Consider the following 144,179-nt stretch of genomic DNA (forward strand, 5'->3'; position numbering starts at 1 on the left):
ACCTAATGTTGGGTTATTCCCAACCAAACTATTGGGTTGAATTATTTAATCCAAACGTTGAGTTATGCTAAATCAATGTTGGTTGATTCATAACCCAACTATTGGGTTGAATTATTTAACCCAAAAGTTAAATTATGCCAACTCAATGTTGGTTGATTCATAACCCAACTATTGGGTTGAATTACTTAACCCAAAAGTTGAGTTATGCCAACTCAATGTTGGTTGATTCATAACCCAACAATTGGGTTGAATTATTTAATCCAAACGTTGAGTTATGCTAACTCAATGTTGGTTGATTCATAACCCAACTATTGGGTTGAGTTATTTAACCCAAAAGTTAAATTATGCCAACTCAATGTTGGTTGATTCATAACCCAACTATTGGGTTGAATCATTTAACCCAAAAGTTTAGTTATGCCAAGTCAATGTTGGTTGATTCATAACCCAAAAATTGGGTTGAATTATTTAATCCAAACGTTGAGTTATGCTAAGTCAATGTTGGTTGATTCATAACCCAACTATTGGGTTTAATTATTTAACCCAAAAATGTAGTTATGCCAACTCAATGTTGGTTGATTCATAACCCAACTATTGGGTTGAATCATTTAACCCAAAAGTTGAGTTATACTAACTCAACGTTGGTTGATTCATAACCCAACTATTGAGTTGAATCATTTAACCCAAAAGTTGAGTTATGCTAACTCAATGTTGGTTGATTCATAACCCAACTATTGGGTTGAATTATTTAACCCAAAAGTTGAGTTACGCCAACTCGATGTTGATTGATTCATAACCCAACAATTGGGTTGAATTATTTAATCCAAACGTTGAGTTATGCTAAGTCAATGTTGGTTGATTCATAACCCAACTATTGGGTTGAATTATTTAACCCAAAAATTGAGTTATGCCAACCTAATGTTGGTTGATTCATAACCCAACTATTGGGTTTAATTATTTAACCCAAAAATTGAGTTATGCCAACCCAATGTTGGTTGATTCATAACCCAACTATTGGGTTGAATTATTTAACCCAAACGTTGAGTTATGCTAACTCAATGTTGGTTGATTCATAACCCAACTATTGGGTTGAATTATTTAACCCAAAAGTTGAGTTATGCCAACTCAATGTTGGTTGATTCATAACCCAACTATTGGGTTGAATCATTTAACCTAAAAGTTGAGTTATACTACCTCAATGTTGGTTGATTCATAACCCAACTATTGGGTTGAATTATTTAACCCAAAAGTTGAGTTACGCCAACTCGATGTTGATTGATTCATAACCCAACAATTGGGTTGAATTATTTAATCCAAACGTTGAGTTATGCTAAGTCAATGTTGGTTGATTCATAACCCAACTATTGGGTTTAATTATTTAACCCAAAAATTGAGTTATGCCAACCCAATGTTGGTTGATTCATAACCCAACTATTGGGTTGAATTATTTAACCCAAACGTTGAGTTATGCTAACTCAATGTTGGTTGATTCATAACCCAACTATTGGGTTGAATTATTTAACCCAAAAGTTGAGTTATGCCAACTCAATGTTGGTTGATTCATAACCCAACTATTGGGTTGAATCATTTAACCTAAAAGTTGAGTTATACTACCTCAATGTTGGTTGATTCATAACCCAACAATTGGGTTGAATTATTTAATCCAAACGTTGAGTTATGCTAACTCAATGTTGGTTGATTCATTACCCAACTATTGGGTTGGATCATTTAACCCACAAGTTGAGTTATGCTAACTCAATGTTGGTTGATTCATAACCCAACTATTGGGTTGATTTTGTTTAACACAAAAGCTGAGTTATGCTCACTACAATGTTGGGTTATTTCAAACCCAACTATTGGGTTGGGCAATTTAGCGCTCCTTGACCCAATAGTTGGTTAAAAATGATAAATGTTACTGCTGGTTTGTCTTACTCCTTCCCAACTACTGATCACAATTAAAATATACTCAAAAGCCTGACACCATCGAATGTGAGAATTTGCCCACTCAAGTCGGTTACGAGGAGGAACTGCAGTCAGGTCGAGACCCCGATGAAGACGATGAGCATGCAGATGAGATTCTCTTAGACGGTTTCTCACAGTTTGTGCAGAAATTCTTTGGTTATGCAAACCATTGAGTGGGTGGTCTCAGATGATAATGGAGTTGCACCTGTTGGATGTGAAGGTCCTAGGCTGGTGTGGCTACACGTGGTTTGCGGTCGAGAGACCGGTTGGATGGACTGCCAAATTCTCTGAAACCCCTTTGGAGACGGCTTATGGTGGATAACTGAACATTCAATTCACGGGCATCAGTTCTGGTGGACATTCCTGCAGTCAGCATGCCGACTGCACTCTCCCTCAAAACTTGCAACACCTGTGGCATTGTGCCGTGTGATAAAACTGCACATTCCAGAGTGGCCTTTTATTGTGGGCCTAAGGCACACCTGTGCAATATATTAATATATTATATATTAATATATTAATATATTATATATTAAACAGACTGATGGCTGTTTAATCAGCATCTTGATATGCCACACCTGTGAGGTGGGACGGATTATCTTGGCAAAGAAGAAATGCTCACTAACACAGATTTATACAGATTTGTGAACAACGTTTGAGAGGAATAGGTGTTTTGTGTGTATAGTAGAAGTTTTACATCTTTCGGTTCAACTCATGAAAAATGTGAGCCAAAACAAAAGCGTTCATATTTTTGTTCAGTGTATATTAAATGTATGTATTATATTAAAATGTGGTATTTAAATATATTTTACAAACTTTGCAAATGTAAAGTCACAATATTACAATAAAAAAGTTGTAATTTCATGACAAAATGTTTTTATTTAGAAGGAATTGACAGACTTAGAAATCCTTATTTCAAAATAGCAAATACTAGTTTTTTACTTGACACTTTCTTTTTCTTTTTTTTTTTTTCAGTGTGGCCCAAATACTGCTTCACTATTTTAAATACACTATCTGCTTTTACAAAGGAATAAAGGCATTTTCTGTGCAAACTAAACCATAGTAAAATCAATATAAATTAAAGCTGCAAGCAGCAATGGACGGGACCGACTTTGACGGCACATAAAATCCAAACCGAAACAGTAATTAAAACTCTTTGGTCAACTTTTAATCAGAAGGGTTCAATCTCTCTCCTGTGCTAGTTTAAAGCCGACACGACAAACGCGCTCAGAGGAGATAATGTTTGAAAAAAAGGTGACCGGTTTTTACAAAACTTTTGTTTTGAAGGGGGAATTTCAAACTTCCTGTTGATTTTTGCTGGGGGTTGTCAATCTATGAAATGTAGGTCTAAGTGAGACCTACATAGAAGTTTTTGTTTCATGTCTCTACGACATTCGTACTGGAAGTTACAGGCGGTTTTGTCTGTTTTCCTCCTCGGAGCAGTTGTGTCTGTTTTCTTCCTAGGGGGCGCTAGAGCGCAATTTTGAGTTTTGGGGTTGGTTTTTTTTTATTAGATCGCAATTTTTGCCAGTCCTGATGTGTGTGTCCAGTTTGGTGAGTTTTGAAGCATGTTAAGGGGGTCAAATTACAGCTCAGAGGCAAAAGTGACTGTTTTTACTAAAATGTTGTTTTGAAGGGGGAATTGCCAACTTCCTGTTGATTTTTGGTGAAGGATGTCAATGTATGAAATGTAGGTCTAAGTCAGAAGTTACAAGCAGTTTTGTCTGTGTTTTTTCCCTAGGGGGCGCTAGAGCGCAATTTTGAGTTTTGGGGTTTGGTTTTTTTGATTAGATGGCAATTTTCGCCAGTCCTGATGTGTGTGTCAAATATGGTGAGTTATGAAGCATGTTAAGGGGGTCATATTAGAGCTCAAAGAGGCGGCGGAATAATAATAATAATAAAACGCACAAAATACAATAGGGTCCTCTGTCCCAAAGGGACATTGCAGTCCCTAAAAATGTCATAAATTAATGAATAAAAAAGGGAATAAAGTGGGTCATTTGTGGGTATTTTTAATGCAAGTAGCACACGGATCAGTTTTCTGCAGCCGTTTACTGTGCATTTGAACACAAAATCTCCATCCGTTTGCTCGGTTTGCAACTTTATTCATCACAGACCAATCAGCAGTACTGCAGTGCATTCTGGGTTAACATTGGATGCCATCCAGCCTTGAAGTCTGCAAGTCAGACGGGGAAAGAGAAGCTCTAAAGGTGCCAGGCCAGATGGAAATCCTCCATACAGAAAAACAACGTCACAACCTTCATATTGGACTTTTTCCTGGCCTTTAGGGCGAAGGTACAAGTTCTCATTCGGTCTCATTGTACACAGACAGGCCGGAAGGAAGGTCAAAGTTCATTGCACAAGCTCAGATCCCCTTAAAATAAACGGCTGCCAAGTAAAGACAAAGTCACAAAGTTGCTCAGGAGCTAATAGTTATTTCTACCTCTTCTTCTTTTTTTGCTCTTCTATATTCTGACCATAAAGTAAAGCTTTTCACAACCAGAAAAGTATTTTTTTTCGTCTACATTTGTATAATCACAAAACTTTGACAAACATGTACCTTAAATGACATTAAAGTAAAAATAAATAAAGTATACAAAAAAAAAAAAAACAAGAAAAATTCAACTTTTCTTTTATTATATTTTTTTTATTTTTGTGCTTTTTTTTTCTTACCTTGTTTGTCTCCTTTTTAAAGCTACACTCAAGCCTAGTGTTATTTACTTCATGAGTGGACTGTCCAAAGTCAAACACCCTGACTGCAGTTTTCTGGGGTGGGGGGGATATGTGCCTCAAAAGTCAGCAAATGTCATACAAATTCAGATCTGAATGATTTTGCTTTTTCTTTGGCTCTTATGTAGACATTGTTTGTGTTTCCATAACAGAAAAGAACCAGAGAAAGGAAAGTGTGTTGATAACCATAGAAGAAGAAATGTGACGTACAAAACCCAAAAGCAGTGAAGTTGTCACGTTGTGTAAATGGTAAATAAAAAGAGAATACAATGATTTGCAAATCCTTTTCAACTTATATTCAATTGAATAGAATGTAAAGACAAGATATTTCATGTTCCCACTGAGAAACTAATTTTTGTTTGCAAATAATCATTAACTTAGAATTTAATGGCAGCAACACGTTGCAGAAAAGTTGTCACGGAGGCTTTTTTACCACTGTGTTACATGGCCTTTCCTTTTAACAACACTCAGTAAATGTTTGGGAACTGAGGAGACACATTTTTTAAGCTTCTCAGGTGGAATTATTTCCCATTCTTGCTTGATGTACAGCTTAAGTTGTTCAACAGTCCGGGGGTCTCCGTTGTGGTATTTTAGGCTTCATAATGCGCCACACATTCTCAATGGGAGACAGGTCTGGACTACAGGCAGGCCAGTCTAGTACCTGCAGCCTTTTACTATGAAGCCACGCTGTTGTAACACGTGGCTTGGCATTGTCTTGCTGAAATAAGCAGGGGCGTCCATGATAACGTTGCTTGGATGGCAACATATGTTGCTCCAAAACCTGCATGTACCTTTCAGCATTAATGGTGGCTTCACACATGTGTAAACTACCCATGCCTTGGGCACTAATACACCCCCATACCATCACAGATGCTGGCTTTTACACTTTGCGCCTATAACAATCCGGATGATTCTTTTCCTCTTTGTTCCGGAGGACACGACATCCACAGTTTCCAAAAACAATTTGAAATGTGGAGTTGTCAGACCACAGAACACTTTTCCACTTTGCATCAGTCCATCTTAGATGAGCTCGGGCCCAGCGAAGCCGGCGGCGTTTCTGGGTGTTGTTGATAAATGACTTTGGCTTTGCATAGTAGAGATTTAACTTGCACTTACAGATGTAGCGACCAACTGTAGTTACTGACAGTGGTTTTCTGAAGTGTTCCTGAGCTCATGTGGTGATATCCTTTACACACTGATGTCGCTTTTTGACGCAGTACCGCCTGAGGGATCGAAGGTCACGGGCGTTCAATGTTAAGTGCAGTGATTTCTCCAGATTCTGTGAACCTTTTGATGATATTACAGACCTTAGATGGAGAAATCCCGAAATTCCTTGCAATAGCTGGTTGAGAAATGTTGTTCTTAAACTGTTGGACAATTCGCATTTGTTGACAAAGTGGTGACCCTCGCCCCGTCCTTGTTTGTGAATGACTGAGCTTTTCATGGAAGCTGCTTTTATACCCAATCATGGCACCCACCTGTTCCCAATTAGCCTGTTCACCTGTGGGTTGTTCCAAATAAGTCTTTGATGAGCATTCCTCATCTTTCTCAGTCTTTTTTGCCACTTGTGCTAGCTTTTTCGAAACATGTTGCAGGCATCAAATTTCAAATGAGCTAATATTTGCAAAAAATAACACAATTTACCAGTTTGGACATGAAATATCTTGTCTTTGCAGTCTATTCAATTGAATATAAGTTGAAAAGGATTTGCAAATAATTGTATTCTCTTTTTATTTACCATTTACACAACGTGACAACTTCACTGCTTTTGGCTTTTGTAGTAACGGTTCTGGCTGCTCAGCATAATTACTCAGCATAATAGACGTGTCGCAGGGCAATATGATTTTCATGAAAGAAGTGAAGTCATTGTCCAAAGATGATTGTCTTATGAGCCCAAATATCACAAAGTTAGTATGATTTAATGAAGCATTATAATGTGCATGTTTATCTGAATCCCCTTAAATGTCAAAGGAATGTTTGAGTTTATATTAATGCGACAATAAATAAACCGTACATTCACTGACATACGAGAACTACGATGCGACGTCAAAACTGACCTTCTGATCTTTTGACGCCAGGGGTCATAAATCATACTATTTAGCACACAGGTGTCAAACTCAAGGCCCGGGGGCCAGTTCTGGCCCGCCACATCATTCTATGTGGCCTGCGAAAGCCTGGAAAAAATGGGTTTCAATAAAAAATTTTATTTATTTATTTTTTTACTAAATTTATTCGTTCTTTCAATTTTGACAGAAAAAAAAAATGCATATTTTAAATTTTAATAATATATTATTATATACTGTATTGCAAAACTATTTTCGTGAGATAAAAACAAATAGTTAAATATCGGCTTGTCGCCTTTATTTAGGATTTTAAAGCAAGTTATACATAAAAACAAAAGCTAATAATTAAATGTATTTCAATTAATCATGATAAATTACAGGTTATTATTACCCGCATGCATAATGTAAATTAATATTAAAAAAAGCGGCCATTACGGCGATGTGGCCCTCAATGAAAATGAGTTTGACACCCCTGATTTAGCAGGTCGCTAAAAGCGTAGTCGCTAATCCTGACAAGCAAGCAAGCGCATGATCAGAGAAAGCTTGCAGACTTATAAAACACATTTTTACAAAACACCACTAGGTGGCAGTATGCAAACTCCCTCCTCTATTTTCAAAGGTGGCGTGGTTTTACTTTATTGTACTTTTTAGCAGTAATAAATCTGTCTGTTTCCTCAATGGCATATTGGGATGTAGTTTGCACGGTTTGTTAGAGTCGACGCTCCCTGGATGGCGGTTGGTCCTCCGTGTTGAGAAAAACAACAACACGGTCGCCATGGTGAGAGCAACATGGGAGAGAGGTGCGTTACCCCCCAGGGAAACTGAGGCATGTTTGTGGATTCTTCTGTGGACATGCTTGCTGTTTATGGAAACTTGGATGACTTTGATTGTGTTTGTATTTAATGTTGATTTGATTTGTTGTGCAAGATTAAAAGTCGGCCAAATTTGTGTGGGCAAATGCAAATTTGTAGTATCCATCAAAAATGTTGGCAGGCCACACAATGTCTGAGGAGATGTGACGACTATTAAAAAAATGTATCAAAAAGGAAATAATTCACAAGTTAAAAAACATTCAAACAAACAAAACAAAAAAGGAAATATAGTACAGGCCAAATGTTTGGACACACCTTCTCATTCAATGTGTTTTCTTTATTTTCATGACTATTTACATTGTAGATTGTCACATCAAAACTATGAATGAGTTATCTACTTAACAAGAAAATGCTGGGTTATTTTCATAACCCAATCCATGAGTTGCTAGTGTTGGTTAACTTTTAGAGTTATTTTTATGAATAGCAATCAGTTTTTTGTGTTATAGGGGTTTTTTTTTCTTTAAATTTCTGGGTTTTCAAAATGATGAACCATTTTTGGGTTGTTTTTCAACGAGTAACGCATTTTTGGGTAAAAGGCTTTTTTTTAATTAAAAAGTTACTTTTTTCTTGAAGGGAATCATGACTCAACTTTTGGTTTAAATAATTAAACCCAATAGTTTGGTTGAGAATAACCCAACATTAAGTTATCATACCTCAACTATTAGGTTGAATAATTCAACCCAATAGTTGGGCTATGAATCAATTAACATTAAGTTATCATGACTCAACTTTTGGGTTAAATAATTCAACCCAATAGTTTGGTTGGGAATAACCCAACATTAAGTTATCATGACGCAACTTTTGGGTTAAATAATTCAACCCAATAGTTTGGTTGGGAATAACCCAACATTAAGTTATCATGACGCAACTTTTGGGTTAGATAATTCAACCCAATAGTTTGGTTGGGAATAACCCAACATTAAGTTATCATGACTCAACTTTTGGGTTAAATAATTCAACCCAATAGTTTGGTTGGGAATAACCCAACATTAAGTTATCATAACTCGACTATTAGGTTGAGTAATTCAAGCCAATAGTTGGGTTATGAATCAATTAATATTAAGTTATCATGACTCAACTTTTGGGTTAAATAATTCAACCCAATAGTTTGGTTGGGAATAACCCAACATTAAGTTATCATAACTCAAATATTAGGTTGAGTAATTCAACCCAATGTTGGGTTATGAATCAATTAACATTAAGTTATCATGAATCAACTTTTTGGTTGAATAATTCAACCCAATAGTTTGGTTGGGAATAACCCAATATTAAGTTATCATGACTCAACTTTTGGGTTAAATAATTCAACCCAATAATTTGGTTGGGAATAACCCAACATTAAGTTATCATAACTCAACTATTAGGTTGAATAATTCAACCCAATAGTTAGGTTATGAATTAATTAACATTAAGTTATCATGACTCAAATTTTGGGTTAAATAATTCAACCCAATAGTTTGGTTGGGAATAGCCCAACATTAAGTTATCATAACTCAACTATTAGGTTGAATAATTCAACCCAATAGTTAGGTTATGAATTAATTAACATTAAGTTATCATGACTCAACTTTTGGGTTGATTAATTCAACCCAATAGTTTGGTTGGGAATAACCCAACATTAAGTTATCATACCTCAACTATTAGGTTGAATAATTCAACCCAATAGTTTGGTTGGGAATGACCCAACATTAAGTTATCATGACTCAACTTTTGGGTTGAATAATTCAACCCAATAGTTTGGTTGGGAATAACCCAACATTAAGTTATCATAACCCAAATATTAGGTTGAGTAATTCAACCCAATGTTGGGTTATGAATCAATTAACATTAAGTTATCATGAATCAACTTTTTGGTTGAATAATTCAACCCAATAGTTTGGTTGGGAATAACCCAATATTAAGTTATCATGACTCAACTTTTGGGTTAAATAATTCAACCCAATAATTTGGTTGGGAATAACCCAACATTAAGTTATCATGACTCAAATTTTGGGTTAAATAATTCAACCCAATAGTTTGGTTGGGAATAGCCCAACATTAAGTTATCATAACTCAACTATTAGGTTGAATAATTCAACCCAATAGTTAGGTTATGAATTAATTAACATTAAGTTATCATGACTCAACTTTTGGGTTGATTAATTCAACCCAATAGTTTGGTTGGGAATAACCCAACATTAAGTTATCATACCTCAACTATTAGGTTGAATAATTCAACCCAATAGTTTGGTTGGGAATGACCCAACATTAAGTTATCATGACTCAACTTTTGGGTTGAATAATTCAACCCAATAGTTTGGTTGGGAATAACCCAACATTAAGTTATCATGACTCAAATTTTGGGTTAAATAATTCAACCCAACAGTTTGGTTGGGAATAACCCAACATTAAGTTATCATAACCCAAATATTAGGTTGAGTAATTCAACCCAATGTTGGGTTATGAATCAATTAACATTAAGTTATCATGAATCAACTTTTTGGTTGAATAATTCAACCCAATAGTTTGGTTGGGAATAACCCAATATTAAGTTATCATGACTCAACTTTTGGGTTAAATAATTCAACCCAATAATTTGGTTGGGAATAACCCAACATTAAGTTATCATGACTCAAATTTTGGGTTAAATAATTCAACCCAATAGTTTGGTTGGGAATAGCCCAACATTAAGTTATCATAACTCAACTATTAGGTTGAATAATTCAACCCAATAGTTAGGTTATGAATTAATTAACATTAAGTTATCATGACTCAACTTTTGGGTTGATTAATTCAACCCAATAGTTTGGTTGGGAATAACCCAACATTAAGTTATCATACCTCAACTATTAGGTTGAATAATTCAACCCAATAGTTTGGTTGGGAATGACCCAACATTAAGTTATCATGACTCAACTTTTGGGTTGAATAATTCAACCCAATAGTTTGGTTGGGAATAACCCAACATTAAGTTATCATGACTCAAATTTTGGGTTAAATAATTCAACCCAACAGTTTGGTTGGGAATAACCCAACATTAAGTTATCATAACTCAACCATTAGGTTGAGTAATTCAACCCAATAGTTGGGTTATGAATCAATTAACATTAAGTTATCATGAATCAACTTTTGGGTTAAATAATTCAACCCAATAGTTTGGTTGGGAATAACCCAACATTAAGTTATCATGACTCAACTTTTGGGTTGAATAATTCAACCCAATAGTTTGGTTGGGAATAACCCAATAATAAGTTATCATGACTCAACTTTTGGGTTAAATAATTCAACCCAATAGTTTGGTTGGGAATAACCCAACATTAAGTTATCATGACTCAACTTTTGGGTTAAATAATTTAACGCAAAAGTTGGGTTGATAAAATTAACCTAAAATGTTGAGTTAAAATAACTCAAATAAGGGCTTTTTTCCTTTTCTGAACCAGTAGCTGGGTTAAAACTGGGTTATTTTTTAACCCAACATTTTTTAGTGTGTACTAAACAAAAAAAAAAGGTGAAATAACTGAAAACGTTTCTTCAAAATAGGCACCCTTTGCTCTGATTACTGCTTTGCACACTCTTGGCATTCTCTCCATGAGCTTCAATGTAATGGTTTTCACTTCCCAGGTGTCATAGTTTTGATGCCTTTAGTGACAATCTACAATGTAAATATCAATCAATCATCAATCAATCAATGTTTACTTATATAGCCCTAACTCACGAGTGTCTCAAAGGGCTGCACAAGCCACAACAACATCCTCGGCTCGGATCCCACATCAGGGCAAATCGTCATGAAAAATAAAGAAAACGCATTGAAATGAGAAGGTATGTCCAAACTCTTGGCCTGTACTGTATATAAAAGTGAAATAGAATAACATCAAATCAACATCAGATAAAATAGTGGCTTGACTTGTTTTGGTAAGAGTGTGTCCTATGGAGAGGTGTTAGGACACTTGGTCATCAAAATAAATAATGTTGTGGCCAATAAGTGCCTCTTGTTATATTTGTGGCTACATTTTAGATCAGTGTTTCTGATCATATATATACTATTATTAATAATAATAATGTATTTACATGTTGTGATCAGTATCAAATATTCCAAAATATATTAATAAATAGATTTATCATGTTTTCTTTTTGAATATAACTTTTTAAGATTTTAGATTTGTGAAATTGAATGTTTTGTTGTATTTGTGGTTACTGTGTTTAGTTTTTTTTAAGTCAGTTTTGTCAGGAAAATCTCTGGGGGCTTTTTGACAACAAACTCAAGAAACTGCAGTGCCGCACAGTTGGAGACTGGGGGAAAAAAGCGAGAAATTAGAAACACATCAAATTAGCCCTTAATTGGAAAAGAAAGGTCCATAAGTGTTATCCATGACTTCCAAATATGGAGAAGAGGAAAAGTCTGCTTAAAGGGCCTGAGTGAGCCCTCCTGATGATGCCTTCATGGACACGCTCTGCTGGATGTGTCACACACCTCTTTCTCATCTTCTCCTCCGACAGAGAAGGAGCAGGAGAGCGGGGAAGGAAAGCTTTTGTAACGTCCATGTTGGAGTGGAGTACAACACAGCTGGAGGGAGAAGAAGAGCCACAGCACCTGAGGGACAAACAGGAGGAGAGGAGGAGGATGTCCGTCACCTGGTCTGTGCCCATGTGCTGTCATCGTCAGAAGGGCTGAGGCAGGATTCCACGGGAAAGGTCAAAATAGGATTAAGGGCGTCAGGCGGGCGGGAAAGGCCAAAGGTCAGCCCTGCGTCTCTTTGCCCATCTCCCGTTCTCGCAGTCCACTCTTGCTCATCTTCATCTCTGTCAGCTGGATGTAGCGCAGCACGTTGGTGTCTGGCAACCAGAAACAGGTTTTTTTTTTAATGGTGGCACTTTATTCAAGCCAGTGTTTTTCAACCTTTTTTGAACCAAGACACATTTTTTGCGTTGAAAAAATGCGGCGGCACACCACCAGCAGAAATCATTAAAAAACAAAACTCAGTTGACAGTAAAAGGTTGTTGTCGCAATTGTTGGATATGACTTTAAAGCATAACCAAGCATGCATCAATATAGCTCTTATCTCAAAGTAGGTGTACTGTCACCACCTGTCACATCACACCCTGACTTATTTGGACTTTCTTGCTGTTTTCCTGTGTGTAGTGTTTTAGTTCTTGTCTTGCGCTCCTATTTTGGTGGCTTTTTCTCTTTTTTTGGTATATTCCTGGAGCAGTTTCATGTCTTCCTTTGAGCAATATTTCTCGCATCTACTTTGTTTTAGCGATCAAGAAAATTTCAGTTGTTTTTATACTTCTTTGTGGGGACATTGTTGATTGTCAGGTCATGTTCGGATGTACTTTGTCTTTGCTCCACAGTAAGTCTTTGCTGTCGTCCAGCATTCTGTCTTTGTTTACTTTGTAGCCAGTTCAGTTTTAATTTCGTTCTGCATAGCCTTCCCTAAGCTTCAATGCCTTTTCTTAGGGGCACTACCTTTTGTTTAATTTTTGTTTAAGCATTAGACACCTTTTTACCTGCACGCTGCCTCCCGCTGTTTCCGACATCTACAAAGCAATTAGCTACCTGCTGCCACCTACTGACATGGAAGAGTATTACACGGTTACTCTGCCAAGCTCCAGACAGCACAGACACTCAACAACAACACATCATTTGCAGACTGTAATTACTGGTTTGCAAAAAATATTTTTAACCCAAATAGGTGAAATTACATAATCTCCCACGGCACACCAGACTGTATCTCACGGTACACTAGTGGTTGAAAAACACTGTTCTAAGCAACAGTAAGCTAACGGGCTGTTTGGGACAAAGGCTCCCCCTGGAGCTGTGGAGGTGAATTTACTTATTTCTTATGAATGGATGATGCATCATGTTGTAATCATTAAATTAAATGGCCCTGATATGTCGAAAGGGATTAATAAATAATATTATTTTCCAATACCTCTATAACTGATAACAGTAGTTCAGCCGGGATATGCTCATTTCAAAATTCGATTTACAGCCCCGAAAATCTTTTCATTTCGATGCCCCGCCCTCCACTGTTTTAACCAATTAGAAAGTCTGTGAGTGTATTCACATCCAGGTTGCCAGTTACGCAATGCCATTTTCATCTGGCAACTGCCACTGGTAAAGTTACTAAACATGTCAGACCTTGGAAAATCTAAAAGGCCTCGTTACGATTCTCAACTAATTCATGACAAAGCCAGGAAAAAAATAGGATGCCTTTGAAAGATGGAGACGATTGAAGGCGCAGAAGATTTTTTCATCTGACGCCAAACTTGCTAATTTCCTCCTTGATAGGTAAATCGGTCATTTACGTTTTCTTATTACATGTAATAAATGGAAATGGACATTTGGTATGTAAACTATATTGTCCAATACTGTCTATGCTCTTGTCTAACAAAACTAGAATGTTCCTGCAACCAATGCTTAGTGTGATGGTGCTTCGCTCCTAGTGTAATGCTTAGCATGCCAGCCCGGTCAATGACACACCACCGTACAGGCTAACGGGGGAAATATATGCTCGTTAGCCTGTATGTCGATGTGTATTCCAACTGACAGGGCAAAATATATTTTTCTTTCCTTTCTTTAGTTTTGGGCGTACATTAGGCTGCTAAGCATGCTCTACTTATTGTAACCAGTATAACCATTGCTAGCATTGGTTGTAGTTGGTTTTAGTCTTTGTTTTCTGATAGTACTGACAATAACCATATGATTGCCTTTTGTTGTGATATTATACGCAGGCATGACATCCTTACTAGGTTGCCAAAGATTGGAACAAATCCATTAGAAGAAGACAGCCTGCCGTTTCCTTTAACTTAGACACACACATCTATACCTTTGGCCATTAAAAGCCAGTAATTTCCAGGAGTTATCTCACCTTCTGAGTAGCCTCTGATTTACTAATGTTTTCAAATGTTGAAAAAATGTGTAGAATAAATATTACATTTCTGTCAACGAAGGTTTGCTTCAGCCTGCGACACATACCGTATTTTTCGGACTATAAGTCGCAGTTTTTTTCATAGTTTGGCAGGGCTCCATTGCGACTTATATATATTTTTTTCCTTCTTTATTATGCATTTTCGGCAGGTGCGACTTATACTCCGATGCGACTTATACTCCGAAAAATACGGTAGTCATTTTGATAGTAGGCTAATATAGCTAATAAAAACACTTACGTCATGTGTTGCCTTCATTATAACACTTATATAAGACTTTTAAAGTCATTTTGATAGTAGGCTAGTATAGCTAATATATACACTTACATCATGTGTTGCCTTCATTATAACACTTATATAAGACTTTTAAAGTCATTTTGATAGTAGGCTATTATAGCTAATATACACACTTACATCATGTGTTGCCTTCATTATAACACTTATATAAGACTTTTATAGTCATTTTGATAGTAGGCTATTATAGCTAATATAGACACTTACATCATGTGTTGCCTTCATTATAACACTTATATAAGTCTTTTAAAGTCATTTTGATAGTAGGCTATTATATCTAATATAGACACTTACATCATGTGTTGCCGTCATTATAACACTTATATAAGACTTTTAAAATCATTTTTATAGTAGGCTATTATAGCTAATATAGACACTTACATCATGTGTTGCCTTCATTATAACACTTATATAAGACTTTTAAAGTCATTTTGATAATAGGCTATTATATCTAATATAGACACTTACGCCATGTGTTGACTTCATTATAACACTTATATCAGACTTTTAAAGTCATTTTGATAGTATCAATCAATCAATCAATGTTTATTTATATAGCCCAAAATCACAAGTGTCTCAAAGGGCTGCACAAGCCACAACAACATCCTCGGTACAGAGCCCACATAAGGGCAAGGAAAAACTCACCCCAGTTGGACGTCGATGTGAATGACTATGAGAAACCTTGGAGAGGACCCTTTAGTAGGCTAATATAGCTAATATAGACACATGTGTTGCCTTCATTATAACACTTATAAAAGACTTTTAAAGTCATTTTGATAGTAGGCTAAAATAGACACTTACGTCATGTGTTCCTTATAAGACGTATATACAACTTTTTATTTGTTTTTTTTGTATTTTTGGTCCAATATGCCTCTTTCACTGTTTTGGGTTGCCGACCCCTGGCTTAACCTAATGAGTTACTGTGGCTACTAGGTGTCCCCAGATCGCATAAGTCAATTACAGATGGATATTCATAAATAAGTCATTTCCCTTAATTAAGCTATTTTAAGATTCCTCACTACAAAATAACCAACGTATGTATGATTCATGCAGGATCCATATTGGCCAATATTCAAGGCTCCATTCAAGTGACAAGGTGGTATCCTTATATAAAGGCCTAAGGATTTGTATGGGTGTCTAACTTGTTTTCATCCATTGCAGTCACTAAAATCCTCACCTGTAGGCTCGCGGCTCTTGGCGTCTTTCAGGTAGCGTAGGGCACACTCATAGTCGCCCAAGTGGTAGAAGGCAATGCCGGCGCGGTACATGGCCTTGAAGTGATCCCTCTGATGACTCAGCACCTTCAGACAGTACTCCTTCACCCGCTCATAGTTGACCAGCTCGGACTGCAACAGACAAGCTGCCACCAGCAGGGGGAGCCAAAGAGAGAGAAGGTTGGTCACTAAGAAGGTATTCTACCTGCAAGAGTGATGTGGAAATCATGGATTTGGCTCCTTTTATAGAGTCACACAGGGTGCCAGCGAGCTGACTATAAATAGACAATAGTAATGTCGCACAGGCCGGAAAAGACATCAAAAAGTGGCGTAAGCACTTCTGTCCCCTCTGGCAGGGGCCGCAATGTTCTCTGCTGTAAAGACAAGCCATGTAGAAACAAGAACTCAAAATGAGCATGACTGACAAAAAGGTGTGAACTCTTCTAGAACATTCCTAGGCAAAAGTATTTGGCTCCGGCAGGATGTGACGTTCTGGGAAGAACTGAAGGCAATAGAGCCTGTTTGTTGAGTTTGTGGGGCCATTTTTGTTCCAGTTCATCCCAAACAGATTTGATATTGTTTAGTGTGCCTTTACGGACCTTGCTTTGTGGGAATAGTCAAGGGAAGTTTCTGGTGGACAAAGTTAGAAGCATCCCATTTTTCATAAAAAATGAGGTGGAGGTGAGTCTAGTCTGGATAGTTGTGTGTCTACTACATACATACTAGGGTTGTCCCGATACCAATATTTTGGTTCCGGTATCGGTACCAAAAACGATTTCGATAATTTTTTAAATAAAGGGGACCACATTATTAGCTTTATTTTAACAAAAAATCTTAGGGTACATTAAACATATGTTTCTTATTGCAGTTAAGTCCTTCAATAAAATAGTGAACATACTAGACAACTTGTCTTTTAGTAGTAAGTAAACAAACAAATACTCCTAATTAGTCTGCTGACATATGCAGTAACATATTGAGTCATTTATCTACCTATTATTTTGTCTACATTATTAAGGACAAGTGGTAGAAAATTAAATATTAATCTACTTGTTCATTTACTGTTAATATCTGCTTATTTTCTGTTTTAACATGTTCTATCTACACTTCTGTTAAAATGTAATCATTACTTATTCTTCTCTTCTTTGATACTTTACATTAGTTTTGGATGATACCAGAAATTTAGGTATCGATCCGATACCAAGTAGTTACAGGATCATACATTGGTCATATTCAAAGTCCTCATGTGTCCAGGGACATATTTACTGAGTTTATAAACATAATATACATTTTTTTTAAAACAAAAAAAGATTTTGTGACGTTAAAAAATATCGCTGTAATCATAGTACTATCGACTAGATACACTCCTGGTATCACTTGGTATCATTACAGTGGATGTCAGGTGTAGATCCACCCATGACAGTTGTTTACATTGTGATGCCGGTGAGCTATTGTATCCTCCTACGGTTTGTAGTGAAGCATGTTTAGCTATTCCTCATTCTGCAGTGATAATGCTACTTGGAAGAAACTTATTTTATTTGTCGCCATGGAGGCGAGCATGTCTTAAAGCAGAGGGCGTTTCAGTGTTACAACTCTGTTTCAACATGTTCTATCTACACTTCTTTTAAAATGTAATAATCACTTATTCTTCTGTTGTTTGATACTCTACATTGGTTTTGGATCATACCACAAATTTGGGTATCGATCTGATACCAAGTAGTTACAGGATCATACATTGGTCATATTCAAAGTCCTCATGTGTCCAGGGACATATTTACTGAGTTTATAAACATCCATCCATCCATTTTCTACCGCTTATTCCCTTCGGGGTCGCTGGAGCCTATCTCAGCTACAATCGGGCGGAAGGCGGGGTACACCCTGGACAAGTCGCCACCTCATCGCAGGGCCAACACAGATAGACAGACAACATTCACACTCACATTCACACACTAGGGACCATTTAAACATAATATACATTTTTTTAAAAAGCAAAAAAAGATTCTGTGACGTTAAAAAATATCGCTGTAATCATAGTATTATCGACTAGATACACTCCTGGTATCACTTGGTATCATTACAGTGGATGTCAGGTGTAGATCCACCCATGACAGTTGTTTACATTGTGATGCCGGTGAGCTATTGTATCCTCCTACGGTGTGTAGTGAAACATGTTTAGCTATTCCTCGTTCTGCAATGATAATGCTACTTGGAAGAAACTTACTTTATTTGTCGCCATGGAGGCGAGCATGTCTTAAAGCAGTGGGCGTTTCAGTGTTACAACTCTGTTTCAACATGTTCTATCTACACTTCTTTTAAAATGCAATAATCACTTATTCTTCTGTTGTTTGATACTCTACATTGGTTTTGGATCATACCACAAATTTGGGTATCGATCCGATACCAAGTAGTTACAGGATCATACTTTGGTCATATTCAAAGTCCTCATGAGTCCAGGGACATATTTACTGAGTTTATAAACATAATATGAATTTTTTTAAAAGGAAAAAAGATTTTGTGACGATAAAAAATATAGATAGTGGTATCGACTAGATACGCTCTTGTACTTGGTATCATTACCGTGGATGTCAGGTGTAGATCCACCCATGGCGTTTGTTTACATTGTGACGCCGGTGAGCTAGGGTGTGTAGTGAAGCATGTTTAGCTATTCCTCGTCCTGCAGTAATCTGATTTGAACATTTATTATTTGATAGCACTGTTTTTATTTACGATTTACCCCACCCTCCGCCCAATTGTAGCTGAGATAGGCTCCAGCGCCCCCCGCGACCCCAAAGGGAATAAGCGGTAGAAAATGGATGGATGGACAACGTGCCAACTTCACCGGTTTTGGGTTTTGTACCTCCGTTTACTTCGGAAGTCAGCGGAACTTGTTTTGGTTCTCTTTGCAGTGTTCGATCCGGCAAATGCATTCTGTGGCGTCCATCCCCTGCAGCTAATGCCCTCCATAACTTCATTACTGAAGACACACACAGCTTTTAGTCCACGGAAGGTTTTAAATGACTGCCGCCCCCACGGCTCAGATGTCTTATCGCTCAAACGCCGCTCCTCTGCTCATTGTAACCGATTTGTTTGTACTTTCAGCTTCTTGCCCTTCCGTCTTTGCCAGTGTTCGGATCTTTTTCCCCATATCAGAAAAGCTCTCCCCTCCCCGTTTGCACCCCACTGTCCTCATGTGTCATGCTTCTTTTTTAACCATCCTCTCATCCCTTCCTCTTGCCTCTCCGTGCCCTTGACACACACACACACACACACACACACACACACACACACACACACACACACACACACACACACACACACACACACACACACACACACACACAGATCTTTGTGAAAAACATGAGTCAGGACTATTAGCCGGGAGGAAGGGTGAATCAGGAGTGTGAGACAGAGGGGCGGGTTGGTCTACAAGAAATGAGGGACAGGGCCGCTTAAAAGCAGGTGGGATCAGGAATACGGGAGGAGGTGAGAATCATGGGAGTCTGCAGTTTGTTCAAAGCTGTTGTTGCCTGACCTGTCATCCTCTGTCAGTGTAAGAGTGTGTGTACAAAAAAGCGAGTGTGAGGTCAGGTCAGCGAGGGCAACAGCAAGGCACACGTTCGTGTTTCAGTCTTTACTTAAAAGGGTCATATTATGATTTTTTTTTCTACTTTCAAAACACTTCATTTGGTCTACATCAGTGTTTTTCAACCACTGTGCCGCGGCACACTAGTGTGCCGTGAGATACAGTCTGGTGTGCCGTGGGAGATTATGTAATTTCACATATTTGGGTTAAAATATTTTTTGCAAACCAGTAATTATAGTCTGCAAATGATGTGTTGTTGTTGAGTGTCGGTGCCGTCTAGAGCTCGGCAGTGTAACCGTGTAATACTCTTCCATATCAGTAGGTGGCAACAGGTAGCTAATTGCTTTGTAGATGTCGGAAACAGCGGGAGGCAGTGTGCAGGTAAAAAGGTGTCTAATGCTTAAACAAAAAGTAAACAAAAGGTGAATGCCCCTAAGAAAAGGCATTGAAGTTTAGGGAAGGCTATGCAGAACGAAACTAAAACTGAACTGGCTACAAAGTAAACAAAAACAGAATGCTGGACGACAGCAAAAACTTACTGTGGAGCAAAGACGGCGTCCACAATGTACATTCGAACATGACATGACAATCGACATCGATAAACGAATCAAAATTGAAGAAATTGTACCGGAAAGTTCATGACTTTGTAGTCGATCAATAATTTATAATTAATAATAATTTATAATTTGACACGGCAAATATAAACAAAACAAAACACCGGCGGAAAGCGGTAATCGATTAAAAAAATATATATCTGCATCCTGGTGATGCGCAGAGTTCCGGAAATTCGCGTTTGTTCTGATTTCAATGCGTAAAAAGACACAAAAAGAGCAATACAACAGCGAGTTTTTCCTCTTTGAGCCAGAAAACTGTTATGTTTGTATAAATATATCAATGAACTTGGACATCAACATCACCAGCCATTAACTATCAACAAAAACATATAATGATAGCAGCCACTAATCAATTTTACGTCTATTATTACACACCCTTATGTGCATCAAGCTAGTCAATCTCAGCATCCTGTTGCCTGCAAGTCGTCACCATGGTTACCGACTCTGGAAATAAAAAAGGATGCCTTGTTGCCAAAACCAGCCGGCCGATTGTCTTCACTCCTGTGGTTATGTTTTTTTCCTTTTTGTTTGTGTGAAATATTTTGAATACTATCTGACTGAAACCTGAATTATTTAGATGCATGTTTTGTATTATCAGGAATACTTAGTAAACAAATTGTTTAAATAATCTCTCCTGTGAATGATTGCGGGCAACGGACACATGCACGTCTCCTGTCGAGGCCAATGAACTCCTTTTTTCCCCGGTGAAATAGCTAGTAGATTGCCCGGGTGCCTTAATGAGGCCCCCGGGCCTGGCCGTGGTCCTATCATCAAGCTAAAATATATCAGTGATTTTCAGAGTCAAGGATGTCCGCTGAGTAGCACACAGTGCCTGTCAACAACGCGAGTGCATAACGCTGAATAATTCAGCATGAACATGAGGGAATGGACCCAGTCGATACCTATTCAAGTGTTGTGGTGTTTGTTGGTCAACGCTGCTTTGACAAAAATGGTGTTCTACTCTGTAACATGTGGCACTTAGGAGCAGGGTTGCAAAATTCCGGGAATATTCAAAGTTGGAAACTTTCCATGGGAATTTAACGGGAATATATGGGAATTAAAGGGAATTAATGGGAAATTAATGGGAATAAACATTGAATGCAACATGCTAGATCTTGCAGTATGATTATTAGCTAAAACAACCTGATTTAATGCAAATTCAGTAGAATTTCAACCCTAAACAGCGCATTCCTCAATCACATGTGCAGAAAATTCCCAGCATGCTACACACTACAGCAGGGCTATTGAGGCCACACTAGTATTTGAGTCCAAGGACTTCATCCAGTCAATATACTGGATATTACTGGGGTAAATGTATTTGATCTATGGTATTTAAGTTGAATAGAGGTGTAATTGCTTGTTATTGTATGACTGTAGACTAGGGATGTCCCGATCCAGGTTTTTGCACTTCCGATCCGATACTGATATTGTTTTTGCATTTCCGATCCGATACCGATACTAACCGATACCGATACTGACCTATACTGGCCTATCCGAGCATGTATTAAAGTTTAAAGTTATTTAGCCTACTTAGTTGTCAGAATCATGTTGAAAAGGGTTTTAGTACTCTTGATAACAACTAGCCAGCTGAATTAGGGGAGTTTGAATAATACACAATGGTTGGTAACAAGAAACTAACCTGTTTATTCAAGGATAAACACAAAATAGACAAAATTATACATGACAAACAGAAATGGCATCATTGAAACTAGGGCTGGGCGATATGGCCTTTTTTTAATATTGCGATATTTTAAGGCCATATTGTAATACACAATATATATCTCGATATTTTGCCTTAGCCTTGAATGAACACTTGATGCATATAATCACAGCAGTATGATGATTCTATGTGTTTTGATTGATTGATTGAGACTTTTATTAGTAGGTTGCACAGTGAAGTACATATTCCGTACAATTGACCACTAAATGGTAACACCCCAATAAGTTTTTCAACTTGTTTAAGTCGGGGTCCACTTAAATTGATTCATGATACAGATATATACTATCAGATATATACTATCATCATAATACAGTCATCACACAAGATAGTCACATTGAATTATTTACATTATTTATAATCCAGGGTGTGGAGGGGGGCGCCGGATGTAAGTGTCAAAAAGACAGCCAAAAGAGTTTGATATGAGAATAAATCTAAAGTTAAAATATAGGGTAGAAATGCACCCATTTGCAGGAAATGTAGTCTTGATTTTCAAATGTTTCTTTCAAGGCTTGCATGTCTACATTAAAACATTCTTCTTCATACTGCATTAATATATGCTACTTTTAAACTTTCATGCAGAGAAGGAAATCACAACTAAAAAAATGACTAATTTTTTCATACGGTGTTGATCCGGAAATTTTTGCCTCAGCATTTTGATGGTGTGGACGTGTGGCACCGAATGGAGATAAGCGTCTCGACAGACGTCACAATATTTGAACAATGATGACGAAAACTGTTTTCTCTGTCGTGTCCGTGTGTCGAAAATTGTTATTCGCTTATTTTTTTATTTGATTTTGTGCGTGGCATAGATTTGCTATGCGCAGAGGACGCTTAAACAGTGCCAATTGCACAGGCGAGCACCTTAGAGGGAGCGTTGCTCGCACGGCTGCGCTAGTATCACAGCTAACGTTAGCCATGCTGCTATCTCTCTGCTCGGGGAGGACGTATACGTATGTGACGTATGACGTGACAGTATGTGACGTGTGTAAGAAGGTGCGCTTGCTGTCTGTGAGAGGGAGACACAGGACAGAGTGAGAAGAGCCTGTCGTTTAATGCCAGCAGCTAAAAGCAACTGCGTGCCTGTGGATGTGTTGAAGGTGGGCTGGAAAATGCGGAACGGAAATTAGGGAGCAGCAGAAAAGTGGAATGTATTATTTAAATCGGTGCGTTGGAAAACACGGATCGGAGTTTTTTTTTAAACTGGATCTGGATCGGCATTTTCCCATGCCTTGCCGATACGCAATTTTTGGCAAATATCGGCAGCCGATCCGATCCAAATATCGGATCGGGACATCCCTACTGTAGACTACTACAGCAGACTTCCACTCAAGCGAGCTAGTTGTTCCTGTACTTGTTAAATGATTTTGGGGCTAATATCTCTAGCTAGCTAGGTTTATGTACCACCATAGTCTCATAATGAACCGAAAAAATTTCTCCGTTAGCCGTGATGCTAATTTTCTCTATGTTAAACCCCATTCATTTATGCTAACAACGCTAGCGATCCGAATTTACCTTTTTTGTGATCTGTAAAGTTCAACTAGCAAATACTAAATCACACCTCTGCCTTCTTTTCTGCTAGCCATTCTGTTATCATACAAGAATGTAGGTTATAGTTTTATTTAGCATGCTGATTGAGTGTTCATTTATTCATCTAGCCTATTTCTGATCATTTGTCCATCAGTAAAATATTTTTAAAGACTACTCCAATCATTTAGCTGACTATTTATATCTGTGTGGCATTGCATTAGTGTTTTACAAAAATAAATAATTACAAACAGAATAATGCCACGTACACCATCTGATGTGTGGAGACATTTCACTCCAACCAATGTAGGCAGAAAAGCCGTGTACATTTGCAAATACTGTGCAAAGAGCTACATCAAAAATGCCACAAAGATGCCGCAGCATATAGACAAGTGCCTAATAATATGTCGTTATTGTAATTCCCCATTAATTTCCATTACTTCCTATTAATGCCCATATATTCCCATTAATTCCCATGGACGGTGTCCAACTTTGAATAATCCAAAAATGGTCAATATTTCCAAACTTCCCGAGCTTAACTTCCCGTGGTAAATTTGCGGAAATTTACCGGAAACTTTCCACCCCTTTGCAACCCTACTTAGGAGCACAGTTTAGTGTTAGTCTACCATGTTTTTGTTAATGCTTCTGATAGGTCAGCTCTTACAAAGATGATATAAACATGAGCAGAATTTCAGGTGGTCGGGTATTGAACACTGTTGTTTTTACAGCCGTTCTGCACACACCTGCCCATCCCACTCCTCATTAGTGTACATGAGCACAGCTTTCAGGGGATATTCTGTTACAGTTTGTATCACTTAATGGCCGAAACGCTTTATCTGTAGGTTGACACCAAGGCCATATCTTGCTAACAAAAAGTTACGTTTCCTCATGGCGGTAGTTGGCGTGACCTCAAAATGCGGAGACAGAAGACGACATGCAGGTAGGTATTATATGTAATTCCCCCAAAACACAAGGAGAGTGCAGCAAGGAGGTGCACATGAAGCATAGTATAGCATAATGTCCTTAGCCAGGCATGGCCCATGTGAAACAAACATTGACATCAGGCAACCGTGGCCCTCGTCATTTTGCCGTAAGCCCTAAAAAAATTGACCAAAATTTGCGGCAAGAACATGCCGTGACCGTCCTTGACTTTTTACTTGTTAATGGACGAGGGATGTAACAGTAAATGGTATGATGATAATTTGCGATAAAATTCTAGACGGTTAGTAATATTGTCTAATTTTTTAATTACCAAAAGAAACATCATTTATTAAAGGTCTACTGAAATTAACTTTTTTTATTTAAACGGGGATAGCAGATCCATTCTATGTCATACTTGATCATTTCGCGATATTGCCATATTTTTGCTGAAAGGATTTAGTATAGAACAACGACGATAAAGTTCGCAACTTTTGGTCGCTGATAAAAAAAAGCCTTGCCTGTACCAGAAGTAGCGTGACGTCACAAGTTGAAAGTCTCCTCACATTTCCCCATTGTTTACACCAGCAGCGAGAGCGATTCGGACCAAGAAAGCGACGATTACCCCATTAATTTGAGCCAGGATGAAAGATTCGTGGGTGAGGAACGTGAGAGTGAAGTATTAGAGTGCAGTGCAGGACGCATCTTTTTTCGCTCTGACCGTAACTTAGGTACAAGGGCTCATTGGATTCCACACTCTCTCCTTTTTCTATTGTGGATCACGAATTTGTATTTTAAACCACCTTGGATACTATATCCTCTTGAAAATGAGAGTCGAGAATGCGAAATGGACATTCACAGTGACTTTTATCTCCACGACAATACATCGGTAAAGCACTTTAGCTACGGAGCTAACGTGATAGCATTGGGCTTAACTGCAGATAGAAACAAAAGAAATAAACCCCTGACTGGAAGGATAGACAGAAAATCAACAATACTATTAAACCATGGACACGGTTAATGCTTTCCAGCCTGGCGAAACTTAACAATGCTGTTGCTAACGACGCCATTGAATCTAACTTAGCTACGGACCTCGACAGAACTATGGTAAAAACATTAACTCTCCACCTACGCCAACCCTCATCTGCTCATCAACACCGAAGCTCACCTGTGTTCCAGCGATCGATGGAGCGACGAAGGACTTCACCCGATCATCGATGCGGTCGGCGGCTAGCGTCGGATAGCGCGTCTGCTATCCAAGTCAAAGTCCTCCTGGTTGTGTTGCTGTAGCCAGACGCTAATACACCGATCGCATCTACAGCTTTCTTCTTTGCAGTCTCCATTGTTCATTAAACAAATTGCAAAAGATTCACCAACACAGATGTCCAGAATACTGTGGAATTTTGCAATGAAAACTGAGCTTTTTGTATTGGATACAATGGCGTCCCAATACTTCCGTTTCAACCATCGACGTTACGCGCTTACGTCATCATACCTACACGTTTTCAACCGGAAGTTTCGCAGGAAATTTAAAATTGCACTTTATAAGTTAACCCGGCCGTATTGGCATGTGTTGCAATGTTAAGATTTCATCATTGATATATAAACTATCAGACTGCGTGGTCGGTAGTAGTGGGTTTCAGTAGGCCTTTAATGCATTTTAGGCAACACGATGTCAGGCGCATGCGCACTAGCGTCGTTTGGCTTGATAATCATGGCGGACTAAGGACACGGACTTTGCTCGGGAGATTTCCCCTCGGAGTAAACGGAGCCAAGCGCTTGGTTTAACCTCATTTTCCCTCGCTTCCCGTCATGTGTTTAAGAGCGCACTGCTGTGTTTGGATGGAGACAGGTGTGGACACTACTGGAGACACTTGTCTCCAAAGTATACAGCGAAGGAAAAAAAAACATTTGATGTGTGAACGTTGTCACTACTTGTTTATAAAGTCTTTAGTTTGCTGACTGGGATGTTCACTCATCCTTTATTTAACTGCAAACTGTATCAGTGTTCAAATAACATCAATTTGAGGTCAAATGTTTTGTCATCTCATCCAACTGAACAACGGCTGTAAAGATTGTGTATTCAATGTGAGAGGTGTCACTCCTCTTTGTTTTTGTTAGCCAAACTGTCGTACTGAACAAATTGAAGAACAAAGCTTGTTTATTAGACTTCGTCTTCATTAGCCAAACTGCTTTGTGTTTTATATTGATATCAAAAAGTAAACGCAAGGTTTTTATATATTACTTGTGTTTTTTTTCATGTCACAAAGGTATTACTTCAAAATCCATTCATGAGACATAGCATTTTGTTAATGTGTTAATGTGTATAGTTAAATCCTACACGACATATTTCTGCTCAAACTCTTAATGGATCTGTCCCGGTACATAACTTAAAAAAATAATAATAATAATGGAAAAAAAATACCTCCCTCTATCAAAATGTATTAATGAATAAAAAAAACAGTTATATATATACACATATATATATATATATATGTGTATATATATATATATATATATATATATATATATATATATATATATATATATATATATATATATATGTGTGTGTATATATATATATATAATGTATATGAATGGAGGGATGTATATAAATATGCATGCATGCATGCTTTGGAGCCCCTGCCTCGAAAGAAAATAATGTTTGCCTTGGTGCCCTTCTAACTTGCCTTTGTGCCCTAAAATATGAGCCCTCCTTTAAACCAACACTTGCCTTGACCTTAAAAAGTTACAATTTGAGGCCTGTGAAACCAACATAAACCAAGATACAGTGAGCAATTAACGAGGCAAAAGTAAACAGTGATGCTGGCTTATAAAGCCCTCTGATGATTAAACCAAGGCAGGTGAGTGTCATGATCACTAAACAGAGTCAGGTGTGCCCAATCAGCCAAAAGTGACAACAAAAGGAGGAAAGGAGTGCTGAAAACAGAAATAAACACCAAAACACAGGAAAAAACAATCTGTAAAGTCAGGAGCAATCCAGACACAAAAGACACGGTAAGGCTGAATACCATATTGAATATAAGACGACTCCTGCTTTCGAAGGGTTTAAAATAAATACAATCTAAGATATTTTTTTTCCGGTGAAATAGCTAATAGATTGTAATAAAAAAAAAAAAAAGACATGTTTCTTAGTAACTGAACAGTTGTTTAATAACCATTATCTTAAAATTAGCATCATAACTCCTCCTCTGTTGTTTACTAACCTGACAACACCCAGGAAAACCACATCTCCACAGGTCAGTAGTGTATGTGAGCGACAGGAAGAAAAGCATTACTTGCATATATGACGTTTTTTTTTTCCCAGACTTTTTTTCTCGCTAGAAAACACGGTCTTATATTCGAGGTCAAAATGAAAGAAAGTAATTTTGATACCATTACACTCCAGTTGAAGGTGGTGGTTAAAGTTAAAGTTAAAGTACCAATGATAGTCACACACACACTAGGTGTAGCGAAATTATTCTCTGCATTTGACCCATCACCCTTGATCACCCTCTGGGAGGTGAGGGGAGCAGTGAGCAGCAGCGGTGGCCGCGCCCGGGAATCATTTTTGGTGATTTAAACCCCAATTCCAACCCTTGATGCTGAGTGCCAAGCAGGGAGGTAATGTCTCCCACTTTTAAAATCTTTGGAATGACTCGGCCGGGGTTTGAACTCACGACCTACCCATCTCAGGTTGGACACTCTAACCACTAGGTGATACACATTACACAGTTTGCGTAATGTGCATTACAATTTTTCTTTTGTTATATTCTTATTTGTACTGTTATATTTGTATTCTTGTTGTTGCTTTTTATTAGGGACCGCAATGTCCCTTTGGGACAGAAGACCCTATTGTAATTGTAAGGTTTTATTATTATTATACCGGCAGCCTCTTTGAGCTGTAATTTGACCCCCCTTAACATGCTTCAAAACTCACCAAATTGGACACACACATCAGGACTGGCGAAAATTGCCATCTACTAAAAAAACCAAACCCCAAAACTCAAAATTGCGCTCTAGCGCCTCCTAGGAAAAAACACAGACAAAACTGCCTATAACTTCCAGTAGGAATGTCGTAGAGACATGAAACAAAAACCTCTATGTAGGTCTCACTTAGACCTAGATTTCATACACTGACATCCTTCAGCAAAAATCAACAGGAAGTTGGCAATTCCCCCTTCAAAACAAAAGTTTTGTAGAAACGGTCACTTTTGCCTCTTTGAGCTGTAATTTGACCCCCTTAACATGCTTCAAAACTCACCAAACTGGACACACACATCAGGACCGGCGAAAATTGCGACCTAATGAAAAAAAAAAAATCCCAAAACTCAAAATTGCGCTCTCCTAGGAAGAAAACACAGACAAAACTGCTCCTAGGAAGAAAACACAGACAAAATTGCCTGTAACTTCCAGTAGGAATGTCGTAGAGACATGAAACAAAAACCTCTATGTAGGTCTCACTTAGACCTGCATTTCATAAATTGACAACCCCCAGCAAAAATCAACACAAAGTTTGCAATTCCCCCTTCAAAACAAAAGTTTTGTAAAAACCGGTCACATTTTTTCAAACATTATCTCCTCTGAGCGTGTTCGTCGTGTCGGCTTCAAACTAGCACAGGAGAGAGATTGAACCCTCCTGATTAAAAGTTGACGAAAGAGTTTTAATTACTGCTCCGGTTTGGATTTTATGTGCCGTCCAAGTTGGTCCCGTCCATCGTTGCTTGCAGCTTTAATTTTTATTTTTATTGTAATATTTTCTATCTTATTTCCATTTATACCCCCATTATTTCCTTTTTAATTTTTAAATTTGATCTCAATTCTGTACACTGCTGCTGGAATTTTTAATTTGCCTGAGGGAACTCTCCTGAACAAATCAATAAAGTACTATCCATCTATCTATCTATCCATCTATCTATCTATCTATCTATCTATCTATCTATCTATCTATCTATCTATCTATCTATCTATCTATCTATCTATCTATCTATCTATCTATCTATCTATCTATCTATCTATCTATCTATCTATCTATCTATCTATCTATGTCAAGCAACTATTAAAAAAAGGAATCAAGGTTTCCACAAACACACACACACACATTGACACAGGAATTATAAGTTACTGTGATTCACAAGTCTCGAAATAATAATTGATAAAAGTCCCCTCAAAAAACAAGGCTGAATGTACAAGACCTGAGCACAAGTGATGACTGGCCTGCTGCACCCTATTGGCCCATTAGGAAGATGGAAAGCATGCCAGAGGAAGTGTAGTGTGGTGAGATGCATTAAGGGTGTGATAATGACGTACAGTACAGGACCACTGCAGCAGGTTGGGTAAGCACACGCACACGCACGCACGCACACACACACACGCACACACACACACACACACACACAAAGACTGAAACCTCATTAAAACAGCAAAGCACATCAGTGAAATACCACGCTGTACAATAATTAGAGCCAGTGTGGCGCTCTCAGAGTGGCTTTTTAATCCAACTTGCCATCCAGGTATCGATCCGATAGAAGTAGTTACAGGATCATACATTGGTCATATTCATACTTGCCAACCCTCCCGGATTTTCCGGGAGACTCCCGAAATTCAGCGCCTCTCCCGAAAACCTCCCGGGACAAATTTTCTCCCGAAAATCTCCCGAAATTCAGGCGGAGCTGGAGGCCACGCCCCCTCCAGCTCCATGCGGACCTGAGTCCGCTTTCCCACGATATAAACAGTGTGCCTGCCCAATCACATTATAACTGTAGAATGATCGAGGGCGAGTTCTTGGTTTCTTATGTGGGTTTATTGTTAGGCAGTTTCATTAACGTCCTCCCAGCGCGGTAACAACACACAACAACAGCAGTCATGTTTTATTCTACCGTAAAGCAGTTCGTCTGCCGTAAACAGCAATGTTGTGACACTCTTAAACAGGACAATACTGCCATCTATAACATCAATAACATATACGGCTTTTAGAGAGTGCAGTGCACAACTGCGCACACAACAAGGAGACGAAGCAGAAGAACGAGGAAGATACAGCCATGGCGACGCCGACGACGAGTAAGATGAAGAAATACGCTTTGTTGCACCTTTCCTGCCTGAGTCCGGCGATTAGTTGCAAATCTTGCTTTATTGATTGCTTGCACACAGCCAATCCAACACAAAACAAACTAGTCCCCGCCCGCACTCACGCTACCGCTCCCTCTCTTCTCTCGCCCACACACTCACTGACGTCCCTCACCTCACATGCTCACCTATTAAAGGGCCACACACACACACATACGCTACTCTCATAACAGCTTGTAAGTTCCAAGCCGCAGCTGCGATTGGACCTGGATAGCCTCCGGGAAGAAGTAGTGCACTACCAAGTGCTTGGCACTGAAGATCTTCCTCAGGAAGCAAAGATTGACTGGTTTTGGGCCATGCTAGGGAGAGATGGAAGATTCCAGACTCTAATACATTTGATGAAAGCACTTTTGTGCGTGCCACACATCAATGCATCATCAGAGAGGGTGTTCAGCATGGTTAGAAAAATAGTGACAGAGAATAGAACAAGGATGGACAATTCAACCCTTAACTCAACAATGAGTAGATGAGTGTTATGTGTGTGTATATGTGTAAATAAATGAACACTGAAATTCAAGTATTTATTTTATTTATATATACATATATATATATAGCTAGAATTCATTGAAAGTCAAGTATTTCTTATATATATATATATGAAATACTTGACTTGGTGAATTCTAGCTGTAAATATACTCCTCCCCTCTTAACCACGCCCCAACCACCTCTTCTTCATACTGCATTAATATATGCTACTTTTAAACTTTCATGCAGATAACGAAATCACAATTAAAAAAATCACTATTTTTTTCATACGGTGTTGATCTGGAAATGTTTGCCTCGGCATTTTGATGGTGTGGGCGTGTGGCACCGAATGGAGATGTTGACGTGCGGAGTTTCAAACACTTTTCATTCTCTAGCAGGGGACTTTTCAAATGATGCTACATATTAGCAGTAATGCTACTTTTTATAGCAACGCTTTTGCTCCACACTTGACAAATTACAGTTGTCTGTTCGACAAACCACGGCCAGACGATAGACCCCTGCTGTTTTTTGGGGAAATTAAATAATTCTTCCTGCATTCGTATTACCACTCGCACGCAATGTTCCCTATAATTGTTCATGTGTGTGAGCAAACACAAAAACTCCCTGAGCATTCAGTGGAGCACATGTGAGCAACATCACACGTGGCAATACCAGCAGCACACCTGTCTCAAACCAATCTGTTATTATAACACTCAAATGACAGGAGTCATTTTCATGAGATTATTTTGTAATATTAGTGATTTGGCCCACTTGTAATGAAAATAAAAGAAATCTTGTTTTTCATAAGCTATGGATTAATATTGTACAATATGTCTGGGTGGGGGTCCTGCTTTGGAAATCATTTGTACCCCTTTCAGAGATCACATTTAGTTCCCCTTAAACATCCTCATGTTGCACAATGAAATATAAGCATAGGATGAAGTGTGCATTCCTGTAATTTTCTCTAGTAACAGCATTCCATGATTAATATCAATAAATTAACATTAATAATAAATGACAGTAGAATAAGCACACGTATGACTGAGGAGTCATAGTGTAACTTTGTGTGGTGTTTGAGTTGTCCGACTTTTTGTGTGGCCATAAACGCACCAGTGGCTTAGTGGTATGCGTGTTGGTGACAGATGACAGGTTGGTTTTGGCCTGGTTTGTACGGCAGCAAATGACTAGTTTTTCGAGAGAGAAGTTTTTTACTCATGTTTTTGGTGTAGTTATGGCCGAATATAAACAGTTTTGCTCAATAAAGTGATCGATATAATTCCTGTCCTCGAAGCATCTCGATAGACGTTACAATAATTGAACAGTGTTCAATTGAACGGTGTTGACGAACACCGTTAGGGCCGCTTGTTGTCACTGTCACTCAGAGTTGCATTGCAAAATTACACAGAATAAATTATGTGTTTATTTTGTTTAGAATTCAGATGGGTTTGATTTGGTGCGCGGCATATATTTGCTGTGCTCAGAGGACCCTTGAGCAGTGCGCAATTGCGCAGGCGCGCATCTTAGAGGGAACGTTGCTCGCACGGCTGCGCTAGCATCACAGCTAACGTTAGCCATGCTGCTACCTCTCTGCTGCGCGAGGGCGTATACGTATGTGACGTATGACGTGACAGTATGTGACGTATGTAAGAAGGTGCGCTTGTTTTCTGTGAGAAGGACAGACAGGAAAGAGTGGGAAGAGCCTGTAGTGTAATGCCCGCAGCTAAAAGCAACTGTGTGAGAACGTATACTCCAATATCACGATATAGTAATTTTCTATATCGCACAGAGACAGCTGACATTTTTACCGGTAACTTTTAATTCACATGGCCGTCTTAACGGTTAGGACACATACCTGTGGATGTGTTGAAGGTGTGCTGGAAAATGCGTAACGGAAAGTAGGGAGCAGCAGAAAAGTGGAATGTATTATTTAAATCGGTGCGTTGAAAAACACGGACCGGAATTTTTTTTTTTAACTGGATCTGAATCTGCATTTTTCCATGCCTTGCCGATACGCATTTTTTTGCAAAAATCGGCGGCCGATCCGATCCAAATATCGGATCGGGACAACCCTACACTAAACCTCGCATCAGATGATGGCTGAAGCCTGTCATACCCACAATTGTAAGTGTCTGCCCTGTTGGCTCATTCCTGAACTCTGACCTCTATGAGTGAGGCAATTTCCCCCCAAATGACGAGGCGCTATATCAGATACGCTCTGCTGACTGCTTGGCTTTTAATTAGAAATGTGGCGTTTAGCGATGAAAGAAGACGACTAATGAGATGTGACGCCGCACAAAGGGAAAGAGCGGTGCCGACGAGGCAGGGAGATTCGTCTTAATGACGAACCTGATGTGAGCGGCGAGACGGAAGAATGAGCCGAGGTTTAATGGGATGCCGCAACAGCGGCTGACTTTGTGTGGGCACCGTGTAATAATTGTCAAGCTCTGGGATTTAAAGGGGAACATTATCACAATTTCAGAATTGTTAAAACCATTAAAATCAGTTCCCACTGGCTTATTATATTTTTCGAAGTTTTTTTCAAAATTTTACCTATCACGCAATATCCCTAAAAAAAGCTTCAAAGTGCCTGATTTTAACCATCGTTATAAACATCCGTCCATTTTCCTGTGACGTCAAATAGTGAAGCCAACACAAACAAACATGGCGGAAAGAACAGCAAGCTATAGCGACATTAGCTCGGATTCAGACTCGGATTTCAGCGGCTTAAGCGATTCAACAGATTACGCATGTATTGAAACGGATGGTTGTAGTGTGGAGGCAGGTAGCGAAAACGAAATTGAAGAAGAAACTGAAGCTTTTGAGCCATATCTGTTTGAACCGTATGCAAGCGAAACCGACGAAAACGCCACAACAGCCAGCGACACGGGAGAAAGCGAGGACGAATTCGGCGATCGCCTTCTAACCAACGATTGGTATGTGTTTGTTTGGCAATAAAGGAAACTAACAACTATGAACTAGGTTTACAGCATATGAAATACATTTGGTAACAACATGCACTTTGAGAGTGCAGACAGCCCAATTTTAATCAATTAATATATTCTGTAGACATACCCTCATCCGCGCTCTTTTCCTGAAAGCTGATCTGTCCAGTTTTGGAGTTGATGTCAGCAGGCCAGGGAAGCTAGGGTCGATAGGGGGTTTAGCTCGCTCGTCTGCGGGAACAAACTGCCGCCATTGCTTGCCGTGCTACCGAGGTCCTTTGTCCCTGAATTGCTCACACACTCCGGCAGATTCAATGGAGGTCTGGCGGCAGATTTCTTTGACTTTATCGTTGGAAATGCATCTGCTTTGAGTGTCGCAGGATATCTTGCCATCTCTATCGTAGCATAGCTTTCGTCGGTAAAGTGTGCGGAACAAACATCCAATTTCTTGCCACTTTCGCATCTTTGGGCCACTGGTGCAACTTGAATCCGTCCGTGTTCGTGTTGTTACACCCTCCGACAACACACCGACGAGGCATGATGTCTCCAAGGTACGAAAAACAGTCGAAAAAACGGAAAATAACAGAGCTGATTTGACTCGGTGTTTGAGAAAATGGCGGATTGCTTCCCGATGTGACGCCACGTTGTGACGTCATCGCTCCGAGAGCGAATATTAGAAAGGTGTTTAATTCGCCTAAATTCACCCATTTAGAGTTCGGAAATCGGTTAAAAAAATATATGGTCTTTTTTCTGCAACATCAAGGTATATATTGACGCTTACATAGGTCTGGTGATAATGTTCCCCTTTAAAGAGAGGCGCACAAAACACAGGGAAATGTATCCAATGGAAATAACTGGAGCTCGGGACGACTGTGTGACTACCTTCAGTACCTTGGTGTGATTTGTGTGCTTATGCAAAGAGGTTAACACATGCTCAGGAACCCCACCAGGTCGCCTGAAGCATCATGTCGCCCTGCTTTCATTAAAGACTAAAGCCTTGGAGGGGAAAAAGCTGATACAAACGAGACAAGCGGTGAAGGATTGAGGCAATGAGGGAACAAAATCCATTACCAGAGAAGGGAAAAACATCCCCCCCCGGAGGAAAGAGGTGCGATTACGTTCCTATTTTGCTCATTTCCTTTTCCATACACGATGTCCGCCCTCATTCTGTGGACTTGCCCCGCCAGGCGCGACATCACAATCCAGATCATTTGAAGGCCGGGTGATTAGTCCGCTGTCCATCACCTTGTAATTAGTTCTGCAGGAAGATACCGCCGAGAGAGCCATCAGTCTGCCTCGCACATTGATGTTGTTGTTCATGGTCCGTGCTCACCTACCAGGTCACCTCTACCACATCACGATACAACTAATGAACAACGTGCATGATCAAAAGACGACATAAGTAAATGTTCTGCTTTACAGGGGGAAAAGAACTGCACGAAATCATGTGCTTTTTTTTTTTTTTTCAACAAAATAAGATTTGACGTCACAGCACTCGGACAAAACCGAGGGTCTCTCCAGGCCCAGCTAAGAATAGCTCCACCCAAAGCGATGCTGTTCGTTATCATGAAGTCATGGCACTCACTTTATCATGGCTGCCACGACTCGGAATCATTGTCCAGCTGCCACCTTTGCCACTACGATTCAAGAGCTTTGTTTCTTCTGCAGCTGCTGCTGGTTTTCAGGGCTTTGCTTTAATTAGCAAAATACTCAATATAATTATACAGTATGTCTATATTGTCCTTTAAAATGTCATTGTAGGAGCCTAAATGCTGTTTAAGTTCATTTACATTTTATAGAAGGTGCTTTATGTTTATTCAGCCAAAATGGGACTGTAGACGTTGCCCTATAGTGGGTTCCTCGGACCACCACACACTGCCACGAGAACCCGGATTTCTGGGTACAACACTGTTTTATTTGCATAAAGATTGCTCGGCTTTTGCTTTCCAGCAAAAGGTCTTTCTTTTCAGAGTTTGTGTCTCTCTCTCTCTGGCTCCCACTCCAACTCCAAAAACGTGTCTCGTCTCGGCTGCTGCTAATAAAGGCGACAGGTGATTGATTAGATAACAAAGCCCACCTGGGCCATCTACTCACCTGTCGCTGTCTTCGAGGCCGGTCCTTGCACACCCCGTTTCACGGCAGGCCCGCAGGCCACGCCCCCCTCCACATAGACTATTTACTTTATTTGCATAATACGGAAATGTATAAGGGCTGCGAATCTTTGGGTGTCCCACGATTCGATTCAATATCGATTCTTGGGGTCACGATTCGATTATAAATCGTTTTTTTTTCCGATTCAAAGCGATTCTTGATTCAAAAACAATATTTTTCAGATTCAAAACAATTCTCTATTCATTCAATACATAGGATTTCAGCAGGATCTACGCCAGTCTGCTGACATGCAAGCAGAATAGTAGATTTTTGTAAAAAGCTTTTATAATTGTAAAGGACAATGTTTTATCAACTGATTGCAATAATGTAAATTTGTTTTAACTATTAAATGAACCTAAAATATGACTTATTTTATCTTTGTGAAAATATTGGACACAGTGTGTTGTCAAGCTTATGAGATGCGATGCAAGTGTAAGCCACTGTGACACTATTGTTAATTTTTATTTTTATAAATGTCTAATGATAATGTCAATGAGGGATTTTTAATCACTGCTATGTTGAAATTGTTACTAATATTGATACTGTTGTTAATAATATTCATTTTTGTTTCACTACTTTTGGATTGTTTTGTGTCATGTTTGTGTCTCCTCTCAATTGCTCTGTTTATTGCTGTTCTGAGTGTTGCTGGGTCGGGTTTGGTTTTGGAACTGGATTGCATTGTTATGGTATTGCTGTGTATTGTTTTGTTGGTTTGATTAAAAAAATTAAAAAATTAAAAAAATCGAATTTTGAAAAATGAGAATTGATACTGAATCGTACAACGTGAGGATGGTGATTTGAATTCGAATCGATTTTTTTCCCACACCCCTAGTATATATTGCATGCTTAGAATAATTATACGGTACACTTTATTTGTAATTATTACATTTGTCTAAATAATTTGATGACGTACTATTTTATACTGCTTTAATACAGTGAAGATTACGTAACTGTTTAATTGCATATATTTTGCATATACATTTGGGTATCAACCCCGAAAGATAAGCGAAGCGGTAGAAAATGGATGGATGGATGGAATCCGATACCAAGTAGTTGCAGGATCATACATTAGTCATAATTTAAGTCCTCATGTGTCCAGGGACACATTTACTGAGTTTATAAACATAATATGAATTTGAAAAAAAAAGAAATGGATGTCAGGTGTAGATCCACTCATGGCATTTGTTTACATTGTGACGCCGGTGTGTAGTGAAGCATGTTTAGCTATTCCTTGTCCTGCAGTGATAATGAAACTTGTAAGAAACTAACTTTATTTGTCGCCATGGAGATAAGGATTAGTGATTTAGAAGTAGCTACAACACTGCAAAACTGCGGATGGACTTTAGCCGCTAGCTAGCTAGCCATGTCTTAAAGTACCGCTTTCTGAGGGTGTTTCAGTGTTATAACTTCACCTTTATCTTTAGTTTTTAGGCCAAAATGCGTCCATTCTCCCTTTTCTGTCTACACACTGTGTCTGCTTGTAAGTACTCCGTGTGTGCGTGCTGCCAAATATGCTCCTCCACTCGTAAAACCAGCAATGTCACGACGTGACAACGACGGGGGGTGGGGTGGTGGATGACCGGTACTTTTTAGAGGCGGTATAGTACCGAATATGATTCATTAGTATCGGGGTACTATACTAGTACCTGTATACCGTACAACCCTAGCATGTACACACACTGACTGACATCACAACCAATCAGTGGTGCTGCTTTAATTCAATTAATTGATGCATTAAGTCGCCTAATAATAGCGCGGGTGTTAGAATAATTATGTGTAAGTTATCACACAACTCTTATGCTTAAAGGCCGTTGCTATAGTTATTATCAATTGTGCTGAAGTTGTAGTTTTCTATCCGTGCAAAGGGACAACTTGCAATCTTGAATTGCGAGTCGTCTCGTATCAGTGTTTGTGTCCAGAACATCGAGTACCGTGACGCAGACAAAGCAGAGACAGGGCGTTATCATGAGTGTAAGCACATTTGCATTTCTAAATAATCATATATTGTGTCTAACTGGGGCTGCTGAAATTACCCCCCTTCCTTCAGAAGCAGCCTCAGTGATGTAACCAGGGACCTCCCAAATAAATAGAGGAGCACGTGGGACTGGACCTTAGAGCGTAGGTTGGAACTGTAACTAAGTGTATAGCCCAATATGTCTCTCCTCATTGAGCCAAATTGAACTCTGTCTCTGCATGATTCCTTGCTTCTTGTCTGTTTAATAGGTGCCATCAGTGTTTGAACCTGACAGCAAAACAACATGTTTTTTAAAGTGACTCAACATGTTTTTTAAAAACATGTTGAGTCACTTTCACAGATCAAACTTCCGAGGAAGAACAACAAACATGGTTGCAAAGCTGAAACTTAAAGGAATTGACGGAAGGGCACCACCAGGAGTGGAGCCTGCGGCTTAATTGGACTCAACACGGGGAACCTTACCTGGCCCGGACACAGAAAGGATTGACAGATTGACCGACGGACTGGTTTGACACCATGAACCTAAGGCAGGACTTCAACAGAAACCCAAGTTACAGTGGGAGGACTAATGTCGCCGACTGAGTTCATAGAATTATGAAAGCTTATAGGTCTTGAAATGCCTGCAGAAAAGACAACGTGTATTCCCCACAAGTTAGAAATGAGCTTACATATTTGTTTTCTCTTGTTGAACTGCGTGTGTGCTTGCTGTTTATCTAAAGCAGGGGTCACCAACCTTTTTGAAACCAAGAGCTACTTCTTGGGTACTGATTAATGCGAAGGGCTACCAGTTTCCATCCATCCATTTCCTACCGCTTATTCCCTTTGGGGTGGCGGGGGGCGCTGGAGCCTATCTCAGCAACAATCGGGCGGAAGGCGGGGTACACCCTGGACAAGTCGCCACCTCATCGCAGGGGCTACCAGTTTGATACACACTTAAATAAATTGCCAGAAATAGCCAATTTGCTCAATTTACCTTTAACTCTATGTTATTATTAATAATTAATGATATTTATCTTTGTGGAAACACTGATCATCTTAAGGATTTCTCCCAATAAATATATATAGAAACAGATAAATATCAATATGCAACACTTTATTTTTATATTTTCTCTAAGTGCACATTTTTCAAATTGAACATTTTCAAATGATCACTTCTAAGACAGTCTTGTGAAATCACAATATCCCATTTTAACTAGCTAGCCACTAACATGTTTTAACAAATCATGAATTACTTTGCACCATCTTTGTACAAATAATAACTCATGTAAAATACAAAAGTCAACTCTCAAATGTTTAAATAAATCATGTCACACTTTAAACTGGACAGCAAATCTGTTATCTGTTTCTTTGTCAGTTAGTGAAGACCAAGTCTTTAAAATATTTTCTTGGATTTTCAAATTCTATTTCAGTTTTGTCTCTCTTAGAATTACAAATGTCCAGCAAAGCAAGACCAGCTTGCTAGTAAATAAATAAAATTAAAAAAATAGAGGCAGCTCACTGGTAAGTGCTGCTATTTGAGATATTTTTAAAACAGGTCAGCGGGCTACTTATCTGGTCCTTACGGGCTACCTGGTGCCCGCGGGCACCGCGTTGGTGACCCCTGACCTAAAGAGTCAGAATCAGGTAAACACATGTGACGAAAAATATACTCTGGGGGGTTTAGACTGATAGTATGTGACAGTTTGGGAAATACTGTATGTTTTCCCCTCAGTTAAATGCTAGAAAATTGTAGTTAATAATTATAAAAACTGATATGCTACTGAATGTTGTCTGTCTATCTGTGTTGGCCCTGTGATGAGGTGGCGACTTGTCCAGGGTGTACCCCGCCTACCGCCCGAATGCAGCTGAGATAGGCTCCAGCACCCCCTGCAACCCCAAAAGGGACAAGCGGTAGAAAATGGATGGATATGGTACTGAATGTTGTCTGTCTATCTGTGTTGGCCCTGTGATGCGGTGGCGACTTGTCCAGGGTGTACCCCGCCTTCCGCCCGAATGCAGCTGAGATAGGCTCTAGCACAACCCGCGACCCCGAAAAGGGACAAGCGGTAGAAAATGGATGGATGGATGCTACTGACATTTGTACGCAAATAAAGAAAGAGGTACGAGATTAAAAAAATAAACCTCTTATCGGCATTGTTTCCCACTCCTAAAATAGTTGCTGACTCAGAATTGATATCGCCTTAAATATTTATACGAGTGAGGAAATCAGCTCATCGTTGAGTCCTCTAATGCTCTCCTCGAGTGTCTTCCACCACAAGGAATATGTATTTGTGCAACACTGTGTACGATGCTGTAATTCAGGGTGGGGTTATGTTGTTGTTTTTTATTAAAACATACCGTGTATTCTGTTTACTGCCCAATAGCCTCTTTATTGTGAGCGAAAGCAGGCACTCAAAAAGCACACAAGTGCAGTTTAATAAAGCATTAAAAAACCTTTTATTGAGGTCATCTGTTTGCTCGGCTATTATCTGACTGCTGATGTCATATGTGGACATTACAGTCTTTGTGGTGAGTCCCAAAGCCTGACTTCGACACCAGCGGTTCCTTAACAAAGGGTGTGGACCTGAAAATGCATCACGCTGGCTAGTAGTGCAACCCATTTTTGCCTCAAATGCTTCAAAACATAACTAATCAGCAATCAATTCCACACAATCGACAGACTTCATAGTAATCATGACACCCGTCCTTACTTGGAAATAACCACACAGTAAGGAACAAGGCAGTTTATTTTCCAAATGCTGTCTGAAGCATGCGGAGAGTCTGTAGATTGTCACTGTCAACTGGCAGCAAGTGCAACGAGGCGTTCACTGACAGGCCGGCACAATCTGTGCTGGGAGAGGCTTAGTTTGGGATTCTAATTTTTGAATAAATGCACAGCTGTGTGTCTGTAAATATAAACCAGCCGGCTGGTTTATTCCACATTATCCACTGCAGCACCTTAGATATGTCAAACAGCATTAGCAGATGGCCATTAAAAGACAGCTTACATCGGGTGAATATGGTTGTTTTTGCCCAAGACTCTCCTAACTGATGACTTAATCTTGTGATTTACCATTTATTTATACGCACTCTCAAGCAAGTCAGCACGGCTGCAGAATCAATAATTCACCTTGCATTATTCCATGCTTCTCACCAACAAATATATCTTTATTATCATTAGTACTCCAATAAAGGCCCATATTCAACGAACAGAAGTGTGGTCTACGAAAACAAATAACCCCTGTTGCCTCTAACGAGTAACCGAAAAAATTGCCGTTAACAGCTGTGGCTGTAGGCAACCTCCTGGTCTTCAAAAAGACAACAATGCCAAAGCAATGGATTTTAAAATAAACTAATCAAAAAGGCCTACTTTCCTTGGAACTTTTGTACTTTATCCATCCATTCATCCATCCATCCATCTTCTTCCGCTTATCCGAGGTCGGGTCGCGGGGGCAGCAGCCTAAGCAGAGAAGCCCAGACTTCCCTCTCCCCAGCCACTTCGTCCAGCTCCTCCCGAGGCGTTCCCAGGCCAGCCGGGAGACATAGTCTTCCCAACGTGTCCTGGGTCTTCCCCGTGGCCTCCTACCGGTCGGACGTGCCGTAAACACCTCCCGAGGGAGGCGATCGGGTGGCATCCTGACCAGATGTCCGAACCACCTCATCTGGCTCCTCTCGATGTGGAGGAGCAGCGGCTTTACCTTGAGCTCCCCCCGGATGACAGAGCTTCTCACCCTATCTCTAAGGGAGAGCCCCGCTACCCGGCGTAGGAAACTCATTTCGGCCGCTTGTACCCGTGATCTTGTCCTTTCGGTCATAACCCAAAGCTCATGACCATAGGTGAGGATGGGAACGTCGATCGACCGGTAAATTGAGAGCTTTGCCTTCCGGCTCAGCTCCTTCTTCACCACAACGGATCGATACAGCGTCCGCATTACTGAAGATGCCGCACCGATCCGCCTGTCGATCTCACAATCCACTCTTCCCTCACTCGTGAACAAGACTCCGAGGTACTTGAACTCCTCCACTTGGGGCAGTGTCTCCTCCCCAACCCGGAGATGGCACTCCACCCTTTTCCGGGCGAGAACCATGGACTCGGACTTGGAGGTGCTGATTATTTATCCCACATTAGATTTCATTCGAGCTTTAAAGATTTAAATATACAATACAGGCCAGAAGTTTGGACACACCTTCTCCTCATTCAATGCATTTTCTTTACTTTCATGACTATTGACATTGTAGATTGTCTCATCAAAACTATGAATGAACACATGTGGAGTTATGTACTTAACAAAAAAAGGTGCAATAACTGAAAACACTTTTTAAATTCTAGTTTCTTCAAAATAGCCACAATTTGCTCTGATTACTGCTTTGCACACCCTTGGCATTCTCTCCATGAGCTTCAAGAGGTAGTCACCTGAAATGGTTTTCACTTCACAGGTGTGCTTGAAGCTCATGGAGCGAATACCAAGAGTGTGCAAAGCAATAATCAGAGCAAAGGATGGCTATTTTTTGAAGAAACTAGAATATAAAACATGTTTTCAGTGATTTCACCTTTTTTTGTTAAGTACATAACTCCACATGTGTTCATTCATAGTTTTGATGTGACAATCTACAATGTAAATAGTCATGAAAATAAAGAAAACACATTGAATGAGGAGATGGTGTGTCCAAACTTTTGGCCTGTACTGTATATAAAAAAACGATAGTGTTTGCTTGCTAGGAGTGCTCAAAAAATTGATTGACATTCACATTTTTATCCATCCATTTTCTACCGCTTATTTCCTTTTGGGGTAGCGGGGGGCGCTGGAGCCTATCTCAGCTACAATCGGGCGGAAGGCGGGGTACACCCTGGACAAGTCGCCACCTCATCACAGGGCCACATTTTTATTATTAATCCAAATTTATTCATAATTTTCAAAAATCTATTTAAAAATAAAAAAATAATTTAAATTAAATGTAAATACATGACATATGGTTTATACATATACTGTGTGTGTGTGTGTGTGTGTGTGTGTGTGTGTGTGTGTGTGTGTGTGTGTGTGTGTATATATATATATATATATATATATATATATATATATATATATATATATATATATATATATATATATATATATTTAATATATATATATTTAATATATTGATTAAAAATATATATACACATACATATATATATATATACATACTGTGTATATATAAAAAAAAATATATACACATACATTTTTTTTGAATTCATTTTTAAAATGAATAAAAATATATATGTTTATATATAATTCTGCACTCACTCGCTGCGCGTATACATCATACAACAGCCAAAAGGAACGTTTGTAACCTGTAACCTGATTTGAAATGGTTTTATTTAGGGATGTCCGATAATGGCTTTTTGCCGATATCCGATATTGTCCAACTCTTCAATTACCGATACTGATATCAACCGATACCGATATATACAGTCGTGGAATTAACACATTATTATGCCTAATTTGGACAACCAGGTATGGTCCTTTTTTTTTTTTTGATTAATAAAATAAAATAAGATAAATAAATAAATAAAAAATTATTGAATAAAAAAGAAAGTAAAACAATATAAAAACAGTTACATAGAAACTAGTAATTAATGAAAATGAGTAAAATTAACTGTTAAAGGTTAGTACTATTAGTGGACCAGCAGCACGCACAATCATGTGTGCTTACAGACTGTATCCCTTGCAGACTGTATTGATATATAATGTAAGAACCAGAATATTAATAACAGAAAGAAACAACCTTTTTGTGCGAATGAGTGTGAATGAGTGTAAATGGGGCAGGGAGGTTTTTTTGGTTGGTGCACTAATTGTAAGTGTATCTTGTGTTTTTTATATTGATTTAATTTAAAAAAATAAATAAATAAATAAAAATTTTAAAAACCATACCGATAATAAAAAAAACGATACTGATAATTTCCGATATCACATTTTGAAGCATTTATCGGCCGATATTATCGGACATCTCTAGTTTTATTATCATTTTTATACCAAATAATATATTGCAAAAAGTGGTACGAATCAAGAATGTAGAATCGAAATTTGATTCTGAATCGAATCGTCACCCCAAGAATTGGAATTTAATCGTGAGTTGTTGTAAGATTCCCGTCCTTATAGCATTTGACATTGTCTATTTAAAAAAAATGTATTATTAATTTTTTTTTAACCTTTTTATTGACATACATTACAAGCTTAACATGCTCTAAGCCAGTGGTCCCCAACCTTTTTGTAACTGCGGGCCGGTCAACGCGAGAAAATTTGTCCCGTGTACCGGGGGGGATTATTTTTTATTTATTTATTTTTTGTCATAAAAAAATACAATCATGTGTGATTACGGACTGTATCCCTGCAGACTGTATTGATCGATATTGTAATATAATGTAGGAACCAGAAATATTAATAAGAGAAAGAAACAACCCTTTTCTGCGAATAAGTGTGAATGAGTGTAAATGGGGGAGGGATGTTTTTTGGGTTGGTGCACTAATTGTAAGTGTATCTTGTGTTTTTTATGTTGATTTAATAAAATAAAAAAAATATATACTGTATATATACCGTATTTTTCGGAGTATAGGTCGCACCGGAGTATAAGTCGCACCTGCCGAAAATGCATAATAAAGAAGGAAAAAAACATATATAGTCCGAAAAATACGGTATATATTTTTTCATTTTTTATTCTTGTGCGGCCCGGTTCCAATCGATCCACGGACCGGAATCGGGCCACGGCCCGGTGGTTGGGGACCACTGCTCTAAGCGACATATAGTGTAATGCCAAATGATGCATCAAGAGTCAGCCAACCAAGGCGGAGGAAGGTGGGACTTAAATAGAGGTCGGACTTAGTACGTGTCGACTAAATTATCGTGATCAATTTGAAAATCGTGTCACAAATCATCATCAAGCATGTATTGTACAACCAAATGCCAAATTATTATTAGCTGAACAGCAAAAGGCAATAGTTACTGTAATAATATCAACATGACTTTGGAGGTTGTAGCAATTGATGTTTTTCTCATTTCCTTCTTGACATGTCCCTATCCTGTTTATCCTTCCCGGTCTGAGGATAATCTCATCATACTCAAGAAATGTCTCCAGTCTTATTTTAGCCCATGTAACTCCTCCTTTATTCCCTAAATCGTGTTAATACGGAGGGAGGTGGTGAAGACGAGACAGCAGAGACCATGATACAGTGTGAGTACAGTAGAGCGAGAGGCTGTCAAGAACGTGCCATCTGCAGCCCTGGCACAGACGCTTCCCGCCTCATGTTCTATGGCAGACGTTGGGATAAAAACCTGTCCTCCTTCACCAACTTATATATCCACTATGTCAGACCTGGGCAAATTAAGGCCCGGGGCCTGTAAAACTTTTCAATCTGGCCCGCCGGACATCCCCAAATCATTTTTTTAGATGTTTATGATGTAAAGTGTAGCTGCCATTATGATGTGCAGTGATGTTTTCTAATGACCGTAAGTCTTCAACTATACTAAGTCTTTCAATGCTTGGAATCTGCACTTTTGCATGATATACTAGTTACTATGGTCATCTAATTAGTTATTATGGTAATCTAATTAGTTACTATGGTAATGTAAGTCACAGCAGCTCAGACGAGGCACCAAGCAGTGTGGGTGGGGAGCGTTTCCACAGACTGTTTCCAGAGCCTGAAATGTGCGTGTCAGAGACAGACGTGGAAGGAGATTTTTACAACAAAGTTCTAAAGCTTAGTGATGTATCACATATATCAGATTGTAGGTGGTGTTTTTTTTACCCTTCGCGTTCATATTTCGCTGTGTTTATTGCATTTTTGTTGCGTTTTGCTTGATTGTAAAATATGTGGATGGAGAGGGGGCGTGACGTTCACCTGTTGTCAATATTCAGTGTTTTATCGTTCATAGTTAATATTGTAAATCCCACATTCTTTATTTTCATGTACATTCTGGGTGTCTCATTCAGTAAACATTTTTTTTTAATTCCATTCATCTTTTTAAGGCGGTCTGTGATAATGTTTTTAGCATTCAATCAGACATTATTGTGAGGTTTTGTCTTAGTGATCCTAAAAATAAGACCCAAGCATTCATACTGTACAGCAGATTTTCAAAGTTTACATATATATATATATATATATATATATATATATATATATATATATATATATATATATATATATATATATATATATATATACATGTGTGTGTATATATATATACATATATATATATATATATACATATACGTGTGTGTGTGTGTATATATATATATATATATATATATATATATATACATACATATACGTGTGTGTGTGTATATATATATATATATATATATATATATATATATATATATATATATATATATATATATACATACATACACGTATATTTATATATATATATATATATACACATACATACACATATATGTGTATATATATATATATATATATATATATATATATATATATATATATATATATACATATACACCCACACACATATATGTGTATATATATATAAATATACGTATGTATATATAGAGATATATAGAGCGGAATATACTTTAGGTCAGGAAAAAAACCAGAAGCTATTTCATCCCTACAAGCCTGTTTCGCAGGCTTCCCTGCTTTTCAGGGGATTTTAATGAATGTCTGTGGTTGTTACATATATATAGGGTACATTACATAGCCACATTCCCATGTAATGTACCATATATATACTGTATGTAACAACCACAGACACTTCAATAAAAACCTGCGGAACAGGCTTGTAGGGATGAAATTGCCTCTGTTTTTTCCTGACCTAACGTATATGTACAGTGTATACATAGATAGATAGATATACCTGCCCCCAGACACATTTTTTGTCTCAAAATTTGGTCCGCCAAGTCAAAATAATTGCCCAGGCCTGCACTATGTCCATTGCCTTCTTAAACTTTAAAACATACATTTCTTCTCTGCTTTCATCACTGCTTCTTCTCTGCTCATCTCATGAGCTACCCCGGTGAGCGAGCTGGCGGGAGATGAAAGAGAGGACTTTTCTGATGTGTTCTGCTTATGCATGTAAATGCAAGCATACAGTGGACCGTAGCAGCAGGCTGTGGGGGAATGGTGTTACACACGCAGGCTGACTCCTTCAAAAAGAGCCCAGAGGGCTACTACTAAGCACGAGGAGCAGGGGGAGAACAAGGTTGGTTGTTACACTTTTTACTCTAGATCAGAGCTGGGCAAATATTTTGACTAGGGGCCACATTGAGAGAAAAAGTGTGTCTGGGGGGCCAATGTGTATGTGTGTATAAATGATATATACACATTTAGCAGTAAAAATCTGCTGTACAGTATGTGTGTTTGGCTCCCTTTTTTTCAAAAACACTAATACCAAAAGTCACAATGTCCCATAGAGTTCTAAAAAAGTTTGGTAAATGGGTTATACTTGTATAGCGCTTTTCTACCTTCAAGGTACTCAAAGCGCTTTGACACTATTTCCACATTCACACACTGATGGTGGGAGCTGCCATGCAAGGCCCTAACCACGACCCATCAGGAGCAAGGGTGAAGTGTCTTGCTCAAGGACACGACGGACATGACTAGGTTGGTAGAAGCTGGGGATCGAACCAGAGACCCTCAGGTTGCTGGCACGGCCACTGGCCCAACCGCGCCCCACCGTCCCCCAGTTATGACAGATCACCTCAAAAAAAGGAATGAGACACCCAAAATGTACATGAAAATAAAGAAAGTGGGATTTACAATATTAACTATGAACAATAAAACACTGAATATTAACAACATATGAACATCACTCCTCGTTTACGTGGGATTTACAATAGTATCTAAGAACAATAAAACACTGAATATTAACAACATATGAACATCGCTCCTCTTTTACGTGGGATTTGCAATATTATCTATGAACAATAAAACACTGAATATTAACAACATATGAACATCGCTCCTCTTTTACGTGGGATTTGCAATATTATCTATGAACAATAAAACACTGAATATTAACAACATATGAACATCGCTCCTCTTTTACTTCTCAGACCATATTTTGCCCAGGTCTGCACTAGTGTCTATTGCTTGTCATCAAAACGTCTTTCAATAATCATTCCTACTCTTAAATTGAAGCTCAAGGTGTAGTAGGCCTGAAATAACTGCCATGTTCCAACTGTTTGTAACAATTAACTTTGGTAATTAACTAGCAAAGGCACATCACAGGGATGGTTGCTACACACTAAATATAATTTATCAAACATTTTAAAATCGCATGTACATAAGTACCAGTATACACAGCGTTTGCTCAGAACTTTGTTGATGCACCTTTGGCAGCATTAACAGCCTCAAGTCTTTGTGAATACGGTGCCACAAGCTTGGCACAGCTGTTTTCTGTGTCAGGCTTGCTACTGACGGTTTGGTTATGTTTGGGTTTTCCTCTGTGTTTGTGTTTATTTCCTGTCAGCGCTCTTATTTTGGTTCCATTTCCTGCATGTCTCCCTGAGCGCTCGTTTCCCTCACCTGGCTGCAGTTGCCAATCAGGCTACTATTTATGCCTGCCTCGCCCTCCAGTCAGGGCTCGATTATTGTACCCTGTTTCCTGGGTCCTGTTTCCCCTGCATTTGCACTTACCAGTTGCACTATTTGTTTTTTGACATTAAAGTCATGTTTTCCAACGCTACGCTTGCCATCTCTGCATCTTGGGGTTCAAAACCGACAGCAGTCCCTGACATTCTGAGGGCAGCCATAATTGCATGGAGGCCCTCAATTAAAATTAGTTTGACAGAAGATTCTAAGCAAGCGCTTTCCAAATCACACTTTTTAAAGCTAACAGTTAAGAGTTGGGACTCTTTGGGCACCTCAAGATTCGATTACGATTCAGGAGTTACGATTTGATTATAAATCTATTATCTACACATAATAATTGTATTGTATATTATTATTACATTGTATATTGTTGATATATTATTATATATTCCAAATGTGCTTAAAACTCTAAATGCATAACATTAAGTTATGTCTAAATGTTGTTTGATATACAGTACTGTATAGCGCTCTATATTGTGTTCAACACGTACAAAGTTTTACTAAAATATGGACGTTTATAGAGGCTCGGACCCATTATTCATATTTACATTGTTCCTAATGGGGCAATTTGCTTGAATATAGCAACTTTGCTATTTACGTAAACTTGTTCAACAACAAAGTGCATGCAGCGTTCGTTTTTTTTACGTTTAAAATTTGGCTTAAAACATTAGCTGTACAGTTAATAAGGATTTCATGATAGCAACAGTTTGGCCCTAGAACATATTACTTCTGATGGGGAAAAACTGTTTTGAAATACAAACAAATCAGATGTCAACAGATAGTGCTCGAATTTAACATTAGCAGTCATTTGTCAAGCTCCATTAAAAAATGTTGGGTTAAAAAATAACCCAATTTCAACCCAACTGCTGGTTCAGAAAAGGACGAACCCCTTATTTGAGTTATTTTAACTCAACATTTTGAGGTAATTTTTTCAACCCAACTTTTGCATTGAATTATTTAACCAAAAAGTTGACTTATGATAACTTAATGTTGGGTTATTCCCAACCAAACTATTGGGTTGAATTATTTAACCCAAAAGTTGAGTTAAGCTAACTCAATGTTGGTTGGTTCATAACCCAACTTTTGGGTGGAATTTATTTAACACAAAAGCTGAGTTATGCTAACTCAATGTTGGTTGATTCATAACCCAATTATTGGGTTGAATTTATTTAACACAAAAACAGAGTTATGCTCACTACAATGTTGGGTTATTCCAAACCCAACAATTGGGTTGTACAATATAGCGCTCCTTGACCCAATAGTTGGCTAAAAATAATAAATGTTACTGCTGGTTTGTCCTACTCCTTCCCAACTACTGATCAAAAATATTTGTATTCCATTAAAATATTCTCAAAAGCAAGATATCAGTGACATTTTTTTTTACAATAATTGCCGTGTATGGTCATAGTAGTTCATGCTCAAATATGTTCATGTACATAAGATGTGTGATTGTAAATAATGTTAATGACATTAATCCTTAATTAAAATTCCCTTCAAGAACAAAGTACATTTTTAATTTAAAAAAAAACAGCCTTTTAACCCAAAAATTCGTTACTCATTGAAAAACAACCCAAAAATGGTTCATAGTTTTGAAAACCCAGAAATGTAGTTAAAATAACACCCTTATAACCCCAAAAATGGATTGCTCTTCATAAAAATAATTTCAAAATTTAACACTCGCAACTCATAAATAGGGTTATCAAAATAACCACGTCATTATCATCATCCATCCATCCATCCATCCATTTTCTACCGCTTATTCCCTTTGGGGTCGCGGGGGGCGCTGGAGCCTATCTCAGCTACAATCGGGCGGAAGGCGGGGTACACCCTGGACAAGTCGCCACCTCATCGCAGGTCATTATCATCAGTTCAAATAAAAAAAAGTGTTGTTTTTTTTTTGTTTACATTACGAAACAAGCAATTCCAATAATCCCATCCTGCTAGCGTCGCTCTTCATGACTCATTACCGGATCGGGGCGGTTAGGAGGAACTAAGGAATATTCCAGGAGAGAGATCAGAGTCAGCATGACTTGGAAAAAGTCGATCTTGCTTCCGTGCGATTTGTGACCCTTTTGTCTTTAATGCAGCTCCACTGTGAAAGGTCAGTAGAGCTGCAACAATACCACCCGCTAGAAACACATACTGTATGTACGCAACATCAAGACTCGTGAAAATACTTGTTATTTCTCACCGGGAAGTGGAATAGGACACACAAATACCTTATAAATATTGGAAAATAATTGAGGAAATGGGCTTGCCGTCAATCAGCGAAGGTTGCATCACAGGCAGGAAGATAAAGAAAATAAAAGCGCATCGTTGTTGGTGGTGGGTGCACACAGGAAGCCCTCAAACTCAACACTCACCCAAACACAATTTAGTTGGAAACAACCACAATCCCTGCTTGGCACTCAGCATCAAGGGTTGGAATTGGGGGTTAAATCACCAAAAATTATTCCCGGGCGCTGCCACCGCTGCTGCTCACTGCTCCCCTCACCTCCAAGAGGGTGATCAAGGGTGATGGGTCAATTGCAGAGAATAATTTCGCCACATTTCGTGTGTGTGTGGCAATCATTGGTACTTTCACTTTAACTATTTTTAACAATAATAAACAAACTGTTAAGTTACTGTCTTTTAGTATCAATAAAACTGAGCATTGTTATCTTTGCGTTAGATTTTATTTGATCGTGGAAGGGTACCTCACCGAGTGACCTGTGAGCGTACATCGATAGCTGTTTTTGCAGTCTTTTGCTGATAAATAAATTGGGAGTGAAAATGGCCATCATGAGTCAGAGTGAAGAAGCAAATGGAGCACTGAGGGGAGCACTATTAACTACAACTAGAGGGACAAGGCCCAGCGATGGTTGCCATGGAAAATATGGCCCCCTGTTGTGTGTGTGGCACTCCCCTCCCCCTCTTCTTCCTCTGCTCCTTGTTTTTCTTCTGCTGCATGTCAAACTGACCCATTCGCTTCCATTTCAATCCCATCCCAATTCTCTCTTTAAATATTGGGTATGAAAGCAGCTTCCATGAAATGCTCAGTCATTCACAAACAAGGATGGGGCGAGGGTCACCACTTTGTCAACAAATGCCTGAGCAAATTGTCCAACAGTTTAAGAACAACATTTCTCAACTAGCTATTGCAAGGAATTTAGGGATTTCACCATCTACGGTCGGTAATATCATCAAAAGGTTCAGAGAATCTGGAGAAATCACTGCACGTAACATTGAATGCCCGTGACCTTGGATCCCTCAGGCGGTACTGCATTAAAAACCGACATCAGTGTGTAAAGGATATTACCACATGGGCTCAGGAACACTTCAGAAAACCACTGTCAATGACTACAGTTTGTCGCTACATCTGTAAGTGCAAGTTAAAACTCTACTATGCAAAGCAAAAGCCATGTATCAACAACACCCAGAAACGCTCCCGGCTTCGCTGGGCCTGAGCTCATCTAAGATGGACTGATGCAAAGTGGAAAAGTGTTCTGTGGTCTGACGAGTCCACATTTCAAATTGTTTTTGGAAACTGTGGACGTTGTGTCCTCAGGAATAAAGAGGAAAAGAACCATCTGGGTTGTTCTTGGCGCAAAGTTCAAAATCCAACATCTGTGATGGTATGGGGGTGTATTAGCCCAAGGCATGGGTAACTTACACATCTGTGAAGGCACCATTAATGCTGAAAGGTACATACAGGTTTTGGAGCAACATATGTTGCCATCCAAGCAACGTTATCATGGACGCCCCTGCTTATTTCAGCAAGACAATGCCAAGCCACGTGTTACAACAGGGTGACTTCATAGTAAAAGAGTGTGGGTACTAGAATGGCCTGCCTGTAGTCCAGACCTGTCTCCCATTGAAAATGTGTGGTGCAATATGAAGCCTAAAATACCACAACGGAGACCACCGGACTGTTGAACAACTTAAGCTGTACATCAAGCAAGAATGGGAAACAATTCCTCAGTTCCCAAACGTTTACTGAGTGTTGTTAAAAGGGAAGGCCATGTAACACAGTGGTAAAAATTCCCCTGTGACAACTTTTTTGCAATTTGTTGCTGCCATTAAATTCTAAGTTAATGATTATTTGCAAAAAAAAAATACATTTCTCAGTTTGGACATTAAATATCTTGTCTTTGCAGTCTATTCAATTGAATATAAGTTGAAAAAGATTAGCAAATCATTGCATTCTCTTTTTATTTACCATTTACACAACGTGCCAACTTCACTGGTTTTTGTATAAGAAAAAACTCAACTAAAGTACCTCCCTCAACAATTGACACATGACAAATCTTTAGTGGCGTTTTCAGGTTTTGGAATAAACACACTTTTCCACTTGGGCACCATCTATCCTGCACAAAAAACAACCAAAGATGGTGATTTAAACTTTTTGAGACAAAACCCCCCCCTCCAATTTCCAAATATTGTATGAATTCATAATAGTCTATTTTTCGCTTGAAAAAAACGAATAGACGTACAATGGTACCTCAACTTAAGAGTGCCCCAACTTAAGAATGTTTCCAGATAAGAGCGGCCCTTTGGCTAATTGTTATGCTTTAAGTTGCAGTCAAAAATTGGAGTGACAAGCATCCCCGCCATTAATTGGCTTAGCAATTATCACACTGAAATAACATCTCGTCCATAACATATTGTGTTACTCACTAGCATTAGTTTAGAGCTAGATTAAGCTCGTAACTTGAGGTACTACAGTCTTGATAAAAACGATGTCAATATATATTGCGATAGACAAGTAATCGTGTAAAATGTCATATAAACGTGTTTCCATAAAACGTTAGATATACAGTACATATATTTTTGTTTGGTCGGGAGAAAACGGAAAGAATAAAACATTGTTGGTTGTGTGAACAAAGGCACACAGGGTCTGGCAACCCATAGACATGTTATAAGTAGATGCAGCATTGGCTGTGACGAGAGAAATTCAGCCGCCATCTTGAAGTGGTGATGAGGAGCCGGCGAGCAGCCTAAACTGACAGTTGACAGGTAGAAAACAAAGATGGTGTTCAGCGTTTTCCTGCTCAAATGAGCGGACTGTTGAAAATAGGAATCAGGGGATTACTTTTCACAAGTAAGATTTAACACTAACGTATTATTGATTGTATTTTGTGAAAAGAATATTACCACAGAGTTGAGAAGGAGCAAAGATCTTCAATAGTACTGAAATCGCAGCCACTTGCAAACAAGAGTATGACCATATTAGAATTGCTTGTCAATGAAATTAATTAAATTTAAAAATGTCATACTTGAATAACATAAAGTTGAAATAAATGATGAAGATAAAGATTGTAAAAGCCAACAGGAGTAAAAGTTAGGACCACAGTCCAGATTGTGTAGGGGGAGGGGGCTAATATATAAATAATAATAAATGATAAATGGGTTATACTTGTATAGCGCTTTTCTACCTTCAAAGTACTCAAAGCGCTTTGACAGTATTTCCACATTCACCCATTCACACACACATTCACACACTGATGGCGGGAGCTGCCATGCAAGGCGCTAACCAGCAGCCATCAGGAGCAAGGGGTGAAGTGTCTTGCTCTGCAAACCTATGAAATGTTCTATTTTGTCTTCATTATTTTGTCAGAATGCACCAGAATGCTTCATTTGTATGTGAAAATCACAAAGAAATCTTCTGGGGGAGGATGACCCCCCTACAGGGGCTTGGTTTACAAACTTTCAGCCCTACCTAAAACAAAATTCACCAGCCGCCACTGATTATGATGCATTCTCATTTTAGGCAAAGTATAAGACAATACTTTCTTAACAGTATAATTGTAACCAGGAATAAGTCTTCAAGTAACAATATTCAAATACTAACATTGTTGGGTAAGACAGAATTTGGTTTTATTCTGAATCCAGTGAAACAGATTGGTGGTTTTAGCTGATATAAAGACTTTCAGGTGTTTATATATGTTTATGTTGAAGTATTTGGCAGACGCTTTTATCCAAAGCGACATACATAAAAAATACATATAAAACGATCACTGTAAACATTGATCATTTAAGGGAAGAATGTAATACAAAATATCAATACAAAGTGTCAAGACAGAATAAACTCTCTGCTTCTGCAGCAACAGAGATACAGTCTATAAGATATATAGATATCTAATGTATTCATACATTGTTTATGTAGGATATACGCATGTATATATAACCTAAACATATTGTTTCTTCAACTTAAAACTAGCTGACCGTTTTTTCCCCCTTCTCTGGGATTATATTCCCAGTTTTGATCTCGGACGTCTGGTCACTTATAGCATATAAGAATAGTCTATTACTGTTAAGCAAACTATGAATAATAAAACATGTGTCCTTTATCATAGCTACACGTATGACGAAAAAGTGCGTGAAAATCAGTGGTATTCAGTGAGGTAAAATGAATGCGCTGACAGTTCATTGCTCCTGCCAAATGAATTGCACTGAGTGGAGCGGATCACCACTCCAAGGTGGCGGCCCCGTGTCTCGTCAGCGCCAGTAGGCAGTAGCGCTCAATGCTGCGTACCCTTATAAGATGTGTATGGTATCAACTATCAGGTTTGGTTGCGCCATCTTGAAGTCTCGCTGTTGATTGAGAAGGGAAATTAAAAATGAGTGCTGCAGAGTGCAAAGAAATTGTCAATAAAATAGGAAATGTCCCCTCGACAGTATGGCACTTTTTGAATTTTTTTCAAATGGACCGTAGTCCTTCGCCGCACTCATCTTGCCTTTTCAACCCCATGTCCGTTCCGTATTCAGGTGAACAGAAACAACAGGTAGGAACTAAAGTGCAGGACTGTATACATAAATGAATAACAAATGTGCCATTTTGAAATAATAATTTGGTAAAATAATATTTAAACGGTAACTAGAGCATAACATAAATTAATTTCTATACCAAAATAAGAATAACAGACCAAATAAAACGTTACACAGACTTCCGGGCAGAAAACTTGCAAAAAAGTATTCTTCTCAGGTTTCACTGTTTACATTTTCACACTTTGCACTATTTTGTTACATATTCCTTATTTTTGCACCTTAATGTAAAGAGGTTAGTGTTAAGTGTTTATTGTGATTTTCAAATGTTTACATTTATTGTTTGAGTGTTACCATGGTTGTTTCCTTTCTGCCTTCATAGCTGAGAAGATTCTACTCAGAGGTAGGTTGTATTTGAAATAAAAATAGTATAATGTATTATACTTTTTTCCTGGTCCGTATAGAAATATCAATAATCATCAATATGGATCAATACAAAAAACGTATATCCTGATACAGTTTTCAGCCACATTGCCCAGCCCTACTCTATAGTCTTAAATTTGCTGTCCAAAAATTTATTTGTGCAAACCAACAGGTGGCGCCAAACAACTCTCTGCCCAAGCAAGTCAGAGCTTTTTGTCTGACACTCACACACACTGATAAACTGGAGAGATGCAGTTGTGACCCGCAGGGGGAAAAATGTCTGAATGGTTGTTAGCAAATTACAGCAGTAAACAACCGAGAAGGAGTTATGATGTGGATTAAAAGAAAATGAAGCAGTCGTCAAACAACTGATATATTTTCCTTTTGCAATCTACCAGTGGTTATTTCAATAAATATTGAAAGCATAATTTGTATTTTTCCAAAGACGAGGTCTTAAAAAAGAAGGGTCGTCTTATGTTTGTGATAGTATAGTAGTTTGACTTTTTAGGCCATTCCACTCTCCTGCAACAGTGGGCATTATCAATATTTATGGGCCTGCTGCATTGCAAGCAGCCCATATTATTATTGCTCATACTTCAACTTGTAGCATTATTATAGTTCCGCACGTTTCTCTTACGATTAATACGAGACGGATCAGCCAACGAACCCCCACATATGTTATACCATCGCAAAGGTCTCACTCGCGCCTACAGCGATACTTTAAGTTGGGAACATTTCGTGTTACCATGGCGACGCTATTCACGAATAAATACAGAAATGGGCCAATTTAATGGGTACATACCCTTTTAATGGACGATTGCTTTGAGACAAACGGCAACAAGACAAGATGACCTCCTCTTGTAGCTCAGCTATACTTTCACGTAGCTTGGTGCTTAACGTCTCATTTTGTTCACACACTTGTCTACTTTTGATACAAGCTAACTGATAGCATGCTAACGTTAGCTTGCCTGCATGCTAACATAAGCATGATATTTTGTTTAGCTAAATTTGCTTCCATTTACCCCAAAGTCAAATAACTTGGTACGTTGACACTTGTTAACTGTTAACATGCAAACGTTAGCATGCTAGCAAGCTAATATTAGAATGCTAACTTATTTTTGCTGTTTTTTCACTTTTTACTCTACTTCTGCAGCCATACACCTTACAGCTGTGATACTTGAAATGTGAGACATGCTAACTGTTAGCATGCCATCGTTAGCACACATGCTACGTGTTACATTTTAATGCAAGCATGCTAATGTTTTAGGCTATCTCTACAGCTCATTTTGTACAATTAAACCTAAAGCTCACGGATTCAGACACTCTGCACCATCTTAAAAGTAGAATAGAAGAATAGAATAGAATGGACTTTATTGTCATTATATTTGCATATAACGAGATTAAGGACTCCAACTTAAGGTGCAGTAGTGGAAACAAATATGGAATAAAAATAAATCACATAAGTAATAATTGATAAACAATAAGAATTGAAATAAACAGACTACTATCCAATAAAAACAATAAGCAATCATGTACAGTATACAAAACAATATAGAAAAAACTGTACAATATACAGAACAAAACAAGAGTACTGGTGTAATAAAGTAATGACAGTCAGTGTCGGACGTATTGCACTCAAAGTTACAGTTAAAGTACCAATGATTGTCACACACACACTAGCAGTGAGCACGCCCGGGAATCATTTTTGGTGATTTAACCCCCAACTCCAACCCTTGATGCTGAGTGCCAAGCAGGGAGGTAATGGGTCCCATTTTTATAGTCTTTGGTATGACTCGGCCGGGGTTTGAACTCACAACCTACCGATCTCAGGGCGGACACTCTAACCACTAGGCCACTGAGTAGGTAAAGGGTAATATTGCACAGTAGAGTATTGGGTTAGGATATTGTATAGGGGTGAATTATTTATTATAAGCTTGAGTATAAGTATAAGTACGGCGGCTTCCGACGACCCCCGGCCAGAGGTCCAGGGCACAGATAGCCGGCCCATCAAAATTTCCGCGGCAATTTTCTAGTTATTATTATTATTGGATTTTTAGATAGGCACAATTTGTATTACACATACAGGTAAAAGCCAGTAAATTAGAATATTTTGAAAAACTTGATTTATTTCAGTAATTGCATTCAAAAGGTGTAACTTGTACATTATATTTATTCATTGCACACAGACTGATGCAACCATCACCCAACCATGCAAATTTTGCATTTCCTTTGGAAATCGAGGTCCCAGAGTCTGGAGGAAGACAGGAGAGGCACAGGATCCACGTTGCCTGAAGTCTAGTGTAAAGTTTCCACCATCAGTGATGGTTTGGGGTGCCATGTCATCTGCTGGTGTCGGTCCACTCTGTTTCCTGAGATCCAGGGTCAACGCAGCCGTCTACCAGCAAGTTTTAGAGCACTTCATGCTTCCTGCTGCTGACCTGCTCTATGGAGATGGAGATTTCAAGTTCCAACAGGACTTGGCGCCTGCACACAGCGCAAAATCTACCCGTGCCTGGTTTACGGACCATGGTATTTCTGTTCTAAATTGGCCCGCCAACTCCCCTGACCTTAGCCCCATAGAAAATCTGTGGGGTATTGTGAAAAGGAAGATGCAGAATGCCAGACCCAAAAACGCAGAAGAGTTGAAGGCCACTATCAGAGCAACCTGGGCTCTCATAACACCTGAGCAGTGCCAGAAACTCATCGACTCCATGCCACGCCGCATTAACGCAGTAATTGAGGCAAAAGGAGCTCCAACCAAGTATTGAGTATTGTACATGCTCATATTTTTCATTTTCATACTTTTCAGTTGGCCAACATTTCTAAAAATCCCTTTTTTGTATTAGCCTTAAGTAATATTCTAATTTTGTGATACACGGAATTTTGGATTTTCATTTGTTGCCACTTCAAATCATCAAAATTAAATGAAATAAACATTTGAATGCATCAGTCTGTGTGCAATGAATAAATATAATGTACAAGTTACACCTTTTGAATGCAATTACTGAAATAAATCAAGTTTTTCAAAATATTCTAATTTACTGGCTTTTACCTGTATTGTATTGGATGTCGTTAGATAGAGAAGACGTGGGCATTCATCCTGTTCCACTATATATATTTATATATATATATATATATAAAAATAAAAATAAATATATATATATATATATATATATATATTTATATATATTTGTATATATATATATATGTGTGTGTATATGTATATTCAGTATTTGTAATGAATATGTGAATTCGGGAATAGCGTCAAATCTAAATGCCTGTTCTGTTCAAATACCCGGTTATTTATGTATTCCTATTTGATAGTGTATAAATGTTTTGTGAGATTACTTCAGTTAAAAATCTAAAAAGACGATTGATTACATGCAGATGAGACAGTAACAGGGGAAAAAAGCCTTTTTTATTTCGTGATACGGGAGATTACAAGTGGGTTCCGTCACCACGACTGTGATATAAGTTTCAATGTAAGTCGGAACTTTCACGCAAATCATGAATCAATTCACAGCAGTCACTCACACCTACATAACACATGAAGGACATATAAAATACAGTCATAATTAAATGATTTAGTAATAAAAAAGACAGACGCCATACTTCGTGTGTTGCAAGGGAGGGCGAGATTTGGACAAGGAAGTCTCAATAATGACACCAACTATACGCTGCTTCATTGTTACTGTCCACTGTCCATCCATTTTTCTGCCACGCACACTTAGCTTTCTCATTTTTGACAGTACTAATAAACAACAGGAAGTTGTTTGTGACCACATAACTTCGTAAACATAAAAAAAAAGACTGCGTGTATTGTTATTGAATTAACAATAAGTGCAGCTGCACCTGCTACCTTCACATATACTTTCAAGTAGTACTAGACTAATGAATCATATTCCACTTCTAAAAAGTACCCCCTTTTTTTTGTTAACAGGCATGACGGCGCGTCGTCCTCAAGTCGTGACATTGCTAGTTTTACGAGCAGAGGAGCATGTTCGTCAGCGCACACACACCGAGTACTTACAAGCAGACACAGTGTGTAGACAGAAAAGGGAGAATGGACGCATTTTGGTGTAAAACGTAAAGATAAAGGTGAAGTTATAACACTGAAACGCCCTCAGGAAGAGGTGCTTTAAGACATGGCTAATGTCTTAAAGCAAGTCTGCTGTGTTGTAGCTACTTCTAAATCACTAATCCTCGCCTCCATGGCGACAAATAAAGTACGTTTCTTACAAGTATCATCCCTGCAGAACGAGGAATAGCTAAACATGCGTTGAGGTGGCGACTTGTCCAGGGTGTACGCCTCCTTCCGCCGGATTGCAGCTGAGATAGGCTCCAGCACCCCCCGCGATGCCAAAAGGGACAAGCGGTAGAAAATGAAAGGATGTGTTCCCCATACTAAAGTGTTATCATATATATATATATATATATATATATATATACATATATATATATATATATATATATATATATATATATATATATATATATATATAGTCGAGGTTTCTGTGGTTTATCCGTTATACAGTGCTCAATACCGGGGTAGAGCGGAATATATGTTAGGCTATATCAGAGGCTATATAATCCCGACAAGCCTGTTTCGCAGGTTTCTCTACTCGTCAGGGGATTTTATTTATTTATTTGTGGTCCCCTTTAACAATAAAATTAATAATAATAATAAATTAAATTAAATAAAATGGGAAAGGGAAACCTGTGAAACAGGCTTGTAGGGATGATATAGCCTCTTGTGTTTTTTCCTGACCTAACATATATAACATGAATCATTTACCTAATTGGTGCAGCAGTTAGTTTATTGGTTAAGGTGGACTAAATAACACGTAAAAACATCCAAGCTAAGTTAAGCAACACACACACACACACACACACACACACACATATATATATATATATATATATATATATATATATATATGGTAACACTTTAGTATGGGGAACATATTCTCAGTAACAAAGACTTAATTTAGAGTTATTTGGACTAGGGATGTCCCGATCCAGGTTTTTGCACCTCCGATCCGATACCGATATTGTTTTTGCATTTCCGATCCGATACTGACCGATACCGATACTGACCGATACTGGCCTATCCGAGCATGTATTAAAGTTTAAAGTTATTTAGCCTACTTAGTTGTCAGAATCATGTTGAAAAGGGTTTTAGTACTCTTGATAACAACTAGCCAGCTGAATTAGGGGAGTTTGAATAATACACAATGGTTGGTAACAAGAAACTGACCTGTTTATTCAAGGATAAACACAAAATAGACAAAATTATACATGACAAACAGAAATTGCATCATTGAAACAAGGGCTGGGCGATATGGCCTTTTTTTAATATTGCGATATTTTAAGGCCATATTGCGATACACAATATATATCTCGATATTTTGCCTTAGCCTTGAATGAACACTTGATGCACATAATCACAGCAGTATGATGATTCTGTGTGTTTTGATTGATTGATTGAGACTTTTATTAGTAGGTTACACAGTGAAGTACATATTCCATACAATTGACCACTAAATGGTAACACCCCAATAAGTTTTTCAACTTGTTTAAGTCGGGGTCCACTTAAATTGATTCATGATACAGATATATACTATCAGATATATACTATCATCATAATACAGTCATCACACAAGATAATTACATTGAATTATTTACATTATTTATAATCCAGGGTGTGGAGGGGGGCGCCGGATGTAAGTGTCAAAAAGACAGCCAAAAGAGTTTGATATGAGAATAAATCTAAAGTTAAAATATAGGGTAGAAATGCACCCATTTGCAGGAAATGTAGTCTTGATTTTCAAAATTTTCTTTCAAGGCTTGCATGTCTACATTAAAACATTCTTCTTCATACTGCATTAATATATGCTACTTTTAAACTTTCATGCAGAGAAGGAAATCACAACTAAAAAAATCACTAATTTTTTCATACGGTGTTGATGTGGAAATTTTTGCCTCTGCATTTTGATGGTGTGGACGTGTGGCACCGAATGAAGATAAGCGTCTCGACAGACGTCACAATATTTGAACAATGATGACGAAAACTGTTGTCTCTGTCGTGTCCGTGTGTCGAAAATTGTTATGCGCTTATTTTTTTATTTGATTTTGTGCGTGGCATAGATTTGCTATGCGCAGAGGACGTTTAAACAGTGCGCAATTGCAGGCGCGCACCTTAGAGGGAGCGTTGCTCGCACGGCTGCGCTAGCATCACAGCTAACGTTAGCCATGCTGCTACCTCTCTGCTGGGAGAGGACGTATACGTATGTGACGTATGACGTGACAGTATGTGACGTATGATGTGACAGTATGTGACGTGTGTAAGAAGGTGCGCTCGCTGTCTGTGAGAGGGAGACACAGGAAAGAGTGAGAAGAGCCTGTCGTGTAATACCAGCAGCTAAAAGCAACTGCGTGAGAATTGTGGATGTGTTGAAGGTGTGCTGGAAAATGCGGAACGGAAATTACGGAGCAGCAGAAAAGTGGAATGTATTATTTAAATCGGTGCGTTGGAAAACACGGACCGGAGTTTTTTTTTAAAACTGGATCTGGATCGGCATTTTCCCATGCCTTGCCGATACGCAATTTTTGGCAAATATCGGCAGCCGATCCGATCCGATCCAAATATCGGATCGGGACATCCCTAATTTGGACACTAGGGGAACATATAAGGGTTAGGGTTACTAAGTAGCAATAATTCTGAGGTTATTGAGGGAAGACTCTTAGTCAATGGCTTACTGCTTGTATAATAAGGCCATGCAGAATAAGGCATTAATAAGTACTTAATAATGACTAATTAAGAGCCAATATGTTATTAATTTGCATGTTAATCAACTAATAATGGTGATTATGTTCCCCATACTAAACTGTTACCATATATACATATATATATATATATTATATATATATAGTTGAGGTTTCTGTGGTTTATCCGTTATACAGTGCTCAATACCGGGGTAGAGCGGAATATATGTTAGGCTATATCATACTGACAAGCCTGTTTCGCAGGTTTCCCCAGATTTGATTTAATTGTGGTCCCCTTTATTTAGAAAAGTATGATAAAATAAAATAAACGTAAAAATAAATAATAATAATAATAAACCTGTGAAACAGGCTTGTAGGGATGATATAGCCTCTTGTGTTTTTTCTTGACCTAACACATACGAATATATATATCCATCCATCCATCCATTTTCTACCCCTTGTCCCTTTCAGGGTCGCCAGGGGTGCTGGAGCCTATCCCAGTTGCATTCGGGGTGGAAGACAGACAAGTCGCCACCTCATCGCAGGGCCAACACAGATAGACAGACAACATTCACACTCACATTCACACACTAGGGACCATTTAGTGGTGCCAATCAACTTATCCCCAGGTGCATGTCTTTGGAGGTGGGAGGAAGCCGGAGTACCCGGAGGGAACCCACGCAGTCACGGGGAGAACATGCAAACTCCACACAGAAAGATCCCGAGCGCAGGATCAATACCTTCGTATTGTGAGGCAGACACACTAACCCAGTGGTTCTTCTTAACCTGGGTTTGATCGAACCCTAGGGCAGTGTTTTTCAACCTTTTTTGAACCAAGGCACATTTTTTGCGTTGAAAAAATGCAGAGGCACACCACCAGCAGAAATCATAAAAAAACGAAACTCAGTTGATTGTTGGATATGACTTTAAAGCATAACCAAGCATGCATCACTATAGCTCTTGTCTCAAAGTAGGTGTACTGTCACCACCTGTCACATCACACCCTGACTTATTCGGACTTTTTTGCCGTTTTCCTGTGTGTAGTGTTTTACTTTTTGTCTTGCACTCCTATTTTGATGGCTTTCTCTTTTTTTGGTATTTTCCTGTAGCAGTTTCATGTCTTCCTTTGAGCGATATTTCCCGCATCTACTTTGTTTTAGCAATCAAGAATATTTCAGTTGTTTTTATCCTTCTTTGTGGGGACATTGTTGATTGTCATGTCATGTTCGGGTGTACATTGTCTTTGCTCCACAGTAACTCTTTGCTGTCGTCCAGCATTCTGTTTTTGTTGACTTTGTAGCCAGTTCAGTTTCAGTTTCGTTCTGCATAGCCTTCCCTAAGCTTCAATGCCTTTTCTTAAGAGCACTCACCTTTTGTTTATTTTTGGTTTAAGCATTAGATAACTTTTTACCTGCACACTGCCTCCCGCTGTTTCCGACATCTACAAAGCAATTAGCTACCTGCTGCCACCTACTGATATGGAAGAGTATTGCACTGCCGAGCTTTAGACAGCACCGACACTCAACAACAACACATCATTTGCAGACTATAATTACTGGTTTGCAAAAAATATTTTTAACCCAAATAGGTGAAATTAGATAATCTCCCACGGCACACCAGGCTGTATCTCACGGCACTGCCGCGGCACAGTGGTTGAAAAACACTGCCCTAGGGGTTCGGTGAGTCGGCCTCAAGGGTTCGGCGGAGCCTCCGCCATGGAGGTAAAGACACATCCGACTTATCGTCTAAATAAAAACTTCTCCCTATCGGCGTATTATGGATACCCCCAAACAATGTTCCCTCTAATTGTCCATCTGATTTGCAGGTTGTTTGATTGATCGATTGAAACTTTTACTAGCAGATTGCAAAGGAAGAGAAAACATTATATGAAACAGTACAGTTTACACAGTACAGTACATATTCCGTACAATTGTCCACTAAATAGTAACACCCGAATAAGTTTTTCAACTAGTTTAAGCCGGGGTCCACGTTAATCAATTCATGGCAATGTGTGTAAGGTGTGTAATTTGTTGTGAGTTCATGCACTGTGTTGGTTTTGTTCTTTGAACAAGGTGATGTTCATGCACGGTCCATTTTGTGCACCAGTAAAAAAACATAACTTTTTCTTGAATTGAAAAAAACATTTTATTTTTCACTAAAGAAGGGTTCGGTGAATGTGCATATGAAACTGGTGGGGTTCGGTACCTCCATCAAGGTTAAGAACCACAACCTCTCTGCCAACATGCTGCCCATATATATTGTATACATATGTATATAATGTGTATATATATGTATATGTATATATATATATATATATATTTATATTTATTTATTTATATATATGGGTCATTTAAAAAGTAGCTCGCCTGCTGAAAGGGGCTCCATGGTCAGTGTGTCTGATGTGCATCTTACCTGTCAGGCTGTCATAACACTCAATCTCGGTGCTCTCCACGGCTCTCCGCTGGTCCTCGGTCAGCTTGACGGCCGCTTGGCTGAGCAGGTTGACCTCAGAGCCGGTGGTTCCGTCGACGACGTGCGTCCCCTTCAGCTGGAGCAGAGCCCGGTGATATTTACCTATCGCCTCGCGGAATTTCTTCTCCTTGTAACAGCGGTGCCCCTCGGCCTTGAAGTCGACGGCTTTCTGGATCTTCGTCTCCATGTCCATCTCGCCGACTCGACCCCCGGCGTCTCCGCCACCGCCTCCGCTCCCTGTCGCCGCCGCCGCCGCCGCTGCTGCCAGACTCCTGCCGCTGGTCTCCGGGTAGCTTTTGAGGCTCTTTATGTGGTGCTGCTTGGCGTCCATGCTGCCTAGTAGTGACTGGAGCCGGCCATGGTGCTCTGTGAGCGGCGTGCTGTGCATAAAGGATGCGCTTCTTGGACTGGGGAGAAAAAGGGCGGCGAAATTAAAAAAAGTTAGCGCTTGGCGGAATTAAACATTAACATTAACGTTTGATAGTTTTACTCCGGGAGGGTAAAAAAAAGAAGCTATCTGGCTTGTGAGGCTGCGTCGTCTGAGGGGCGCGCAGCTTCAGCACCGTCCCTGCCGCAAAGCATTGTGGGGGGAAACACACACACACACAACAACAGCATCGTGAGGGCTTCGCTGCAGCCCAAAATTAACCGCGATAACATCGTTCGCCCGCGCAGACACGTCACGGCTATTTGCCGCCAAGGCAAAAAAAAAATAAATAAATGTACCAGCGACTTTTAAAATGACACGATTGGATTATAATTCGAAACGTGCCTGCCATTACATGCTAATTGTTATTTATTTTTTATTTTTGTATTTATTTTATAAACCTTTATTTACAAATGTCAACATTTACAAACAGTTGAGAAATAATAATCAAAATCAGTACAAAAATAAATTCAAAGTAACTAAAATAGAATGCAATATATATATATATATATATATATATATATATATATATATATATATATATATATATATATATATATATATATATATATATATATATATATAAAACAAACAAAGTGCAAAGCCATAGGCTCACTCAATTTCAGCAAATAACTTAAATTTGGAACGCAGCGTCACCGTTTTCACAGCTTTTTGGTTGTTGGAGGTCGAGAGTGATTGCATGCTAATTGCGCTTTCACTGCGGTTGAACATAATGACGTCACCCGGTGGGATTTCAAGGAGGTTGACAGGACACGACAGTGACCTCTCGCGGCCACAAAGCTGAATTACACTCACCTTTTCCTATGACGTAACCACTTACGGAAAGCCAAATGGGACAAAATCAAATAAATATAACTTTGAATACTTTACCAAGAGGGTTTAATGCGTCTGCCTCACAATACGAAGGTTCTGGGTTCGATCCTGCGCTCGGGGTCTTTCTGTGTGGAATTTGCATGCTCTGCGTGGGTTCCCTCCGGGTATACTCCGGCTTCCTCCCACCTCCAAAGACATGCACCTGGGGATAGGTTGATTGGCAACACTAAATTTGCCCTAGTGTGTGAATGTGAGTGTGAATGTTGTCTGTCTGTGTTGGTCCTGTGATGAGGCGGCGACTTGTCCAGGGTGTACACCGCCTTCCACCCATGTGCAGCTGAGATAGGCTCCAGCAGCCCCCGCGACCCCGAACGGGACAAGCGGTAGAAAATGGACAGATGGAATACTTTACGTCAGGGGTATCAAACTCATTTTAGAACATGGGCCACATGGAGAAAAAGCTACTCCCAAACGGGCCAGAGTGATAAAATCACGGCACGATAACTTAAAAATAAAGACAACTTCAGATTGTTTCCTTTGTTAAAGTTAAGTTAAAGTACCAATGATTGTCACACACACACTAGGTGTGGTGAAATGTGTCCTCTGCATTTGACCCATCCCCTTGTTCAGGCCCTGGGAGGTGAGGGGAGCAGTGAGCAGCAGCGGCCGTGCCCGGGAATAATTTTTGGTGATTTAACCCCCAATTCCAACCCTTGATGCTGAGTGCCAAGCAGGGAGCGGTAATGGGTCCCATTTTTATAGTCTTTGGTATGACTCGGCCGGGGTTTGAACTCACGACCTATCCATCTCAGGGCGGACACTCTAACCACAAGGCCACCGAGTAGGTTAAAAATAGAACAAGCACATTCTGAAAATGTGCAAATCATAATGGTGTTGGGTTTTATTTTACACTTACATGTTGCGGTTAATAGTGTGCTATCTTTATTTGTCGTTATTTACACTTTCTGATTAAATTATGTGATATTAGTCAACTCATTGGTGTTCATTTTCAATCTATCAAGATAAAAAAATATCAAAATCAAATTACAGGATGTTATTTATGTAGTTTGCTCATTTTCCTCGACTGGTGCACTGACATCGTGTGGTTTATTTTTTTTTGTTTACATATGTAGCATCATCTACAAAGATACCAAGAATTGCAATTGCGACATCTAGTGGACACATTTAGAACAGTGGTTTCTTTCATTCAAAAATTTCGGCTCATTTTTATACTTAGCATACTCTTCCCGCGGGCCGGATAAAACCTGTTCCCAGGCCTGATCCGTTTGACACCCCTGCTTTACGCGAATGCGTTATATGATAATTGGAACTTAACGCATACATGTTATTAAATGTGTCATTATTGTAAATTACAATTCATTATTCAATTGTGGATTTCAACATTTGTTTAATCACTTAATGACACATTTAAGTAATTACTTAAATATTAATTTAGTTTTTGTCCCATTTGGCCCTCCAGATTACATCATTGGACAAGTGGGTGTAATCAAGTTTCTGATAGATTGGTCTCTAATTTCAAAGAGGCAGTGCTTGTTATGATAAAAGATATCTATCTATATATTTAAAAAAAAAACTAAAACGGCTGTGTTAGAACATGCACATGTTCTATGACAGTGGTTCTTAACCTTGTTGGAGGTACCGAACCCCACCAGTTTCATATGCGCATTCACCGAACCTGAACCGTAATCATAAAATGATGTTATTATATCAAAGAAATACTAATAAAGATATATTTTACAAACAGAAAGTTACAGGAATGTACACATGATCCCATGTTTACATCTCATTGTGCAACATGTGAATGTTTTAGTGGGAACTAAATGCGATATCTGAAAGGGGTACACATTATTTCCCAAACAGGACCCCCCACCCAGACATGTAATACTAGTACACAGCTCATGGAGAACAATATGTTATAGTCATTGTAAGTGGGCTAAAACACTTATATTAGAAAATAATCTCATAGAAATGACTGCTGTCGTTTGATTACAATAATAAAACATTGAACTTGTTATTTAGTCAGGTTTGGGACAGGTATGCTGCAGGTGTGACCACAGTGCATGTGCACGTCTGACGTCGCTCACATGTGCTCCACCGAATGCTCAAAGAATTTTTGCGTTTGCTCACACATATGGAAAATTAGAGGGAACAATGTTTGGGGGTATCCATAATACGCCGACAGGGCGAAGTTTTTATTTACGCGATGAGTCGGCGTGTTTTGAACTCCGCGACGGAGGTTCTGCCGAACCCCTCAGGCCGACTCACCGCACCCCTAGGGTTTGATCCAACCCAGGTTAAGAACCACTGTTCTATGATAATGACAAGCATCTCCCTATAAATAATACATATCGGGAACTTAATATTTCAAAGTTACAGAGTAGAGTGCGTACACCTTCATTCAAGTGTGACAAAAAACTGACAAATACTTGTGGACCCTTATTTTTATTCTTCTTACGAGGCGCTCTTTTTTTTTTTTAATGCAGAACCTGTTTTTTTTGTTGTTCTTTTTTATGTTTCTGGAGACAATAAAACACTTTAAATGTGTAGAACCTTAACAAAATTCAAGTGTGACGTCTAAAAAACAAGACAGGTGTTTGGTGACACCATTTGATTGGATGGGACAAAGCACCTACTGGCCAAGTGCTGACCAACGACTGCTCACAGTACATTTAGGGATAGGTTGGATTTTTCACATAGAAAAATATCGAGTGTCATATAGATGTAGTCTGTGCGAAATCAAGGCTAGTAAATCTATACATTGCATTTTGAAAATACTCAACATGCTGCCTTCAGGTAGAGAATACTCCGTAGTGGTAGAAAAGTGGACCAGGAGGTTTAGAGGTATTCATTCCTGCAAATGCAAGAGCAGGAGGTGCAGAAAAATGATCGAGCAATGCTGAAAACACACTGTTGCAGGTGGTGATGGGGAAAAGGGGGTCAAATGTCATCCTATGGCTTGTTCTACATAAATGGGTTATACTTGTATAGCGCTTTTCTACCTTCAAGGTACTCAAAGCGCTTGGACACTATTTCCACATTGCCACACTGATAGCGGGAGCTGCCATGCAAGGCCCTAACCACCACCCATCAGGAGCAAGGGTGAAGTGTCTTGCTCAAGGACACAACGGATGTGACGAGGTTGGTAGAAGGTGGGATAGAACCAGGCACGGCCACTCTCCCAACCGTGCCACGGCGTCCCCATCTGACTAGTTAAAGGTTTTAATCAGACTGCATTAAATGAGGGGGGAAAGTAACTTGTTTAGATTTTAAATGAAAAAAAACTTAAAGGAAATATATGGTTCAAGAGGACTATGAGTATTGTAACAGCAGCATCCTTCAAAGGAAAAAGCTAAATACTTTCACTGTCATGCTTATGCCTCAGGCTCTTTTTCTACTACTTGGATATTTACTTCTTTAAAGTGACAGATATGACTCTGTCCAAACACTAAAATACAAGGGGAGGAGTTTCAAATGGTAGAAATTAGGTTTTAGGTGACACCAAATGTAAAAATAAAAGATTGTGTCATTGTCCGTACACAAAATAAAACTTCAAACTCTTATCAATTTGCAGTCCTTAAAAAAAAAAAGTTTGGGATGTGAGTTTTTTTTTTTTGCCGCCCAGTCTCTTAAAAACACTGACAGCCTGGAAGTCCATCTGGGCGCCCGCACAGTCCCCCGCTCCTCCTCCTGCAGCATTGGTGCTGCTGCTGACTTTACACCTCGTTATGCTGCCTTTCTGCTTGGCTTTGGGCCGGGTACTGGTCACCCTGTTGTCCTGCGTGTCAGCTGCCGCAGGGGACACGGTCACGGCGGACTGGTGCGTGGTGGCGGGGAGCTTTCCCAGTCTCTGAAGCACGCTCACTTTGGCAGGGGGGACGCCGTTGGAGCACGAGGAGGAAGTGGGCGCTTCTGGCGGGGCTTGTTTAAATTTCCCTCCCAGGCGCCGCAGTGTGATCCGGGCCGGCTTTTTGGCGTGCTCACTCCTCACAGAGGGGTTTGACGTCTTGAGCACGCCAGCATACTGGAGGACGGAGCCGTCCCCGTCGCTGTCGTCCTCCTGCGCGCTCGCCGCCTTCTTCGCCGACCTGAGCGCCTCCTCCAATTCGTCTGCTCGGTCCAGACGGCTGAACACGCCTGTGGGCTGCAAGCACAGGAAGCGTGCTAAGTCATTCTTTCATTTTCACGTACGGAGAGTGACGGACAGCTCTCACCTTCTTTGTGTTGGCTGCCGTGTCCGCCTTGGCCTCAGCTCCAAGTCTTGAAAACACAGAGGTGCGCTTCAAACCTTTTGAAAGCACACAAAGAAAGAAGACGGAACAAGAGTGTCAATCCTTTAGATCATGTTTTGAATAATCAGCAGCAACTGGGGTTGTCTCCATACCAATATTTTGGTACCGGCACCAAAATGCATTTTGATACTTTTCTAAATAAAGGGGACCACAAAAAAATGGCATTATTTTAATAAATAATCTTAGGGTACATGTTTATTATTGCAATTTTGTCCTTAAATAAAATAGTGAACATTTATTTTAGTAGTAAGTAAACAAACACAGACTCCTAATTAGTCTGCTGACATATGCAGTAACATATTGTGTCATTTATCTACCTATTATTTTGTCAACACTAAAAGGACAATCTGTAAAAATGAATTATTAATCTCCTTGTTCATTTACTGTTAATTTCTGCTTATTTTCTGTTTTAACATGTTCTATCTACACTTCTGTTAAAATGTAATAATCACTTATTCTTCTCTTCTTTGATACTTTACATTAGTTTTGGATGATACCACAAATTTGGGTATCGATCCGATACCAAGTAGTTACCAGAGGTGTGGACTCGAGTCACATGACTTGGACTCGAGTCAGACTCGAGTCATGAATTTGATGATTTTAGACTCGACTTGACAAAATGTAAAGAGACTTGCAACTCGACTTAGACTTTAACATCAATGACTTGTGACTTCACTTGGACTTGAGACTTGCTACTTTCCCCAAAACCCAAAGATTAAAAAGTTATTCAGGAGCGCTCCGTATCTTTCATTGTGTTGGTTTTGGATGATACCACACATTTCCGATACGAAGTAGTTACAGAATTATACATTGGTCATATTCAAAGTCCTCATGTGTCTAGGGACGTATTTCCTGAGTTTATAAATATAAAATGAATTTAAATGTATTTGGTATCATTACAGTGGATGTCAGGTATAGATCCACCCATGGCATTTGTTTACATTGTGACGCCGGTGAGCTATTGTATCCTCCTACGGTGTGTAGTGAAGCTAGTGAAGTTCAGCTATTACTCGTCCTGCAGTGATAATGGTACTTGTTAGGAACGTACTTTATTTGTCTCCATGGAGGCGAGGATTAGTGATTTAGAAGTAGATCAAAACACTGCAGACTGTGGATGGACATTAGCCGCAAGCTGGCTAGCCATGTTTTAAAGCACCTCTTCCTGAGGGTGTTTCAGTGTTATAACTTCACCTTTATCTTTACTTTTTAGGCCAAAATGCGTCCATTCTCCCTTTTCTGTCTACACACTGTTTCTGCTTGTAAGTACTTTGTGTGTGCGCGCTGCCGAACATGCTCCTCTGCTCGTAAAACCAGCAATGTCACGACATTGGGAACCGGTACTTTTCAAACAGAGTATAGTATCATTTTTTATTTATTAGTACCGCAATACTATACTAGTACCGGTATACTGTGCAACCCTAGTAGCAACTCTCAAAAATGATTAGTCATCATTTCTACCAGTTATTAAAAGGGGCTGTTTACATGAGACCACCTTCATTGAAAAATGCATAAAAACAGAGTTATTTTAAATTTTTTACATGACAACAGCATCATTGTGAGTAAAAAGGTCACCTTAGGGATGCTGATATTATTGACTAATATTAGCATAAGAAATGGACAATTATCCTGCAATGATATCAGATGCTTCGATTCTGTGCAAATTAATTGATCATGCACCATACGTGTGGTCATGTCAACACGCCTGTTAGCTTAGTGCAGAGGTGTCAAAGTCGTTATAACTGAGGGCTACATCGCAGTTAAGTTTGGCCCCGAGGGCCAATTCTAACAGTGAATACTATCATTACACAGTTTTTTTAATGCATTTTATTAGTAGATGTTTTTAGAAACTAAAATGTAAAAAAAAATATGGTAAGTTGCAATAATTTCACCTCAAAATGTTGTGTTTATTACTGTAAATGGAAAAATTGTACTGCTGTTTTATGGTAAAAAAAAAAAAAAAAGGCAGCTTGGTTGCCAGAATTTTTCTGTAAAATTTACATTTGTTTTTTTTGCTGTAAATCTAAAAAAATTGCAATTTTACAGTAACATTTTGGCACCTGTGCTGCCAGTTTGTTGTTGTTGTTTTTTTAATACAGCAAATCAACAACTGTAGATTTTTCGCTGTATTACTGTAAATCCCAAAACACCACAGTTTATTACAGTAAAAAAAAAAAGTACGGTACTGTTTTTTATATTTAGAGAAAAATGCTGTAAAAACCACAGTAAATTTCACAATTTTTACCCTGAAATCTATTGCTACTTTTACATTGTACAATTTGATGGATAACTTGCTTTGAAATCATTATTATTAGTATTTATTTCTATTTAAAAATTGTTTGAATGTTTGATAATATATTTTTTGCCTAATTAGACAATATTTAAGTTAACATTATTTGCGATTACATGGAGTACATGTATTTTTTTTCTCCCAAAATAGAAAGAAATAATACATTTAGTAAAAAAAGTTACAGTATTTTATTGATACATATTATTTCCAGGCCAAATAAAATGAAGTGGCGGGCCACATCTGGCCCCCGGGCCTTGAGTTTGACACCTGTGGCTTAGTGTGTCCATTACCTGGAATTATTTGAAAGTTTCACCTTTGGATGGTGTTTGAAATTTGGAATGGGAGGGAGATAATTCAACACTAATATCACACCTCTGGAAAGAATCACTCCGAGTCATACGAAGTGTTAATGCAGACAAATGATAAGAAAAGAGGGGTGGTAGTGAAAAAACTATAAAAGGTATCGCTACAAGAGTCTAAGGGGAAAAAAGTCAAATACTTTTAAGGGTCACCCCAGAGCCAAAGCACTCAATCAGAATATAAAGTGATGCATTGCAATGGATCAGTGTTTCTCAAATAGTGGTTCGTGAGCAGCAGGGGAGATTTTCATTATTTGTGTGTACTCTCAACTGTAGTTTTAATGCCAGAACAATACACAAGCCTGAAGCTTGGTGGCAGCAGTGCTAAATCTAATCAAAAGGCTTGCTGTTCTACCAAGTAGAAGTAGTAAGTACACAGGAACACGTGTACAGAGCAGAGAATATTAGTAGTAGCATTAGGTTGCATTTGAGACTAAAAATATGTTGTGCGAGTATTGGGGAAAAAAACAGTGCAATACTGATTTTAACCCTTTATTTGGCATTTTGCTCCTGAAATAAATCCATCCAAATTTGATCTTACTAGAATAAAATGTTTACCCATCTGTATAGCATGTTTGAAATAAACTTAAACCACAATGAAATGGACAAGTGATTGACGCGGAAGTATCACTGATCCCTCTGTGCACGCTGAAAACTGTGTGCGCCTCCCTCCTGCGCCATGTGCACAGAGGAGCTCATACACTCAGTCTTTTAACACGCAAGAAACCAAGTCTCATTTGGAGGAACGGGTCAGTAAAAGACAATGTTTTTTTCACCACCTTAAAACGCGACACAAACTGCACTGCGCACTGGTAACTACAAGGGATCGAAGGGAATATTGAACAACAAATCAATGATTAAAGTGACAAACTTGCCATTCAAATAATACTGTGTTTGTTGACAAGGACATACAGCCAGGGAAGCACAATAAATCTATTTATTAAGCAGAAGTAAAGTACCAATGATTGTCGCACACACACACTAGGTGTGGCAAAATTATTCTCTGCATTTGACCCATCCCCTTGATCACCCCCTGGGAGGTGAGGGAGCAATGAGCAGCAGCAGTGGCCGCACCCGGGAATCATTTTTGGTGATTTAACCCCCAATTCCAACCTTTGATGCTGAGTGCCAAGCAGAGGGGTAATGGCTCCCATTTTTACAGTCTTTGGTATGACTCGGCCGGGGCTTGAACTCACGGCCTACCGATCTCAGGGCGGACACTCTAACCACAAGGCCACTGAGCAGGTGGCTAGGCTACAGGCACGTCTTTGAAGGCACACACAGACGTACACACTGCTCTCATATATATATATATATATATACTCTACACGAAACGTATTTCAACTGCATTAGGCCAGATATTAGAATCTTTTTTAAGTAACGCATTAATTACTTTCCCTAGTACAGTGTTTTTCAACCACTGTGCCACGGCACACTGGTGAGAGACAGTCTGGTGTGCCGTGGGAGATTATCTAATTTCCCCTATTTGGGTTCAAATATTTTTTGCAAACCAGTAATTATAGTCTGCAAATGATGTGTTGTTGTTGAGTGTCGGTGCTGTCTAGAGCTCGGCAGAGTAACCGTGTAATACTCTTCCATATCAGTAGGTGGCAGCCGGTAGCTAATTGCTTTGTAGATGTCAGAAACAGCGGGAGGCACTAAGCAGGTAAAAAGGTATCTAATGCTTAAACCAAAAATAAACAAAAAGTGAGTGCCCCTAAGAAATGGCATTAAAGCTTAGGGATGGCTATGCAGAACGAAACTAAAACTGAACTGGCTACAAAGTAAACAAAAACAGAATGCTGGATGACAGCAAAGACTTACTGTGGAGCAAAGACAGCGCCCACAAAGTACATCCGAACATTAGATGACAATCAACAATGTCCCCACAAAGAAGGATAACAACAACTGAAATATTCTTGATTGCTAAAACAAAGTAGATGCGGGAAATATCGCTCAAAGGAAGACATTAAACTGCTACAGGAAAATACCAAAAAAAGAGAAAAAGCCATTAAAATAGGAGCGCAAGACAAGAATTAAAACACTACACACAGGAAAACAGCAAAAAAGTCCAAATAAGTCAGGGTGTGATGTGACAGGTGGTGACAGTACACCTACTTTGAGACAAGAGCTATAGTGATGCATGCTTGGTTATGCTTTAAAGTCATATCCAACAATTGTAACAACGATTTTTTACTGTCAACTGAGTTATGTTTTTTAATGATTTCTGCTGGTGGTGTGCCTCCGCATTTTTTCAACCCAAAAATGGGCCTAGGCTCAAAAAAGGTTGAAAAACACTGCCACAGTAAATAATTATATTTATTAAAGACTAATTTAATTACTCTTTTGGTAAAGTAAGGAGTAACTATTTAATGACTTTTTAAAAGTAATTTTCAGAACACAGCCTGTCACACAGCATCATGAATCAGTTGACAGGTTGGTGTTCCTGGCTAACATCTTTGTTTATGTCCTTAAATAAAGTTTGCCGATAAAAACACCATTGTTAAAGGTCAATTATTTTCATGTTGCTGCTGACGTTTAAACAAGTCCTCTTAAACTAGGGAACTTTATTTCACATTTTGTTTTTTTGTGTTTTTGTTAGCTGAAGAATTGAGCACAGCTAAATGTTATTTTTAAGAAGATAGGAGATTATATTTCCATCCATCCATCCATCCATTTTCTATCGCTTGTCCCTTTCAGGGTCGCGGGGGTGCTGGAGCCTATCCCAGCTGCATTCGGGCAGAAGGCGGGGTACACCCTGGACAAGTCACCACCTCATCACAGGGCCAATACAGACAGGCAACATTCACACTCACATTCACACACTAGGGCCCATTTAGTGTTGCCAATCAACCTATCCCCAGGTGCATGTCTTTGGAGGTGGGAGGAAGCCGGAGTACCCGGAGGGAACGCACTTATTCACGGGGAGAACATGCAAACTCCACACAGAAAGATCGAACCCAGGACCTTCGAATTGTGAGGCACATGCACTAACCCCTGTGCTGGATTATATTTGACTATTCTAATATTATTTTCAAGGCTTTTTCTTTTTTCTGATCTCAAAACACCTCTTAAGTTCGGATCCTATTATGCAAAACCAACTTTTGTTACTTGTTCAGTGGTGTGCCGCCAGGGCCAGCAAGGCCTTCTCTGCTGGCCTAACATAACCAGAAATCATGATCATAATTAAAGATACAATTATTTTTTTATTTATCCATCCATCCATCCATTTCCCTAAATATGTATAATTATTTATATTCTCTTCATGTCATATTATGCTCCTTCCAGTGCTGTTGTTTTTACTTTTAGTTTGTATCCAATCAGAATTCAGCTAGCTTATGTTGCCATGCTGTACCAAATCTGCCTGAATTCTGCCTTCAGAACCAACAATGTGGGCGTCCGTGCACTGTAAGTAAACAGGGACATACAGTTGCTAGATAGTTGTGATAGCAAATCAGCTCACAAGTTGTTGACAGTAGCATATCTAGGTGGGATCTGAGCCGAGCATGTCGTTGTGGCTCATGCAGCCCTTTTGAGACACTCGTGATTTAGGGCTATATTAATAAACTTTGATTGATTGATTGATTGATAGGTAGCCTGATGTTAACGAGACTGTGATTGGATACTCACCAAATTGAGCATCCAATCACAAGTTGCAACTTAGCAGAAAGTGTTGAGTTTGAGTTTATTTGGAACATGCAAGCATACAACATGATACATCACAATTTCCAGTTTCTCTTTTCAACATGTTCGAAAAGGAGTGTGAAGAAGCAGAGTTTATTTAATCCTACCCCTTCTCTTTTACATTACAGTTGCTAAAACTTTTGTTCACTTCCTGTTTTCAATTTATTCACAATATACTCCATAAGTAATCACAATAAAAATAAATAAATAAATAATACTCGGTGAAGTAAGTTACATTTCATATGGTGAGATGAGTAAGATTAATTTGAAAATGAATGGATGGATGAAATAAATTCAGAATGTTTATCATGGTTCTTCTTCTTTGTACTTTGTAAACACTTTAAGTTTGAAGAGTTTCTTAAAGTGGATCATATTAGTACATTGTTTGATTGCTTTGTTTAATCCATTCCATAATTTAATTCCACATACTGATATACTGAAGGTCTTATGTGTTGTACGTGCATACCAATGTTTTGAATTACATTTTTCCCTAGTATTATATTTCTCCTCTTTTGTTGAGAAGAATTGTTGTATATTCTTGAGTAGCAGATTATAGTTTGCTTTGTGTATAATTTTAGCTGTTTGCAAATTCACTATGTTGTGGAATTTCAGTATTTTTGATTCAATAAATAAAGTGTTTGTATGTTCTCTATATCCAACATTATGTATTATTCTAACTGATCTTTTTTGTAACACCGTTAATGAATGAAGTGCACTTTTGTAGTTATTTCCCCATATTTCTACACAATAACTCAGATACAGTATGTAACACCAGCAAGCAGTAGAGAATATGAAGTGATTTTTGGGCTAGAACATGTTTTGCGTTATTCATTATTGACGTGTTTCTTGCTACTTTGTTTTATATTTTTTACATGAGATTTCCAGTTCAATTTATCATCAATCAGTATACCTAAAAATTTGGTTTCATTTACTCTTTCAATGTCTATTCCGTCTATTTGTATTTGTGTTTGACTTTCTCTTCTACTGTTACCAAATATCATTATTTCAGTTTTACTGAGATTCAAAGATAGTCTGTTTTTGGTCAAACCATCTTTTTAATTTGTTAATTTCTTCTGTTATTATTTGTATTAGCTTCTGTGTGTTCTCTCCTGAACAAAATGCTGTTGTATCATCCACAAATAATGCTAACTTTAAATCTTTTGTAACTTTACAAATGTCATTTATATAGAGATTGAATAATGTTGGTCCTAGTATTGAACCCTGAGGTACACCACAAGATATATTTAGCGTTGTAGACGTGTGTTCGCCTAGCTTAACATGTGTTGACCCACAAAGAAGGAAAACAAAAACATTGATTAGGTGGCAGATATATAGTGATGTTATGACCTAGGTAACAGGAGAACTCCATTACTCAGCATGCCACAGTAGTGAAGAGCATGCACAGTAGCCACATTTCGGTTGTTGAATGTTGCCATGCCAGCCGGCAGCTGGATGTTATGGACGAGCACGCTGTGGAGTAAACTTTAAGAAGTGAGCCCACACGCCTCATCTGCATCTTTTATGATTAGACAAGACAACACATATACACGTAAAAGCCAGTAAATTAGAATATTTTGAAAAACTTGATTTATTTCAGTAATTGCATTCAAAAGGTGTAACTTGTACATTATATTTATTCATTGCACACAGACTGATGCATTCTGTGAAAATCCAAAATTCCGTGTGTCACAAAATTAGAATATTACTTAAGGCTAATACAAAAAAGGGATTTTTAGAAATGTTGGCCAACTGAAAAGTATGAAAATGAAAAATATGAGCATGTACAATACTCAATACTTGGTTGGAGCTCCTTTTGCCTCAATTACTGCGTTAATGCGGCGTGGCATGGAGTCGATGAGTTTCTGGCACTGCTCAGGTGTTATGAGAGCCCAGGTTGCTCTGATAGTGGCCTTCAACTCTTCTGCGTTTTTGGGTCTGGCATTCTGCATCTTCCTTTTCACAATACCCCACAGATTTTCTATGGGGCTAAGGCCAGGGGAGTTGGCGGGCCAATTTAGAACAGAAATACCATGGTCCGTAAACCAGGCACGGGTAGATTTTGCGCTGTGTGCAGGCGCCAAGTCCTGTTGGAACTTGAAATCTCCATCTCCATAGAGCAGGTCAGCAGCAGGAAGCATGAAGTGCTCTAAAACTTGCTGGTAGACGGCTGCGTTGACCCTGGATCTCAGGAAACAGAGTGGACCGACACCAGCAGATGACATGGCACCCCAAACCATCACTGATGGTGGAAACTTTACACTAGACTTCAGGCAACGTGGATCCTGTGCCTCTCCTGTCTTCGTCCAGACTCTGGGACCTCGATTTCCAAAGGAAATGCAAAATTTGCATGGTTGGGTGATGGTTTGGGGTGCCATGTCATCTGCTGGTGTCGGTCCACTCTGTTTCCTGAGATCCAGGGTCAACGCAGCCGTCTACCAGCAAGTTTTAGAGCACTTCATGCTTCCTGCTGCTGACCTGCTCTATGGAGATGGAGATTTCAAGTTCCAACAGGACTTGGCGCCTGCACACAGCGCAAAATCTACCCATGCCTGGTTTACGGACCATGGTATTTCTGTTCTAAATTGGCCCGCCAACTCCCCTGACCTTAACCCCATAGAAAATCTGTGGGCTATTGTGAAAAGGAAGATGCAGAATGCCAGACCCAAAAACGCAGAAGAGTTGAAGGCCACTATCAGAGCAACCTGGGCTCTCATAACACCTGAGCAGTGCCAGAAACTCATCGACTCCATGCCACGCCGCATTAACGCAGTAATTGAGGCAAAAGGAGCTCCAACCAAGTATTGAGTATTGTACATGCTCATATTTTTCATTTTCATACTTTTCAGTTGGCCAACATTTCTAAAAATCCCTTTTTTGTATTAGCCTTAAGTAATATTCTAATTTTGTGACACACGGAATTTTGGATTTTCATTTGTTGCCACTTCAAATCATCAAAATTAAATGAAATAAACATTTGAATGCATCAGTCTGTGTGCAATGAATAAATATAATGTACAAGTTACACCTTTTGAATGCAATTACTGAAATAAATCAAGTTTTTCAAAATATTCTAATTTACTGGCTTTTACCTGTATTTGCAAGGCCATTTTCAAGAAGGATATTAAAAGAGAAACTACATCTTGTGACAGCATGTCGGCCAACCCTGGAAGCTCGTGTGGGTTGTACAAATTGTGAGTTAAAATATTTTATTTCATTATTTTTTCATGTTTAATATGTTTTTTGCAATTTAAATTTTGACAGTAACGCATAAGATAGGTTTTAATTGCTGATGCGGGTTTATTGATTTTTAAATGCGCTAGAAAATAACCCGTTTTGTACACTGTTGAGGTGATTCAATCCTCAGTAGGGCGTAAATGTGTTTCTGTATAGTATTTCTCCAGCAATGATCATGTGGTCACATCAATTATGGTATTTTGAGAGGTAATCCTTGAAGTCGGACATCACTGAAGGCCTATGTGGGAAACTCACGGCCCGCCACTGTACTTGTTGGTACTTGTTTTTGTGTATTTGGGATCCCCATCAGTATTAAACATTCAAAATCAAAGCATGGTGGAGGTATTTAGTTACGTCAACGGATAGTTGCATTTATGGGTTAGTTTATGGGCCAAACTATACCGGGATATGAGTTTAGGTTCATATCCCCCAGCCCTACACTAGTGTTAGCGACAGTGCTAGCACAGTTTAGGAATGTTCTCTGTGTTTAATTGAGCCTAACAGTAGGCATTATTATGGCAATATGTTTATATGTATGAGTGTACATGTGTACCTTGTTTGAGTGTTCATAATAATATTGTGATATTTAAGACATTTCAAATTCCTCCTATTTTTTTGTGGTACAAATTTTTGTCATTTAGTAGCACATGTGCTACTAGTGAAAAGGCTAAGCGTATACAGCACTGCATAGCTAATCGAGGCAAAAAAATAAATAAAGAAGAAGAATGTTAACCACACAGTGCATTGTACAGATAAATAGATACATATTATGAAGTTCTCAATAGTAATTAAATTCAGGGAAAAATATCTGTCATGACAAAAAATAATTAAGAAGCACCGCAGTAGATAATCAGGCCTTCTCAATCGGGCAAGATTCTTTAATGATTATTTTGTTGGGACACAAAAATACATGTGACGTGGCATTAGTATGAGTGAAGAGCGTCTGCCTATATCGGTCAATATCACTATCGGAAATAAAGTGTTGGATAGTATTCTTTCTCCCCATTTTTTCGATAGTTGCTTTTTCAGTGAGAAAGCAAATATCGAACATTTATACTATGTAAACTTGAAAAAAGGGTCTTAAAGGGGTGGTTTTTGAAAACTGCAATTAAGAGTTTCAACATAAACGGTAAAACAAACAAGACTTTCTTTTTTTTGTAATGCCCCTCCATGTAAATGGGATTGTTTTAAAAATGCTGCTTTTGTAAGCAAAACTTTAAAAATGAAAATTATATTTCTCATGCAACAGGCCCTAACTTTGGCATTTTACATGAATTGCTCCTTCTGTTTACTTCCGCGGTAACTTTCAATCAGAAGAGGAGCGGGAAAAGGTCATCTGATTTGCTGTTGTCACGGACATGTCCGCCATGTTTGAACGAGGTAGTATGCTCAGAGCTGATCACCGTAATTAACCTCAAATGTATCACAATCATATAATTGCCCAGCCCTAAGATATAGTTTATTTAGCCTTTTTATTACAAATTTACATTTGTAAAATGTACAAATTTGACAAAATGCATTTTAAATTGCATAAAGACTTAAAGATGTTAGTTGGATGTTGTATATTCCAGTAGCTTTAGTTTGCAGTGACGTACAAGTGTACGGCATCCTCCTAGGATCTGATATCCAGGGATGTGAGCACCCTTTGAGAAAAAGAGGAAAATTGAGGAAAAAAAAGAGAGAGGAAACCTTCTATCAGCGCGAAGTACAGCGACGCAAAACCCGATAGAAAATTTTCTAAATCAAGACTACATTTCTTGCAATTGGGTACATTTCTACACTATAATTTCCCATTAGATTTATTCTCATCTGCCAACTTCTTTTGGCTGTCTTTTTGACACTTATATGTTCCATGTAATGTACCACAGATTTGTTTAAAAAAAAATTTAGTAGATAATTTACTAACATTATTTAATTGAAAATTGTAAAATTCTATAACACTTCAGAAAACATTTCCCATTTGGCTACTCTATCCTGTAGCCACGCCCCCTTGGGTAATACACTTTCGATATTGCGACCTCTGTTTACAATCCCTCACGTCAAAAATAAACCTTCTCAATGGCTACTTATGAATCTGGTTCGGAACTAACAGTATTTGGATTGTTATCATCCAAATATCATTAGCAGCAAAGTGGACAGCCGTCATTGCCGACATTGAGGCACGGAGAGCGAATGGAGGCGACAACAAGTCAGCGAGCTAAATGATTAGCCAACTAGCTACTTTGTTTCAGTGCTCCTGATCATCGCTCTGTCCTGTAACTCAGCGCGGAGTTTAAGAAAAGAGGAACAGCGACTATCTGCGGCTGAGGCGAGCGTTCAACACATTTTGTCTAGAACCCATTTTTAATGATATTTTTTTTTTTTTAAACGCGAAGTGACATTTTGACATGAAAATTAATGTTTAAAAACTCGGATATCCGTGTTTCCGCGGAAATTTCACATTCCTGAACATCATACAAAGTTAAGACAGCTGTCATATTGGATAGTGCAAGTGTACCTAATTATGTGGAGCTACAATTTTAAACCATTACAGAATGTGAGAGTGGTTAGTGGGGTGTGAGCAAGAGAAAAGTGACGGATAGCATGCCAACATTTTGGTTGGACTTTTAGAAGAGAAGAGTTGGTGAGTACTACTTTTAGTATTGATTAGTTGAATAGCCGCATTCAGCATCATTCCGCGAGACGCCCAGCCTACTGGTTCAGGCCTACCTTTCTTGGCCTGTTGAGCCAGGATGCGGCGTGTGCGTGCCGTGGTGCCTTTGGGCATGTTGATGATGTACTTGCCTTCCATCTCTGCGGTCACACGCCGGTGCTTCGCGGCTGCCAACTCGTTCCCTTCGTCTGCCGGCTGACTTACAACTGAGGAACAAAGGTGGTGGGTCTAACCAATGAAACGGTGTGGGAAACACGTGAACATTACCTTGGTGTTTACCTGCTTTGCTATTCTTGTTTGCTGGCACGTTGGACACAGTGACTGAGAGGCGGTTGTCGGGTCGACGGGCTGGGGTGGTTGGTGGCGAGTCGTGGCTCAGAGCGTTGGCTATCATACGAGTAGCAGCTGGGAGTAGACACAAAGATTGTCTTCTAACTACAATTTTCCCTGTTGTCAAAACTTAAATGGGTATCTTAAATGGTATTATGGTTACTTTGGATGGTGCAAAGTGTAATTGTTAAGCTCTGAGAAGTTACTTACGAGTATTGGCAGTTCTTCTCAGCTCTGCTTTCACGCTGGTCTGTCCTGAGTTGATGGCTTCTGTGGCCATTTTGCACATGTCCTGAATGGGGAATGAGTCGCAAAAGGGTTTTGGTAACACTTAAGCAGTGTGTCACCGCACAACATTAGGAAGCCTGGTAAGTCCAGTTAAGACACAGGTGTCAAACTCAAGGCCCGCCACGTCATTTTGAATGGCCTGCGAAAAGCCTGAAAATAATATGCATCAATAAAGTACTTTATCTTCTTTCTTTTTATATTTTGAAAGAAAAAAATGTATTGCATGCACTTATATATCTTTTAAATAGAGATGTCCAAAAATATCGGCCTGCCGATATTATCGGACGATAAATGCTTTAAAATGTAATATAGGAAATTATCGGTATTGTTTTTTTTTTTTTATCGGTATCGTTTTTTATTTTTTATTAAATCAACATAAAAAACACAAGATACACTTACAATTAGTGCAGCAACCCAATAAACCTCCCTCCCTCATTTACACTCATTCACACAAAAGGGTTGTTTCTTTCTGTTATTAATATTCTGGTTCCTACATTATATATCAATATATATCAATACAGTCTGCAAGGGATACAGTCCGTAAGCACACATGATTGTGCGTGCTGCTGGTCCACTAATAGTACTAACCTTTAACAGTTCATTTTACTCATTTTCATTAATTACTAGTTTCTATGTAACTGTTTTTATATTGTTTTACTTTCTTTTTTATTCAAGAAAATGTTTTTAATTTATTTATCTTATTTTATTTTAATTTTAAAAAAGGACCTTATCTTCACCATACCTGGTTGTCCAAATTAGGCATAATAATGTGTTAATTCCACGACTGTATACATTGGTATTGGTTGATATCGGTATCGGTAATTAAAGAGTTGGACAATATCTGAATATCGGCAAAAAGCCATTATCGGACATCCCTACTTTTAAACTTTATATATCTAATAATACAACAGATATTATATTATCATACATTCGAAAACATTTTGGGGTAAAAACATTCATAAATATCTGCTTAACATATGATTTCAAAGCAAGTTATCCATCAAATTGTACACTTAAAAAAACTAAACAAAACAACAATTTAGTCTTCAGAATCCTACCATAATTATTTACAGTACGGTAATACACTGTGAAAACAGCAAACATATTTTTTATGCAAAAAACCCCCAAAACTGGCAGCTCAATCACCAGAATTTTACAGTAAAATACAGTGTGACCAATATACCGTAAATATTATGGTAAAATTGTGCCATTTTTTTTACTGCAAAATCCACAGATTTGTTTTTCTTACAGTGTAGGTAAAATATACATATACTAATCAAATGTATAGGCAATCATGTGACAATATCATGTAGCAAATCCTTATACATACATGTATGTTTCTTTTATTAATGTTACAAGCGGTCGGCCCTCTGAGGGCAGCCAAAACTGCAATGTGGCTCTCAATGAAAACAAGTTTGACACCCTTGAGTTAAGAGACGCTACAATCCAATAATGCCAATTTTCTCTAGGTCAAGTTTTCTCCTTCTAAAAAGTATAGCGGGAAACAGTGAAAACCACACCGCACTGCACCACCTGTAATAGATTTTAGTTCTGACCAAGTGACCATGGTCAACATTTCATCAATTCCTAAAATGGGATCCTACCTGCCTGTGGACAAGCTTGGCGTGTTTGAGAATGGCAATGATGTCACCAACAACAGTGATGCCGAGGTCCATCATGATGTCCTTGCTCAGGTCCATCAGCATGTTCTTTTGAATTCTGTAATATCAAACAGCAAACACTTTTATTCTTGTGCATAATCCGCATTACGAATCATGTTGACATTTGGATCACAAGATTCGGCAATCTGACCATTTTCCAGGGTTCCCACTCTTACTCTGAGATTATTTTCCAGAACTTTTTCAGGAAATTTTCCGCTGCCATAGAGACAAGTTATCACGACATACACGAATATGGTAAATGGGTTGTACTTGTATAGCGCTTTTCTACCTTTTTTTAAGGAACTCAAAGCGCTTTGACACTATTTCCACATTCACCCATTCACACACACATTCACACACTGATGGCGGGAGCTGCCATGCAAGGCGCTAACGAGGACCCATCAGGAGCAAGGGTGAAGTGTCTTGCTCAAGAACACAACGGATGTGACTAGGATGGGTGGAAGGTGGGGATTGAACCAGTAACCCTCAGATTGCTGGCACGGCCACTCTCCCAACTTCGCCACGCCGTCCCCACGAATATGTTCCCATGTCCTCTTGGGTTGTGAAGATTGCAGAATCATTGATTTTTCCGATGCATCGCGATGCGGCATTTAACAATTAATATCTATTAGCAAATGTTAATATAAAAATATTTATTTTTCACGATAACAAAACCACATAATTACAACCGCAGCACCTGGAAGTTGGCGGGAACAAAGAAAAGCCATGAAGACAGTTTTAAGGGACGGACTGTATTGTAGCATCGACTGTGACTTAAGTATGATGAGCAGGTGGTCCATCATGAATCGCTTTATTGCAAAACTGGACACTGTAAACAAGAGCAACAAAAACTTTTTTTTTCTCTTGACACTCAACGGTCTTCTTTTACTCCAGCCAACACACACACCAGGATGAGCTCCTGATGCATTGATGGCCACAGAAAAGGTCGGACATTACATACTCCCAACACTATATGCAACTTACAGGGTGAAAATGTATTAAACCTAGAAAAAAAGCTGAGGATTTTAGTTAAAACAGGGGAGACTAATGATGATTTTCCTTTTTTCTTACGTATAAGTGTTACAATGTTATACACTCATGTTAAATAATGCCAAAGCGTCAAATCATAAGCTTCATATATTTTGGCATGAGCTAGCCTTGCACGCAGTTTTGGTTTCTTTGAATGTTGTGTTTTGCAGTGTTTTTTTTAACAACGGGCTATTTGTGATGTCACAGATTGACGGACGTACTTATGTGGGCATCCTAGTATCTGATGTCGGTCAGCCTCCTCTCCCTATGCTGTTAGCTGCAGCCTCTTGTGTCAGCCTTTCTCATCTCACGCCCTGTCGCCTGAATACTTAAACAAATAAATAACAAATATTTCCGTGTTTATTCGCCCACATTTTACATGGGACTGTATTGTCAACATGAACCAATTCAAAATTGGATTAGCGAAAAAGATGGCGCCATTGCGACATTACAACTTGGTTTGAGGGACAAGAGAAGGTAGGATAGAGTATTATTTTCATCTAATCGTGGCATGATGTTCACAATAACACGGACGTGCAACATGCAGTCACGTAAAAGCTGGTAATTGCAGCTTACTTTAATGCTGCATTGTCGCGACCGATGAATCTACAAACCCCGTTTCCATATGAGTTGGGAAATTGTGTTAGATGTAAATATAAACGGAATACAATGATTTGCAAATCATTTACAACCCATATTCAGTTGAATGCACTCCAAAGACAAGATATTTGATGTTCAAACTCAAACTTTATTTTTTTTTTGCAAATAATAATTAACTTAAAATTTCATGGCTGCAACACGTGCCAAAGTAGTTGGGAAAGCTGCATGTTCACCAATGTGTTACATGGCCTTTCCTTTTAACAACACTCAGTAAACGTTTGGGAACTGAGGAGACACATTTTTTAAGCTTCTCAGGTGGAATTCTTTCCCATTCTTGCTTGATGTACAGCTTAAGTTGTTCAACAGTCAGGGGGTCTCCGTTGTGGTATTTTAGGCTTCATAATTTGCCACACATTTTCAATGGGAGACAGGTCTGGACTACAGGCAGGCCAGTCTAGTGCCCACACTCTTTTACTATGAAGCCACGTTGATGTAACACGTGGCTTGGCATTGTCTTGCTGAAATAAGCAGGGGCGTCCATGGTAACGTTGCTTGGATGGCAACATATGTTGCTCCAAACCCTGTGTGTAGCTTTCAGCATTAATGGTGCCTTCACAGATGTGTAAGTTACCCATGTCTTGGGCACTAACACACCCCCATACAATCACAGATGCTGGGTTTTCAACTTTGCGACTATAACAATCCGGATGGTTCTTTTCCTCTTTGGTCCGGAGGACACGACGTCCACAGTTTCCAAAAACAATTTGAAATGTGGACTCGTCAGACCACAGAACACTTTTCCACTTTGTATCAGTCCATCTTAGATGAGCTCAGGCCCAGCGAAGCCGACGGCGTTTCTGGGTGTTGTTGATAAACGTTTTTTGCCTTGCATAGGAGAGTTTTAACTTGCACTTACAGATGTAGCGACCAACTGTAGTTACTGACAGTGGGTTTCTGAAGTGTTCCTGAGCCCATGTGGTGATATCCTTTACACACTGATGTCGCTTATTGATGCAGTACAGCCTGAGGGATCGAAGGTCACGGGCTTAGCTGTTTACGTGCAGTGATTTCTCCAGATTCTCTGAACCCTTTGATGTTATTACGGACCGTAGATGGTAAAATCCCTAAATTCCTTGCATTGCTGGTTGAGAAAGGTTTTTCTTAAACTGTTCAACAATTTGCTCACGCATTTGTTGACAAAGTGGTGACCCTCGCCCCATCCTTGTTTGTGAATGACTGAGCATTTCATGGAATCTACTTTTATACCCAATCATGGCACCCACCTGTTCCCAATTTCCCTGTTCACCTGTGGGATGTTCCAAATAAGTGTTTGATGAGCATTCCTCAACTTTATCAGTATTTATTGCCACCTCTCCCAACTTTTTTGTCACGTGTTGCTGGCATCAAATTCTAAAGTTAATGATTATTTGCAAAAAAAATATATGTTTATCAGTTTGAACATCAAATATGTTGTCTTTGTAGCATATTCAACTGAATATTGGTTGAAAATGATTTGCATATCATTGTATTCCGTTTATATTTACATCTAACACAATTTCCCAACTAATATGGAAACAGGGTTTGTATTATCAAACATTCAAACCATTTTTAAATAGAAATAAATACTAATAATAATGATTTCAAAGCAAGTTATCCATCAAATTGTGCAATGTAAAAGTAGCAATAGATTTCATGGTAAAATTGTGAAATTTACTGTGGTTTTTAGAGCATTTTTCTGTAAATGAAAAAAAAAAGTACTTTTTTTACTGTAATAAACTGTGGTGTCATTTTGACATTTACAGTAATATACCAAAACATCTACAGTTGTTGCAGTAAAAAAATAATACTGGCAGCCAAATTTTACTGTAATTTTTTTTTTTTTTTATTTACTGTAAAAAAACAAATTTACATTTTACAGTAAAATTCTGGCAACTGAGCTGCCTTTTTTTTTTATAACCATGAAAACAGCAGTACTGTTTTTCCATTTACAGTAATACACACTACCTTTTGAGGTGAAATTATTGCAACTTACCATATTTTTTTTGACATTTTAGTTTTTTTTAAATCTACTAATATAATGCATTAAAAAATTGTATAATAATAGTATTCACTGTAAGAAGCGTCCCACTGGAGCCAAACATAACTGTAATGTGGCCCTCAGTAAAAAAGGCCTTGGACACCTCTAGACTAGAGTGTAAGTTGCATGACTTTCTCGTCATCACTTCCACAAATCTTGCACTTTTCCGCCCTTTTTGATAACTTGTCGAGGAACTCTGAAGAAACGTTTTCTCCTTTCCCCGATTTGAAAGGTTCATAAAGCCGAAAACAACACAAACATGGGACGTGAGCCGGACGTGATGTCGGTAACATCACAGCAATGGGGCCCCAAGTCCTTAGCAGGGTCTGAAAAGTGACACATTCTAACAACAAAGTCAACTGGAAGCACTGGGTTGCAGAACTGCTCTAAGCAGAGAGGCAAACATGTTTTGTTGGTTGCGTCACATGGGGCTTTGCTCTAAAAGCAGAGCAGCGCATAACATGCGTGCATAACTTTCCCCTTGTTCGCACTGACCCACAAGACAGGGAGAGGATATAACATTTTCCAGGATAACTTAATCATTGCCACTTTAATCGTTTTCACTACATTTAAAAATGTTTTTCACAATTGCCATATGTTGTCAATTACTGGAAATGTTGCATGTTTTAGAGAACAAGTGGGAACCCTGTTTGCTGATGTTTTGCATTGAAAAACCATAATGGAGTAAAACAGGAGATGGATTACCTGTTATCCACAAAGGATACTGCGTAAGTAACAGCGAGGCCGGCTGGGATCCCAGCATCCTTGAAAAACTGGATCCACTCTGAGGTGGCTTATGTGGAGAGGAAAAAAAGTGTTAGCAATCAATTAATCCTGCTCATTTACCACTCGCTTCACTAGTTAATTAGTAAAAATATTTATAATGAGTTATTTATGTTTTAACTTATAACAATGCACGCTTATGAGAACTTGTTTGCACTACTTGTGAGACAAGTTCGGAATTTTCATAACGTCATGGTAAGCCTGAGTGATATATCGATTTTATTGCTAAATTTGTGGTTTTTGTTGCAGACTATATTACAAATGTAAAAAAGCACTTTTTTCCCCTTTTGTACTTTTTGCCCCCAGGAGCTTCCGAGGCTTCCACTGTCCTCCTTATTTCCTTAGCAGAGATTTACACACCTTGCAAAACATCGCTAAGTGTTGTCAAAGTTTGGCTTTGCGGAAACAGGCGTGGAACAAATGACTGCACGCTGCAAAGTTTGTTTAAAAAGGAAGTAGCACAACTACCGTATTTTTCGGAGTATAAGTCGAACCTGCCGAAAATGCATAATAAAGAAGGAAAAAAACATATATAAATCGCACTGGAGCCCGGCCAAACTATGAAAAAAACCGACTTATAGTCCGAAAAATACGGTAACTTACTGCAGTATCTGAAACCGAAGCCTCCAGTGGAGTGCGGGAAATGCAAGTCTTTACGAGGCGCACAAGACCGTAACAACAACCATCTCTGGCTAAAAAGCAGCTTACTGTGGTGGAATCATTTACATCGGGTATGTATGATGAGAAAGAAGCACAGTGGAGAACGATTACTAAAGCAGTCGCTCTGCACATCGCCAAGATGTGTGAATGAAAAAGTCTGCGTCCTCTTACTGAAACTATAGTCCTCTCAATGTTTTACTTGTATAACACTACATTTTCATTTTTAAGTTTGCACTTTATTGTGAATGTTGTCTATCTGGGTGTCCTGGGTGTACGCCGCCTTCCGGCCAAATGCAGCTGGGATAGGCTCCAGCACACCAGAGACCCCTAGAGGGACAAACGGTAGAAAATGTATGAATGGATAACCTCAACGTCGGAGTTTATTATTTCCTTTGCATGCAAAGTGCAATGCTAAATTTTTGGTATTAGATGTATTTAATTTAAGACACAAGTATAGCTTCCAAGAGGAATTAATTTAGTATTTTTAAAATGTTTCCATTAAAAGTACAATTTATATCTGGTCTAAAAAAAACATTATTCAAATTACAGGTTTGTTAAAGGTAAGATGCAGTGTATGCACAAATAGTTTCTGATCAAATAAAAGAAAAACTTTGTTTAGAATTATCTTAGTCATTTGTACTCATTGGTTTCTTTAAAAAGTAGGGAAATATTTGGAGAATTTTTTTTTAAATAATGTGAAAAAAATCATCGATTTTATTTTCAGGCCATATCGCCGAGGCTTGCGTCATGGAAGAAAAACAACCTTCATCACGGCCCCTGGATAAATGAACCCAACCACAAAAGGCTTCGCTGCACATCCTTAAATGAAGCCTGGAGCGTTGTCAACTATCTGTCAGTCACCTAGAAGAGTCCTTCTCAAATAGTGAGAAGGACTATTGGTTGGTTGGTTGTTTACTATGATGAGTGACGATTGGTGGAGATTAAGGCAAAACATTAGGGACAGGCCAATCAGAGGCAAGATAGGGCGGGTCATGGAACCAGAAAGGGAAATCACAACAGACATCCCAAATGAGGACAAGAGTCGGAGAAGAGAAGAGGGAACTTTCAAGCGGGTGATTTATATATTAAAAAAATTAGTGGAAGATGGCAGAGGGATTCTCTTCTTTAGATGTTTCTTTTAGTGATGTAGACGACGTCCAGGAAACCCACAATGCGTCTACTTGGCCACATTTGGACAAATGTACGCGTCTGGATAGAACTTTCATTTGACTTGTTTACCATGTAAGCCCAAATCAAATTGCTTAATTCCTCTTCGGGGTTGTGGACGGCTGAGTAGTGCTTTATAGCGGCAGCCGGCCTCCAGGGCCCCAAATCCCCCCCCCCTCTGTTGCGAGTTGTTGTGACTACATGTATCATGTTTATGTGTGCTATGCTATGTGAGGTTTTTTCCTTGGACTCAGTCTGGACCCCTCCCGAGGGTCCAGCCTTAGACTGATACTTTTTTTACTCTTCCCCCTTTTTTTAAGGAGCGCTGTAAGTGGCTGATCCGTTGGCGGTTCCATCTTGTCCCCTTGCAACGTATGTCTGCTCTTAGTGGCACTGTGCCGAAAATGAAATTTCAGTTCTTATGTGTCTTGTACATGTTAAAGAATGGACAATAATAAAGCATCTTGAATCTTGATCTTGAAAACTGTTCTCCAGTTTCCAAGCCGGGTATATTTCGCAGGAGAAATGCTGACAAAAATGTACGGTGAAGTGAGGAAGATCATAGCTGCACAATGAAGTCAAGTCACTTACTTGGCGCTGACCAGAACCGTACGTGTGTGACAGTCCATTACATCCTCCACTGGGAATTTAAAAGTGCCTGCCTGCAAATTTATTTTTTTATCTTAGTTTGATACATTTTGTATTATTTGCATAGCTATGTTATTTATTTTATGTAGAAAGAATATTTTTCTATTTTATTTATGTTATGTAATTCTATGCTACTTAAACAGTTTATTTTCTGTGCTGTTAATACCCATCTTGACTAACTGGCTTAATAAAAGTGTTTACAGTACACTTGTCATTCACTTCAATTTCACTGAATCTCACTCAAAAATGAATATATGTATACTTTCACCGGAAAATATATCGAGATATATATCGAACATCGAGTTTAGATAAAAATATATCGAAATATACTTTTTCGTCCACATCGCCCAGCCCTAATGCAGAGGTGTTCTTATAACAATTTTAGAGACAAATTATACTATTTATAGTTACAGTAGAAGGGGCGCGAAATATTTCTAACAGAAAATATTTGAAAAGCACTGAGCTAGAGACATGGCGCTCTCTAACTTTGATCATTTAGGTTTACTTTATCAAATAGAGCAAAGAGGACACAAACCAGTAGGACTCACTAAAAGCATTATTTTACAGTAGCGGTCAGAGCAGTGAAAGACAGCTAAGCACTGAAACTCGCTCAAAAATGTATATCTTTATATGTATACTTTCACCGAAAATATATATAGATATATATTGAATGTCGAGTTTATAGTTCAAAGTTAAGTACCACTGATAGTCACACACACTAGGTGTGGAGAAATTACCCTCTGCATTTAACCCATCCCCTTGTTCCACCCCCTGAGAGGTGAGGGAAACAGTGAGCAGCAGCAGTGGCCACACCCAGGAATCATTTTTGGTGATTTAACCACCAATTCCAACCCTTGATGCTGAGTGCCAAGCAGGGAGGTAATGGCTCCCATTTTTATAGTCATTGGTATGACTCGGCCGGGGTTTGAACTAGGGCTGGGTGATATATGGAATATACTCGATATATCGCGGGTTTGTCTCTGTGCGATATAGAAAATGACTATATCGTGATATTAGAGTATACGTTCTCACACAGTTGCTTTTAACTGCGGGCATTACACTACAGGCTTTTATCACTCTTTCTTGTCTCTCCTTCTCACAGAGACATAAAACAAGCGCACCTTCTTACATACGTCACATCATGTCGCGCGTGCAACGTCATACGCCCTCGCCAAGCAGAGAGGTAGCGGAATGGGTAACGTTAGCTGTGATGATAACGGAGTGGTGCGAGTGGTAATACAAGAGAGAGAAGGTGCGAATCTGGTAACAAATGAAGGAAGAATTAATCCCCAAGAAAAACAGCACGGGGTCCATCGTCTGGCGGTGGTTTGGCTTCAAGCAGGAAGATGTTGAACAGACAACCGTAATATGTCAAGCATGCGGCAAAAGCGTTGCAATAAAAAGTAGCATTACTGCTAATTTGTAGCATCATTTGAAAAGTCACCCGCTAGAAAAAAAGGAGTGCTTGAAACGCTGCATGTCAACATCTCCGTCCGGTGCCACACCCACAAAATGCCCAAGCAACCATTTCCACATCAACACCGTATGAAAAAAATAGTCAACAACAGAAGGAGATAACGTCCGCAGGAACCTACCACATAGCGAAGGACATACCCTACATGATTTTGTATTATGCAGCTCATTTTTATTTGACACTTTTTTAAATATCTTGTGTGACATCATGCACAAAAGTGCACTTTATTTCTTTTAAACTATTGTAGTGGCGTTCTGTACAAGAAGTGCACTTTAATTTAGTGTTGTTTTGATAAGTCATCTTAGTGACATCATGCACAAAAGTGCACTAATAGCTTGTTTTAAGATGTCTCTGACAATCTTGCACTTTCTGTTTAGGAAATGACATGAATGTTTGTGCCACTGCTTAATAAATACACTTTTGGTAAATTGACTTAGTTGTGATTTCCCTCTCTGCATGAAAGATTAAAATGAGCATATATTAATGCAGTATGAAGAAGAATGTTTTAATGTAGACACATAGAATCATCATACTGCTGTGATTATATGCATCAAGTGTTCATTCCAGGCTAAGGCAAAATATCCAGATATATATATCGTGTATCGTGACATGGCCTAAAAAAAATTGAGATATTAAGAAAAGGCCATATCGCCCAGCCCTAGTTTGAACTCACGACCTACCGATCTCAGGGCGGACACTCTAACCACTAGGCCAGTGGTTCTCAAATGGGGGTACGCGTACCCCTGGGGGTACTTGAAGGTATGCCAAGGGGTACGTGAGATTTTTTTTAAATATTCTAAAAATAGCAACAATTAAAATATCCTTTATAAATATATTTATTGAATAATACTTCAACAAAATATGAATGTAATTTCACAAACTGAACATAAAATCAAGTAGGCTATTCCATTCATTACCATAAACCCAGAGTTTCCCCCATGCCATGATGGTTTGACCCTACCTGGCGGTGCCACACGGCACCAACTGTCAATCAACTATCGATGTAGAAAACAATGGAGGCTTGGTTAAAGCGTAGCAGTAATGCAGCTGAAAACAAGGAGGAACATGTGCCAAAGAAGGCCAAACCAGAACCGGCAAAATTCAGACAGTATTCCGAAGAATGTGTGTTAATGGGATTTACGGTTTAGGATTAGGGGGTACCTGAATTAAAAAAATGCTCACAGGGGGTACATCACTGAAAAAAGGTTAGGAACCACTGCACTAGGCCACAGATTTAAGTAAAAAATATATCGAGATATATATCGAATATCGAGTATAAGTGAAAATATATCGAGATATACTTTTTCGTCCATATCGCCCAGCCCTAACGCAGAGGTGTACTTATAACAATTTTAGCGACCAATGATACTATTTATAGTTACAGTGGAAATATTTGAAAAGCACTGAGCTAGAGACATGCACCTGGGGATAGGGTTGATTGGCAACACTAAATCGGCCCTAGTGTGTGAATGTGAGTGTTGTCTGTCTATCTGTGTTGGCCCTGCGATGAGGTGGCGACTTGGCCAGGGTGTACACCGCCTTCCGCCCGAATGCAGCTGAGATAGGCTCCAGCCTCCCGCGACCCCAAAAAATTGGACAAGCGGTAGAAAATGGATGGATGGATGGATGGATGGATGGATGAACTAGAGACGTGGAGCTCTCTAACTTTGATCATTTAGGTTTACTTTAGCATAAAGACACTCACCAGTAGGACTCACTGAAAGCATCATTTTACAGTAGCGGTCAGAGCAGAGAAAGACAGCTAAGCTAAGGTTATATGTTGTGACACAAGCAGCCCACAAGCAACTGGAGGTTATTTATATCCACGTCTCATGCTCGGTGCAAAATGATAGCAGCAGCTGCCACAACAATGGCAGCACATTCATGCTGATGTGAGTGGGGAGTCATCCACTTTGAATGAAGTGTTAATGAGGTGTAAATGAACACCGTGATTCAGATAGCATGTCTCTTTCGTTCGCCATAACTGTAAATTACAAGTTAGCACGACATTCTACTAAAATAAATGTAGCTGCATTACACTTAATAATAATACACAAACAAATCAAAGTCCTCCATTTAGCAGCAACAGAATTGCTGTTAGCACGGCGCGCTAGCATTGGCTAAGAGAGATGACTAATGTCACGAATAACATGGCGCTAGCGGCCATTTTGCGGCGTTATCTGTGCGAAAACGTCCGCCATTCTCTTAAATCGATGAAGCGGGGTCGTTTCTGGAATGGTAGAATCACAACGTATATAACAACTGTTAGCCCCGGCCTTTTTCCTTCTCACCTGTTGTCACGGACGCCATGTTTACTCGAATGTGCAGTGACGTCACCACGCCGACTGTGAGGTAACTTCCTCTTCCCCTCCCCCGGTGTTCTGTGAAGTTTCAGCTGTGACCGCTAGAGGGGGCTAGAGACTCAAACAAAGCGAAATTTTTTAAAGCAGGACCCACACGTTTCTTGCAGGCCAGCTACTTTTCAATGGACCAAGTGGAGGGGATCTACCCATACACGCCAACCTTGAGACCTCAGAATTAGGGAGATATTGAAGGTCCTGAGTAGTCTTGGGTTCAATCCCGGGCTCGGGATCTTTCTGTGTGGAGTTTGCATGTTCTCCCCGTGACTGCATGGGTTCCCTCCGAGTACTCTGGCTTCCTCCCACCTCCAAAGACATGCACCTGGGGATAGGTTGATTAGCAACACTAAATTGGCCCTAGTGTGTGAATGTGAGTGTGAATGTTGTCTGTCTAATTGTGTTGGCCCTGCGATGAGGTGGCGACTTGTCCAGGGTGTACCCCGCCTTCCGCCCGATTGTAGCTGAGATAGGCTCCAGCGCCCCCCGCGACCCCAAAGGGAATAAGCGGTAGAAAATGGATGGATGGATGGATGAATATATATATATATATATATATATATATATATATATATATATATATATATATATATATATATATATAATTCACTGAAATTCAAGTATTTCTTATATATATATATATATATATAGCTGAAATTCAAGTATTTCTTATATATATATATATATATATATATATATATATATATATATAAAAAAATAAAAAAGCCCTTTAAACTCAGGACTACTCAGGACTCAGGACTTGCATTGATTGCAATCAAACAGTAGTGATGATAACCTCCACATTTTCAAATGGAGGAGAAAAAAAGTCCTCCATCCATCCATCCATCTTCTTCCGCTTATCCGAGGTCGGGTCGCGGGGGCAGCAGCCTAAGCAGATAAGGCGTTCGGGTGGCATCCTGACCAGATGCCCGAACCACCTTATCTGGCTCCTCTCGATGTGGAGGAGCAGCAGCTTTACTTTGAGTTCCTCCCGGATGACAGAGTTTCTCACCCTATCTCTAAGAGACCTGCCACCCGGCGGAGGAAACTCATTTGGGCCGCTTGTACCCGTGATCTTGTCCTTTCGGTCATAACCCAAAGCTCATGACCATAGGTGAGGATGGGAACGTAGATCGACCGGTAAATTGAGAGCTTTGCCTTCCGGCTCAGCTCCTTCTTGTCACGACGTGGACTATGGGATGGTTTGTTTTCCCGGAATGCAAAGGAATTGGAGCGGACGTGGCGTGAAGGTAAATACATCTTTATTTTAACACTAACTACAAAAGGGGTACAAACAAAAGGCGCGCTCAAGGTGGAGATAAACTTGACTAAGAAACAAACACTACCACAAAGGCAAAACTATGGACAATAAACAAAAACTTACTTGGAACGCAGGGAACTATGGCATGGATTTCAGAGGTATCAGAGTTAATGTCGCCAGGCTGACTTCCTGGCAACTATCGGCTTAAATAGTCTTGAACATGATTAGCAACAGGTGCGTAAGTGCAAACGTGAAACAGGGGGAACTAATGGGTTGCTATGGTGACCAAACAGGAACTAAAAAGAGTCCAAAAACCAAATAGGACATAACTTAAACAAAACATGATCACAGACATGACTAGAGATGTCCGATAATATCGGCCTGCCGATATTAACGACCGATAAATGCGTTAAAATGTAATATCGGAAATTATCGGTATCGTTTTTTTATCGGTATCGTTTTTTTTGTTGTTGTTTTTTTTAAATTAAATCAACACAAAAAACACAAGATACACTTATAATTAGTGCACCAACCCAAAAAACCTCCCTCCCCCATTTACACTCATTCACACAATTTTTTTTTTTTAAAGTACCTTATCTTCACCATACCGGGTTGTCCAAATTAGGCATAATAATGTGTTAATTCCACGACTGCATATATCGGTTGATATCGGTATCGGTTGATATCGGTATCGGGAATTATAGAGTTGGACAATATCGGAATATCGGATATCGGCAAAAAGCCATTATCGGACATCCCTAGACATGACACTTCTTCACCACAACGGATCAATACAGTGTCCACATTACTGAAGACGCCGCACCGATCCGCCTGTCGATCTCACGATCCACTCTTCCCTCACACGTGAACAAGACTCCGAGGTACTTGAACTCCTCCACTTGGGGCAAAAAGTCTTCCTTTCTGTCCAATACCACATGAAAGTGCTAGCTTTTTGCCAGTTTATTTGTCCAGCTTCCATACTCCGTTTTATACACTTTACAAGAAATACATTGGCGACAAACTCTGTAGCTTGCTAGCTTCCTGAGACTCTTATTTTGTTAGCGTAGGCAGGATGAAGCAGGGCTTTTATTGTGAAGACAGGAACTGTGCGATCGGTCTTTAGAGCAGTGGTTTCTTAACCTTGTTGGAGGTACCGAACCCCACCAGTTTCATATGCGCATTCGCCGAACCCTTCTTTAGTGAAAAAAAAAATATATATATATACATATTTTTTCAAATTCAAGACAAAGTTATATGGTTTTTTTTAAACTGGTGCACAAAATGAATGCATGAACATCACCTAGTTCAAAGAACAAAACCAACTCACAACAAATTACACACCTGCAAATCAGATGGAAAATTAGAGGGAACATTGTTTGGGGGTATCCATAATACGCCGATTGGGAGAAGTTTTTATTTACACGATGAGTCGGGTGTGTCTTGTCCTCCGCGGCGGAGGATTCGCCGAACCCCTGAGGCCGACTCACCGAACCCCTAGGGTTCGATCGAACCCAGGTTAAGAACCACTTCTTTAGAGTTTTGACGGCTGGTACGGCGCAAACTAAAAAGTGTTTCTCGCCTTCCTGTCGGTCGTTTTTTATTAATAATGATCTGGCAGCAGTCAGCGTCATCTAACAAGACCTCCCCCGGGTGCCATGAATGTCAATCAAGTGATGAAAGTCACGTCATAGTGAAGATTGATGATCGCTAATTTTTCGATCGACGTAATGGGCACCCGTGATTTAAACAAACATCAATAAAATCAATCGAGAAGGTCATTTTTATATTTATTAATTGGTTAGTTTTATTTTGAGTTGAGCTTGGTTAAAAATTGTAGTAAATTCACAAAAGCAAATAAACATTTCAAGTTCCTGCCCACCACCCACAGTCTCAATCTGTTTACTTTTTACTGATTTATAAACAGTGTTGGGTTAGTTACTGAAAACCAGTAACTAGTTACAGTTACTAGTTACTTTATTTCAAAAGTAACTCAGTTACTAACTCAGTTACTTACACCAAAAAGTAATGCGTTACTGTGAAAAGTGACTATTTAGTTACTTCTTTTTTTTTAAGCTCCCATTAATGCCCTTTTAGCCTTCATTTCAGTACTGTTATTGCACTGGAGAACAATACAATCTGTTGATCAACTTGACTTTTTGATTGATTGATTGAGTGAAGTTTTTATTAGTAGATTGCACAGTACAGTACATATTCCGTACAATTGACCACTACATGGTAACACCCCAATAAGTTTTTTAACTTGTTTAAGTCGGGGTCCACGTAAATCAATTCATGACATGCATTTTTATCTTCCTTTTAACATAATTAATGAAAAACAGTGCAACATAAAAAGGCATTTCTCCTTTCTTTAAACTTGGACCAATGGCCATTAATAAAAAACAAGTTAAAGTGCAACATAAGAAGGCACATTATCTTCCTTGAAACATACCGTAGGTAGTGAAATAAAGCCCGACATCTGGAGTGATGCTGCTATCTTCCACACTTGGAGCCATGGATTGTAGAATCCTTGTTTTCAGTGGCAGGATCATTGACACAGATGGTGAAGTTTCAGTGCTCAGTAGAGATGTAACACTTTTGAGGGGTTTAAGCACCTGGAGGACCTCATCTGCCACTCTCACATCATCATCAGACAGGGTGATGATGTCTTTGACATTTGTCTTCAGGGTCTTGTGGGTCAATGCAGAGTATATAGCTGCCTGCTGCTCCAACATATCATGAATTGATTTACGTGGACCCCGACTTAAACAAGTTGAAAAACTTATTGGGGTGTTACCATTTAGTGGTCAATTGTACGGAATATGTACTGTACTGTGCAATCTACTAATAAAAGTTTCAATCAATCAATAAGTGGAGTTCCACCTCGTTGGGACATCATGTATGAGCTTATGAGTAGGCAGCTTTAGCATTTCTTGCTTTGTCTTAAAGTTAAAGTTAAAGTTAAAGTTAAAGTACCAATGATTGTCACACACACACTAGGTGTGGCGAGATTATTCTCTGCATTTGATCCATCACCCTTGATCACCCCCTGGGAGGTGAGGGGAGCAGTGGGCAGCAGCGGTGGCCGCGCCCGGGAACCATTTTGGTGACATTTTAAGCACATGAGCAGCTGTTGTGCTTGGGTGGAAGTAGGAAACCTCCTTCCTGATCCTCCCAAGGAGGCGCTCCATCCTATTGACTGAGATGTGATGCCAAATTCACTACATGTGCAAAGCACCTATCTGTGGTCCCAGTCCTGCCTCATTCACTGCATTTATTCGATTTTTGGCATTATCATGTGTGACTGGGATATCTTTATCTTCCATTCCTCCACTGCTTGTGTCAGTACCTGCGCAAGGTGACTCTCGTAGAGGGGGCGTGTCTTCTCATCTGCCAGTTTGCTGTGATGAAGTGAGCGCTTATAGTTCCCCTGGACGTCCACCCGTCTGTCATGAGCGCAACAGATGATGCTCGGGATAGTTCATCCACAACTTTTTTCTTCTCCTGCTCATAATGATCTGGCACAATCTTATCGCTGAAGTGCGACGGGATGTCGTAACGTGGCTCAAGCACGTTCAGCATGTGTTTAAAAGCCTCGTTTTGCACAACCGAGTCTGCACCTATAAACACATCGATTAAATGGCGCGGGGCGTTGAAGCTCTTCCGTTACTCCGCTCGCCATGACCACGCTGTGTGTGGACTTAACGTGACAACAACTTTTTTTTTGTTTCATATATCAAACCGCGGATCACGTGTTTGCCGAACCGAAGACACGCCCCCCCTCCTCCTCCCCACACCCAGACACATACACAGAGAGAGGAAGAATCAGAAGCATGACACCGCAACTCTGCAATAAAACACACTCAGATGTTCTGTTTCTAGCCGATACTACATAAAAAAATATTGTAAAATAACGCAGTAACGCATCATGTAGTAACGGTAACTGAGTTACTGAATATAAAAAATAACGCGTTAGTAAACTAGTTACCGTCGAAACTAACGGCGTTATAGTAACTCGTTAGTCCCTACACTGTTTATAAAGTCAGAGATGAATTGGATTTGGTCAATTGATCAAAACAATTCAATTAGGTAGATATTTGACGGCCCCCAAAGAAAGTTGTTGTGATAAGAGGAAACATACATAATTTATTATATGGACAGAAACAGGTTGAAGTGTGATTGTGAGAAAGTTATAGAGACCACATACAACATATTGGTTACATATATGTTGGCCTCGTTTGAGCATGTTAAGCCTGACAATAAAACTAGAAAAATAAAGTCATGACTCCAACTATTTGACATTATATATATATATATATATATATATATATATGCAAATAAAACAATATATCCCAATCCAAAACAAATTCTTTGGCTCTTTCACTGTTGTAAACTCAGTATTATATATGATATTAAATGTGACAATGATTTAAAAAAAAAAAGTCATAATATGAAAAAACAGATAAAACACAAAATAAAAGTAACTGTTGCAGTAAATTTCTGAGAATAACTTTGAATATTTGAAGCAAAACATCATCACACTGGACATATCGTAGCAGTTGGACCCACACCGCGATTTAACATTTGCTACATCATGTTTTCTTCCAAGAGCATTATAGGTATTGCATTTCATAGCAAAGAAAACAATAACAATGTATGGATATGTGAGGAGTGTGGAATAATAAAAACACATTGGAACATTCACCACATCATATAGAAAAATAGGAGCAACTTTTGTTCAGTTGATTCTATCAGTTCAAGCAAGTCGGCGGTAGGTTTCTGTTGATAAATCGTCTTAGGTCACGTCATTGTATTCATGAAAGAAATGTCAATGAAAACAGATGAATGGATGTCAAGAAGGTTGTGCGGTCAGTGCAAAGGCCTCTGAGGTGCCATTCACACATTTAAAGCTGCATCTTAATAATCAATATGGATGTTATGATGGAATACAAGGAGATTGAGCTGCTCTGAATTCACTAATGTACTTCTGTTGGCTGGGGCCAACTTTTAACTGTGGCACCTGCATACAACATGAAATTCTCTTTTTGTTTTTCCATTATTGTAAAGTAGCACCACAAGTAAAGAAAGAAATATGTACATGAGAAATAGTGAATATGTTTTATGCTTATTCTGACACCAGAACATATTCTAATCACATTTGCATTTTCGAGAGAGACAAAAAAAAAAAGGCATCTCCAGCATCGACAGTCATTAGCTATTTTAAAAAGTGAGGTCCACCCATTGTCTGAGCACCAAGAGCCACATTTGGCTGGAAACTCTACAACAAATTTGACATCAATTGTGTTGAAAGTGTGTATTTATTCAAAACAAAGTGGCTATCATCGTAAATATGGAAATTAATGCGTATGCTGTGCTTCAAATACACATTTCAGGTCATTACGTTTATTGTGCATGATTATTTTCTGCAAATATAACTACAGCATATCGTCTGAAAAGTTGTAATATTTGTTTTGGTCATTTTGGCAGCAACAGTAGCTCTGGGTCAGACCTCACAGAGAAAAAAACAGACAAAACAAAAAGGCTTCGCCACAACTTTGACGTCATAGTTACATACCAACATACATTTACTTAGTCTCTTATAGTGCTTTTATACTGTTTTATAAAACATAAATACACATTGCAAGAGGCACTGACATTGCACTTCATGTTAAGGGGCAGGGCTGTTTAAAATCTATCATATATATATATATATATATATATATATATATATATATATATATATATATATATATATATATATATATATATATATGTTTTTTCATTCTCTTAAAAAAATATTAGTTTCAAACCTCCGAAACATCAAATTCTTCTTCAAAAATATCCCCTTTAAATCTGCAATACATTCATACTCATCAATCATGATACTTATATAGTATATATACATGATATCTGTGTAAAGGCATATAGACGAGTTTTTGAAAAAACCTTTTGTGCACGACATGCTTTCAAAGTTGCCACGTGAAACAAAATCAAATAATGACCAAAAAAAAAAATAGCACAATGCAACAGTAAGAGAAAAACAATTCAACGGTACGAGTAAAAGCGGAACATTCAAACACATAAAAAAAGACATTAAAATATGCAACAAGTGTCACTGGAACGTACGAGGAGAAACAAAAATGGTACAAATTCACAGACATGAAAAGAGGACGCTCGCGCCACGTGGGATGCTCTCCTCTTTCGGTTTTCCTGGTCTGTTTACGCTCAGTCGCCATGACAACCTCATTCAAGAAAGAAATAAACAGGCCAGGGGCCCAAGGCTTTAGAGGTTGTCTGGATCTTCACGCGAGGGGGCAGAAAAGCACGATGCAAAAGCGACAATTGGCAACAGCAGGATGTTTTTCTATTTTGTGTTTGTTCATTTGCGTTGGGCTCACGACAACAAACATCCAGGATGGGTGCCATCCCTCATTGCGCCATTTCTTCCTTTGAAACCGCACGATAACTGCCATCTCGTTTAAAGACCTCCAGCGTACTCTGTGCATATCTGTATGTGAGTGCGTGTGTGTGTGTGCGTGTGTGTGTGTGTGTGTGTGTGTGTGTGTGTGTGTGTGTGTGTGTGTGTGTGTGTGTGTGTGTGTGTGTGCAAGCGTCCGGGGGTGTGAGCTCTTTAGGAATCCAGAATCCTGATCCAGGTCTTCTGTGTCTTAACCTGACAGGTTAAGGTGGTCTGTGTGTGTTTTCACTCAAGGTTCCAAGGACTCTCGGGGGTCTTCGGGCTCTCGGGGGTCGGGGACTTTAGAGAGAGAGAGAGAGAGAGGGGGAGAAACACAAGAGACAGAGGAGGAGAAGCATGGCAGAGGAATTGTAAAAAAAAAACGGGATGAAGGCTTAGCGGTGGTGAGTGCAATCTGTCTCTCCTCCTTTTGTGCGCTAATACGACTGTTCAAAAAGAGGAGGGAGGGATGAAAGAGTGAATGAAAGGAGGGACCCTCAGAGGGAACGAGGTGGGTGCACATGAGTCTAACGTGGATCATATGTCGGATTCACATAGCGCCACACTCAAGTTGGCATGGCTCGCTCGTGGAATTCTTAAATTTTTGTGTTTCTTTTACTCAATCTGCAAGACCGCTCAAAGGGGCGTCACCCCATAACCGTCGTCAAGCATAAGTTACGCGCGTTTTGTCGGTCAGTCAGAGCGCCAGCAGGGAGGGCGAGTTCAAGGAATCAGATGACTGCTCGCTACTGCTGTTCCGATGGTTGGCACTGACCCCGCAGGCTCCCTCTGGGTAGGTGAACACAAATGAAGATGTGTATGAGGTGCTGTGGTTGGCAATGGTCGCATCGTCACGGTTACCGCCACCACAACCGCCGTCGCCCCCGTCGCCGGCCATGAGGCACGGCCCGCCGAGCGTCACTGCCTCACTCGAGCCATAGAAAGAACGAGAAAACTCTACCTCCTGCATCATCCCAGGCTGAGGCGGCGGCTGCTGCTGCTGCTGCTGCTGCTGCTGCTGCTGCTGCTGCTGCTGCTGCTGCGACTGCGAGGAAGCCGGGTGGCTTGTTGTGTAGGCAGCGGGGAGAAAGAAAGAGTCTTCCTTCACTGCCAAGCTCACAATGGAGGCAGAGGGTTGTAAGGTCTGGGCGGGGAGCGGCGTGGAGCCCGGCGGCGGCTGCTCCTGGTAGAGGATCTTGCAGTTGGGCTGGTGAGCCACCAGCACAAACTCCAGGCGCTCCTTCTCCTTCTGGAGCTCGGAGATCTCCGCTTCCAGCTCGGCCTTCTCCTCCTCCAGGTTATCTGTCTCCTGTGGAGGCAGAAAGAATAGAAAGACGGAAGAGGAAGATGAGGGAGGATATACTGTAACTCAGATCTGGGCAAAATACGGCCCTTAAAGGGGAACATTATCACCAGACCTATGTAAGCGTCAATATATACCTTGATGTTGCAGAAAAATAAGCATATATTTTTTTAACCGATTTCCGAACTCTAAATGGGTGAATTTTGGCGAATTAAACGCCTTTCTATTATTCGCTCTCGGAGCGATGACGTCACAACGTGACGTCACATCGGGAAGCAATCCGCCATTTTCTCACTTTCGTCGGTGTGTTGTCGGAGGGTGTAACAACACGGACAGGGACGGATTCAAGTTGCACCAGTGGCTCAAAGATGCGAAAGTGGCAAGAAATTGGAGGAAATTTGTTCAAAATACGAGGCTGTGGGGAAAGCCGACGAAATGGTCAGTCGTTTGTTCCGCACACTTTACCGACGAAAGCTATGCTACGACAGAGATGGCAAGAATGTGTGGATATCCTGCGACACTCAAAGCAGATGCTGACATCAACTCCAAAACTGGACAGATCAGCTTTCAGGAAAAGAGAGCGGATGAGGGTATGTCTACAGAATATATTAATTGATGAAAACTTTATTCATTACTCGCGGTTTTACGTAAATTATTATACATAAACTGTGTTTACCAATAATTTAGCTTAAAAACAGGGGTTTGGAGGTAGCGGGGGTGTATATTGTAGCGTCCTGGAAGAGTTAGTGCTGCAAAGGGTTCTGGGTATTTGTTCTCTTGTGTTTATTTTGTGTTACTGTGCGGATGTTCCCCCAAAATGTGTTTGTCATTCTTGTTTGGTGTGGATTCACAGTGTGGCGCATATTTCTAACAATGTTAAAGTTGCTTATACGGCCACTCTCAGTGTAAACTATATCGCTGTTGATGAAGTATGCGTTGCATTCACGTGTGTGTGCGTACAAGAGCCGCTCATATCTTGTGACTGGGCGGGCACGTTGTTAGAATGGATGAAAAGCGGACGTGACGTCAGCTCGTAGAGGACGTTAAAAGCAGTGCCTGTAAGGCACGCCCCCAAGACTGTGGATTACAAGAAATAATGACTGATGAACACCTTTGTTCGATAATGAGGGTTGCCTCAGCTCAAAGCCTGAGGCCCGACATTAATGAACTAGCATCTAAGAGAAGATGGCAGGTATCTGGCTTGGGCACATCAGATTAGATCAGTGTGTTGCAAACTGAGCCGTTTAAAGTCCTGAATGGTTGGTTTATTCATTATTTTATTTCCAAATTTATTAGCCTGTGGAAAAAGTTAATGTTGATATTTACCTCAGAAGGCTGCAAATAAAAAAGAGGCATTCAATTTTTATTTAAATTGTATTTGATATGCCATTGATATTTTTTAATTATTATTTGAAACTCGATTTTGCATGTCACTATAAAGTTATATAAGCCTTGCTTGTTCAATATTTAATGCAAAACTTGTTTGGGTCCCTATTAAAAGGTCAATTTGTTCAATCTTGGCCCGCGGCTTTGTTCCGTTTTAAATTTTGGCCCACTCTGTATTTGAGTTTGACACCCTTGTTCTACATCATTTTTTAAGACCTTTATGAATAGGTCAGATGTGATATGAAGTCCAGAGAGGAAAAAGCAGAGAAAGATTCCACACCGGGAAGAAGACACCCATTGCATATTCATACATTGTGTTATATATTGTAAGAGCGCGACGCGGCGTGTAAGTCGCCGTGTTGAATGCTACTACACTGCAAAAAGTCAGTGTTCAAAAACAAGAAAAAAAAAATACAAAAATTAGGGGTATTTTACTTGAACTAAGGTACATTATCTGCCAATAGAACAAGAAAATTTGGCTTGTCAAGACTTTCCAAAACAAGTAAAATTAAAGCTGCAAGCAGCGATGGACGCGACCGACTTTGACGGCACATACAATCCAAACCGGAGCAGTAATTAAAACTCTTTGGTCAAATTTTAATCGGAAGGGTTCAATCTCTCTCCTGTGCTAGTTTGAAGCCGACACGACAAACGCGCTCAGAGGAGATAATGTTTGAAAAAAAGTGACCGGTTTTTACAAAACTTTTGTTTTGAAGGGGGAATTGCAAACTTTCTGTTGATTTTTGCTGGGGGTTGTTTATATATGAAATGTAGGTCTAAGTGAGACCTACATAGAGGTTTTTGTTTCATGTCTCTAAGACATTCCTACTGGAAGTTACAGGCAGTTGTGTCTGAGTTTTCTTCCTAGGAGCAGTTCTGTCTGTGTTTTCTTCCTAGGGGGCGCTAGAGCGCAATTTTGAGTTTTGGGGTTGGGTTTTTTATTAGATCGCAATTTCTGCCAGTCCTGATGTGTGTGTCCAGTTTGGTCAGTTTTGAAGCATGTTAAGGGGGTCAAATTACAGCTCAAAGAGGCAAAAGTGACTGTTTTTACTAACTTTTTATTTTGAAGGGGGAATTGCCAACTTCCTGTTGATTTTTGCCGAAGAATGTTAACGTATGAAATCTAGGTCTAAGGCAGACCTACATAGAGGTTTTTATGTCATGTCTCTATGACATTCCTACCGGAAGTTACAAGCAGTTTTCTCTGTGTTTTTGCCTAGGGGGCGCTAGAGCGCAATTTTGAGTTTTGGGGTTTGGTTTTTTGATTAGATGGCCATTTTCGCCAGTCCTGATGTGTGTGTCAAATATGGTGAGTTTTGAAGCATGTCAAATTACAGCTCAAAGAGGTGGCGGAATAATAATTAAAAAACCTTACAAATACAGTAGGGTCCTCTGTCCCAAAGGGACATTGCGGTCCCTAATTAACTAACTTCAATGAACCCCAAAAATACCGTAAGATAAGTATATTCTCACTAATAACAAGTGCACTTTTCTTGGTGGAAAAAAAAGAGACCTTTTTGCTCAATATGTTGAAAAATATTCTTAAATGAAGTAAATGCTACTGCCATTATCTTGACATAATGATATGCGCTCGGCATTACATTTCTTGAAACCAGCAAACTTATACTAAAAAATAATTTCTTTTTCTTAATGGAAAGGCAACAAGGCAACCGCTTGTTACTCTCGGGGTCTACTAGCCGCTCAGGCAAATCATATTGTCTAAAAATGAATTTTTCCATCGATAACGTGACATCATCGCGCCAAGTGCGTGCTCTTTTTAATTGTAATTTTGAAGAATTTATCTGAATGTGCATGAACTATTTCTGTTCAAAATTGTTAGAAATGTCACATGTGAAATGTTTCAATGCTGTCCGTTTACTGTACTGTGCCAACTGTACTACTTTATGAGTACGTATTTTCTATTGTTTCATTGAAAATAAAACAGCAAAGTCCATTTGGATGTCATCCGTTTTAATTATGAGACAAAATTGTGTCAAAGTCATGATTTTTTTTTCATGCTTGAAATAAGAAATTATTACTTTGAAAAAGCAGTTTTATACTTGTGAGTGTTGATGACACAGCTTTGCAACAGTTGATATTCTAGTTTCAAGCATGTTTTACTCAATATAGGTCATCAAATCTCAGCGACAAGCTGTAATATCTTACTGAGATCATTTAGGACCAAAACCCCTAAAACAAGTAAAAGACTCTAACATAAAATCTGCTTAGTGAGAAAAATTATCTTATCAGACAGAAAATAAGCAAATATCACCCTTATTTGAGATATTCAATCTTACTTAGATTTCAGGTTTTGCAGTGTAGGGACAGATAGCGCTCAGACAAATTGTATTAGAATTGTATCCAATAGGGAATAAATACTTCTCATTTTATGTTTATGCATCGTGTCCTCTTTAAACATCTTCTGGCTCCAGATTAAACGAATACGTTGACAATGTCACGGTCCGGGCGCGTGTCAGTGCGCAGTCATCTGTGAGCTGCACCGAGCGCAGCTCCGAGAGCGCGCAATACGCGCCCCAGACAACAGCTGCAATCAATCTCCGGCAATCTGCACACCTGGAGCTGATTATCAGAATAATAATAATAATAATAATAATGGATTCGATTTTATATCACGCTTTTCTATTATTAGATACTCAAAGCGCTCACAGGGAAGTGGGAACCCATCATTCATTCACACCTGGTGGTGGTAAGCTACATGTGTAGCCACAGCTGCCCTGGGGTAGACTGACGGAAGCGAGGCTGCCAGTTTGCGCCTACGGCCCCCCCAACCACCACCTATCATTCATTCATTCAGCAGTGTGAGCGGCACCGGGGGCAAGGGTGAAGTGTCCTGCCCAAGGACACAACGGCAGCATTTTGGATGTCAAGAGGCGGGGAGCGAACCTGCAACCCTCAGGTTTCTGGCACGGCCGCTCTACCCACTACGCCATACCGCCCCAAGACCTGCCTTCAAAAGCCTGCACAACCTGCCATCCCTCGCAGGAATATAACCTTCTGTTGGCATACCGTAAGCGATCGTTTGCTCTTTGCTCTCTCCGTGTTCTTCCCCGTGCTTGATTTGTTCCCTGTCTTCTCCCTTGTGCCCGAAGTGTTTTCCTTCCGTTGCCTTGGATTCGAGCTGTGCATCTCGCTTCCTTGGACCCCACCCCTGGATCTCAACTGCCTCCCTTGATCAGCGACCCCCGCTCTGGACACGGACCCCTTGACACCTCTCTCTGCCCCACGGACCTCGCTTGGATCACGGATCCATTTTGCCTATCCCCTTTGGATTTGTCTGCTTCCTCATCCAACAATTATGGTAATACTCAACAGCTAATTATTCATACACATAGTCTTCCACCCAGGCCCGGCCCTAACCAATCTGGCGCCCTAGGCAAGATTTTAGGTGGCGCCCCCCCACATCGGCAGTGAAGTGTATATACTCACAAGAAACCGAATAGCTTTGTCTTTGACCTTTTTTTTTTTTTACTTACAACTATACCTAATATATAAAGGGGTGGAAAAGTGACTATTACCTGCAGGGCAAACATTAGCTAACCAGAAGGCAATAACAATGTAAACAAAAAACACCTGCTTAAAAGATCTAATACAAATGTCCCTGAGGAATGTAAGGTGGGAGTACTGTAATTACCTAACGTTACATTATTATTTTCCATAACAATTTAGCCCCCTCCACAATATCAACCCGACGTTAAAACAGAACTAGCTATTTATTGATTAGCAATTGCCGAATCATGTAACATTAGCTTAATGCTAACAAGCCAGGTTACTATCACATTCTGTAACAGACCAATAATTTCATGTAGGCTAACGTTACCTATCTGCTACCTCTGTCTTTTCTCGTTTCTCCTCCTCTTCTTTTCTCTTTTTTCTTCCCTGGGCACCTGACAGTTTTGGCCGTTTTGACATCTGGTGTTGATTTTTTGATGTGGTGACGTCCAAAAAGAGTCATGATACGGGAAGGGAGCTGGTGCACCGTGCGGGGGGGGGGGCGTAATGTTGTAACAAATAATATTTCTATTAAATAGCCTTTACTTTGCATTTTAATTAACGTGGGATTATTTTTTTGTATTTAGAAATAATAGTACCAACTTTGTTCCTTTTTTTTTTCTCCAACATTTGTGGGACTGGCGTGGCGCCCCCTGATGGACGGCGCCCTTAGCATTTGCCTATACGGCCTATGCCACGGGCCGGCCCTGCTTCCACCATACAACCCTTTTGGATCTAGTTCACACACACCATTCCTTTGTTGTTTAATTAAATTATATTGTTCATTATTTATTATATTTTTTATATATACATTTAATAAATACATAGAGCAATATTGCCCCCTTGTGGTTCTGTGCTGTCACAACTCCCTCCTCCAACCATAACAGACAACATCAAAACTGTAGCCGCCATTATGGTGTGCAGTGCTGTTTTTAATTGACCGTAAGTCTTAAACTATTGAAAGTATTTCAATGGTTGAAATCTGCACTTTTGAGTGTTATAGGAGTTATTACGGTAATCTAGGTCACAGCAGCTTAGACCAGGAACAAAGCAAAATGGGCGGGGTTTGTTTTCAGAGCAGCCAGCCCCAAACGCATGTGTCAGGAACAGATGCGGATGCAGATTTTTACAAAAAATATATCTAATGTAGGTGTTTATTACCCTTTGCATTCATATATAGTTTTTTTTTACATTTTGGTTGTGTTTTGCTTGATTGTAAAAGATACACAACTATCGAAGAGCTGGTCTGAGATTTAAAAGATGTTCATATGTTGTTAATATCCATCCATCCATCCATCCATGTTGTTAATATTCAGTGTTTTATTGTTCATAGTTAATATTGTAAATCCCACTTAAAAGAGCAGCAACGTTCATATGTTGTTAATATTCAGTGTTTTATTGTTTTTAATTAATATTGTAAATCCCCCTTCTTTTATTTTCATGTACATTTTGGGTGTCCCATTCAGTAAAAAACTTTAAAATGCCATTCCGTTTTTTGAGGTGGTCTGTCATAACGTTTTTAATACCCTATCGGACATTGTGACTTTTGGTATTAGTGTTCCTGGACAAAAAGGGACCCAAACACACATACTGTACAACAGATTTTTACAGCTAAATGTGTATATATCATTTATACACACATACACATTGGCCCCCACCCCCAGACACTTTTTTTCTCTCAATGTGGCCCCCCGAGTCAAAATATTTGCCCAGCTCTGCTGTAACTGGACACTTAATTTAGTACACTTGCACAATCAATTGGGGTCTGCAGTTAAAGAGCTACAATTTGGATGGGCAGAATATGTGGGTAAAATATTGGGAAAAAATTAGGATATGTCAGCCACACCTACTGGGATGTTTTAATGGCAAGATTACTTCCGGAGCAACACCATATGCTACTGAGAGAAAAGGTTATCTACGCAATCAATGAATCGATGGCATTAATTGAAATAACAGAAGAGATTACTAATGCAACAGATGGTAAACAGTGTCCTTGTGTCGTACCCCAGGGATCAATAAAAACTAAAATTGTTTAATCTTTGTATAAACAACACTTGTAAGGTTAGAAAGGACTTAAATTAGTACTATTTGCAGAGGACATAGGAGAAAACACGCAGAAGCTAAACAAATAATAACAGAATAAATTAATAAATTGAAGCGATGGTTTGACAAAAACAGACCTCAGTAATCTCAGTAAAACCAAAATAATGCTATTCGATAACAGCAGCAGAGAAAGACAAACACAAATACAGACAGATGGAACAGACATTGATGGAGTAAAAGAAACCACATTTTGGGTGTAGTAACAGATGATAAAATAAATTGGAATGTCATATAAAAACATACAACACTAGGTGGCAAGAAATACTTCAATAATGAATACAGAAAAATATGTATTGGATTAAAAAAAAAAATCACTACATATTGTCTACTGCTCGCGAGTTCTATCATATCTGAGTTATTGCGTAAAAATATAAAGTATACTTAGTTTACTAACAATGTTATGAAAGACATCAGTTAGAATAATACATAATGTTGGATATAGAGAACAAACAAACTATTTTTTTTTATTAGATGTGGGATCTGAGATGTCGTTGTGGCTTGTGCAGCCCTTTGAGACACTCATGATTTGATTGATTGATTGATTGATTGATTGATTGATTGATATTCCATCAAATATACTAAAACTTAATGATTTGGTGAATTTGCAAACAGCTGAAATTATACACAAAGCAAACTATAAACTGCTACCCAAAACTGTACAAAAATATTCTCAAAAAAGGACAAATATAACCTTAGAGAAAAATTTAATTTAAAATATTTGTATGCAAGCACAACACTTAAAACCTTTAGTATATCAGTATGTGGAATTAAAGGATGGAATGGATTAAGCAAAAACATCAAACAAAGTACTGATAGGGTCCAGTTTAGGAAACTGTTCAAACTCAAGGTGTTTACAAAATACAACAAAGAAGATTGAAAATGAGATAATTGTATTCATCTTCTATTAAATACCGGTACAACTCATCTAACTATTTATTTCTTAGAACCTAATCATTTGTGGAGTTGAATTGTGTCAAAATTGAAAACAGGAAGTGATCAAATGTGTCAATAAGATCATCAGGACTCCTCTTCCTCCTATCCAGGAGATCGCAAAAAGCCACTGCCTGACCAGGGCTCAGAAAATCTGCAAAGACTCCTCCCACCCCCACCAAGGACTGTTTTCACTGCTGGACTCTAGAAAGAGGTTCCGCAGCCTCCGAAGCAGAACCTCCAGGTCCTCAGGCCGTAAGACTCTTGAACGCATCATAATTATCCCCTCAACTCCCCCCAAAATGGATTAACTCGCTGGAATAAAAAAGTCAATATAACATACATCCATAAACGTGGATGCATGTGGAAAAGTGCAATATATTTATCTGTACAGTAACCTATTTATTTATTTATATATGCATCTTATTGCTTTTTTATCCTGCACTACCATGAGCTTATGTAATGAAATGTCGTTCTTATCTGTACTGTAAAGTTCAAATTTGAATGACAATAAAAAGGAAGTCTAAGTCTAAGTCTAAGTCTAACAATTGCTTTGAAATGGAAAAGGGGTTGGATTAAATAAGCTCTGTTTCTTCCTATTCCTCTTGTGTGATGTTGTGAAGAGAAATTGGAAATTGTGATGTATCATGTTGTAACTGTATGCATGTGAGAAATAAACAAACTATAAATCATAAACAAGAATTGAATAACTGCCCTGTTTTAAATACAACAAGTATTTTAACTGTCTCCCAAGTTTAGTTCAAGACTTGGGAGACAAACATTTTGGCGGCACATTTCTAAAAACAATGGAGTGATCCTGTTGTATAGAGCGGTGTTTCTTAGCCATTGTTGGGCTAAGTTTAGGGTTTATTTTCTCGGTACTCAGTTGTAATACACTTTTCCACCACTTGGGACAGTAATGACAATATCAAACCAACAGAAGAAGTCTGGCAATAAAGTCATTGAGAAGTCCATTAATCAGAATCAGCTCAATTAACCAAGTATGTTTAACATACTTAGTAGACTGTGCTCTCTTTGTTCAATGCTAGAAACATGCTCAAAAACTATGACTAAATTGGCGTAGCTGTATTTTCATTTGCACTTTCATTTTACTAAAAGTTCAATTAAGGAAAATATTCATTGTCAATTTTGTTCATCTATTTTAGCACAACATAATTGTGTGTACATTGGGTTTTCGTCAGTTATTTATGAGTTCCTTCTTGTGCAGTAATTTTGGTTTCCAATCAGCCTGACCTGAGCCTAATTTTTATGTGTTAAATAAAAAATAATCTTTGTGATCATTACATTTGACAAGGTTGTAAACTGTAAGTAGGTTGTATATAATTATTAAGTACTATTAAAACCAAAAGTAAGATTACTAATTTGGTGTTAATATTTGAGTGGGGCCCCGAGCTCAAACGGGTTAAGAACCTGTGGTATAGAAGAACCTGGACAAGAGTAAAAACACATGAGCAGATCTTTGCGTTGACATTTGAACCTTGCTAGAACATAGAACACCGGGTTCCAAACTTGTGATTTACATAATTGAGTTAAGTCCGCAAGACTTTCCTTTAAGTCCTCTCATTTTTTGGCAAGCACTTTTTTTTTCGTAACGTGATTTTTTTCATAAGGTGTTGCTGTCAGTAGTCATTTGATCAACTTCTTTGGTTATACTAGTAGTGTTCCTCAAGGTTCCATCTTAGGTACTCTCTTTTTCATCATTTGTGCTATTCAACTGGTGGCCCACAAGTTTAGTTTCAAAAAAACCTGTGAGAGACTCACATTTTTGGAGCAGATTCTTAAACACACTAGAGTGCTGTTATGGACATGCTTAACTTTTTTTTTTGCAGAATGTACTTCAAAACAACAGAGTTACAGGTGTAACTAAAAAATAGACCACAATCAAATGTCCATTGCAAAGGACGCTGGTTCTCTGGGATATAAAAAATAAGACTAATACTGAAGGGACTGTATGTTGGTAATTTTATTTTGGTGCCCATAGCAGCGCACTTCCTACTTCGGTCAACAAACGTGTGTTTTGTAATCATGACATACTTCATAATAGACGACGCACATTACTATTTTTGGACAAATGAGGATTCACAACCTTATCTTTTTGAACCTGAATATACAGAGGATGAACTGCTACGAGCACGAAGAGAGGGCGAAACAGGGTAGACGGAAGCCGAGAGATATAGGACCGTCATGACTTGGTCACAGTGTAAATGTGGAGCTGTGAGAGAAAATTAATACCATTATAGGGGTGGGCCAAAGAAAAGGCCAACTAAATAAATACATACAGTGGGATTCGGGGAACCCTCGAGGCAGTTGTAGGGTGTCCCTAGCTAAATGGCAGATAGTTAATAGTAATGGACCTCTTCTGAGTCCATTTGTATACTGTCAGTTACATTAACATTGATATTATACATGTGGGCCCAAATATATAAATGCAGTTAAATGTAGCTACAAGGCAAAAGTAGCTTGCTACAATTCTCAGAGGAGAGCTTCCCTCTCTAGCATAACATTTAATTGAGAGTAGCTTGTAGCATAGCTTACTACATTTTCCAAGTAGCTCGCCCATCACTGCTGTTGAGCGAGCTGTGTACAAACGAAATATGAAATGTGGGCTAATACTTTATAGTAGGGTTGTACGTTATACCGGTATTAGTATAGTACCGCGATACTAATGAATCATTTTCGATACGATACCACCTCTGAAACGTCGTCACGTCGTGTCATTGCTGGTTTTATGAGTAGAGGAGCATGTTCAGCGGCACACAATCACGGAGTACTTACAAGCAGACACTGCGTGTAGACAGAAAAGGGAGAACGAACGCATTTTGGCTTAAAAAGTAACGATAAAGGTGAAGTTATAACACTGAAACACCCTCAGGAAGAGGTGCTTTAAGACGTGGCTAGCTAGCTAGCGGCTAACGTCCAATCGCCATCTGCAGTGTTTTAGCTACTTGTAAATCACTAATTCTGGCCTCCGTGGCGCAAATAAAGTACGTTTCTTACATTTATCATTATCACTGGAGGACGAGGAATAGCTAAACATGCTTCACAACACACTGTAGCTCACCGGCATCAAAATGTAAACAAACGCCATGGGTGGATCTACACCTAACATCCACTGTAATGATACCAAGTACAGAAGCGTATCTAGTCGATACTACTATGATTACGTAGATATTTTTTGGCATCACAACAACTTATTTCGTTTTTTTAAATGTATATTATGTTTATAAAGTCAGGAAATACGTCCCTGGACACATGAGGACTTTGAATATGACCAATGTATGATCCTGTAACTACTTGGTATTGGATTGATACCCAAATTTGTGGTATCATCCAAAACTAATGTAAAGTATCAAAGAAGAGAAGAATAAGTGATTACTACATTTTAACAGAAGTGTAGATAGAACACGTTAAAAGAGAAAGTAAGCAGATATTAACAGTAAATGAACAAGTAGATTAATAATCAATTTTTACAGTTCGTCCTTAATAATGTTGACAAAATAATAGGTAGATAAATGACACAATATGTTACTGCATATGTCAGCAGACTACAAACCCCGTTTCCATATGAGTTGGGAAATTGTGTTAGATGTAAATATAAACGGAATACAATGATTTGCAAATCATTTTCAACCCATATTCAGTTGAATATGCTACAAAGACAACATATTTATGTTCAAACTGATAAACTTTTTTTTTTGTGCAAATAATCATTAACTTTAGAATTTGATGCCAGCAACACGTGAGAAAGAAGTTGGGAAAGGTGGCAATAAATACTGATAAAGTTGAGGAATGCTCATCAAACACTTATTTGGAACATCCCACAGGTGTGCAGGCTAATTGGGAACAGGTGGGTGCCATCATTGGGTATAAAAACAGTTTCCCAAAAAATGCTCAGTCTTTCACAAGAAAGGATGGGGCGAGGTACACCCCTTGGTCCACAATTGCATGAGCAAATAGTCAAACAGTTTAAGAACAACATTTCTCAAAGTGCAATTGCAAGAAATTGAGGGATTTCAACATCTACGGTCCATAATATCATCAAAAGGTTCAGAGAATCTGGAGAAATCACTCCACGTAAGCGGCATGGCCGGAAACCAACATTGAATGACCATGACCTTTGATCTCTCAGACGGCACTGTATCAAAAACCGACATCAATCTCTAAAGGATATCACCACATGGGCTCAGGAACACTTCAGAAAACCACTGTGACTAAATACAGTTTGTCGCTACATCTGTAAGTGCACGTTAAAGCTCTACTATGCAAAGCGAAAGCCATTCATCAACAACATCCAGAAACGCCGCCGGCTTCTCTGGGCCCGAGATCATCAAAGATGGACTTATGCAAAGTGGAAAACTGTTCTGTGGTCTGACGAGTTCACATTTCAAATTGTTTTTGGAAATATTCGACATTGTGTCATCCGGACCAAAGGGGAAGCGAACCATCCAGACTGTTATCGACGCAAAGTTGAAAAGCCAGCATCTGTGATGGTATGGGGGTGTATTAGTGCCCAAGGCACGGGTAACTTACACATCTCTGAAGGCACCATTAATGCTGAAAGGTACATACAGGTTTTGGGACAACATATGCCGCCATCTAAGCGCCGTCTTTTTCATGGACGCCCCTGCTTATTTCAGCAAAACAATGCCAAGCCACATTCAGCACGTGTTACAACATCGTGGCTTCGTAAAAAAAGAATGCAGGTACTTTCCTGGCCAGCCTGCAGTCCAGACCTGTCTCCCATCGAAAATGTGTGGCGCATTATGAAGCGTAAAATACGACAGCGGAGACCCCGGACTGTTGAACGACTGAAGCTCTACATAAAACAAGAATGGGAAAGAATTCCACTTTCAAACCTTCAACAATTAGTTTCCTCAGTTCCCAAACGTTTACTGAGTGTTCTTAAAAGAAAAAGTGATGTAACACAGTGGTGAACATGCCCTATCCCAACTACTTTGGCACGTGTTTCAGCCATGAAATTCTAAGTAAATTATTATTTGCAAAAAAATATATAAAGTTTATGAGTTTGAACATCAAATATCTTGTATTTGTAGTGCATTCAATTGAATATGAAAAGGATTTGCAAATCATTGTATTCTGTTTATATTTACATCTAACACAATTTCCCAACTCATATGGAAACAGGGTTTGTACAACTAGTCGTTTATGAGGTGGCGACTTGTCCAGGGTGTACCCCTCCTTCCGCCCGAATGCAGCTGAGATAGGCTCCAGCATCCCCGGCGACCCCGAAAGGGACAAGCGGTAGAAAATTGATGGATGGATAGAATGCAAAAGAAAACAAACAAAACATATGTGTTCTTGTCTCTCATAAGGATTGTTAACAATAGGCAAAATTCCAAAAATGTTCCTCTTTAAGCTTTCTGGAAACATGCCTCCCAAAACATTTATCCATCCATTTTCTACTGCTTGTCTCTTTTTGGGGTCGCGGGGGGTGCTGGAGCCTATCTCAGCTGCATTCGGGCAGAAGGCGGGGTACACCCTGGACAAGTCGCCACCTCATCACAGGGCGCCTCCCAAAACAATTTAGTTGAATATCCTTGAAACACAATATTTTGTAGATATTAGAAAGAAAGAAAACTGGTGGACACAGACCAGTTGTCCATGTTGAGCTGAGCTAACCTTATATTGTATTACAAAATAATTATCTCAGTAGGGATATCATTTATCGACCAGGTCTTGTTTTGAACCTCTTTTGCTGACCTGTCTCCGCTCGGGATGGTCTCCTGCTGGCCCCACTATGGACTGGACTTTCACTATTATGTTAGATCCACTATGGACTGGACTTTCACTATTATGTTAGATCCACTATGGACTGGACTTTCACTATTATGTTAGATCCACTATGGACTGGACTTTCACTATTATGTTAGATCCACTATGGACTGGACTTTCACTATTATGTGAGATCCACTATGGACTGGACTCTCACACTATTTTGTTAGATCCACTATGGACTGGACTCTCACACTATTAAGCTAGATCCACTATGGACTGGACTCTCACAATATTATGCTAGATCCACTATGGACTGGACTCTCACACTATTATGTTAGATCCACTATGGACTGGACTCTCACTATTATGTTAGATCCACTATGGACTGGACTCTCACAATATTATGCTAGATCCACTATGGACTGGACTCTCACTATTATGTTAGATCCACTATGGACTGGACTCTCACACTATTATGTTAGATCCACTATGGACTGGACTCTCACTATTATGTTAGATCCACTATGGACTGGACTCTCACACTATTATGTTAGATCCACTATGGACTGGACTCTCACTATTATGTTAGATCCACTATGGACTGGACTCTCACACTATTATGTTAGATCCACTATGGACTGGACTCTCACAATATTATGTTAGATCCACTATGGACTGGACTCTCACGCTATTATGCTAGATCCACTATGGACTGGACTCATACACTATTATGCTAGATCCACTATGGACTGGACTCTCTCACTATTATGTTAGATCCACTATGGACTGGACTCTCACTATTATGTTAGATCCACTATGGACTGGACTCTCACAATATTATGCTAGATCCACTATGGACTGGACTCTCACTATTATGTTAGATCCACTATGGACTGGACTCTCACAATATTATGCTAGATCCACTATGGACTGGACTCTCACAATATTATGCTAGATCCACTCGACGTCCATTGTACCGGTCGCCCAGGGGGTGGGGGTTGGTGGGGTGTCCCCACATCTGCGGTCCCCTCCAAGGTTTCTCATTGAGTTGAGTTTTTCCTTGCCCTGATGTGGGATCTGAGCCGAGGATGTGGTTGTGGCTTGTGCAGCCCTTTGAGACACTCGTGATTTAGGGCTACATAAGTAAACATTGATTGATTGATTGATTTTGGATTGTGCAGGTGTACCTAATGTTGTGGTTCCTTGGGTGTGACACATTCATTCAAGCCGGAAGCAACAGGTTTATTTTTAAGTTGGCCAAACTCACCGACTGCAGTCTGTCTGTGAGCTCCCGCCGCCGGTTTCTGCATTTGGCGGCGGCCAGTTTGTTCCTCTCTCGACGGACACGCCGCTTCTCCTCCTCCTCCGGGGACAGCTGGGGTGAAGAGAAGAGGGTTAAGAGTTTTGTCCTTGAGTTGGGTAGTAGTGATTATTGTGTGAAGTGGTATGTGTATTATTTTACGACTGCATGAGGTCTAATCCAGGGGTTTTCAAAGTGTGGCACAGTGAGCCTAAAATGTTCTTTGTTTTTCTCATGGCGCTTCCATCTCACACTTTTAAAGCCCCTGGCCTAAACTATGTTAGCAGAAATTGTGTAATGTAAGGCAGTGTTTTTCAACCACTGGTGTGCCGTGGGAGATTATGTAATTTCACCTATTTGGGTTCAAAATATTTTTTGCAAACCAGTAATTATAATCCGCAAATGTGCCGTTGTTGAGTGTCGGTGCTGTCTAGAGCTCGGCAGAGTAACCGTGTAATACTCTTCCACATCAGTAGGTGGCAGCAGGTAGCTAGTGGCCTTGTGGTTAGAGTGTCAGCCCTGAAATGGGTAGGTTGTGAGTTCAAACCCCGACCGAGTCATACCAAAGACTATAAAAATGGGACCCATTACCTCCCTGCTTGGCACTCAGCATCAAGGGTTGGAATTGGGGGTTGAATCAGTACAAATTATTCCCGGGCGCGGCCACCACTGCTGCTCACTGCTCCCCTCACCTCCCAGGGAGTGATCAAGGGTGATGGGTCAAATGCAGAGAATAATTTCGCCACACCTAGTGTGTGTGTGACAGTCATTGCTACTTTGACTTTAACTTTAATTGCTTTGTAGATGTTTGTCATGATCACAATATGCAGACGACAGCAGGAGGCAGCATGCAGGTAAAAAGGTATCTAATGCTTAAACTAAAAATAAACAGAAGGCGAGTGCCGCTAAGAAAAGCCATTGAAGCTTAGGGATGGCTATGCAAAATTAAACTAAAACCGAACTGGCTGCAAAGTAAACAAAAACAGAATGCTGGACGACAGCAAAGACTTACGGCGTGTGGAGCAGACGGCGTCCACAAAGTACAGCCGTACATGACATGACAATCAACAATGTCCCCACAAAGAAGGATAAAAACAACTTAAATAGTCCTGATTGCCAAAACAAAGCATAGGAATAGCGTTCAAGGAAGACATGAAACTGCAACAGGAAAATACCAACAAAACAGGAAAAACCACCAAAAATAGGACCGCAAGACACTAAAACACTACACACGCCAAAAACTTCAAAATAAGTTATGGTGTGATGTGACAGGTGGTGACGGTACTTTGAGACAAGAGCTATAGTGATGCATGCTTGGTTATGGGTTGAATTCATATCCAACAATTGCGAGAACAACTTTTTATTGTCAATATCGGCTGCTGAGTTTCATTTTTTTATGTTTTCTGCTGGTAAATTGCCTCGGGATTTTTTGGCTCAGAAAGGGTTGAAAAACACTGCTGTAAGAGATAGTGAACGTGTGAACATGTGAGGGCAAACGAACAAACCGTCCAAGCACACACACTTACTAACACACCAACATCTCCGTCTTCACTCACAGACTCGTCTCGCGTGCGACGACTACGGGTTCTGGAGTGGCGAATGGGACCCGTAGCCGGACCGGGGGTGTCCGAACTCGGGGGGGTGAATCCGGACCCGGAAGAATAACTCGGGCCCGGCATGTCGTAAGGGTCAACCAGTGACACCGGCTGTGTCATTGTGGAGGTGCCAGTGGTGCCGCTCTGTCCCGAGGCCTGGGAGGAGACGAGCGTGGGCTGAACCATCCACTGCAGGTCCTGGCTGGTCGTGATGGCAGTGACAGTTGGCACAAATGAGCCGGGCATCTCCCCTCCGGCGCTGGATCCTGGCCCGCTGCCCACAATGCTCAAGCCAGCTCCGGCTGACACACACTCCTGGCGGGAGACATGGACAGGTAGTCTTAATATGCACGGCGTAGCAGAAACTAGGGTCTATAATTTGCAATTGTACCACCACACTTTGTATTGATGGAAATTCAGGTGTGCATCACCATTGAATTCTGCATCCTCTCGCTATTGTGCATGCGTATAATTCAGAAACCTGTTTTACATGTTCTAATAGTGTGGATTTCACCGGGCTAATATCCATACTTGCCAACCTTGAGACCTCCGATTTCGGGATGTGGGGGGGGGTCTGGACGGTATATAATAAACAGTTTCTCTTTCAACCTTGCAACCTATGCTTGAAAGAGAAACTGTTTATTATATACCGTCCAGACCTGTCATCCCTCAACAAGCGCAGCGAAATTGTATCAGCATGCCGTCACAGACGGAAACACCTCCTAGGTAACACATGAGCAAATCACCACGCCCCTACGCCAGCCTGTACCTACCCACTCTGTGCCCTATATAAACCATGGTATGTGAATGCTTCTATTAAAATCTCCTGATGATTGAGGGAACACCTCATGAAACAGGCCTGTAGAGATGAAGTAGTCTTGTGATTTTTTCCCACACATACATACATATATATATATATATATATATATATATATATATATATATATATATATATATATAAGACAAATACTTGAATTTCAGTGTTCATTTATTTCCACATATACACACACATAACACTCATCGTCTCCTTGTTGTGTGCGCAGTTGTGCACTGCACTCTCTAAAAGCCATAGATGTTGTTGTCACATATGCATGTACAGTAGATGGCAGTATTGTCCTGTTTAAGAGTGTCACAACATTGCTGTTTACGGCAGGTGAACTGCTTTACGGTAGACGAAAACGTGACTGCTGTTGTTGTGTGTTGTAACCGCGCTGGGAGGACGTTAATGAAACTGCCTAACAATAAACCCACATAAGAAACCAAGAACTCGCCCTCGATCATTCTACAGTTATAACGTGATTGGGCAGGCATACTGTTTATATTGTGGGAAAGCGAACGTGAAAACAGGCTGTCGACACGTCACTCAGGTCCGCCTGAATTTCGAGAGATTTTCGGGAGAAAATTTGTCCCGGGAGGTTTTCGGGAGAGGCGCTGAATTTCGGGAGTCTCCCGGAACATCCGGGAGGGTTGGCAAGTATGCTAATATCTAAGTAGATAATGCCATATAAGTTTATTTTGACATCTTCACTTGAATACCATAAGTTACCTAATGAATCGTAAATATAATCTAATGTGTTGTATATAGTGTAAAACACACATACAGTACAGGCCAAAAGTTTGGACACACCTTCTCCTCATTCAATGTGTTTTCTTTATTTTCATGACTATTTACATTGTAGATTGTCACATCAAAACTATGAATGAACACATGTGGAGTTATGTACTTAACAAAAAAGGTCAAATTAAAAAAAACAAAAAAAAACAGTGTTGGCCCTGCGATGAGGTGGCGACTTATCCAGGGTGTACACCGCCTTCCGCCTGAATGCAGCTGAGATAGGCTCCAGTGCCCCCCGCGACCCCGAAAAGGAACAAGCGGTACAAAATGGAAGAATGGATAAATAATTTTTTTTTTTAAAGAATGTGTCTGTTGTGTACTTCTATTGTAAATAACTGAAAACATGTTTTATATTCTAGTTTCTTCAAAATAGCCACCCTTTGCTCTGATTACTGCTTTGCGCACTCTTGGCATTCTCTCTATGAGCTTTAAGAGGTAGTCACCTGAAATGGTTTTCCCTTCATAGGTGTGCCTTATCAGGGTTGATTAGTGGAATGTCGTGCTTTATCAATGGGGTTGGGACCACCAAGTTGTGTTGTGAATGAGAAGGTGTGTCCCAAACGTTTGGCCTGTACTGTACATTACCTGACAAAATACAAAAATACAGCATCTATTACTTTAAACATTCCAACTCACTTGAAAGATTCCTTAAAAGGGAATGGACAGGTTTCTGTTTTATACAAATGTGAAGGAGCATGCAGAAATCCACAACCAAAACATTGTAATGATTATAGCACACGAGACGCAAAATTAAATAACAAGGTTGAATAAATGCTTGTAATTTTTTGTATAATGTTTTGATCCAATTGCTTAGGGGCGCAGACACGGTTTATTCCCTCCATTAATGTACAAAAATATGCAACTTAGCAGTGGCGCCTAGTGGTTAGAGTGTCCGCCCTGAGATGGGTAGGTTGTGAGTTCAAACCCCGGGCCGAGTCATACCAAAGACTATAAAAATGGGAGCCATTACCTCCCTGCTTGGCACTCAGCATCAAGGGTTGGAATCGGGGGTTAAATCACCAAAAACGATTCCCGGGCGCGGCCACCGCTGCTGCTCACTGCTCCCCTCACCTCCCAGGGGGTGATCAATGGTGATGGGTCAAATGCAGAGAATAATTTCGCCACGCCTAGTATGTGTGTGACAATCATTGCTACTTTAACTTTAACTTTAGTAAACCCTTTCTTATCAATACTAAAGTCCTCTTGAGCAAGGCACTTAACTCCCAAGCTGGACTGTTGCACAGTCTCCTTCCAATATGTCCACCCGCTTGGCCCTTCATTTTATATACCACTTGCCCTCGTTAGGGTCAAGGGTGAGCAGGAGACTATCCCTGACTTGAGAAGAGACTCGGACTAGCTCCCAGTCAGTCACAGGACACATAGAATAAGATAAACAACCAATAACAATGTGAGGATAACACAAAAATATGCAAATTAGCACTAGTAAACCCTTCCTAATCAATACTAAAGTCCCCTTGAGCAAGGCACTTAACTCCCAAACTGCACTGTTGCACAGTCCCCTTCCAATATGTCCACCCGCTCGGCCCTTCATTGTATATACCACTTGCCCTCGCTAGGGTCAAGGGTGAGCGGGAGTCTATCCCTGACTTGAGAAGAGACTCGGACTAGCTACCAGTCAGTCACAGGACACATAGAATAAAGTTAAGTTAGTAGCAATGATTGTCACACACACACAAGGTGTGGCGAAATTATTCTCTGCATTTGACCCATCACTCTTGCTCACCCCCTGGGAGGTGAGGGGAGCAGTGAGCAGCAGCAGTGACCGCGCCCGGGAATAATTTTTGGTGATTCAACCCCCAATTCCAACCCTTGATGCTGAGTGCCAAGCAGGGAGGTAATGGCTCCCATTTTTATAGTCTTTGGTATGACTCAGCCGGGGTTTGACTCACAACCTACCGATATCAGGGCGGACACTCTAACCAGTAGGCCACCGAGTTGGCTATAAGATAAACAATGAGATAAACAATAAAGAATAAGATAAAACAATAAAGAATAAGATAAGCAACCACAACAATGTGAGGATAACACAAAAATATGCAAATTAGCACTAGTAAACCCTTCCTAATCAATACTAAAGTCCCCTTGAGCAAGGCACTTAACTCCCAAACTGCACTATTGCACAGTCCCCTTCCAATATGTCCACCCGCTCGGCCCTTCATTTTATATACCACTTGCATAAGTGGTATATAAAGGTATACCACTTTAGTAGATTGCACAGTACTCTACTGTGCAATCTACTAATAAAAGTTTCAATCAATCAATCAATCAATCATTTGATTGATTGATTGAAACTTTTATTTTTCTAATAAAAGTTTCAATCAATCAACCAATCAACCCATCAACCCATCAATCAATCAATCAATAATTTGATTGATTGATTGATTGATTGATTGAAACTTTTGTTAGTAGATTGCACAGTACAGTACATATTCCGTACAATTGACCACTAAATGGTAACACCCGAATACGTTTTTCAACTTGTTTAAGTCGGGGTCCACGTAAATCAATTAATGGTTAGGGTCAAGGGTGAGCAGGAGTCTATCCCTGACTTGAGAAGAGACTCGGACTAGCGACCAGTCAGTCACAGGACACATAGAATAAGATAAACAACCAATAACATTGTGAGGATAACAGCTATGCAGCGTAATGAATTAATCCCAGAAGAAGGCCATTTATTTAGTTTATAAATTATACTTTAAATTCTGATAAGCATAAACAGTATAAACTATATAACATGTAAATCAATTCTAAAACCCTTTTCAGATGCCTTCTATGTATTCAAATTCACACGACAGTCGCCCGTGACAGACAGCTTCGGTGTGGCTCCGCCCCCTCCCTCCCCCGTCACACCCCCGGCGTTCCCCTTGACAACGCGACGTAGCGTTCCAAAATAGAACGGCCATTTACGTCACCAGCCTCGGAGAGGGAGCGAGTGTGCGGTCGAGCTGCAGGAAATGGGCGGAGCTTCTCCGGTGACGTCGCGGGATTGCGGCTGTGTGTGTGTGTGTCACCCAGGCTACACGACGAAGCTCCACGCACGTTTTCTCAGCCGTGGGCTTTCTAAACAGTCGGTACCTTTTTTGTTTTATTTTTAATGAAAACTTTGTAGACTTTCTGTGACACGTTTGTATGATATTAGCGCGACACACAGAACCGCGTCCATGTCCTGTCTGCTAGCGATATTACCAAACATTAGCAGTACGTTAGCCTCATTAGTTTAGCTTCGGCTCAAAATGGTATTTTGTTGTTTCTTTTACCTGGGGAGCACTGGTGGTCGGCGGGCTCCCAAAGGAGTCCACGGAGGAAAGGTACTGGGACTCTATGGACGGAGATGAGCTTCCACGGGAACCGCTGTCGTAGTCGCCGGGGAACCCTTGGTACATCTCCCCGGGGGGACCGAAAGGGAGCGTGGCACCTGAAGTAGTCAGTCAAATTGTATATATTTAAGCAAAAGTCTGTATAATTACAAACTAAACTGAGTTATTTATCAATGCTGCTTACCTTTAATAGAGTTTTTGCTGTTTTCGGCGGGGCTGCTCCTGCTGTCTTTCCAAAAAAGTTGCATGGAGAATATTTAATCCACTTCCCCGCCAAAAAAATGGGGATATAAATTGTCCCCAGTCCTCGGTTCTTCCTTCCTCACTTCGATAGATCCATAAAGTCCGTTTGGCGGCAAGACCCGGTGGATACAGGATAAAATTACGGTACAAACAAGCAGATTTGGGCTTATGAATGAATCCTCCTTGGGTAAGCCTACAACCGAAGCATTTAAGTCCCGCCTCGGGGTTCCGCTGACGTACATGCCCATATTTGTGCAGTGCTGTTGTGTTTGGTATCCTTGGTGACGTCGAGGGATTCCCTTTCGCACTGAAACGGTCCAAAACCTTACCTCGCCGGTGGATTAATAATAGATATTTCTTTTTTCAACTTTTTCGTTGAGCAGTGGTTATTTCTCTCACCGTCTGACTATTTATGAGAGGAAGCTTCCAGAAATATGTGTTGCAAGTACAGTGTCGTAATATGTTTTGGTTTATAGTGACGTCATGTATAGGTTTGCACCCAGGTGGATGTACAGATACTGTATTTTGAATACATTTTAGTAAGGCACAGAGCACAAGCAAAACAAGTAACTGATTCAAAATGTACTCATAGTAAAAGTTACTTTTTGACTCGACTCAACAACTTTATGGATTAAAATCCATCCAACCATCTTCTTCCGCTTATCCGAGGTCGGTTCGCGGGGGCAGCAGCCTAAGCAGGGAAGCCCAGACTTCCCTCTCTCCAGCCACTTCGTCCAACTCCTCCCGGGGGATCCCGAGGCGTTCCCAGGCCAGTCTTCCCAACGTGTCCTGGGTCTTCCCCGTGGCCTCCTACCGGTCGGACGTGCCCTAAACACCTCCCTAGGGAGGCGTTCTGGTGGCATCCTGACCAGATTCCCGAACCACCTCAATAATAGATGTTTCCTTTTTCAAGTTTTTCGTTGAGCAGTGGTTATTTCTCTCACCATCTGACTATTTATGAGAGGAAGCTTCCAGAAATATGTGTTGCAAGTACAGTGTCGTAATATGTTTTGGTTTATAGTGACGTCATGTATAGGTTTGCACCCTGCGCGCAGGTGGATGTACAGATCCTGTATTTTGAATACATTTTAGTAAGGCACAGAGCCCAAGCAAAACAAGTAATTGATTCAAAATGTACTCATAGTAAAAGTTACTTTTTGACTCGACTCAACAACTCTATGGATTAAAATCCATCCATCTTCTTCCGCTTATCCGAGGTCGGTTCGCGGGGGCAGCAGCCTAAGCAGGGAAGCCCAGACTTCCCTCTCCCCAGCCACTTCGTCCAACTCCTCCCGGGGGATCCCGAGGCGTTCCCAGGCCAGCCGGGAGACATAGTCTTCCCAACGTGTCCTGGGTCTTCCCCGTGGCTTCCTACCGGTCGGACGTGCCCTAAACACCTCCCTAGGGAGGCGTTCTGGTGGCATCCTGACCAGATTCCTGAACCACCTCAATAATAGATGTTTCTTTTTTCAAGTTTTTCGTTGAGCAGTGGTTATTTCTCTCACCGTCTGACTATTTATGAGAGGAAGCTTCCAGAAATATGTGTTGCAAGTACAGTATCGTGATATGTTTTGGTTTATAGTGACGTCATGTATAGGTTTGCACCCTCCGCACAGGTGGATGTACAGATACTGTATTTTGAATACATTTTAGTAAGGCACAGAGCCCAAGCAAAACAAGTAACTGATTCAAAATGTACTCATGGTAAAAGTTACTTTTTGACTCGACTCAACAACTTTATGGGTTAAAATCCATCCATCCATCTTCTTCCGCTTATCCGAGGTCGGGTCGCGCGGGCAGCAGCCTAAGCAGGGAAGCCCAGACTTCCCTCTCCCTAGCCACTTCGTCCAACTCCTCCCGGGGATCCCGAGGCGTTCCCAGGCCAGCCGGGAGACATAGTCTTCCCAACGTGTCCTGGGTCTTCCCCGTGGCCTCCTACCGGTCGGACGTGCCCTAAACACCTCCCTAGGGAGGCGTTCGGGTGGCATCCTGACCAGATTCCCGAACCACCTCATCTGGCTCCTCTTGATGTAATTGCTAAAAGAAAATAACTTTCCAACTAAATTACTGCTCGCTGCATTTTTTTCTTCATAGTTTTTCTACTCGTCTATGATTTCAAATGTAGTGAGGTACAATGTGCTGAAGACAACATACTGAAGTAAAAGTAAATGCGCATTTTAAAAATAACTTTAGAAAAATAACAATATTGTACATTAAATCTGTTGCAGCAATGAGGAAACCTCTTCATACACTTCTTACTGGAAGGGAGCAATAGATGTGTTGTTTTAGCAACACTTGGGTATCGTTATCAGAATACTATTCAACTATTTGTGCTGTTAAGCAATGACAAAAGTCTAAGTAGTTAAAGTAAATATATATAGAATCTTAGTGAACACTTATTAACAAGTTATGGACTTTAAGAGACATTTTTATTAACGATAAGACACAGTATAAGAATGTACTGATAGCTTTAAGTGCAGTTGTATAATCACAATCACTCTTTTCAACAAGTCAACGCTAAAGAGACTTCAGACGGTACAAAATGCAGCTGCCAGACTTTTGACCGGTGCACCCAGAACAGCCCACATCACTCCCATTTGATCCAGTCATCATTGGCTTCCAGTTAAATTCCGCATTGAGTTTAAGATTTTAGTCCTGACATTCCGTGCATTGCATGGTGGGGCCCCTCAGTACATCACTGACTTGCTATGCCCCTACTCCTCAGGGCGTAGCCTCCAGTCTTCAGGCCAGGGTCTTCTAAAGATCCCAAAACTCGTTTTAAAACCCGTGGAGACCTGGCATTCCAGGCTATATAGCTCAACAGACTCTGGAACAACTTGCACCAGTCCCTCTGTGATCTTGACTGTGTTGACACTTTGAAGAAACATTTGAAAACTTCTCTTTTTAGTAAAGCTTTTAATTAATGCACATTTTAACTATCAATTTTAATTCACTTTGTATCCTTTTTATGAAGTTGCCCCTGTTGTTTTAGTTGAATTGTTGTTTTACTTCACCTATGTTTTGAACAGTGCTTTGTGATTTTATCTCTGAAAAGTGCTTTCTAAATAAAATGTACTTACTTACAATACTATTAAATTCTATGTACTGCTTGACAATGTAAGGAGCATACACATATTTAAGCTTAAATACAAGAGAGTCTTAGCTAATGTAATAGTGAACACTTTTACTTCAGAAGGATTACCATGTCTGAAATACTTTTATTCTGTGTAAGATGTTAGTTTTAGTATATAGGTGTGATTAAACAGCTTCCTGTATACTTTATGAGTGGAGTGCCACTTAAATCCTTCTGCAAAGATTCTCAGAACACACCCACGGGCATCCTTACAACTCTCACAAAGGGAAATCCTTTTCATCCATGTAGCTGTGTGTTTCCTCTCATCTGTATACTAGCTTGGATTGAAGTGACCATGAGTGAAATGTACTTTCTATTATTGGATGAATATACATTTAAATTAGCTGTAGAACTACCAGGCCCAAGAGAAAGACACAGAATAACATTAACTAACTATATGAGGCAATTCCTGAAGAACTTATTTGTGAATGCTGAAGTTGAATTGAAATCCTGGAATTGTTTTTTGAATTATTGAAGTAGAGCACACAATTCCCAAACAGGCTGGATATTTTGAAGTTGGAACAGTTTGAATCAGATGAAAAATGTGAGAATTGTGAAACTTTGAATGTCCCACTGATTTCAATGGGAAAAGCGGGAATTTTTTGGAAAATGGTAAAAAAAAAACTTGAATGAGTTGAAATGGTTGGTGTTTGAATTTTTCAAATCGGTCGAGAAATGTTGAAGTAGTAACATGTTGAATTAAAAAATGGTATTACGAAATTCCTGGAATTTCGGGAGAACCGGGAATTTTTGCAGTTCAAAAAACAACTTTGTTTTTTGTCCTGATTAAGAGGAATGTTTTGACGGTAGAACGGTTGAAGTGGGTTGAAAAATGTGTAGGGAATAGTCGCCAGAAAAAAGAGTGGAAATAGGGCTTTGGAAAACCAGGAATTCTGGAAAATCCTGGAATTTTTTTGAACTTGGAAAAAAAGTAGTTTGAATTTCTTGGATGATGGAATGTGTTGAAGGTGGAATGGTTTGCATCGGTTGAAAAATGTGGAAATGGTGGAAGTTTGGAAAAATAGCCAATTCATTTTGAATGGGAAAACCTGGAATTCTGGGAATTTTTGGAATTTGCAGAGGGAAAGCCTGTGATTCCCGAATAGGCTGAACAGTTTGAAGGTGGAACAGTTTGAATCAGATGAAAAATGTGAGAATTGTGGAACTTTGAATGTCCTACTGATTTCAATGGGAGTTTCCAAAACATTTGGGAATTTCAGGAAAACGGGATTTTTTTGGAAAATGGTAAACAACTTGAATGTTCTGAATGAGTTGAAATGGTTGGTGTTGGAGTTTTTCAAATCGGTCGAGAAATGTTGAAGTAGTAACATGTTTAATTGAGAAATGGTATTATGGAATTTTGGGAAAACCGGGAATTTTTACAGTTCAAAATACTTAGTTTTTTGTCCTAATTAAGAGGAATGTTTTGACGGTGGAACGGTTGAAGTGGGTTGAAAAATGTGTAAGGAATAGTCGCCAGAAAAAAGGGTGGAAATAGGGCTTTGGAAAACCAGGAATTCTGGAAAATCCTGGAATTTTTTTGAACTTGGAAAAAGAGTAGTTTGAATTTCTTAGATGATGAATGTGTTGAAGGTGGAATGGTTTGCATCGGTTGAAAAATGTGGAAATGGTGGAGGTTTGGAAAAATAGCCAATTCATTTTGAATGGGAAAACCTGGAATTGTGGGAATTTTTGGAATTTGCCGGGGGAAAGCCTGTGATTCCCGAATAGGCTGAACAGTTTGAAGGTGGAACAGTTTGAATCAGATGAAAAATGTGAGAATTGTGTAACTTTAAGTGTCCTACTGATTTCAATGGGAATTTCCAAAACATTTGGGAAAAGCGGGAATTTTTTGAAAAATTTTAAAAAACTTGAATGTTCTGAATGAGTTGAAATAGTTGGTGTTGGAGTTTTTCAAATCGGTCGAGAAATGTTGAAGTAGTAACATGTTTAATTGAGAAATGGTATTATGGAATTTCGGGAAAACCGGGAATTTTTGCAGTTCAAAATACTTTGTTTTTTGTCCTAATTAAGAGAAATGTTTTGACGGTGGAACGGTTGAAGTGGGTTGAAAAATGTGTAAGGAATAGTCGCCAGAAAGAAGGGTGAAAAATGTGGAAATGGTGCAAGTTTGAAAAATAGCCAATTCGTTTTGAATGGGAAAACCTGGAATTCTGGGAAATCTGGGAATTTTTGGAATTTGCCAAGGGAAAGCCCGCGATTCCCGAATACGCTGAACAGTTTGAAGGTGGAACGGTTTGAATCGGGTGAAAAATGTGGAAGGTAGAGCACGCCAAAATCTGGAGAAGAAGAAGAAGTTGAATGATAATTAGATGACGTTTGGTATAGAAAACCGTATAAACATATGAGTGTGTGTGCTGTTAGAAGTAGTGTCACACACACGCTCACAGACACACACACACACACAGATACACAAACGTGAGTCATGGTGGTGGCCCACATGTGGACTCAGCCCGGAGAGTGCGGCAGGTGGTTTGGGTGAGGTGGAGGTGGCGTCCCAATAATTTAGTTGTTCTTTTAGAGGGGTTGTGATGTCAAAGAAAGTCACCGCCGAGGGCGTGTGTGAACAAGAGGGTAGTCAGCCACGACAACGTCAGCCATCTACGGAGGATGTGATATGAGCCCCTGTTGGCACCGGAATGACTCCTGATTGAATCACTTCATGATGGAGGCATGACTGAGTGAGTGACCCACTGGACATGAAGGCGGACTATTGCGTCAAAAACAGAATTAAGACGAGTGTAAAATGGCGGTTTATAAAACCACAGCAACTGTTTACTAATCAATATATGCCAAATATACTTGAAATGTGTGTGTGTAACAGCGTACAGTCTCCATGGATACGCCGCTGCTGCAGCAGTCTCGTGTGTTGTGCCGCCCAGTAAACGGTTGTCATGGCGACGAGCTGGCAACGACACGACTTCCGTGTTCGGTCAACGAGGCGAGCACACGGTTATTATTATTATTATTGTTATTATTATTATTATTATTTTTATTATTATTATTATTATTGTTATTGTTATTATTATTATTGTTATTGTTATTGTTATTTTAGCAGAGCCCGTTCAACCCCCACGTCGCACCGATGTGGACAAAAATAATGATTGTCGAGCTAACTTGACTGGTTTCCATGCGGTATGTCTTTGTGTGTATGCGTGTGTGTGTGTGTGTGTGTGTGTGTGTGTGTGTGTGTGTGTACACACACGGGTTGCTAGCCTAGCTTCCAGCACAGAAGGGGGCTAGTCTACATTCCAGGACAGAAGGGGGCTAGCCTAGTTTACAGTACAGGAGTGGGCTAGCCTAGCTTACAGAACAGAAGGGGGCTAGCCTAGATCCCAGGACAAAATGGTGCTAGCCTAGCTTACAGCACAGAAGGGGGCTAGTCTAGTTTACAGTACAGAAGTGGGCTAGTCTAGTTTACAGCACAGAAGAGGGGTAGCCTAGATTCCAGGACAGAGGGTGCTAGCATAGCTTCCAGAATACATAAGGGTGCTAGCATAGCTTCCAGGGCAGAAGGGGGATAGCATAGCTTCCAGTCCAGTAGGGGGATAGCATAGCATCCAGTACAGTGGGGGCTAGCATAGTTTACAAAACAGAAGGGGGCTAGCATAGCTTACAGCACAGAAGGGGGCTAGCCTAGCTTACAGTACAGTAGGGGGCTAGCCTAGTTTACAGTACAGAAGGGGGCTAGCATAGCTTCCAGTCCAGAAGGGGGCTAGCCTAGCTTCCAGTCCAGAAGGGGGCTAGCATAGCATCCAGGACAGTAGGGGGCTAGCCTAGCTTCCAAAACAGAAGGGGGCTAGCATAGCATCCAGTACAGAAGGGGGCTAGCATAGCTTCCAGGACAGAAGGGGGCTAGCATATCATCCAGGACAGAAGGGGGCTAGCATAGCTTCCTGCACAGAAGGGGACTAGCCTAGCTTACAGTACAGAAGGGGGCTAGCCTAGTTTACAGTCCAGAAGGGGGCTAGCCTAGTTTACAGTACAGAAGGGGGCTAGCCTAGCTTCCAGGACAGAAGGGGGCTAGCATATCTTCCAGTCCAGAAGGGGGCTAGCATATCATCCAGGACAGAAGGGGGCTAGCCTAGCTTCCAAAACAGAAGGGGGCTAGCATAGCTTCCAGTACAGAAGGGGGATAGCATAGCTTCCAGAACAGAAAGGGGCTAGCTTAGTTTACAGTACAGAAGGGGGCTAGCATAGCTTCCAGGGCAGAAGGGGGCTAGCCTAGCTTCCAGGACAGAAGGGGGCTAGCATATCATCCAGGACAGAAGGGGGCTAGCCTAGCTTCCAAAACAGAAGGGGGCTAGCATAGCTTCCAGTACAGAAGGGGGATAGCATAGCTTCCAGAACAGAAAGGGGCTAGCTTAGTTTACAGAACAGAAGGGGGCTAGCATAGCTTCCAGGACAGAAGGGGGCTAGCCTAGCTTCCAGGACAGAAGGGGGCTAGCATATCATCCAGGACAGAAGGGGGCTAGCCTAGCTTCCAAAACAGAAGGGGGCTAGCATAGCTTCCAGTACAGAAGGGGGCTAGCATAGCTTCCAGTACAGAAAGGGGCTAGCTTAGTTTACAGAACAGAAGGGGGCTAGCAAAGCTTCCAGGACAGAAGGGGGCTAGAATAGCTTCCAGGACAGAAGTCTCTAGTTTACAGAACAGAAAGGGGCTAGCTTAGCTTCCAGAACGGAAGGGTGCTAGCCTAGCTCAGGGCTATATGGTTCCTGCACTGCATTAGTGATGGTTTTAATGGCTGTATCCTCTTTGAAGTGTCTGCTTTACATGTTTGTTTGTGTTGTTGTTTACAACTACTGGTAGTCTAGACTCCAGTCAAGCCAGATTCCAACAGACACAGTGTTGTCTAATTTCCCCCAGACGTGCTTTGTTTTGCTTGCCCCGGTCTCTTAGCATACTTTCGGGAAGTTACTAGCCTGCATTCGGGTCCACGAGTCCAGCCCCTGCTTCCCATTGGAAGGCTGGCCATGTTTGTCTTCTCTTCCTGCCCAAAATATTTGTTACCAGGCAACGGTTAGGCCTGTCCCACTTCAGAGTGGTTTTGTTGACACCCCTTCTGGCTCTAACAATATTACATAACCCCACAAGGCTTCCTTCTTTCACCCCACCTCTGCATAGGAAATATGATCAGCCCTCTCTCACCAGCCTACCAGAATTGTCCCCTTTTCCCCCCCGCCTCCACTGTGTTCACTCAGCATTTTTCATAAGCTCAACTTAAACTGCGGTTGAGATCCAGGCATGAAGATTGTTTGCAAGAAAGCTACTCTTTACTTAACTCATAAGGCACTCTTTCATTCAAATATCCCGTTGCAGCATTGTCAGTCTGAGAGCACACACTGCAAAAACTTAAATGTAAGTAAGATTAAATATCTCAAATAAGGGTGATATTTGCTTATTTTCTGTCTGATAAGATAATTCTTCTCACTAAGCAGATTTTATGTTAGAGTGTTTTACTTCTTTTAAGTGTTTTGGTCCTAAATGATCTCAGTAAGCTATTACAGCTTGTTGCTGAGATTTTATGACCTATATTGAGTAAAACATGCTTGGAACTAGAATATCAACTGTTGCAAAGCTGTGTCATCAACACTCACAAGTATAAAACTACTTCTTCAAAGTAATAATTTCTTATTTCAAGCATGAACAAAAAAAATCATGACTTTGACACAATTGTGTCTCATAATTAAAACAGATGACAGCCAAATGGACTTTGCGGTTTTATTTTCAATGAAACAATAGAAAATACGTACTCATATAGTAGTACAGTTGGCACAGTACGGTAAACTGACAGTTAATATTTAAACATTTAACATCTGACATTTCTAACTATTTTGAACAGAAATAGTTCATGCACATTCCGGTATATTTTTCAAAATTACAATAACATTTTTTTTGTCTGTATATATATATATATATATATATATATATATATATATATATGTATATGTATGTATATGTATGTATGTATGTATATATATGTACCGTATTTTTGGATTATAAGTCGCAGTTTTTTTCAGTTTGGCCGGGGGTGCGACTTATACTCAGGAGCGACTTATGTGTGAAATTATTAACACATTACCATAAAATATCAAATAATATTATTTAGCTCATTCACGTAAGAGACTAGACGTATAAGATTTCATGGGATTTAGCGATTAGGAGTGACGGATTGTTTGGTAAACGTATAGCATGTTCTATATGTTATAGTTATTTGAATGACTCTTACCATAATATGTGACATTAACATACCAGGCACGTTCTCAGTTGGTTATTTATGCCTCATATAACGTACACTTATTCAGCCTGTTGTTCACTATTCTTTATTTATTTTAAATGGCCTTTCAAATGTCTATTCTTGGTGTTGGTTTTTATCAAATAAATTTCCCCCAAAAATGCGACTTATATATGTTTTTTACCTTCTTTATTATGCATTTTCGGCCGGTGCGACTTATACTCCGAAAAATACGGTGTATATATATATATATATATATATATATCAATCAATGTTTATTTATACAGCCCTAAATTATGAGTGTCTCAAAGGGCTGCACAAGCCACAACGACATCCTCGACTCAGATCCCACATCAGGGCAAGGAAAAACTCAACCCAATGGGACAATGAAAAACTTTGGAGGGGACCGCAGATATATACAGGTAAAAGCCAGTAAATTAGAATATTTTGAAAAACTTGATTTATTTCAGTAATTGCATTCAAAAGGTGCAACTTGTACATTATATTTATTCATTGCACACAGACTGATGCATTCAAATGTTTATTTCATTTAATTTTGATGATTTGCAGTGGCAACAAATGAAAATCCAAAATTCCGTGTGTCCCAAAATTAGAATATTGTGTAAGGCTAATACAAAAAAGGGATTTTTAGAAATGTTGGCCAACTGAAAAGTATGAAAATGAAAAATATGAGCATGTACAATACTCAATACTTGGTTGGATCTCCTTTTGCCTCAATTACTGCGTTAATGCGGCGTGGCATGGAGTCGATGAGTTTCTGGCACTGCTCAGGTGTTATGAGAGCCCAGGTTGCTCTGATAGTGGCCTTCAACTCTTCTGCGTTTTTGGGTCTGGCATTCTGCATCTTCCTTTTCACAATACCCCACAGATTTTCTATGGGGCTAAGGTCAGGGGAATTGGCGGGCCAATTTAGAACAGAAATACCATGGTCCGTAAACCAGGCACGGGTAGATTTTGCGCTGTGTGCAGGCGCCAAGTCCTGTTGGAACTTGAACTCTCCATCTCCATAGAGCAGGTCAGCAGCAGGAAGCATGAAGTGCTCTAAAACTTGCTGGTAGACGGCTGCGTTGACCCTGGATCTCAGGAAACAGAGTGGACCGACACCAGCAGATGACATGGCACCCCAAACCATCACCCAACCATGCAAATTTTGCATTTCCTTTGGAAATCGAGGTCCCAGAGTCTGGAGGAAGACAGGAGAGGCACAGGATCCACGTTGCCTGACGTCTAGTGTAAAGTTTCCACCATCAGTGATGGTTTGGGGTGCCATGTCATCTGCTGGTGTCGGTCCACTCTGTTTCCTGAGATCCAGGGTCAACGCAGCCGTCTACCAGCAAGTTTTAGAGCACTTCATGCTTCCTGCTGCTGACCTGCTCTATGGAGATGGAGATTTCAAGTTCCAACAGGACTTGGCGCCTGCACACAGCGCAAAATCTACCCGTGCCTGGTTTACGGACCATGGTATTTCTGTTCTAAATTGGCCCGCCAACTCCCCTGACCTTAGCCCCATAGAAAATCTGTGGGGTATTGTGAAAAGGAAGATGCAGAATGCCAGACCCAAAAACGCAGAAGAGTTGAAGGCCACTATCAGAGCAACCTGGGCTCTCATAACACCTGAGCAGTGCCAGAAACTCATCGACTCCATGCCACGCCGCATTAACGCAGTAATTGAGGCAAAAGGAGCTCCAACCAAGTATTGAGTATTGCACATGCTCATATTTTTCATTTTCATACTTTTCAGTTGGCCAACATTTCTAAAAATCCCTTTTTTGTATTAGCCTTAAGTAATATTCTAATTTTGTGACACACGGAATTTTGGATTTTCATTTGTTGCCACTTCAAATCATCAAAATTAAATGAAATAAACATTTGAATGCATCAGTCTGTGTGCAATGAATAAATATAATGTACAAGTTACACCTTTTGAATGCAATTACTGAAATAAATCAAGTTTTTCAAAATATTCTAATTTACTGGCTTTTACATGTATGTATGTATGTATGTATGTATGTATGTATGTATGTATGTATGTATATATATATATGTATATATATATATATATGTGTATATATTAGAGATGCGCGGATAGGCAATTATTTCATCCGGCTCTCGCTGCCGGCGACGGCCGGGTATGGGCCCGACGCTCCAGCGCCATCCATTTTCAGGGCTAGTTGATTCGGCAGGTGGGTTGTTACACACTTCTTAGCGGGTTCCGACTTCCATGGCCACCGTCCTGCTGTCTATATCAACCAACACCTTTTCTGGGGTCTGATGAGCGTCGGCATCGGGCGCCTTAACCCGGCGTTTGGTTCATCCCGCAGCGCCAGTTCTGCTTACCAAAAGTGGCCCACTCGGCTCACCAGGGTGAGCCCCACCCCTTTCGTGAGCGCACTGCGCGCGGAGTGACCCCTGTTACGCGCCCCCGGCAACGGGGGTGGCGGGCAGGTAAGCTGCGCGGGCGGAGCGCGCGGAGTGACCCCTGTTACGAGCCACGGGGGTGGCGGGCAGGTAAGCTGCTTACCTGCTGCGCGTGACGCCGGCCGCGGCAAAGGCGGACGAGGCGGGGTGTCGTGCGGTGGGCGCGGTGGTGACCCTGGACGTGCTTCGGGCCCTTCTCGCGGATCACCTCAGCTACGGCTCCCGGTGGGGCCCTCTCGGGGTAAGGGGCCTCGGTCCCGGACCCCGGCGAGGGGTCCCTTCTCCGCTCCGTAAAAGTGTCCATCTCTTTTTTTTTTCTTCTTCTGTTGTGGCATATGCTGCAGGTGCCTGCTCGTTTTTCGTATGTGGGTAACAACATTTAACTATGTATATATATTTCCGATTTGGTTTAACTGCCACCCGCCTGAATCTATTTAAAATCAAATTTTTTTTTATTTCAACCGCCCGACCCGACCCGCGGATAAAATCTTTTTTTTTTTTATTTCAACCGCCCGATCCGCGGATAATCCGCGGACTCCGCGGTTGTGTCCGCAAACCGCGCATCTCTAGTATATATATATATATATATATATATATATATATATATATATATATATATATATATATATATGTGTGTGTGTGTATATATATATATATATATACACATATACATGTATATATATATATATATATTCCTCGCGCACTAATTGACTGAAAGAGCACGCACTTGGCGCGATGATGTCATGTTATCGATGGGAAAATGCATTTTTAGACAATATGATTTGCCTGAGCGGCTAGTAGACCCCGAGAGTAACAAGCGGTTGCCTTGTTGCCTTTCTATTAAGAAAAATAAACTAGTTTTTAGTGTAAGTTTGCTGGTTTCAAGAAATGTAATGCTGGGCGCATATCATTATGTCAAGATAAAGGCACTAATTTAAGAATATTTTTCAACATATTAAGAAAAAAGGTCTAATTTTTTTTTCTACCAAGAAAAGTGCACTTGTGGTTAGTGAGAATATACTTATTTTAAGGTATTTTGGGGTTCTTTGAGGTTAGCTAATTTGACTTGTTTTGGAAAGTCTTGACCAGCCAAATTTTTTTTTGTTTTATTGGCAGATAGTTTTCCTTAGTTCAAGTAAAATACCCCTAATTTTTGTATTCCCCCCCCCCCCCCCTTGTTTTTGAACACTGACTTTTTGCAGTGCACAACTTGTGTTTACGGCTGACACTGTTTACGTTAAACAACAGGGTGGTCGTGGATATTTCAGGATATTACAAAATGTTTTGTTGAGCTGCGAGGTCACTGGGTTCATATTATATGATGTATGTTAGCTGTTAAGAGCTGGTAGGGAAAACTAGTTCCACTACCTAATTCCTAATTCCACTACATAATACCTACCTAATAAGACAAAATTTATGGTATTCAGTAATAAAAGAAAGATATAAATTAGTTTATCCATAAACAATGTGAAAATTTAGAACGTGTCTGAAATCAGATTTCTTGAGGTCATTTTAGATGAAAAGTTGACATGGAAAGCTCATATATTGCATGTGAAAAATAAGGTATCTAAAAGCGTATTTATTTTGAACAAGGTTAAATACAGTTTCCCGTTTAACACAATGAGAATGTTATATTGCTCAATTATTCTACCTTATTTCAATTATTGTGCAGAAATAGGGGGGAATACATATCACAGCAACATATTGCCTTTATTTTTTTCACAGAAAAGAATAATTCGTATTATTTTTAAAGTAGGATATAGAGACCACACAAATCCACTCTTCATTAGGGCAGGATTACCGTATTTATCGGAGTATAAATCACACCGGAGTATACGTCGCACCTGCCGAAAATGCATAACAAAGAAGGAAAAAAACATATATAAGTCGCACTGGAGTATAAGTCACATTTTTGGGGGAAATTTATTTGATAAAACCCAACACCAAGAACAGACATTTGAAAGGCAATTTAAAATAAATAAAGAATAGTGAACAACAGGCTGAATAAGTGTACGTTATTTGAGGCATAAATAACCAACTGAGAACGTGCCTGGTATGTTAACGTAACATATTATGGTAAGAGTCATTCAAATAACTATAACATATAGAACATGTTATACGTTTACCAAACAATGTCACTCCTAATCGCTAAATCCCATGAAATCTTATACGTCTAGTCTCTTACGTGAACGAGCTAAATCATATTATTTGATATTTTACGGTAATGTGTTAATATTTTCACACATAAGTCGCTCCTGAGTATAAGTCGCACCCCCGGCCAAACTATGAAAAAAAACTGCGACTTATAGTCCGAAAAATACGGTATTCAAACTAAAAGACATTGTAGAATTGCATACTCTATTAGTGACGTTCAAAGCTAGAAATAAAGTTCTTCCGAAGGACTTACAAAAGTTATTTGTGTTCACGTCTGAAGATGAGAACCACAGAAGGCCGTATGACTTTAAACATCCAAGAGTGCGAACAAATTTGAAACAAATGTGCTTGTCTGTTGCTGCTGTGAAAACATGGAATTCTCTAAAGAAAGACTTAAAAAGTTGCAAGAATATGTTTGAATTATAAAAAAAATTACAAAAAGAGGCAACTGGAATTATATCAAACTGATTTTTGATTTTGATTGGACGTGTCATTGTGAAAATGCTTAAACGAAAATTAAAAAGTATGTTGGAGTTTGGGTGTTGGTGGAGGGAACAGTGATAAAGTCATCTAAAATAATTTGTGTTAAAAAGGGGGGCAGATAAATATAAGAATATTATTCTTCCATCTGCTCCTTTCTGATCATGGAAATGTATAAGAAACAAAAGACAAATTAAACTTTTAACTTTATGTGGCTTGTACCTGTATATACGCACTTTCATGAAAGGAATAAAAACAAATGATGATGATGATTCCAAAGCATACTTGAAATGAGTTTTTTTTTAATAAGTGTAGCCTATGTTTTTTGAAGGGTGTTTTTGCACCTTAGGTAATGACGGGAATGGACAGCGGTTCTCATTTCAGGAGCAAAAAAAAAACTCATTTGCATTGGCATTTTCTAGTGTAGCAATTGTTATTAAGGGTGTTTTTCACTAACAAGTCATTGGTTTTATAACAAGGAAATCTGCTTTCTGTTAATGTGGCAGGGTCGAATGCAGGCATGTGCAAAATTCAAATTAAATTCTATGTATTTGAATTGATAGACTTTTTGAAACTTTTAATGATTGAAGCTTTTGTTAGTAGATTGCACAGTACAGTACATATTCCGCACAATTGACCACGTTAATCAATTCATGGTATACATATATACTATCAGCATAACAGTCATCACACAAGTTAATCATCAGAGTATATATATTGAATTATTTACATTATTTACAATCCGGGGGGTGGGATGTGGAGGGTTGAGGCGGGGGGATTAGGTTGGGCTGCTATAAGCATACTTCAGTCATCAACAATTATAATTACAAGACTGTTGGCCCTGCGATGAGGTGGCGACTTGTCCAGGGTGTACCCCGCCTTCCGCCCGAATGCAGCTGAGATAGGCTCCAGCGCCCCCCGCGACGCCAAAGGGAATAAGCGGTAGAAAATGGATGGATGGATGGATATTTGAATTGACGCGACCAACAGGAAGTAGAACTATTCAAACTTGAGCCTGGTAGACTCATTGACAGACCGTTTTACATATACACTTAACAAAATGAGATTACGATGAATTTTGTTGTTCCACACAAAACACAACCTAAATTAGGCAAGAGGGTGGGTCAATAGTAAAAACTAAGCTAAAACTACATCACCTGGTTTAAGCAAAGAAGAGGCTGCAGATGTAGATCTGGATAAAGGTGCGGACTATTGCATATGGGTCAAGTCGGGCAGCGGCCCAGCAAATCTGGTTACTGCCGTTTAAAAAAGAAAAGTGTTGTGGCATTTAGCATATTTTTTGTAATGCATAATTACCACAAGTTACACAACTTGGGTGGAATGCTGTGATAATGGTCGACATCCATAATTCAAAAATCGAACGTGTCAATCAACACATTTTTCAGCCTTGTATGAGGTTACTATTTTGTGTCTTGTAGATATAATGCTAATAATATTGTTGCTTGGCTTGTATAACTAAGACATATTCCTTTTGGGTCTTTTTCAGGGTCAGATACGCTCCAGGATCCGTCAGTTAAACCGCCAAAAGATCCCCTCTGACAGCAAGAGAAAGATTCCCATGGCTCAGCGTCTCAACTTGTCGAAGTGAAAAGTGTTTTCTTTTGACTTGCAAGTTTTTCTCGTTTTTCCAGCCATCTTTGAGGTAAGCTGCTTGTGTGTTTAAATAGTGTCACCTTGCCGTGGAACGGCTGTTGATATTAACAAGTGTGGATGTACAAACACCTAAAGAACAGTTCAAACGTCAAGAAGTGCATGCGTCATAGCATTGAGAAATTGTAGTGCAAAGCAAATACACGACGAGCTTCATGTATTGTCGTCACACAATAGAGTACAGATGTTATAGTCAAGGCAGTTAAAAGTGTCATTCGTATATTGTACCTTTTTGGTATGGGTATTGTGGTAATAGGTTTGTTGTTAGCAGGCAAAATCCTAGTTCATTCAGGACAACAGATTGAGCAATGTCATTTTGATTCTGGGGTGTGAATTCCATAGTGACTTTAACACTTATGAAGCATCCCAATTGTTTTCACATTTCACTGTGAATTTATTTGTACACCGTATTTTCCAGACCGGGCACACCGGATTATAAGGCGCACCGCTGATGAATGGTCTATTTAATTTTTTAAATTTTTTTTTCATATATAAGACGCACCGGATTATAGGGCGCATTAAAGGAGTCATATTATTACAATTTTTTTCTAAATGTAAAAGACTTCCTTGTGGTCTGTTGCATAGATGATGTTTTACATATCATCTTCAAGCCGCTTTCTGATGTGCCGTTTTGTGGGCGGTCTTATTTACGTGGCTCACCTTCGGCAGCGTCTTCTCCCCGTCATCTTTGTTGTAGCGGTGTAGCGTGCAAGGACGGGAGTGGAAGAAGTGTCAAAAGATGGAGCTAACTGTTTTAATGACATTCAGACTTTACTTCAATCGATAACGGAGCAGCATCTCCTCATCCACAAACAACAACACCGGAAATTTGTCCCGTGAAAAACCGTCCGATCGGAACTCTCTAATAACTAAAGTTCCTTGGGTGAATAATGTAAACTCACTACACAGGTATGTTTTAGCGCTTTCGTGGCGAGTTTACTGACAGATATAAGTAAGAACTTTACACTACCGTATTTTTCGGAATATAAGTCGCTCCGGAGTATACGTCACACCGGCCGAAAATGCATAATAAAGAAGGAAAAAAACATATATAAGTCGCACCGGAGTATAAGTCGCATTTTTTGGGGAAATTTATTTGATAAAACCCAACACCTAGAATAGACATTTGAAAGGCAATTTAAAATAAATAAAGAATTGTGAACAACAGGCTGAATAAGTGTACGTTATATGAGGCATAAATAACCAACTGAGAACGTGCCTGGTATGTTAACGTGACATATTATGGGAAGAGTCATTCAAATAACTATAACATATAGAACATGCTATACGTTTACCAAACAATCTGTCACTCCTAATCGCTAAATCCCATGAAATCTTATACGTCTAGTCTCTTACGTGAATGA

At 39.6% G+C, this 144,179-nt stretch overlaps 3 protein-coding genes and 1 long non-coding RNA gene across 10 annotated transcripts in view; 1 reads left to right on the forward strand and 3 right to left on the reverse strand.

The window, feature by feature from the left end:
• Positions 1-11,162: 11,162 nt before the first annotated feature.
• Positions 11,163-65,588, reverse strand: ttc9b (tetratricopeptide repeat domain 9B). Its single transcript, XM_061972111.1, has 3 exons — positions 64,965-65,588; positions 16,002-16,184; positions 11,163-12,433 (listed from the first exon to the last, which is right to left on the reverse strand). The coding sequence occupies exons 1-3, from the start codon at positions 65,410-65,412 to the stop codon at positions 12,339-12,341; spliced, it is 726 nt and encodes a 241-aa protein (XP_061828095.1). The 5' UTR covers positions 65,413-65,588; the 3' UTR covers positions 11,163-12,338.
• A 2,826-nt stretch (positions 65,589-68,414) lies between these two features.
• lg17h19orf47 (linkage group 17 C19orf47 homolog) lies at positions 68,415-95,949 on the reverse strand. Of its 4 annotated transcripts, none has more exons than XM_061973043.2 (8): positions 95,821-95,949; positions 89,503-89,590; positions 85,035-85,149; positions 83,353-83,434; positions 83,080-83,217; positions 82,869-83,018; positions 70,518-70,591; positions 68,415-70,447 (listed from the first exon to the last, which is right to left on the reverse strand). In XM_061973043.2, the coding sequence occupies exons 1-8, from the start codon at positions 95,837-95,839 to the stop codon at positions 69,881-69,883; spliced, it is 1,233 nt and encodes a 410-aa protein (XP_061829027.1). In that variant the 5' UTR covers positions 95,840-95,949; the 3' UTR covers positions 68,415-69,880. The 4 variants fall into 4 exon arrangements, with proteins under 4 accessions (XP_061829027.1, XP_061829030.1, XP_061829028.1 ...); XM_061973046.2 differs by having other exon boundaries at positions 68,416-70,447; positions 82,944-83,018; positions 83,092-83,217; XM_061973044.2 differs by having other exon boundaries at positions 68,416-70,447; positions 83,092-83,217.
• Positions 95,950-102,848: 6,899 nt separating this feature from the next.
• On the reverse strand, positions 102,849-128,679 carry fosb (FBJ murine osteosarcoma viral oncogene homolog B). 3 transcript variants are annotated; one of them, XM_061973057.1, is made up of 6 exons: positions 126,623-128,679; positions 126,379-126,536; positions 121,417-121,800; positions 119,858-119,965; positions 104,563-104,910; positions 102,849-104,390 (listed from the first exon to the last, which is right to left on the reverse strand). In XM_061973057.1, the coding sequence occupies exons 1-6, from the start codon at positions 126,684-126,686 to the stop codon at positions 104,325-104,327; spliced, it is 1,128 nt and encodes a 375-aa protein (XP_061829041.1). In that variant the 5' UTR covers positions 126,687-128,679; the 3' UTR covers positions 102,849-104,324. The 3 variants fall into 3 exon arrangements, with proteins under 3 accessions (XP_061829041.1, XP_061829040.1, XP_061829039.1); XM_061973056.1 differs by having other exon boundaries at positions 102,849-104,910; positions 121,447-121,800; XM_061973055.1 differs by having other exon boundaries at positions 102,849-104,910.
• Positions 126,070-144,179, forward strand: part of LOC133614805 (uncharacterized) — a 109,602-nt gene continuing 91,492 nt past the window's right edge. Inside the window, exons 1-2 of one of the 2 annotated variants that reach the window (XR_009816627.1) lie at positions 126,070-126,188; positions 142,652-142,807. This is a non-coding gene — a long non-coding RNA (uncharacterized lncRNA). Of the gene's footprint in view, positions 126,189-132,674; positions 132,788-142,651; positions 142,808-144,179 lie in introns of those variants that run through there. The other variant, XR_009816628.1, reaches the window with a different exon arrangement.

Source organism: Nerophis lumbriciformis, linkage group LG17 (assembly GCF_033978685.3).
Source record: "Nerophis lumbriciformis linkage group LG17, RoL_Nlum_v2.1, whole genome shotgun sequence".
Taxonomy (NCBI): domain Eukaryota; kingdom Metazoa; phylum Chordata; class Actinopteri; order Syngnathiformes; family Syngnathidae; genus Nerophis; species Nerophis lumbriciformis.

Bases quoted from the DNA above. Each gene is read 5' to 3' on its own strand.
- ttc9b (XM_061972111.1), bottom strand. From the start codon at position 65,412: ATGCACAGCACGCCGCTCACAGAGCACCATGGCCGGCTCCAGTCACTA. The intron at 16,185-64,964 runs GTAAGATGCACA...TGCTGGTGGCAG, and splicing joins GTGTTATGACAGCCTGACAG to CTTGTCTGTTGCAGTCCGAG. The intron at 12,434-16,001 runs GTGAGGATTTTA...TCTGGTTGCCAG, and splicing joins CAAGAGCCGCGAGCCTACAG to ACACCAACGTGCTGCGCTAC.
- lg17h19orf47 (XM_061973043.2), bottom strand. The intron at 85,150-89,502 runs GTAATCCATCTC...TTGATATTACAG, and splicing joins GTATCCTTTGTGGATAACAG to AATTCAAAAGAACATGCTGA. The intron at 83,218-83,352 runs GTAAGTAACTTC...GTCTACTCCCAG, and splicing joins GAGAAGAACTGCCAATACTC to CTGCTACTCGTATGATAGCC.
- fosb (XM_061973055.1), bottom strand. From the start codon at position 126,686: ATGCAACTTTTTTGGAAAGACAGCAGGAGCAGCCCCGCCGAAAACAGC. The intron at 126,537-126,622 runs GTAAGCAGCATT...TGACTACTTCAG, and splicing joins CAGCAAAAACTCTATTAAAG to GTGCCACGCTCCCTTTCGGT. The intron at 119,966-121,416 runs GTAAGTGTGTGT...TCTTCACCCCAG, and splicing joins ACGGAGATGTTGGTGTGTTA to CTGTCCCCGGAGGAGGAGGA.